The sequence below is a fragment of the Canis lupus genome, chromosome 32 (genome assembly GCF_048164855.1).
Source record: "Canis lupus baileyi chromosome 32, mCanLup2.hap1, whole genome shotgun sequence".
In the NCBI taxonomy this organism is placed as follows: domain Eukaryota; kingdom Metazoa; phylum Chordata; class Mammalia; order Carnivora; family Canidae; genus Canis; species Canis lupus.
Genome location: NC_132869.1, coordinates 3,744,060 through 3,888,238, shown reverse-complemented (window position 1 = coordinate 3,888,238; position 144,179 = coordinate 3,744,060). Strand labels below are relative to the sequence as shown.

General features: G+C 37.0%; 6 protein-coding genes, 2 long non-coding RNA genes and 2 pseudogenes across 9 annotated transcripts; 7 read left to right on the top strand and 3 right to left on the bottom strand.

Annotated features, from left to right (window-relative positions):
* The first annotated feature begins 11,616 nt into the window (after positions 1-11,616).
* LOC140622578 (olfactory receptor 4F15-like) lies at positions 11,617-14,048 on the top strand (annotated as a pseudogene).
* A 15,195-nt stretch (positions 14,049-29,243) lies between these two features.
* Positions 29,244-30,179, top strand: LOC140622577 (olfactory receptor 4F21-like). Its single transcript, XM_072808224.1, has one exon. The coding sequence runs from the start codon at positions 29,244-29,246 to the stop codon at positions 30,177-30,179; it is 936 nt and encodes a 311-aa protein (XP_072664325.1).
* A 22,318-nt stretch (positions 30,180-52,497) lies between these two features.
* On the bottom strand, positions 52,498-53,494 carry LOC140622678 (olfactory receptor 4K1). The gene has a single exon (XM_072808336.1). The coding sequence runs from the start codon at positions 53,492-53,494 to the stop codon at positions 52,559-52,561; it is 936 nt and encodes a 311-aa protein (XP_072664437.1). The 3' UTR covers positions 52,498-52,558.
* Positions 53,495-55,871: 2,377 nt separating this feature from the next.
* LOC140622813 (uncharacterized) lies at positions 55,872-58,521 on the bottom strand. Of its 2 annotated transcripts, none has more exons than XR_012022476.1 (3): positions 58,208-58,521; positions 56,992-57,151; positions 55,872-56,280 (listed from the first exon to the last, which is right to left on the bottom strand). It is a non-coding gene; the product is annotated as an uncharacterized lncRNA (long non-coding RNA). The 2 variants fall into 2 exon arrangements; XR_012022477.1 differs by having other exon boundaries at positions 58,292-58,521.
* Positions 58,522-68,465: 9,944 nt separating this feature from the next.
* LOC140622632 (olfactory receptor 4K5) lies at positions 68,466-69,592 on the bottom strand. The gene has a single exon (XM_072808277.1). It carries the CDS (start codon positions 69,590-69,592, stop codon positions 68,621-68,623), a length of 972 nt encoding a protein of 323 aa, XP_072664378.1. The 3' UTR covers positions 68,466-68,620.
* Positions 69,593-76,859: 7,267 nt separating this feature from the next.
* LOC140622898 (uncharacterized) lies at positions 76,860-109,909 on the top strand. Its single transcript, XR_012022568.1, has 6 exons — positions 76,860-76,971; positions 77,153-77,283; positions 83,198-83,267; positions 84,668-84,775; positions 109,064-109,090; positions 109,568-109,909. It is a non-coding gene; the product is annotated as an uncharacterized lncRNA (long non-coding RNA).
* Positions 102,978-103,916, top strand: LOC140622662 (olfactory receptor 4F6-like). Its single transcript, XM_072808297.1, has one exon. It carries the CDS (start codon positions 102,978-102,980, stop codon positions 103,914-103,916), a length of 939 nt encoding a protein of 312 aa, XP_072664398.1.
* A 3,360-nt stretch (positions 109,910-113,269) lies between the features above and the next one.
* Positions 113,270-115,204, top strand: LOC140622640 (olfactory receptor 4F6-like). The gene has a single exon (XM_072808278.1). It carries the CDS (start codon positions 114,121-114,123, stop codon positions 115,057-115,059), a length of 939 nt encoding a protein of 312 aa, XP_072664379.1. The 5' UTR covers positions 113,270-114,120; the 3' UTR covers positions 115,060-115,204.
* A 5,308-nt stretch (positions 115,205-120,512) lies between these two features.
* LOC140622571 (olfactory receptor 4F4-like) lies at positions 120,513-121,434 on the top strand. The gene is given in 3 exon segments (XM_072808215.1): positions 120,513-120,912; positions 120,915-121,115; positions 121,118-121,434. Coding segments are annotated over 3 exon segments (915 nt in total). The 5' UTR covers positions 120,513-120,515.
* An 18,527-nt stretch (positions 121,435-139,961) lies between these two features.
* On the top strand, positions 139,962-141,416 carry LOC140622570 (headcase protein homolog pseudogene; annotated as a pseudogene).
* Positions 141,417-144,179: the final 2,763 nt, after the last annotated feature.

Genomic DNA, 144,179 nt, shown 5'->3' with positions numbered 1-144,179 from the left:
TTCTTCATTTGCAGAGGGTTCATGAACTCCTAGGCATGCCCCACATTTCCCACAACAAATATTATGCATCATGTCAAGAGGCCAGAGACAAGCAATGAGACAGACTCTTTGGTGCTGACAGGAAAGGACCATCTCGAATAAAAGTCATCTTCAAAGCAGCCTCCAAATATTGCTCTGTAACTTAAGGGTTAATGAAACATTTTCCTCCAATGGACACCAACTGGTAATCACCCATTTTACTCCAAATACCCAAACTGGTACTTGAGCACAGACAATTCTGTGATATAAACTATTTCTCTGCTTTTCACAAGTCTCAGAAAACCAAACTAGCAGGTCACAGTAGGCCATTCAGCCATGAGCATACTTCTGCAAGTCATGACCAGTCTATGCGATCACATCCCACAACTGGCGATCACGGGCTACCCACAAAACCTCCTCAGTTCCTCAAAAACAGGAAAGGAAATCTTGGTTCCAATATAAAAACTGTGGACGTAGGGCAGCCCTGGTGGCTTAGTGGTTTAGCGCCACCTTCAGCCCAGGACGTGATCCTGGAGACCCGGGATTGAGTCCCATGTCAGGCTCCCTGCATGGAGCCTGCTTCTCCCTCTGCCTGTGTCTCTGCCTCTCTCTCCTTCTGTATCTCTCATGAATAAATAAATAATTTTTTTAAACTGTAGACATAGATCAAAATAGAGTTAGATTTTTTTCTGCCTACAAAACATTCAAATGAACTGAAGGATATTTTATATCCAACTCTAGAATTGTTATAAATAAATTCACTTTGAACTTTTGATTCTGAATTTCTGAAAAGGCACACTAACAGATGATGCTCTCAATTTAGTGGCACTTACTGAGAGATCCCAATAGACCCATCACAGATACTCTGTCTATAAGCCTTTCTCTATTCCATGACACAGAACTCTAGTGTTTCCCACTCAAGGAGTCACTTTACACAATAAATACATCCACTTCTGAGGATAACACTATCTGACAAAACTTGCCCAAACAAAATGAATTCCTGTTTTATCACGTTCTGACTGTATTTAGACCCTGAAAAATTTTGGACTCAGCTTTATATCTGTGAAGAGAAATTTGATGTTTCCAAACATAAAACATCTTATACTCTATAATAAACTCTCAACTTCTCTCTTAATTCTCTTCCTTTCTAGCATTTAAACAAACTTTCACAGTATTTCAAAACCAACTTTCTATGTATACCAACCAACTTGGATTTTTCTGGAACTTTTACAAAGTTTCATTTCTGGAACTTTGTAAAAGTTCCAGAAATATCAAGAGTTTCTTCTCAGGTAATTCATGTGATGTCTGGACTTTAAAGCAAAGACTTTCCTGGACCAGAAGAGATGCCTTCTCTACAGTCTTAGGACTCCCTGGATATTGACAATCTGGAAGGACTGTTCTCATTTCCTGATTCACAACTCTGCTATATGAAGAGATGGCCAAGGACAGAGATTCACAATCTCAGTTACCAGAAATTTCCAAACAAAATATTGGCTTCTAACAGTATTGTTTGCAAACAGTTTATGTCAGAAAGAATTTGAATGAATCATGGAGGGAAGTGTTTAAGAATGCTATGAGAACCAGTTATTTTCTATGGAAACATATTAAGCTTTTAGAACATAACAGAATAAGAAAGGCACCTTAGAAGCAAGGGTCAGAGGTCCTAATATGTGCACCGAGGCATGCTTCTTCCCAATTATGTGACTTATTGCAAGATATGCCAAGATACATTTCAACATAACATCCATAATTTCATAGATTCTTTACAAATTAGGTATTATGATGAGAACAGAAGCTCCGCACAGGTGGAGTGTATTCAGGTTCTCTTTTGCTGACCTTTCCATTTGATCTTCACATATATTCATCCCGTCTTTTTTCCTTTTACCAGTTTTTTTGTATATTTTTAATTGGAGTTAGATTTGCAAACATATAGTGTATCACCCAGTGCTCATCCTGTCCAGTGCCTTCCTCAGTGCCCGTCACCCAGTCACCCCATTCCCCCTGCCCACCTCCCCTTCCACTACCCCTTGTTCATTTCCAGAGTTGGGTGTCTCTCATGTACCGTCACCCTCTCTGATATTACCCACTCATTTTCTCTCCTTTCCCCTATAATCCCTTTCACTATTTCTTACATTCCCCGTATGAATGAAACTATATAATAATGTCCTCTGATTGACTTACTTCACTCAGCATAATACCCTCCAGTTCCATCCACATTGAAGCAAATGGTAGGTATTGGTAGCCATATGTCTAATGGCTGAGTAATATTCCATTGTATATATAGAACACATCTTCTTTATCCATTCATCTTTTGGTGTACATCAAGCCTCCTTCCACAGTTTGGCTATTGTGGACATTGCTGCTATAAACATCGGGGTGCAGGTGTCTCAGTCTTTCACTGCATCTGTATCTTTGGGGTAAATCCCCAGCAGTGCAATTGCTGGGTTGTAGGGTAGCTCTACTTTTAACTCTTTGAGGAACCACCACACGGTTCTCCAGAATGGCTGTACTAGTTCATATTCCCACCAACAGTGCAAGAGGGTTCCCTTTCTCCACATCCTCTCCAACATTTGTTGTTTCCTGTCTTGTTAATATTCACCATTCTCATTGGTGTGAGGTGGTATCTCATTGTGGTTTTGATTTGTATTTCCCTGATGACAAGTGATGTGAAGTATTTTCTCATGTGCTTGTTGGCCATGTGTATGTTTTCTTTGGTGAAATTTCTGTTCATGTCTTTTGCCCATTTCATGATTGGATTGTTTGTTTCTTTGCTGTTGAGTTTAGTAAGTTCTTTATAGATCTTGGATACTAGCCCTTTATCTGATATGTCATTTGCAAATATCTTCTTGCATTCTGTAGGTTGTTTTTTCGTTTTGTTGATTGTTTCTTTTGCTGTGCAGAAGCTTTTTAAGCTGATTAAGTCTCAATAATAATTCACTTTTGCTTTTGATTCCCTTGGCTTCATGGATGTGTCTTGCAAGAAGTTGCTGTGGCCAAGTTCAAGAAGGGTGTTGCCTGTGCTCTCCTCTAAGATTTTGATGGATTCTTGTCTCACATTTAGATCTTTCATCCATTTTGAGTTTATCTTTGTGTATGGTGCAAGAGAGTGGTCTAGTTTCATTCTTCTGCATGTGGCTGTTCAATTTTCCCACCACCATTTATTGAAGAGACTATCCTTTTTCCAGTGGATAGTCTTTCCTACTTTGTCGAATATTAGTTGACCACAGAGCATCACCATAATTCCAAAACCTGACAAAGACCCCACAAAAAAGGAGAATTATAGTCCAATATTCCTGAGGAATACAGATGCAAAAATTTTCAAGAAGATACTAGCCAATAGGATCCAACAGTACATTTTTAAAAAGATTTTATTTATTCATTCATGAGAGAGAGAGAGGCAGAGACATAGGCAGAGGGAGAAGGAGGCTCCATACAGGGAGTCCAACATGGTACTCGATCCCAGGTCTCTAGGATCACACCCTGGGCCAAAGGCAGTGATAAAATGCTGAGCCACCCAGGCTACCCCCAACAGTACATTAAGAAGATTATTCACCATGACTAAGTGGGATTTGTCCCCAAGATTCAAGGTTGGTTCAACACTGGTAAAACAATCAACGTGATAGATCACATCAACAAGAGAGAAAAAAAAGAACCATATAGTCCTCTCAATAGATGCAGAGAAAACATTTGACAAAATACAGCATCCATTCCTAATCAAACTGTTCAGAGTGTAGGGATAGAGGGAACATTCCTCAGCATCTTAAAAGCCATCTATGAAAAGCCCACAGCAAATATCATTCTCAATTGGGAAACACTGGGAGCCTTTTCCCTAAGATCAGGAATATGACAGGGATGTCCACTCTCACCACTGCTATTCAACATAGTACGAGAAGTCCTAGCTTCAGCAATGAGATGACAAAAAGAAATAAAAGGCATACATTCAAATTGGCAAAGAAGTCCAACTCTCCCTCTTCACTGATGACATGATAGAGTACATAGAAAATCCAAAAGACTGCACCCCAAATTTCTAGAACTCATATAGCAATTTGCCAATGTGGAAGGATCCAAAATCAATGCCCAGAAATCAGTGGCATTTCTATACATTCACAATGACAGTGAAGAAAGACAAATTAAGGAGTCAATCCCATTTACAATTGCACCCAAAAGCATAAGATACCTAGGAATAAACCTAGCCAAAGAGGGAAAGGATCTATAACCTAAAACTACAGAACACTTCTGAAAGAAATTGAGGAAGACACAAAGAGACAGAAAAGCATTCCATACTCATGGATTGGAAGAATTAATATTGTGAAAATGTCCATGCTACCCAGGGCAATTCACACATTTACTGCAATCACTATCAAAATACCATGGACTTCCTTCAGAGAGTTGGAACAAATCATCCTAAGATTAGTGTGGAATCAGAAAAGACCCTGAATAGGCAGGGGAATTGTGAAAAAGACAACCAGAGCCGGGGGCATCACAATGCCGGATTTCAAGTTGTACTACAAAGCTGTGATAATCAAGACAGTGTTATACTGGCACAAAAATAGATACATAGATCAATGGAATGGAATAGAGAACCCAGAAATGGGCCCCAACTCTATGGTCAACTAATATTTGACAAAGCAGGAAAGACTATCCACTGGAAAAAGGACAGTCTCACTCCCTTTTCTAGGTTGAGTTCTATCTTAAATATTTGACGGTTTGAAGAGAATCTTACCTTGAATATTTAAACTCTTGGAGCCTAAAGATTGTCTATCCAACCTTAAACATCTTGTATTTTTAAAATTTATTACTACAGTATTCTTTAGCTATTAACATAATGTTACATTATCAATACTCTGTGATTTGTAAATGAACATAAAACGGTAGTAACACCTTTCAAGGGAAGTGCTAAGGGAAGAAACCATGCATGTACTCTGGTGTCATCTGTAGCAGTTTGGTCTCTTTCACCTGAAGTGTCCAGATAGGTTATGCTCTCTGAAAATGGTCAATAAATCCTGTTGAGTTTACTAGAGAAAATCAGATCCTTCCAACTGCCATTTTGTGTGCTGACACTCATGTACACCAAAAAGTGGCTCACAGGCCTTGCTTTACCATGCACCCACAGGAAATAGCGGTGATAAAAATCAAGCCATAAATGAAAATTTGACAGTTATATCAATGAGGGCTGGTAAATTTTGCTCCAGACACTGTAGCCATACTATTAACCCAAGTTGATAAAGCATGTTAAAGACATTTTTACAGTAAAGTTAAATTTTAACTAGGCTACAAAAGTCACAACTAAAATAAAAATAAACTAAAAAAGTGTTTTAATATTCCTGACTATACAACAGCTAAGACCCAAACTGAGAATAGATACTCCATAATGCTTAGCCCAAACTCAAGTAATTATTATAAAAAAACTATTCACCAGAGTACTACCACCAACAGCCACATTTCAAAGAACTGGGGGTGCTTTGTATCTTTACAGGAGACTGTTGTATAATGGATAAGCCCCGATAACCCTTACATCTTGTTAATATGGTCTACCTACCATCACCTTCAGTAAATGGATTTACAGTAAGGACAAACATAAAAACATTAAAATGTTAGGTCAAGCCATAGCTTACAAGATAGGAAATGGGCTACATTTTCCATTCTAAAAACATCAAAATTTATATTAAAGTCATTATGAAATTAAAAACTAAAAGTGAATTTAGTAATAAATTGAGATGAGAGAACTTAAATGAATTAAGCCATGAGGCACATACACATCACCCTCCTCAATCATCAAAACCTACATATAACCTACTAATAATTATATCATTATTAACCTATATTAACCTACTAATAATTATATCCACATCCTGGAAAGTGTGTTTGGACTGATCAAACTGTACCTTAAGTAAAGCACCCAGGTTACACATAGCAGATTTCATTTAATATGAGCACTTTAACAAAGCTAGTCCAAACTTACCAAACTCAAGCTTTTTTAAAAAAGATTGATTTGAGAGACAGTGTGTGAGAGTGAGAACATGAGCATGAGAGGGGGAGGTGCAAAAGGAGAGGAAGAAGCAGACTCCCTGCTGTGCAGGGAGTCCCACAGAGGGCTAGATCCCAGGACCCCGAGATCATGACCTGAGCGGAAGGCAGACACTTAACTGAGCCTCCCCAGTGCCCTAACAAACCCAATTATTATAAATGAACTTAAAAAACATGTATGTAAAATTAAAAGTTTAAGAGATGAAAATTTTAGTTGAGGCCATAGAAAAAGTACAATAAGAGAACGATAATCAAAATACTAAAAGCACTAAATACCTGCACCCCAATGTTTCTAGCAGCAATGTCCACAATAGCCAAACTGTGGAAGGAGCCTCAGTGTCTATCGAAAGATGAATGGATAAAGAAGATGTGGTTTATGTATACAATGGAATATTACTCAATCATTAGAAATGACAAATACCCACCATTTGCTTCAACGTGGATGGAACTGGAGGGTATTATGCTGAGTGAAGTAAGTCAATCGGAAGAAGGACAAACATTATATGGTCTCATTCATTTGTGGAATATAAATAATAGTGAAAGGGAATAGAAGGGAAGGGAGAAGAAATGGGTAGGAAATATCAGAAAGGGAAACAGACCATGAGAGACTCCTAACTCTGGGAAACGAACTAGGGGTGGTGGAAAGGGAGGAGGGTAGGGGGTGGGGGTGAATGGGTGACGGGCACTGAGGGGGGCGCTTGATGAGATGAGCACTGGGTGTTATTCTGTATGTTGGCAAATTGAACACCAATAAAAAATAAATTTATTATAAAAAAATGGCAAAGCTTACCCTCTTTCATTTTTGCCTAATGATTTACCCAGAAAATTAATGAGAACTTAACTGCCCTGAAACCAGATGAGCTACCTATATACAGTTTAAAGAACAAACCCGTTTATGAAGCACAATAGCGAGGTTTATAGGTAAACATGAAAAGCCTATCAAGCCAGGTGACAGTTGTTATCCAGAACTTTACTTTTTGATTCAACTTTAAACTTACCTTAAAAAATAATAACTTCAACATAAATTTTAATACTAATATAGAAAGGTAGAGCCTTTAAATACAGGACACAACCTTCCTTGGAGAGTAATATAAACCACACCATAGCTAGCCTAAACTAGCCGCCAATTAAAATATTTAAGTTCAACAATATATTCCCCTTTATTCTAATATTAAAGACCAACTCCTACAACCACCAGCAAGGAAATTGAAGCAATCATCAAACACCTCCCAAGACACAAAAGTCCAGGGCCAGATGGCTTCCGAGGGAATTCTACCAAATATTTAAAGAAGAAATAAGACTGATTCTACTAAAGCTGTTTCAAAAGAATAGAAATGGAAAGAATACTTCCAAACTCATTCTGAGGCCAGCATTACCTTGATCCCAAACAAGACAAAGACCTCACCAAAAAGAATTACAGACCAATATCCCTGATGAACACAGATGCAAAAATTCTCAACAAGATACTAGCCAATAGGATCCAACAGTACATTAAGATTATTCACCATGATTTATCCCCGGGATGTAAAGTTCATACAACACTCATAAAACAATCAACGTGATAGATCATATCAACAAGAGAAAATACAAGAACCATATGATCCTCTGCATTTGACAAAATACAGCATCCATTCCTGATCAAAACTCTTCAGAGTGTAGGGATAAAGGGAACATTCCTCAGCATCTTAAAAGCCATCTATGAAAAGCCCACAGCGAATATCCTTCTCGATGGGGAAACACTGGGAGCCTTTCCACTAAGATCAGGAACATGATAGGATGTCCACTCTCACCACTGCTATTCAACATAGTACTAGAAGTCCTAGTCTCAGCAATCAGACAACAAAAAGAATTAAAAGGCATTCAAATTGGCAAAGAAGAAGTCAAACTCTTCCTCTTCACTGATGACATGATACTGATATATAGAAAACCCAAAAGACTCCACCCCAAGAATGCTAGAACTCCTACAGCAATTCAGCAGTGTGGAAGGATACAAAATCAATGCCCAGAAGTCAGTAGCATTTCTATCCACTAACAATGAGACTGAAGAAAGAGAAATTAAGGAGCCCATCCCATTTACAATTGCATCCCAAAACATAAGATAGCTAAGAATAAACCTAACCAAAGAGGAAAAGAATCTATACCCTAAAAACTATAGAACAATCATGAAAGAAATCAAAGAATACACAAAGAGACAGAAAAGCATTCCATACTCATGGATTGGAAGAATCAATATTGTGAAAATGTCTCTGCTACCCAGGGCAATTTAGACAAACCATGGGAGACTCCTAATTCTGGGAAACAAACAAAGGGTTGCAGAGGTGGGGGGGGTAGGTAATGGGGTGATGAGTAGTAAACAGGGCACAGGAGGAGATGAGCACTGGTTGTTATGCTTTATGTTGGCAAATTGAATTTAAATAAAATATAAAAAATTCAAACACTAAAGACAAACTCCTAACCTAATACTCAATTAATCTATCCATTAATAAATAGAGGAATTACTGTTCCTCTGGGAAACATGAATTATTTCTCCTTGCATAAGCTTGTATTAGAAGGGATAATCACTGATAGTTAACAATAAGATAAATTTAACCAAATAATTCATTACTTATTAACCTAATTGTTAACCCACACAGGTATGCATCTAAGGGAAGATTTTTAAAAGTTAAAGGAACTCCGCAAACACAAGTCTTACCTGTTTACCAAACACTTTACAAAAGGGCCTTCACACTAATAGAGGAGGTAATACTAATCCAACCGATTTATATCTCACTCTGCCCAAGAACAGGGCATGTCAGTGTGGCACAGCCTGGTAACTCCTAAAACTTAGACTTTTACTGCCAGAGGTTCAATTCCTCTTCCTACTGGCACGTTAATAATTAATCTGTCGGTGATTATACCTGTGTGACTTGCTGTAACATTCCTCACACTAATCGAGTGAAAAGTATCAGCCTTTCTGCAACTTCAGAGAAGAACACACATTGTGGGCCCCATGGTGCACTCTGATCCATCTCTGATGCTCTCGGGCTCTTCGTTAAGGAACCAATACACTGACTCACAACATCGATACCCACATTTATTGAGGCACCAACCCTAGCCCTCACTTTAGCCCTAAGAAGGTGGATTCCAACTACTCATACCATACCCATTGATTATTACAAACCTAGGAGTATTATTTATAAACTCATATCTAGCTTAGCTATTTATTCCATTTTCAGGTCAGGGTCGGGCTGACATGCACATTCAAAACTCTCACTACTGGAGCCCTGTCAGCAGTGGCACAAACAGTTTCCTACAAAGTAGTAGCAGTTATCCCACCACCAGTCCTGTTAATATGTAGATTGTTTATACTCTCAACACTAATTATTACCCAGAATATCTAGGACTAATTTTTGCACCTTGATCACGAGCTGTCATGTGACTTATCTCAACCCCAGCAGAGACCAACAGTCAAGTGGGACCAATGGAAGGACAATTGGAACTCAGTTCTAGTTTCTATACTCAATGTGCAGCAGTTCCATTAGCGCCGTTCTTCTAGGAGAAATGCTATTATAAATAATATTTTTACAACAGTTGTGCTTTTAGGAGCATTCCACAACCCCTCCATACCAGATTGTATACAATTAACTTTATTATCAAAACCCTTTTCTATCTCTTTTGCATGAGCTTGAGCATCTTACCCATGATTCCAATAGGTCAACTCATGCATCTCTCTCTTTTATTTTTTTTAGACCTTTATTTATTCATGAGAGAGACATACAGTGAGAAAAAAAAACAGAGCCGGGGGCATCACAATGCCAGATGTTAGGTTGTACCACAAAGCTGTGCTCATTAAGACGGTGTGGTACTGGCACAAAAACAGACACATAGATCAATGGAACAGAATAGAGAATCCAGAAATGGGCCCTCAACTCTATGGTCAACTATATTTGACAAAGCAGGAAAGACTATCTGCTGGAAAAAAGACAGTCTCTTCAATTAATGGTGCTGGGTAAATTGGACAGCCACATGCAGAAGAATGAAACTAGACCATTCTTTTACACCATACACTTAGATAAACTCAAAATGGATGAAAGATCTAAATGTGAGACAAGAATCCACCAAAATCCTAGAGGAGAACACAGGCAATACTCTTTTTGAACTTGGCCACAGCAACCTCTTGCAAGATACATCCATGAAGGCAAAAGAAACAAAAGCAAAACTGAATTATTGGGACTTCATCAAGATAAGAAGCTTCTGCACAGCAGAAGAAACAGTCAACAAAACTAAAAGACAACCTACAGAATGGGAGAAGATATTTGCAAATGACGTATCAGATAAAGGGCTAGTATCCAAGATCTATAAAGAACTTACTAAACTCAACAGCAAAGAAACAAACAACCCAATCATAAAATGGGCCAAAGACATGAACAGAAATCTCACAGAGGAAGACATAGACATGGCCAACAAGCACATGAGAAAATGCTCCGCATCACTTGCCATCAGGGAAATACAAATCAAAACCACAATGAGATACCACCTCACACCAGTGAGAATGGGGAAAACTAACAAGGCAGGAAATAACAAATGTTGGAGAGGATGCAGAGAAAAGGGAACCCTCTTACACTGTTGGTGGGAATGTGAAATGGTGCAGCCACTCTGGAAAACTGTGTGGGGGTTCCTCAAAGAGTTAAAAATAGACCTGCCCTACGACCCAGCAATTGCACTGCTGGGGATTTACCCCAAAGATAAAGATGCAGTGAAATGCTAGAACACCTGCACCCCGATGTTTATAGCAGCAATGTCCACAATAGCCAAGCTGTGGGAGGAGCCTCGGTGTCCATCCAAAGATGAATGGATAAAGATGTGGTTTATGTATACAATGGAATATTACTCAGCCACTAGAAACGACAAATACCCACCATTTGCTTCAACGTGGATGGAACTGGAGGGTATATTATGCTGAGTGAAATAAGTCAATCGGAGAAGGACAAACATTATATGGTCTCGTTCATTTGGGGAATATAAAAAACAGTGAAATAGAATAAGAGGGAAAGGAGAGAAAATGAGTGGGAAATATCAGTGAGGGTGACAGAACATGAGAGACACCTAACTCTAGTAAACGAACAAGGGGTAATGGAATGGAAGAAGTGCGGGGGCATGGAGTGACCGGGTGACACACACTGAGGGGGGCACTTGACAGTATGAACACTAGGTGTTGTGGTATATGTTGGCAAATTGAACTCCAGTAAATAAATAAATAAATAAATAAATAAATAAATAAATAAATAAAAATAAATAAATGCAGGAAAAATGGACCAGGAAAACCATGTGCACATGAAGATATGTCCTTTTATTTGGGGAGAAAACCCTCCACAGATGACACTGATTTACCACTCACTGAACAGTTCTGGGGCACATAACCCTTCTTACACCATTCTCTGGCCAAAAAATGTAATTATAGTAACTGATTTAGAAAAATCATATAAAACACTTTCAAGGTAGGATAGTGTGTTATACTCCCTCCTAATTTAAGCGATTTCAGCTAACTACCTAAATAAACAGAATTTCTATTAGCAAGACGTGGGAAGGGGAATGGCTTTAAAAAAGATAAGGAGCCAAAGGCAGAAAGAATTACAGAAACAAAGGAGTGATAAACAGTATCAAATCCTGCAGAGAGATCAAGGTAAGTAGTGACTGAAAAGTGATTATTACATGAGGTATCCAGAATCCAAAGCTTCTTTCTAACAAATGAGAAATCCGTGGACACCATCTTTAGCTTATGAATGAACAAAAAGTGTGGGCCAGCTTACCAATGAGGAGTTGGAGAGAGAAAACATTAGAAAATAACACAAGATACAGAGATTTGATCTTTTCAAAAGAGAGTTCTTTATACTAACAATAGGTCAAAATGCTAAAGCTATGGTAGTTACAGGTCAAGGAAAATTTAAAGAAGAAAATTAATTGATGGATCTTGGGTAAGACCTGGGATATACTTAAAAGGGCCGTCCTTAAAGACCATAGTGCCATGGTTTAGATCAGGAATTCTGGTGTCCTGCAACTGTAGATACAAATTCTGCCTCTGACAATTGATCCCTCTGGAACTCAGTTTCTCCACTAATAAAATGAATCTAATAAAACAGTTACTATCTTATGGAATTTTATAAAGTAAAAATGAGATAGTATGCTTAGTACAGTGGTTTGCATGGTGAATAAATAATTATCTTTTAATATTATCTTTGCTTGATAAACATTTTCTTAATAACAGGTATTTATTTTTTCATATCCAATATTTTATTTGATATAGAGATAAATGCATGTCTTATGACAATAATGTGTCTTGAACAATGTATTATGAATAATTTCAATATGAATATATGACATGCATGATAAATTGTACAAAAAAGAAAACAATCCACAGATGAGATGAAGCAAGGTGAAATTTATTAAACAGTTTCAGCCTGATGATCTCTATTTGACCGGTGAAATAAAATATCCAGGTAACAAGAATATGTAAGTTAGTATGAGAATATTAATGTTAGAGATTATTTGGTTGTGAGAATTAAGTGGTCGGGGAAATGCCTTGAAATCGGTAACAAGAAAAAAAATGCCTGTTAATGTAATAAGAAGGGAAATACCCCAATTAATCTCCATCTAAAGTACTCATTTTTTCTCTTTTTATATAATCACTCCCCTGATCATTATAATAATTCTATTTTCTTTATATTTTTCCAATTAAATGCTTTCTAACTCTAGAATATGAACCACAGAACAATCTAGCAACATACACAGAAAACCTGTATTTGATTTCTTGTTTTGTGGGTTTTTTAGATAGGGTTGGGGAGAGGGGCAGAGAGAGAGAGCAAGGGAGAGAATCTCAAACAAGCTCCATGCTGAGCATGAAGTCAGATGTGGGGCTTCATCTTACAACCCTGAGATCATGACCTAAGCCAAAATCGAGGGTTGGACACTTAACTGACTGAGGCACTCAAGCGCCCCAAGAAACCTATATTTGTACCACTGATTCTCACCTTTCTTCATTTTCTATCTTTAGGTGATTTGAAAATCAGCTCTTCTGCCCAAGTCAAGGGATGCATTAAATAATTCTGTGGTTTCTGAGTTTGTGTTGCTGGGACTCTCTAGTTCTTGGGAAACTAGAGCTTTTCTCATGTTGATTGATATTTTCCTTGATCTATTTAGGGATCATCCTGAAAAATCTCTTCATTTTCTTTTTGATAATCTTTGATTCTCACCTACATTCTCCTATGTACTTCCTACGGGCCAACCTGTCCCTCATTGATGTGGGACTTTCCTCTACAACAGTCCCAAAGATGATTGGGGACCTTTTAAATGAATACAAGATAATTTCCTTCCAAGGTTGCATGACACAGATATGCTTCATCCACATCATGGGAGGAGTGGAGATGGTGCTGCTCATAGCCATGGAATTTGACAGGTACACGATGATCTGTAAGCCTCTTCACTATCTGAACATCATGAACTCTAAAATATGTGTTTCATTTGTAATCACTGGCTGAGTGATTGGAGTGATCCATGCTATGTCTCAGTTTGATTTCATTATAAACTTGCCTTTTTGTGGTCCTAATGAAGTAGACAGCTTTTACTGTGACTTTCTCAGGATCATAAAGCTTGTGTGCACAGATGGAGCCAAGTTTGAGTTTATTATTGCTGCCAACAGTGGCTTCATGACTATGGGTGCCTTCTTCCTGCTAATCCTTTCCTATGTCTTCATTTTGGTCATTGTCTGGAAATGTGCTTCAGGAGATGTGTCCAAAGCGTTTGTCACACTGTCATCTCACATCTCTGTGGTGGTTCTATTTTTCACTCCATGCATGTTTCTCTATGTCTGGCCTTTCCCCATATCATCAATTGACAAATACTTGTTCATTGCTGACTTTGCTATCACCCCGGTCTTGAATCCTGCCATCTATACATTAAAAAACAAAGACATAAAGGTAGCCATAAAAAGACTGAGCAAATGGGGACATTATCTCAAATTTTGCTGACTGAATCTGGTTGTGAAACTCTACACCTATATATCCATCAGCCTATTCGATATTTTCACTTAGGTTTCTGATACTTAACACATCCAGATCTGGATATAACATCTTCCTCATTGGATAGATATCTAATACTTCTGTAGAGCATTTACTCCTTACCTTTACTACCATAGAAATTGTGAATCCACTACACTATGGGTTATTTTAGCAGACAGCATCACTATCTACTAAATAATATTTATAATTGACATTATGATCATTTTGATCATAGAAGGATATAATTACATCCTTCCTTTTCCCAGAGGTTTGCAAATGAACTGTAAACTTGCTTTGGATAATGTCAGAAATCATTATATCATATATGCAGAAATCATTATATCATATATGCATAGGACTAGTAATCTATCTAGTTGCTCAGGTTGCACTTTCTCAGAAGAAGATCCAAAGACAAAAACTGATTGTCAGTAATTTATGTGAAAGTTGATTTTTGGAAACATCATTAAGGAAATGGAAAGTGAGACATCAAGGATGCTTATGTTGACAAAGGTAACTGAGATTCAAGCCTATTATGGCCTGCTAGGGGACTCTATAAATTGTGGCTTAGAATTATCCTAATTGAAGGTAAAGAAAGCTGGAATACTTTTTCTTTATTTTCAAAGAGTGCATTAATTCCTTGACATGTCTAGGTTTTCCGACACAGAATACTGTGCTTTAAAGGAATCTGTCAGATAGACTTTTGGGTGCTGGCAATAAAGAATCAGTCATCTCTTTGTTTGGAAATAATAAATGCCAAGGTATATTCCACTTTTCAAGACAGTCTCTACTTAACATCACTTCATCTTGCTATAGATTTTTAAAGCAATAGCTAGATAAGATAATGCTGGGTTGAGAATCATTATTATAAAAGTCATTATGGATTTTCATTATAGACCTCATGTTAAGTGCTAACTTCAAGTATTTAGTCCCTACTGAGGCCTATCAACTAGCCAGAAATGTTTTTTCTTTTGTTTGTTTCTTTTCTTATTTCTTTCTGTTCTTTTTCTTCTCTTTTTCCTTCCTTCTTGTTTTCTTCTTTTTTCTTTTTGTTTTTAAATTCCTTTATTTAAGTATAATTACCATATAGTGTTATATTAGTTTCAGGTGTATTCAATATGATTCGACATCTCAATGTATTACTCAGTGTTCACCACGATAAGTGTAACTACCATCTGTCACCAAGAAATGTTATTACCATCTTATTGACTATATTCTAGATGCTGTACATTTCATCTCTGTGATTTATTTATTTTGTAACTAAGAATCTGTATTTCTTATTCCCTTTTATTTATTTCACCCATCCATCTACTCATCTGCCCTCTGGCAACCACCAGATTGTTATCTGTATTTAAGAGTCTGGTTTGGTTTTTTGTTTTGTTTTATTTTGCTTTGTTGTATCTCTCTTTTCTTTGTTCATTTGTTTTATTTTTTTAATAAAATAATTTTTTATTGGTGTTCAATTTACCAACATACAGAATAACATACAGAATAGCTCATCCCATCGAGTGTCCCCCTCAGTGCCCGTCACCCACTCACCCCCACCCCCTGCCCTCCTCCCCTTCCACCACCCCTAGTTCGTTTCCCAGACCTGCCCTACGACCCAGCAATTGCACTGTTGGGGATTTACCCCAAAGATTCAGGTCCACAATAGCCAAACTGCGGAAGGAGCCTCGGTGTCCATCGAAAGATGAATGGATAAAGAAGATGTGCTTTATGTTCATTTGTTTTAATTCCACGTATGAATGAAATCATGTTTTACTTTCTCTGTCTGACTTATTTCACTTAGCACTGTACCCTCTAGGCCCATCCATATTGTTGCAAATGGCAACATCTCATTCCTTTTTTATGGCTGAGTAATATTCTATTGTATATATATATATATATATGTATATATATATATATATATACATATATATATACCACATCTTTATCCATTCACCTATTGATGCACATGGGTTGCTTCCATATCTTGGTTATTATAACTAATGTCATTATAAACATAGTGGTGCATTTATCTTTTTAAATTAGTGTTACAGAAGTGTTTTCTTTTTATATACATTTTTTATTGAAGTTCAATTTGTCAACATATAGTATAACACCCAGTGTTCATCCTGTCAAGTGTCCTCCTCAGTGCCCATCACCCAGTCACCCCATCTGCCTTTCACTTCCCTTGTTTCCCAGAGTTAGGAATCTCTCATTGTTTGTCTCCCTCTCTAATTTTTCCCACTCAGTTCCTATCCTTTCTCCTACAATCCCTTTCACTATTTTTTATATTCCCCATATGAGTGAAACCATATAATGATTGTCCTTCTTCGACTGACTGACTTCACTCAGCATAATACCTTCCAGATCCATCCATGTCGAAACAATGGTGGATATTCATCCTTTCTAATGGCTGAGTAATGTTTTCTTATTATACAAAAGCTGCAGATGATGGAAGAACATTGTTTTAAATCATAAATATTGATGCTGAGATTCACCTATAGGAACTAACAAATTCTCCCTATGCTATCCATATGTGTCTCAGTAAATTCAAACACCACTGCATCAACTCTAGACCACTGGCCTCCTAGAAATTATCCCAAGGGGAAAAGTCCAAGAATTTGAGGGAAATATATTTCCCATTCTCTGGCATACATGTGACTTACAAAAATGTCTATACTATTTTGCTACTTTGTTCTCACCAGGTCCAACAGCATTATATCATCATGGTAATGGACCTGGATGATGTCCTACAGAATAGAAAACTGGAGAGTTGATAGAGCCCTGAGACAGAATACTGAATATATGTAGCTGCATCTGCCAGAAGATAGCAAAATGCTTCTGAAAATTTTTGCTAATAACTTCTGGGGAAGATAGTAGAGTAAGAGGACCCTAAACTCCTGAAACTAATATTATACTATATGTTAACTAACTGGAATTTAAGTAAAAATTGAAACATTAAAAAAAAAGAGAGATTGAATTAGTAATTAAAAAACTCCCAAAAAACAAAAGTGCAGGATCAGATGACTTCACGGGTGAATTCTACCAAATATTTATAGAAAAGTTAATACCTATTCTGCTAAAACTATTCCAAAAAATAGAAAAGGAAGGGAAACTCCCACATTCATTCCATGAGGCCAGCATTACGCTGATATCAAAACCAGATAAAGATATTACACACACAAAAGAGAGAACTACAGGCCAATATCTCTAATGAACATAGATGCAAAAATCCTCAACAAAATTTTAGCAAACTGAATGCAAAAATACATTACAAAAAAATCATTCACCACAATCAAGTGGGATTTATTCCCAGGATGCAAGGGTGGCTCAATATTCACAAATCAACCATGATGATATGTCACATCAATAAGAGAATAGATAAAAACCATATGATCATTTCAATAGATGCAGAGAAAGCATTTGACAAAGTACAATGTATATTCATGATAAAAATCCTCAAAAAGTCAGGATTAGAGGGAACATACCTCAACATAATAAAGACCTTAAGTGAAAAACCCACAGCTAACATCATTCTCAATAGGGAAAAACTGAGAGCTTCTTCCTAATGTCAAGAACATGACAAGGATGTCCAGGATGTCCACTCTCACCACTTTTATTCAGCATAGTACTGGAAGTTCTTGCCACAATAATCAGACAACAAAAAGAAATAAAATGCATCCAAACTGGTAAGGAAGAAGTCAAACACTCACTATTTGCAGATGACATGATACTATATAGAGAAAGCCCAGAGACTCCACTAAAAATTTCTAGTACTGATGAATTCAAAAAAGTTTCAGGATGCAAAATCAATATGCTGATATCTGTTGCAGTTCTATACACCAATAATGAAGCAACATAAAGAGAAATTAAGAAAACAATCCCATTAACAATTGCACCATAAATAATAAGACACCTAGGAATAAACCTAACAAAAAAGATGAAAGACCAAAACTCTGAAAACTGTAGAACACTGATGAAAGAAAAGATGACATAAAGAAATGGAAACACATTCCAGGCTCATATTAGAAGAATAAATATTATTTAAAATGTCTATGCTATCCAAAGCAATCTAGACATTCATTGCAATCTCTTTCAAAGTACCAACAGTATTCTCTACAGAACTAGAAAAAACAATCCCAAAATTTGTATGAAAATATAAAAGACCCCAAATAGCCAAAGCAATCTTGAAAAAGAAAAGCAAATCTGGAGGTATCACAACTCCAGTCTTCCAGCTTATTGCAAAGCTGTAGTAATCAAAATAAATGGCACTGGCACAAAAACAGATAGATCAATGGAATAGATTAGAAAACCCAGAAATAAAGCCACAACTATGTAGTCAATTAATCTTCAACAAAGCAGGAAAGGATATCCAATGAGGGGGGCACCTCAGTGGCTCAGTGATTGAGCATCTGCCTTTGGCTCAGGGTGTGATCCCGGGATCCTGCGATCGAGTCTTGCATCGGGCTCCACACAAGGAGCCTGCTTCTCCCTCTGCCTATGTCTGTGTCTCTCTCATCAATCAATAAATAAAACCTTAAAAAAACAAGACTACCTAATGGGAAAAAGACAGTCTCTTCAACAATGGTGTTGGGAAAACTGGTCAGGTATGTGCAAAAGAAAGAAAGTAGACCATCTTCTCACACCATACACAAAAATAAATTCAAAATGAGTTAAAGGCTTAAAAGTGAGACTTGAAATAATAAAATTCCTAGAGGAGAAAACAGGCAACAACTTCTTCGACATTGGCTGAAGCAACATTTTTCTAGCTATGTCTCCTGAGCAAGAGAAACAAAATCAAAAATAAATTATTGAGACTACATCAAAATAAAAATCTTCTGCACAGTGAAGGAAAAAATCAAGAAAACTGAAGCTCAAAATACTAAATAGCGGAAGACTTTTGCAAATGGCATGTCTGAGAATGGGTTAGTATCCAAAAAATATAAAGAACTTACAAAACTCAGCACCCAAAAAACAAGTAACCCAATTTAAAAATGAGCAGAAGAAATGAACAGACATTTCTCCAAAGGAAACATCCAGATGGCCAGAAGACACATGCAAAAATGCTCAACATCACTCATCATCAGGGAAATGCAAAACAAAACGAAATGAGATACCACCTCACACTTTCCGGACAACACAAGAAACAAGTTTTGATGAGTATGTGGAGAAAAAGAAATGCACTGATGGTGGGAATGCAAACTGGTGCAGCCATTATGGGCAAACAGTAGGGAGGTTCCTCAAAAAGTTTAAAATAGAACTACCCTATGAACCAGCAATCACACTACTGGGTATTTACCCCCAAAATACAAAAACACTAATTCGAAGGGATACATGCACCTCTGTGTTTATTGTAGCACTACTTACAACAGCCAGATTATGGAAGCAGTCTGAATGCCCATCAATAAATGAATGGATAAAGAAGACATGGAATATATGCAATGGAAAATATTCAGCCATAAAAAAGAGTGGAATCTTGTCATTTGCTATGACATGGATGGAGATAGAGAATATAATGCTAAGAATAATAAATCAACCAGAGAAAAACAAATACCATGATTTCACTCATGAGGAATTTAAGAAACAAAATAAATGAGCAAAGGAAAGAAAAGGAGAGATAGAGAAACAAACCAAGAAACAGACTCTTAATTATATGGAACAAACTGTTATCAGAAGTGAAGTGGTAGGGGATGTGTGAAAGAGGTGATGCGGGTTAAGGAGTGCACTTGTCACGATGAGCACTGGGTAACATATGGAATTGTTGAATCACTATATTAGATACCTGAAACTAATATAACACTGTATGTTCACCATACTGGAAAAATTTTTGCTAACAAATATAGACAGTGAAATACATTTAGTAGATCAATAACTATGTAACAGGAACCAGAAGCACAGTGATTTAATACAGCAATGAATTCATATATGCAACAACAGGTATAGCTGGAGTTACCACCTAATTACGTTTAAAATAATACATTGTGGTTTTTAAAGATACATCAAGACTTCCACACAGGTCAAATAGCCAAGTTGAAAGACGTTGTGGTAGGAATCAAAACTCTGCATCTTTGAGAGAGTGTTATCAACGAGATATGTGGAATAAGGAGTCCCCACCCTCATTTCCCCACAGAAACACTTATTTGATGATAACATACAGACCAAAATACCTTTTTGGGAGGCACAGAATTCAGCTGAAAAGTTGTAGTACCTGCATAAGCGAAACATCAAAAGTGGCTGTATTAAATTGAGAAAGAAAAAGAATTTCTCTTTATCTGTGCAAGCCCTTCCCCCAACTTAGTACATATAGCTCAGTGCCTAGAGAGATCACATCAGCCCTATACTTTTCCCATGGAGAAAGGAGAGAGTAGAATCCAAGATACCTGTGGTATCCAAGACCACCTGAGGGGCCAGTTTGTATGTTTCCTTCACAAGTGTTGATGAATCAACACAGGTTGGATGCCTGAGAGAAACTAAGAACATAGAAAAGGGGCAGGTGGCTTGCTACAGAAATACACTAAATACAGAAAAGGGAGAAACTACCTACATTTAAAGGGCTTTTAAAAAATATAAACATTTTTATCTGGACTTCATCTGGACCACCAAATGGGGCTCAAGTTAAAAAAGAAAGAAGAAAGAAGAAAGAGAGAGAGAGAGAGAGAGAGAGAGAAAGTGAGAGAGAGAGAAAATGAGAAAGTGAGAGAGAAATAAATAAATAAATAAAGATTTTTCAATGAAAAAATGAAACATGAAGACTGTTAATACAAATTTAAAAGATCATAGAAGTATTATAAACAATTACATGCCAACAAATTGAATATCCTTAAAGCAATGGATAAATTCCTAGAAATACGCAACCTACCAAAATCATATCATGACCAAACAGATATCTGAACAGACCAATAATGAGTAAGGAGATTGAGTCACTAATGAAAATGTCACAAAAAAGAAAAGCCCATAACCAGATGGCCTCACTGGTGAATTCTGCCAAACATTCAAACAGGAATTGACATTAATCTTTCTCAAACTCTCCCTAGAAATAAAATAGAAAAGAACATTTCCAAATTAATTTTATAAGGCCACTACTTATATGTAGAAGACTTTGATATAAAAAATAGACAAAGACATTTAGTTTTATTGTTTTCTTTGCTGTGTAGAAGCTCTTTATTTTGATGTTGTCTCAATAATTGATTTTTGTTTTTGTTTCCCTTGCCTCAGGACACATATCTAGAAAGAAGTTGCTCTGGCTTATGTCAAGAAAGTTACTGCCTGTGTTTTCACCTAGAGTTTTTATGGTTTCAGTTCTCACGGCTTACGTGTCCGACTTGTGAATGGATAAGGAAGATGTGGCATACATATCTTCCTTATCCATTCACAAGTCTAGAGAGTCTATATATATATGATGGAATATTACTCAGCCATCAGAAAGGATGAAATCTTGCCATTTGTAATGAACTTTATATCTGGATGGAGCTAGAGAGTACTATACTAAGCAAAATACATCAGTCAGAGAAAGGCATATACTATACTATTTCACTCACGTGAAACAAATAGGCAAAGAGGGAAAAAGAGAGAGAGGTGCAGACCTCTTGGTCTGTTTCTTAACATATTCTTAATTATAGAGAATAAACTGATGCTTACCAGAGGGGAGGTGGTTGGGAGGATGGGTTAAATGGGTGATAGAGATTAAGGAGTATATTTGTTGTGATGAGCACCGAGCATCATATGGAAGTGTTGAATCACTCTATTGTACACTGAAAACTAGTATTACACTATATATTAACTACTTGTAATTTAAACAGAAACTTAAAAAAAAATAGACAAAGACGCTACAAAAAAGAGAACTACAGACCAGTAGGAGAAAAAGGAACCCAGGTACACTGTTCATGGGAATGTAAATTGGTACAAGATTTTGGAAAACATGTAAGTCAAATTATTACAAATAGAACTGCCTTATTATCTAGCAATCTCACTTCTGAGTTTATACCTAAAGGAATCAGTAAAATTTCATTTCAGAGAGAAATCTGCACTCCTACCTTCTCTGTAGCATTAGTCACAATAGCCAAGATATAGAGATAACCTGATGTATTTCAATGGATGGAGAAAGAAAATGTTTTATATACACACAAACAGAGCCTCAAAAAAGAAGGAAATCTTGTCATGTGCAACAACATAGATAAATCTAGAGAATGTTATGCTGAATGAAATCAGCCAGTCACCAAAGGACAAATGCTACATGATTTCACTTATCTAAGGTATCTAAAATAATCAAATCATAGGGGTGCCTGGTGGCTCAGTCAAGTGTCTGACTTCAGCTGAGGGTCCTACGATCAAGCCCAGGGAGGGTTCCACACTCAATGGGGAGTCTGCTTGTTCCTCTCCCTCTCCTTCAGCTCTTGTCCCTATTCCCTCTATGCTTGCTCTCTCTCACTCAAATAAATAAATACAATCTTTTTTAAAAATTTAAAAATAAAATAATCAAATCATAAAAACAGAAAGTAGAATGATAGTTTCTATGGACTAGGGTGGAGAGGGAAATTAAGAATTGTTATGCAACAGTTATAAAGCTTTAGTTACACAAGATGAACGAGTTCTAGAGATCTACTGAACAACACTCTACCTATAGTTAACATTATATTGGACACTTAAACTTCTGTTAGGAAAGCAGATAAAGTATTCTTAGATCAAGTATCAAGCATTATTTTTTTAAATTTTATTTATAAGTAATCTCCATACACAACATGGGGTTTGAACTTACAACTGTGAGATCAAGAATTGCACACTCTACCAACAGAGTCAGACAGGTGCCCCACGTGTCAAGTATTCTTAATAAATTTGAAAAAAATCTACATTTTTAAAAAGACTTATTTGTGTTTTAGAGAGAGAAAGAGTGTAGGGTGGAGGGGAGGAGGGACAGGGAAGCTTAAGTAGACTCTACACTGAGTTTGGAGTCTGACATGGGGCACAATCCCATGACCCTAAGATTACGGCCTGAGCTAAAACTAGGAGTTTGGCACTTAACTGACTACGCCACCCAGGAATCCCAAAACTGTACATCTTTGAATTCATTGATGGTAGTACTAACCTTTACAATTCTTCTTAAAATGAAGTATTATTTGATTTATTATTTTGGTAGGTTATTTAGAACTAATTTGCTTCACTTGGCTTTTATTATCATAATAGCTTTGATTTCATGGCTTAGGTAATCAATATGGAAATCTTCCATTTGTTAGTATATCTATGCCAGTTTTTATCTCAAAGTATGGACATAACTAAAGAATGGATTTAGGAAACCTCAGAGCACACTGTGAGATGGACACAGCCAAAATTTCACTGGCCACCTGACCACCACAAACCCCTATTTCTGATTGGTCATCCACAGCCGCATTTTCTTCCTCCAGAAATTAGTGACAGTTCAAAATCAAAATCAGTGTCTAATAATCCCCCAAATTCTGATTATTATTCTTTGAAGAAGGATAGGAAAAATATAAAATAGTGCTGTGTAGAGGGTTCTTCTTCAAGAGGATACAGCCCTCCCTTCCCTCATGAAACTTTAGTTTGGTAAATTGGATTGATTCTAAAGTAAATCCCTAGATGTATTAAACAGTTACTTATCACCTGAGTCTGGGAATGGAAGCAGGGATTAACTACAAACAAATAGGCACAAGGAATATTTTGGGGTGACTGAACTACACTAAAATTGAATTATGATGATGATTATACAACTATAAACTCGAAAATTATTAAGTAGTACATTTAACTGGATAAATTTTGCAGTATACATATTAAACCCCCATAAAGTTGTTAAAATTATCAACTGAGATTTTGGCAATCTAATATTACACTACTTCTGGAACTACCCTGATCTGTTCAAATATCAATTCATTATTTCTTAAGATTCCAAGTTAGACAAACTGTTATGGGTGTAATGTGATAGTTTTTTTTTTCACTTGATAATGGTACCAAACTGATACTATCAATGGTTCATATAACTTGAAATAACATAATGAACAGCTAAAGTTATTTTGGAAAAAAATATCAGAGCACAAAATCAAAGATCATCATACTAAACTGTTCAACTTTCCTGGATCTCTTTTCTGCAAGTTGCAATAATTTACCCTTGGGAAAACCAGTGTGCACAGAAGACCTAGTTTCCATTAGAAGCAATTATGGCTTCTATCCAGTCCTACCAATTGACTCCCTTCCAAATGGTATGAACTATTTATAACTTTCTGTCTTAAGACATGGTGGCAATATCAAAGGGGTGTTAACTGTCTGTGTGTCTCAATCTCTTGAAGTTCCTGCTTAAGTGAGACCTGTACCTGAGCAGGTACAAATGAAGCCTGCTCTCTAACTCCCTAGCAACTGGATATATTTTGTTCCCAGGCTTCTTTCCTCTTTACTTCAAGGTTCCTTTGACTTATGCTCTTTATTTGAATGATTTTTACTCATATAGTTTTACAGATGATCTGGTCTCATTTTCATAATTTCAATTGTATTGTGAGGTGAATTTCTCTTCAAAGTGCCCATATCTTTATTAAATTGATATGTAAAGGAGCTTCAATTTCCCATCCCTTTTTTGTCTCTGATACCAGTTTCATGAAAATAGAACATTATATCTTGGCTATTTCATTACAAATGAGTACAATCTAGCAGAGCAAGCTATCTTATGTTCAGAAAGAATTAAATGATCAAGTCTTAAGAATCATCATAATTATTTTAAAAAATGTATTAAGTATTTATATGCCACAGGATGCTTTGCTGTTGTCCATATACCAACTCATGTAATCCTCACAAAAACACTAAAAGGGAAGTACTACTATCATCGCTATTTTCCAGATGAGCAAACTGAGGGACAGAGAAGTGAAGCAACTCATCCAAGGATACATAGCTCAAAAATCAAGGAGATGGAAATTCGAATACAGGTAGTCTGTCCCCAGAATGTTTGCTATTAATTACTACCTAATACTGCTATTTATGAAATTATTTTTATATCATTTTTCTAATTTCCTCCACTAATTTCAAATTTTCTTTAAAAATAAGTAAATCCATAAATATTACTTATAAAAATACAGAAAATAAGAGTTCATATTTAGGAAAAAATAAGATCATTCAAATTCCCAGAAACTAAAGATACTGTAGAAACTAAATATTTCTGTATATATGCTTACATTATATTTAGTATTTTAAAATATTTTTTTAACTTAACAAATTATATTTTTTTAGCCTAGTTTACCCAAAGTTCTAATTTATGTCATGTGCATCAAAAACTCTTCTGAATATAGATTCAAGTATATTCAAAGTTCTCTTCTTTCTTCATGTACCAAACAACTTTTCATTGGAGCCTTAAGCATGAAAAGTGTACTGCTCTTTTGAATTAATGATTTTTTCCAAATATACAGTGATGTTTTCAGTTTAGGAATATGTCTTATAGCTTGCTTTAATACTTCACGGTAACTTGAAGTTCCAGATATTCTGTAATGACTATATACATTTTGTGTGAGGCAAGAAGTAAAGAGGAAAGTTAGTACTTTTTCCAGTTTTACTGTATTAGATTTAGGATCTACTTGGAAATGTGGGGTTTTGAAGTCATTCTGTGAGAATGATCATGACAAGGAGGCTGCTGATTCAGATTGGTTTCCATTCTTCTTCCATCAGTGAACAGGTGCCAATGATTTCAAACCCCAAAGTCATTTGGTGAAGATTTATTCTCCACCAAATCTCCTACGGTGGCTTCTATGTCTCTGATTTTGCCTACCATATCTTCTTGAACTTTCCACTAAGAATGTTAGTGAAGACTATCGTTGGATAGTGCCCACTCTGTGCCAGAAATTGTGCTAACTACTGGGACATACAAAGTTGGTAAAATGCCTTTTTCTCAAAGAAATTGTAGTTGATAATGAAGAACTAACATGCATAAGAAATTATAATGTATTTTATTACAAAGAAGGTATAAGATATCACAGTAGGTCACAGACACTACTCTGCTTAGGGTCATCAATGAATACTTCAGAGTAGCTTGCACTTAATCACATTTTGAGGGATAAAACTGAGAAGAATTAACATTTCTGCCAGATAGTTTTACCCATATGTTCTCAAATCTTCATAACATCTGGAGATGTAAGTTGGACACCTCCCATTTTATGGACAAATAAATCCCATCAGCATAACTGGCTAGCATACCCTGGTTTATACAGCTCACAAGTGGCAGAATCAGAATGGCAACCAGATCTATCAAGCCTTTTGGGTAAATATGTTTCCACTTAGTAACGACCAGGAATAACACAGATGACAGTATATGCAAGAGCAGAGAAATGTGAAAAAATAGAGTAATATATTCAGTTTATAAAATGTCTGATGTGATATGCTACTGAATTTTAACATATCCACAATGATAGAACCATAAAATGCAATTGGAAAGTTACATGACTATATTTGATATTCAGATAGACAAATCTGAAATCAAATATGTAGAACATACTAAATGTAGGTAAGATTGGAGGAAGAGTGATCAGTCATAAGGATCTATGGGTCTTTAACTGGAAAAAATATAGAGACAAGAAATAGAACTGACAGGGGAAATGAAGAGGAAGAAAAAAACACAAATATTCAGGAAGTGTAACTTTCTGTCTGGTATATAAAGTAAGAGAGGAGAAAAGGTGCCTCAAAGACTCCCGTATTAAGCATCTGAGAGAACACTCATGATATTTCCTAAGGCATTAAAAGGAGGATCAATTCATGAGTTCAGTCTTGCATATTTTAACATTGAAATGTTTTAGGAATGTCTATTTATGGACAGTACAGTCTTAGATATATTATCCTAGAATCCAGGAATAGAACTATAGATATAGAAATCTTTTGTAAGTGAGGAGTCTTTAGAATTACATGTTTGGAATGAAAAAATATTTTAAGGCTTCTGAATCATATCAATACTCAAAGATAAGTGGAGGGCGGAATCCACGCATCAATGAAAGACACAAAAAGGAAGTTAGAAATACAGGAGAAAAATCCAGAGAGATCTGATATACAAATATTAAAAATGCATTCAGCTTCAAGTAACAATGTCTTAATTACAGTCTCCTAAAGAAAGTAAGTTTTTATTTTTCTCATATTACAAGATGTCAGAAGGCAGATCTTTGTTGACATCAAAGCTTTTATACTGGATTATTTTTCTATCTGTCCATAATATCATTGTTAACATGTGGACACCCAAAGCTTATGATTGCTGCATATTTAGGTCTCATACTAATATTAAATGCAAAGTATAAAAGCTAGAAAAAGAGCCTTCTTCACATTAATCTTTACACATTAATCTGGGAAAGAAAAACCTTCCACAGAAGGCATTGTTCTCCATCTCATCAAATCTAGGCCACATGCCTCTCTTATACCAATACATGGCCAAGTCACATGGACTATCATATACCATCCCAGGGCTAAGATAAGAATCTTTCCCAAAATTGAAAAATCTCCACCTAATATCTAACTAGATAGGTGTTCTCAGCATCATCTGGTATGGAAAAGGCTTTAGGATAGGCAACATATACAGCAATCAATGACAGAAGAAATTTCAGAAACAATGCATGATCAAGTACCAAATCTGGAGAACAAGTATGTAATATAAAGACTGAAAACTGTTTATTATATGTGACATTTTTACATGTAGACTATTGTGTGCTGAATCCCTGGTGACTTCTCTAAAAGGATTTTCTGGAATGCAAGCTAGCTTATCATGACTTGTTTAATAAATACAATGTATTAGTTAAAATAAACTTAACTGTAAATGGTTTTTAGAAACTAAAGGGAAAATAAGAAGGACACCCACCTCCCATCCTTGACAGATCTGACTTTTGAAGGAGGAGATTCTATGTGTAACAGATCAAGGGAAATAAAAAAGTTAAGATGAAGGGAAAAGGCTGATGCCTCTAGATCCTTGGGGAGGGCTAGAGTATATTTGGAAGTGCTGACCTTGAAGAGCACAGAGCACTGGTTAGAAGAATGCATTCTCAAGTCCTAAAACTCTTCATATAGTCCTAACGTTGCCACCTCATCTTTCTCAGGCAGTTTCATTTGTGAAGTGGGGATAATAAAATTGAGTCTATTTTATAGAGTCATTGAGAGGTTTGAAAGAATTAATATATTTAACACAATTGCATAAGTACACTCAAATCTGTTATCTGTGATTATTACAATTATTAGTTACAATTATATTTACTCCTCTTTACTTTCAGATATGCAATATTTTATTTTTAGCTCCTCATTAAGTAATCTGTTTACTAAAGGTGGTCTTGGACCAATGGTGATAATGATGTCATAAAAAGTATTATTAAGCCTATACACCTGAGTTCCATTTAAACTTAAAAAGTAAATAAATAAATAAATAAATAAATAAATAAATAAATAAATAAACTTTAAAAGCCCAATGTAGTGAGTGATAGGATATATTCAAGTACTTTTGTCATGGTGATCTCTATAAGCCCAAGAGAAGAAGGGAAACATTTTTAAAAATTTTTTACTTAAATTAAATTTAATTAACATATAAAGTATTATTCATTTCAGAGGTGGAATTTAGTGATTTATCTGTTGCATACATCACTGCATACCCAGTGCTCATGACTTCAAGTGCCCTCCTTAATGCCCATCACCAATTCCCCCTTAACACACAAATCCCTTCCAGCAACCCTTCTTGTTTCCTATAGTTAATAGTCTCTTATGATTTGCCTCCCTCTCTGTTTTCATCTTATTTCATTTTTTCCTTCCCTTCTTCTATGTTCATCTGTTTTGTAAAAAGGAAAATTTAAAGGGGCTATAAAAGGCTGAGGTAAGAGAATAGAGAATTACATATTTATGTGGAATGAGAATACTTAGGACAATGGTCAGGATAATGATCAAGAAACCTTTGAGAAAAAAATTTTAAAAAGATTTAAGTATAGGGTGAAAAATAAAGTAACTCCTTTTGACTCTATCTGCAAAATTTATAGTCACATATTTTCCTTCACATATCCCCTTTTATGTACTAAATTTGCTACTAAACTTATTCCCTCCAAATTCTTAATTTTTCTCTTCTCAGTCAATTATATCTAACTTAATTTGCAAGGCAAATAGGGAATCTATGTTTCTGCCAGTAATAATTTCTCTTTTTAATTTTTATCTTCAGGTCACTTGAAAATCAGCTCTCCTGTCCAGTCAATGGGTGGATTAAATGATTCTGTGGTCACAGAGATTGTGTTACTGGCCCTTTCTTGTTCTTGGGAGAAAAAGCTCTTTCTCATCTTGGTATGTTCTTTGCTCTATTTAGCAGTCATCTTGGGAAATCTTTTTATTTTGTTTTTGGTAATTTTTGATTCTCACCTACATTCTCCCATGTACTTTCTGCTGGCCAACCTGTCCCTCATTGATGTGTGTCTTTCCTCTACCACAGTTCCCAAAATAATCAAAGACCTCTTAAATGAATACAAAGTAATTTCTTTCCAAGGTTGTATGGCACAGATATGCTTCATCCACATCATAGGAGGAGTGGAGATGGTATTACTCATAGCCATGGCATTTGACAGATGTACAGCAATATGTAAACCTCTTCACTACTTGAAAATCATGAACTCTAAAATATGTATTTCATTCGTAATCACTGGATGGGTAACAGGAGTGATTCATGCTATGTCTCAGTTTTTATTTGTTATAAACTTGCCTTTTTGTGGGCCTAATAAAGTAGACAGCTTTTACTGTGACTTTCCTAAGATCATAAAACTTGCATGCACAGATGCAGTCAAGTTTGAGTTTATCGTTACTGCCAACAGTGGCTTCATGAGCATGGGCACCTTCTTCCTGCTAATCCTTTCCTACTCATTCATTTTGATTACAGTCTGGAAACGTTCTTCAGGAGAATTATCCAAGGCATTTGTTACTTTGTCAGCTCACATCACTGTGGTTTTTTTGTTTTTCACCCCATGCATGTTTCTGTACGTCTGGCCTTCTCCCCCACCTTCAATTGATAAAAATCTGTTCATTGTGGATTTTGCTATCATCCCTGCCCTGAATCCTACCATCTATACACTAAGGAACAAAGACACAAAGGTAGCTATAAAAAGACTGAGCAAAAAGATATCTTATTCCAGATTTTGTTGATCACATCTTTCTTGGAGCTCTAAAACTAACCATCCCATTACATGGTGACCCATCCCTATTTAAGTACCTCAAACTTAACATCCTGAATGAACTCATCATCTCCCATCCTAGGCCTGTTGCTACTTCACCTGTGGAGTATATGACCCTTACCAATCATGGGAATGTAAATTCATCATATGAAGAATTGATATTCTAACAGAGAATAGCATAATCTGACAAAGAACATTTTAATTTTGAACTTTCGTTTATTTTTCAAATAAAAATGTAAAAACATTGTTTCTGCAATTCATAAGGTCTAAAAATAACCTGTAAATTGATTCTGATGAATGAATGAACATCAAGAATCATCACATTAAATTGCTGTGTGTGTGTGTGTGTGTGTGTGTGTGTGTCCAATGGCTTTACTTATTATTTAAAAGAAGGCCCAGAGACAAATTGAGCAGGCAGGGAGTTTATTGGATGGGGCACTGGGAACACATTTGTTCAGAAATGGAGACAGGAGAAGGGAAAAAAGAGGATACCAACAGAGGGTATATTAAGTGGTATTTGAGGGCGGGGCAATATGGCAGAGGAGTAGGGCCCCTAAGTCACCTGTCCCCACCAACTTACCTAGTAACTTTCAAACTATCCTGAACACCTATGAATCAAAACTGAGATTTAAAAAAAGAACAGCTGGAACACTACGGAGAGAAGAGTTTGCGCCTCTAGCAAGGTAGGAAGGTGGAAAAAAATGTTTAAAGAATCAAGTGGGGGAGGGGCCCGGCGCAAGGATCCGGGCTAGGGCCGAAAGGCGAAAACCTTCTGGGACAGGAAAGCCCAGTCCCGTAGAAGCAGGAACTTTAAAAATCCGCACCAGATTCTTCCCGAACGGAAAGGCGCTCAGCAGGGAATTCGGGCAGAAGCACAGGATGGGCAGGGGAGCCTCCAGTCTCCCAGAATCACTAACAGAGGAAGTGCGCCAGGGGAGAGCGTGCCACACGCTGTGGGCCGAGCTCAGTAAAGGGCTGGAGCATGTGCCCAGCGGGACCTCTGGAGAAGCTCAGTCAGCAGCTCCGTGCAGAGGGGGCTGTACACCCCGGGAGTGCAATTCCAGTGGTGCAGGCCCCAGATCCCAGGGCAGCAGGGGACACAGCCCAGCATCCTGCGCTCCCATAGAGACAGGGAGGGTACAGGACAATGAGGACGCCCCTACCACCAGGCGCCCCCCAGCTCTACAGATCAGCACTCCCCGCCCCCAGAGCACCTAGGCCAGTGCCGCGTGGGAGACTGTGGTAGTTACTACAGGAGCTGACTCAAGAGCTGGAGTGCTGGCCTCCTCCAGTGTTATTGTTACTCATTGTGACATCCTGTGCCTGGGACGCAGCAGGGCTGCCAGGGAACAGAGGCCTCACAGGAAAAACAGCTCCCATTGAGCCTAGCACCTGGCAGAGGGTGAGGCAGCTCCCCCAGGTGCACACACCTGAGAGTCAGAAGAGCAGGACCCTCCCCCAGAAGACTAGCAGGAAGGACAGGGGAAGAGCAAGTTCTTGACCAAGCATCACTTGAAAGCTCCAGGGGAAGTCGAGGAATTTACAGTATATAGAACCAGAGTATACCCCTCCTTTTTTTCCTTCCTTTTCCCAGTACAACTCGTTTTTATATCAGACTGTAAATTTCCAATTTTTTTCTCTTTTCCCACCATAACTACAATATTTTACTACCTCTTCATTTTTAAGATTCTTCCTTTTTTAAAAAAGACTTTATTTATTTATTCATGAGAGACACAGAGAAAGACACAGGCAGAGGGAGAAGCAGGCTCCATGCAGGGAGTCCCAACTTGATCCCAGGTCCCCAGGATCACACCCTGGACTGAAGGCAGCACTAAACCACTGAGCCACACGGGCTGCCCAAGATTCTTCCCTTTTGACTTACATATTTCTACAATTACAGGTTCTAGATATATTTTCCACTTCTACATTCCCCTGAACATACTAAACTTAATTTGGGGAGATATACAAGATATGATTTTTGTTTTGTTTTGTGTTTTTTGTTTTGGCTGCCTCATTGTTCCACAATGGTGGAAGTTAATACTTCTAAACCATGACCAGCATACACCCAAAACCAAGTGGTATACCATGCTGGTTCATTCTGTGAGATTCCTCATTCCCATTCTGCCCCCCTCTTTTATCTCATTTATGTTTTGGTGGTCAATGTTGGGGCCCTCTACAAGTATTTATGGTTTATATAAATTTGGGAATAAGCATGTTCTAACATACAGAAAATATAGTCAGAACCAAGAGGATCCCCCTCTAAAACTCCTCAGGTAGACTACGTTCTTCATCTACTACAACATCTTCATCACCACCATCTCCCAGTCCCCCTCTTTTCTTTTTTCTTCTCCTTTTTTTCTTTTCTTTTTTTCTCTTCTTCTTTAGGATTCCAAGCCTTTTATTTTTTAATACTTTGTTTTAAAATTTGTTTTTCACTTTAGTGGTCATTTTGTTTTATGTCCTTCTGATACTGTTTTCAATTTCTGGTCTCTGACTTTGGCAGAATCATCTAGGGTGAAATTTACTTAGGTAGTGGTTGATATTATTGAGGCAGCCTGCTCATACAGCCACTCGGCACTGAGCAAATGACTAGAAAGAAGAACACTGGGTGGCGCAGTGGTTTGGCGCCTGCCTTTGGCCCAGGGCGCGATCCTGGAGACCCGGGATCGAATCTCACGTCGGGCTTCCGGTGCATGGAGCCTGCTTCTCCCTCTGCCTGTGTCTCTGCCTCTCTCTCTCTCTCTGACTATCATAAATAAATTAAAAAAAAATAAAATAAAAAAAGAAAAATATTAAAAAAAAAGAACACAATACAAAAGAAATAATCAGAAACAGTACTCTCTGCTACAGAGTTACAGAATTTTGATTACAATTCGATGTCAGAAAGCCAATTCAAAAGCACAATTGTAAAGCTACTGGTGGCTCTGGAAAAAAGCATAAAGGATTCAAAGACTTCATGACTGCAGAATTTAGATCTAATTAGGCTGAAATTAAAAACCAATTAAATCAGATGCAACCCAAACTGGAGGTCCTAAGGAAAAAATACACATTTTTTTTTAAAATACACATTTAATTGGGGTTCCAGAGGATGCTGAAAGGGACAGAGGACCAGAAAGGATATTTGAACAAATCATAGCTGAGAACTTCCCTAATTTGGAGAGGGCAACAGGCATTCAGATCCAGGAGAGAGAGAGTTCTCTCCCTAAAATAAATAAAAACCATTCAACACCTCAATATTTAAGAATAAAACTTGCAAATTCCAAAGATAAGGAGAAAATCCTTAAAGCAGCAAGAGACATGATATCCCTAACCTATATGGGGAAAATATTAGATTAATACCAGACCTCTCCACAGAGATGGGACAGGCCAGAAAGGACATATGCAGGGTACTAAATGAGAAGAACATGCGGTCAAGAATGCTTTATCCAATAAAAAAAATTTTTTTAAAAAAGAATACTTTATCCAGCAAGGCTCTCATTCAGAATAGAAGGAGAGATAAAAAGTTTCCAAAATAGGCAGAAACTGAAAGAATATGTGACCACCAAACCAGACCTGCAAAAAAATATTAAGGGGGACTCTGTAAAACAAAGAGGAAGCCCAAAGAAATAATCCACAAAAACAAGGACTGAATAGGTATCATGATGACACTAAATTTATCTCTTTCAACAGTGACTCTGAACATGAATGATCTTAATGATCCCATCAAAACGCGCAGGGTTTCATACTGGATAAAAAAGCAAGACCCATCTATTTCCTGTCTACAAGAGACTCATTTTAGACCTAAGGACACCTACAGCCTGAAAATGAAAGGCTGGAGAACCATTTACCATTCAAATGGTCCTCAAAAAAAGAAGGGGTAGAAACTCTCATATCAGATAAATTAAAGTTTATCTCAAAGACTGTAGTAAGAGATAAAGAGGGACGCTATATCATACTTAAAGGACCTATGCAACAAGAAGGCCTAACAAACATGAATATTTACACCCCCTAATGTGGGAGCTGTCAAGTATATCAATCAATTAATAACCGAAGTTAAGACATATTTAGATAATAATACACTTATACTGGGAGACTTCGACACAGTGCTTTCTGCAAATGACAGATCGTCTAAACACAACATCTCCAAAGGAACAAGAGCTTTAATGATACACCAGACCAGATGGATTTCACAAATATTTACAGAACTTTACATCCAAACGCAACAGAATACACATTCTTCTTAAGTGCACAAGGAACTTTCTCCAGAATAGACCATGTACTGGGTCACAAATCAGGTCTTAACTGATACCAAAATATTGATATTGTCCCCTGCATATTTTCAGACCATAATGCTATGAAACTACACTCAATCACATGAAGAAATTTGGGGTAAATTCAAACACGTGGAGGTTAAAGACCACAACCTGCTAAAAGATTCAAAGGTCAACCAGGAAATTAGAGAAGAATTAAAAAGGTTCATGGAAACTAATGAATTTAAAGATATAACCATTCAAAATCTTTAGGATACAGCAAAAGGAGTCCTGAGGGGGAAATACATACAATAACAAGCATCCCTCAAAAAACTGGAAAAAAACTCAAATACACAAATCATCAAAGAGAAAGGAGACATCACAACCAATACCAAGGAAATACAAACGAATTTAAAACATACTAGGAGCAGTTATATGCCAATAAATTAGGCAATCTAGAAGAAATGGACGCATTTCTGGAAAACCAAAAACTACCAAAACTGGAACAGGAAGAAATAGAAAACCTGAACAGGCCAATAACCAGGGAGGAAATTGAAGCAGTCATCAAACACCTCCGAAAACACAAAAGTCCAGGGCCAGATGGCTTCTCAGGGGAATTCTATCAAATGTTTAAAGAAGAAACAATACCTATGCTACTAAAGCTGTTCTGAAAGATAGAAAGAGATAAAATACTTCCAAAGTCATTCTATGAGGCCAGCATCACCTTAATTCCAAAAACAGACAAAGACCCCACCAAAAAGAGAATTATAGACCAATATCCCTGATGAACACACATGCAAAAATTCTTACCAAGATACTAGGCAATAGGATTCAACAGTACATTAAAATTATTCACCATGACCAAGAGGGACTTATCCCTGGGATGCAAGGCTGGTTAAACACTTATAAAGCAAACAACATGATAGATCATATCAACAAGAGAAAATACAAGAACCATGTGATCCTCTCAATAGAAGCAGAGAAAGCATTTGACAAAATACAGCATCCATTCCTGATCAAAACTCTTCACAGTGTAGGGATAGAGGGAACATTCCTCAGCATCTTAAAAGCCATCTACAAAAAGCCCACAGCAAATATCATTCTCAATGGGGAAACACTGGGAGCCTTTCCCCTAAGATCAGGAACACGACAGGGATGTCCACTCTCACCACTGCTATTCAACATAGTACGAGAATTCCTAGCCTCAGCAATCATACAACAAAAAGAAATCAAAAACATTCAAATTGGCAAAGAAGAATTCCAACTCTCCCTCTTTGCATATGACATAATACTGTACATAGAAAACCCAAAAGACTCCACCTCAAGATTGCTAGAACTCATACAGCAATTCGGCAGTGTGAAGGATACAAAATCAATGCCCAGAAATCAGTGGCATTTCTATACACTCACAATGACAGTGAAGAAAGAGAAATTTTTAAGGAGTCAACCCCATTTACAATTGCACCCAAAAGCGTAAGATACCTAGGAATAAACCTCACCAAATAGTTAAGGGATCTATACCCTAAAACTACAGAACACTTCTGAAAGAAATTGAGAAGACACAAAGAGATGGAAAAATATTCCATGCTCATGGATTGGAAGAATTAATATTGTGAAAATGTCAATGCTACCCAGGACAATTTACACTTTTCATGCAATCCCTATCAAAATACCGTGGACTTTCTTCAAAGAGAGAGTTGGAAGAAATCATTTTCATATTTGTGTGGAATCAGAAAAGACCCCAAATAGCCAGGGGAATATTGAAAAAGAAAACCAGACCCAGGGGCATCACAATGCTGGATTTCACGTTGTACTACAAAGCTACACTTTGCTGATCATTACAAAGTGATCAACAAGACAGTGTGGTACTGGCATAAAAGCAGACACATAGATCAATGGAACAGAATAGAAAATCCAGAAATGGGCCCTCAACTCTATGGTCAACTAATATTTGACAAAGGAGGAAAGACTATCCATTGGAAAAAGGACAATCTCTTCAATAAATGGTGCTGGGAAAATTGGACAGCCACATGCAGAAGAATGAAACTAGACCATCCTCTTATACCAGACACAAAGATAAACTCAAAATTATGAAAGATCTAAATATGAGACAAGAATCTATCAAAGTCCTAGAGGAGAACACAGGCAACACCCTTTTTGAACTTAGCCACAGAAACTTCTTGCAAGATACATCCATGAAGGCAAGGGAAACAAAAGCAAAAATGAACTATTGGGACTTCATCAAGATAAAAAGCCCCTGTACCGCAAAAGAAACAGTCAACAAAACTGAAAGACAACCTATAGAATGAGAGAAGATATTTGCAAATGACCTATCAGATAAAGGGCTAGTATCCAAGATCTTTAAAAAACTTATTAAACTCAACACCCAAGAAACAAACAATCCAATCATGAAATTGGCAAAAGACATGAACAGAAATTTCACCAAAGAAGACATACATATGGCCAACAAGCACATGAGAAAATGCTCCGCATCACTTGCCATCAGGGAAATACAAATCCAAACCACAATGAGATACCACCTCACACCAGTGAGAATGGGGAAAATTAACAAGGCAGGAAACCACAAATGTTGGAGAGGATGTGGAGGCAGGGGAACCCTCTTACACTGTTGGTGGGAATGTGAACTGGTGCAGCCACTCTGGAGAACTGTGTGGAGGTTCCTCAAAGAGTTAAAAATAGAGCTACCCTACGATCCAGCAATTGCACTACTGGGGATTTACCCCAAAGATACAGATGCAGTGAAAGACTGAGAAACCTGCACCCCAATGTTTATAGCAGCAATGTCCACAATAGCCAAACTGTGGAAGGAGCCTCCGTGTCCATCAAAAGATGAATGGATAAAGAAGATGTTGTATACATATGAAATGGAATATTACTCAGCCATTTGAAATGACAAATAGCCACCATTTGCTTCAACGTGGATCCAACTGAAGGGTATTATGCTGAGTGAAGTAAGTCAATCGGAGAAGGACAAACATTATATGGTCTCATTCATTTGGGGAATATAAAAAATAGTGAAAGGGAAAAAAAGAGAAAGGAGAGAAAATGAGAGGGAAATATCAGTGAGGGTGACGTAACATGAGAAACTCCTAACTCTGGGAAACGAACGATGCGTGGTGCAAAGGTAGGTGGGCAGGGAGATTGTGTGACTGGGTGACAGGCACTGAGGGGGGCACTTGACGGGATGAGCACTGGAACATATGCTATATGTTGGCAAATCGAACTCCAATAAAAATATAAATAAATAAGTAAATAACTAACTAACTGGTATTCTACTATGTGGACATTGGTGTGCAATTCTGCTATGGTCCTCTTGGAGAATATACACGTTCTATAATTATATTTATTTCATTTGAGGCAAGGATGCTGTGTATTTCTATGTTGGAGTAGTTCTGAGGTACAACTCCATGGCAACTTCCCCACATAGTTTTTTGGGCAGTTCTGATATCCAAAGAAAAGTCCTCATGCAGAAAATATTTGTAGCTTATGGTATAAAACAATATTAAGCACAGAGAGATATGTATGCAACATCAAAATCATCAGATATACTCCACATCTTCCCATGCTTAGAGGCATTCATGTTCCATGTAAGTTTGCTCCATCATTGTTCCTTCAAATACAAGAGTGGGTTTTTTAAAGATTTTATTTATTTATTCATGAGGGACACAGAGAGACAGAGAGAGAGGCAGAGACATAGGCAAAGGGAGAAGCTGGCTCCTTGTGGGGAGACTGATGTGAGATTCGATCTCAGAATCCTGGATCACGACCTGAGCTAAAGGCAGTTGCTCAACCACTTAGTCACCCAGGTGTCCCTAAATACAAGACTGTTAATGAAACAAGTGTTAATGGATTCTACCATCACATGTTACCAAGAAGATACTCACTATCTTCTTTCTCCATAATCTTTTCTATATTTTCCTCACATTTGTTCAGCATTTCTGCTGATCTAGATCAGTTGCACATAACCATATCTTCCTACCTCAGAAGGTTAAGTCCAGGATTACTGTCCTCTTGTCATGCTGCAATTGCTGCAACTGTCCATTTAGAATGATCACAATAATGATTGATGCAAGGGTAGCAACAATTCTACTTCTTTGTGATAATGAAATTTAATTATACCTGGCATGATAGTAACTGCTTTTTTGTCTTCTGATCTACAAACACAAGGAAACAAAAATGACTAGTCAGCTACTAAAACGTTAGCTTTATTAAAATGCTTACTCTGTCTCCAGAAGAATTCACCCCACCCCAGCAGTTGTAGGTCCAGAAAGCTCAAGTTCTCCAAGGAGGTGATGGTGAATGGCGCTACTCTTATAGCTTATAATGTCCACTGGTTCAAAGTATATGTCACATGTTAAAACACAGTGTCATCCCCAAATACACTTACTGGCACCTTTATTTGCATCTTTAAAAGGCTATTCCCATCATCTATTAGTCTCACACTTTTGTATACCATACATTGCTGTACCAGTGGAACACTTGGTTATGTGCCCACTGTTGTACTTTCTTGGCTCTAAGGTATTTCTTTGTCCTAAGCAATGCTATGAAGGACATTACACATTCTATGTGTCTTTGACTCACTTAATGTGCAAGGTACTGCTGTAAGGATAGTTAAAACCAAAACCATACATGGAAAACACCTTTCCACTATTCTTCTACCATGAAAGGGATCTAATGTAAACAACTACTAAGTTGCTACCAAGTTGCTGATTAAATGCATCAATAGATGAAACATATCAAGGGTTCAAATTCCATCTGTATTTGTGAAAGAACAAATATTAATAGTGGCTGTCAAAATAACTACCTCACTGAAAAAGACCATACTGAAAGAACCCATGGAAAGACTTCAATCTTGCCATCCTAATTCATTCATTCATGGGTCCATAGCACAAGCACTATCGTGTTTGAGCTAGGTTATCAATTCTACTACTTAACACTATTCTTGGAATACAGTAAGAACAGAAACATAAATAAGAAGTATAAGTGTTATTCTTCCCGGTGTCTCCTGGCTAAAGAAGCAATTATATTACATTTCATCATGACCTATGTGTAAGTGACCACTATCCACTATAAGTGACAATCCCGGTTAGGCAGAAATTATAAAACTGACCCATACTTGTAAAGACAAATATCATACATACACTAGAGTCATTTGATAATTCCCAGCAAAGTGCTAGGTTAATTTTTGTGTGTATGAGTTTTTTTTTTTTTTTGCTTTCCTTAAACACATAAAAAAGACAGATTAATCCATATGGTATGAAATTGAAGGAATAAATGAAGTATCGGCTCCAGAAACAAATAAGCTAGCAATTAAGAAGAAGCTGAGGTAGGAAATCTGTGCTGTTGAATGCACACTCATAAAAATAAAAGTAGAATAATTAGTAAGGCAATCCCAGATGAGATTTAATTTCTAACCTATAACAAAGGTAGATTCTCAAAACAGAGGTGAATAAATCCATATAATCATAAATAGTTAAGAATTTTAACAAACAGAGGCACCTGAGTGGCTCAGTCGGTTAAGCACCTGCCTTCAGCTCAGGTCATGACCCCCAGGGTCCTAGGTTAGAGCCCTGTGTTGGGCTCCCTTCTCAGGGAGAGTCTGTTCTCCCTCTCCCTCTGCCCCTCCCCTCCCCTGCTCATGCCCTCTCACTCTCTGTGTCAAATAAAATCTTTTTTAATAATACAAAAATAAAAGAATTTGAACAAACGAAATGTTTGGTTCTTCACGCACACAAAAATTAGATATATATCCTTCAAAATAAATTAACTGGATGAAATTATTTAAAAATTAGATCATAAAGTAACTTTCAATAATGTGAGATTTATGTAATTGTGGCATAAAATGTGCAATTTTAAACAAGGCAAAACAAGTAGAAAACATGAAAAAAGACTATATTTTACTACATTAACTTTAAATTTATCAAAAACAAATATGAAGGCTTCTCGTTTCCAGGTCTGCATGTAAGGAGCTTGGAAGTAACTATTCCATCCTAACAACAAATACAAAGTAGAAAAGACTGAAAAATCAACAACTCTTCTTGGATCCATAAGAAAAGGGAGGACACAGGGCAAACTGTTGTCTCCAAGATTAGAGACACAAACAAATCAGGTCATCATGGCTTGTTAAAACAAATACAAACAACAGAAACTGCTATGGGAATGACAGCTAGGGTAGGAAACCTAAGCCATAATTGATGAATTGCTGGTCTCAGTACAGGCAATTTTTTTTTAAATTTTTTATTGGTGTTCAATTTACTAACATACAGAATAACCCCCAGTGCCAGTCACCCATTCACTCCCACCCCCCGCCCTCCTCCCCTTCTACCACCCCTAGTTCGATTCCCAGAGTTAGCAGTCTTTACGTTCTGTCTCCCTTTCTGATATTTCCTACCCATTTCTTCTCCCTTCCCTTATATTCCCTTTCACTATTATTCATATTCCCCAAATGAATGAGAACATATAATGTTTGTCCTTCTCCGACTGACTTACTTCACTCAGCATAATACCCTCCAGTTGCATCCACGTTGAAGCAAATGGTGGGTATTTGTCATTTCTAATAGCTGAGTAATATTCCATTGTATACATAAACCACATCTTCTTTATCCATTCATCTTTCGTTGGACACCGAGGCTCCTTCCACAGTTTGGCTATCGTGGCCATTGCTGCTATAAACATCGGGGTGCAGGTGTCCCGGCGTTTCACTGCATCTGTATCTTTGGGGTAAGTCCCCAATAGTGCAATTGCTGGGTCGTAGGGCAGGTCTATTTTTAACTCTTTGAGGAACCTCCACAGAGTTTTCCAGAGTGGCTGCACCAGTTCACATTCCCACCAACAGTGGAAGAGGGTTCCCTTTTCTCCGCATCCCCTCCAATATTTGTGGTTTCCTGCCTTGTTAATTTTCCCCATTCTCACCGGTGTGAGGTGGTATCTCATTGTGGTTTTGATTTGTATTTCCCTGATGGCAAGTGATGCAGAGCATTTTCTCATATGCATGTTGGCCATGTCTATGTCTTCCTCTGTGAGATTTCTCTTCATGTGTTTTGCCCATTTCATGATTGGATTGTTTGTTTCTTTGGTGTTGAGTTTAATAAGTTCTTTATAGATCTTGGAAACTAGCCCTTTATCTGATATGTCATTTGCAAATATCTTCTCCCATTCTGTAGGTTGTCTTTGAGTTTTGTTGACTGTATCCTTTGCTGTGCAAAAGCTTCTTATCTTGATGAAGTCCCAATAGTTCATTTTTGCTTTTGTTTCTTTTGCCTTCGTGGATGTATCTTGCAAGAAGTTACTGTGGCCGAGTTCAGGCAATTTTAAGTTAAAAACTGTCCAGAGGAAACCAGCCATAGGAGGTCCCCAAAATATCGTGAGGTTTACTTCCAGCAGCTTGACCAGATTCCCTAGTAAATAACAGAGAAAAATTCCCTAAGGTTTCTGGCAGAGGAAGGGGAAAAGGCAATATTTTTAAGTACACCAGAACATTCTGTTTTCTTAAGAGGCTCTGCCCTCAACAGAAACTAGTAAACAAGAATCTAAACTACTGAGGTATTATAAGAACCCAAATGGCCTGGGGAAGGTAAATATCCAGCTCCAACCCATGCCTGCCATTCTGTTCCATGTAAGGTGGGATTAAAACAAAAAATGAAAACAAAAACAAAAAACAAACAAAAGAAAAGAAATACTTGTGAAATTGACAGTCCAGAGGCATAGGCTCATTAAAAGACTAAGACCTAATTGTGAGACTATATAATGCTTCCCTTCCATGCACACTTCACCACCACACTAATTAAGGCCTATTTATAGCAGTTCCTTTTATCCAGTACATCATGTCTACATGTCAAGATAAGGCATACTAAAAGGCAAAAACAAAACAAAACAAAACCCACAATTTGAAGAGACAGAAAAAGCTTCAAAGCTAGACATAGCAGGGATGTTGGAATAATCAGATCAGAAATTTAAAATAACTATGATAAATGTGCTAAGGGCACTAATGGGTAAACTATACAACATGCAAGAACAGATGGCCAATGTAAGCAGCGGGATGGAAATCCAAAGACAGAACAAAAAAGAAATTCTGGGGCAAAAACACTGTAAAAGACATGATAAGTGACTTTGACAGGCTCATTAGTAGATGGGACAAGGATGAGCAAAGAATCTCTGAAGTAGATGGTATATGAATAGATCTTTGACAACTAAAGAACAAAGAGAACAAGAATTTTTATTTTTATTTATTTATTTTTTAATAATAAATTTATTTTTTATTGGTGTTCAATTTGCCAACATACAGAATAACACCCAGTGCTCATCCCGTCAAGTGCCCCCGTCAGTGCCCGTCACCCATTCTTCTTTTTTTTTAAATAATAAATTTATTTTTTATTGGTGTTCAATTTACCAACATACAGAATAACACCCAGTGCTCATCCCGTCAAAGGCCCCCCTCAGTGCCCATCACCCATTCACCCCCACCGCCCGCCCTCCTCCCCTTCCACCACCCTTAGTTCATTTCCCAGAGTTAGGAGTCTTCATGTTCTGTCTCCCTTTCTGATATTTCCTACCCATTTCTTCTCCCTTCCCTTCTATTCCCTTTCACTATTATTTTTAAAATGAGAATATCTAAGGATTGTGGGATAACTAAAAAAAAAGGTGTGATATGTACATAATTGGAATGCCAGAAAGAGAGAAAAGAGGACAGAAAAAAAGTATTTCAAATGATAATGACTGAGAATTTCCTCCGAAGTGATATCAGATACCAAACCACAAGTGCAGAAAACACAGAGAATATCAATAGGATAAATGCCAAAAAAAAGTTACACAAGGCACGTCATTTTAAAATTACAGAAAATCAAAGATAACAAAAAAATTCTGATAGAAGTCACAGGAGAAAAAAACACCCTAATGTATAAAAAAGCAAACAGAAGAAACATATCCAACTTCTCCTCAGTTATCATTCAAGCCAGAAGAGAATAGAGTGAAATATTTAATGTATTAAGAGGAAAACAATACTATACACCTCAAATTATCCTTTAAAGTAAAAAGGAAATAGAGACTTTCTCAGGGAAATAAAAATTGAGAGAATTTACCAGTATATACACATATATATGATTATGTATGCTTCTGTGTAAGTGAATTGGATGACAACAAAGATACAAGGAAGACATTCAAATTATTTGTTATTACAAAGTACCTACAGTACCCACGAAGTGGTATAGTGTTATTTGAAAGTGGATTTGGAATAGTTGTAAATGTACATTGCAAACTTTTGGATAACTTAAGAAGGTAAAAAAAATTACAAATGATATACCAAGAAAGTAGAGAAAATAGAATCCTAGAAAATACTTAACTAAAATGACAAGACAGAAAAAGTGGAAAACAAATGTAAGAACTAAGAATAAGGACAAAAGTTATAAAACAGTAAGGAACATAGTAGATATTAACCCACTATTCAAATAATCACTTTAAATGTCAATAGTCTAAATGTACCAACTAAAAAAGATTGCCAGAGTGGATCAGAAAACATGATCCAACTATATGTTGTCTACATGAAACCCACTTTAAATATAAAGACATGTATAGATTAAAAACAAATGGACAAAAAAAATACACACTGATAGATACCAAAAGAAAGATTAGCTCTATTGATTTCAGACAGAGCAGACATCAAACTAAAGAAAATTACCTGGGATAAAGAAAGGCATTACTCAATGGCAAAAGGGTCAATTCTCCAAAATTTTATAATTATTAATGTGTGTACAACTAAAACAGAGCATTAAACTGCATGAGGCAAAAACTGATAGAACTGTAAAAACAAATAGATGAATCCACAATCATAGCTGGAAACTGACACCCGTCTCTGAAAAATAAGCAGATCAAGCAGGCAGAAAATCAGTAAGAACATAGTTGAACTCAACACCATCAATCAACACCATAAGCTCAAATGGAGCATTCACCAAGATACACCACATTTTGTTCCATAAAACACACCTTAGCAAATCTGAAAAAAATAAAAAGGAGCACCTTGGTGGCTCAGTCAGTTAAGCATTTACCTTCAGCTCCAGTCATGATCTCAGTCAGGGTCCTGGGATTGAGTCCTGCATCGGGCTTCCTGCTCAACTGGGAGTCTGCTCCTCCCTTTCCCTCTGCCTGTTGTGCTCCCTCCCCTCCCCTCCCTCTGTCAAGTAAATAAAATCTTTAAAAAAAGAAAAAGTAGAAATCATACAGTGACTGCTCTTGGACCATAAGGAATAACACAAGAACTCAATAACAGAAAGATAACAAGAATATCCCAAAATACATGGTATTAAAACACCCTTCTAAATAATGCACAGGTGAAAGGATAAATCTCAAGAAAAAAATATTTTTGAACAAAATGAAGATTAAAACACAATATATCAAAACTTTGTGGGGTATAATGAAAGCAGTGCTTAGAGGGAAATTTATGGCAGTGACTGAATATATTAGAAAAAAGATCTAAAATCCAAGTTTCCACCTTACTAAAATAAAAAAGGAAGAGCAAGATAAGTTTCAAGCAATCAGAAGAAAAAGAAATAATAATTATTAGAGCAAAACCCAATGAAACTAAAAAGGGAAATAAATAGAGAAAATCAATGAAATCAAGAACTTGTTCTTTAAAAAGATAGATAAAAATCAATAAACCTCTAGCAAAGCTAAGAAAAAAACAAAAAGGATACAAATTGCTAATATGAGAAATTAAAAAGAAGACATCACTAAGATCCCCTGGACATTTAAAGGGTAAAAAAGGAATACTATAAACAACTCTATGCCCACAAATTTGATAACCTAGATGAACTGATACAATTCCTTTAAAAAACACAATCTTCTGAAACTCATTGAAGAAAAAATGGACAATCTGAATAAGGATGTATCTATTAGAGAAAATGAATCAATAATTAATAACCAACCAAAACAAAAAGTTCAAGGTCATGAGTTCACCAGTGAATTCTACCAAAAATTTAAGGAAGAAATTACAGAATTCTCCACAATCTCTTTCAAAAAATAAAAGCAGAAAGAATATTTACTAACTCATTCTGTGAGGTCAGCATTACCCTGATACCAAAAACTGACAGACATTACATAAAATGGAAATTATTGACAAATGCCTCTCATGAACATAGATGCAAAATCCTCAAAAGTCTTTTATTTTATTTAAATCCAAAAGAGCATTTAAAAATTATGTGCCATGATATTTATTCTATGTATTCAAGGCTCTTTTAACATTTGAAAGTGAATTAATGCAATCCATCACATCAACAAGCTAAAGAAGGAAAAACACATGATTATATCAATAGATGCAGAGACACATTTGATAAAATCCAACACCAATTCATGGTAATAGCTCTAAATTAAATCAGAATAGAGTAAAAAAAAATTTAACATGATACAATCTATACAAAAAAATCTACAGCTAACATCATTCTTGCTGGTGAGAAACTTAAGGCTTTCCCACTAATATCATATACTGGACAAGAATATCCCCTCCTACCATTCCTTTTCAACATTGTATTGAAGGACATTGTTAATGTAATCAGGGAAAAACACGAAATGAAAGTATAGAGATTGGGAGGAAAGACATAAAACTCTTTGTTTGCAGATGATATAACAGTCTATATAAAAACTCTTAACAAAAACCTTCAAAACTAATAACCAATTATTGAAGGTTGCAAGAATGACATGGATGGAGCTAGAGGGTATAATGCTAAGCAAAATAGCCACAGAATGACAAATACCATATGATTTCACTCATATATAGAATTTAAGAAACAAAACAAATGAACAAAGAGGAAAAAACTCTTAATTATAGAGAATAAACTGATGGTTGTCAAGGGGGAGGGAAGTGGCAAGATGGGTTAAATAGGTGGTGGGGATTAAGGAGTGCACTTGTCATGATGAGCAACCGGGTGATGTAAGGAAGTGTTGAATTACTCTATTGTACACCTGAAACTAATATGACACAGTATACTGACTGGAATTAAAGTAAAAATTTTAAAGAAATAAAAGTGAGTATGGCCTAAAGATTAGGAAAAAAAATTGATGGGTTAAGACTTTTAAATCACTAACCCATCCCATGACCTTTGTAATGGACACGTGTGTGCCACTATATGATCTGTTGATCTGTCAGCAGGTTGTGTCCATCTCAGAAGAATTTGGTAAGCAATCTTCTACCCTACCAACCTGCAGGAGCAGACAAAAAGCATACTCTCCAGGTAAAGAGAATGTTGTGCTAAGAGAGGAGTCAATGTGAGAAGAGCAACCAACTTCAAAGGCAGCTCCGCAAACCCTTACAAAGCTGTTTCTCACCAGGACACTGCATTTCATGGAAAATGATATGAAGATGTTATAAAATAAAATAATAAGGCCTGAAATAATTTTATCTCTAAGATGTTTTAAGCACATAGTAACCACAAGGCAAATACCTGCAGTAGATACACAAAAGATAAAGGGTATTAAAGCATATCATTATGGTAAATCACTAAATCACAAAAAAGACAGCAAAAGAGGAAGAAAGGTACAAGGAACTACAAAATATCCAGAAAAAAATAAATAAAATAGCATTATCCTTTAGAATCCTTCCTGCCATTACTGAGTCCTAACCTATCAATAATTACTCTAAATATAAATGGGTTGAATTCTCCAAACAAGAGGCATAAGTAGCTGAATGGCTAAAAAGGCAAGACCCAGCTATATGCTGCCTATGAAGGACTACCTTCAGCTTTAAGATACAGAAAAAGGTACTCCATGCAAATGGAAACCAAAAAAGAGCAGAGGTGGCTATACTTAGACAAAGTAGACTTTAAGTAATACCCAAAACAACTCAAAGCCTATAACAGGAACAAAGAAGATGATATAATGATAAAAGAGACTATTCATCAAGAGGCTGTAATAATCATAAACATATATTACATATATACACATTATATGTAATAATCATATATATATATATATATATATATATATATATATATAGGCACTGAACACTATAGCACCTAAACATATTCAGCAAATGCTAATGAATATGAGGGGTTAAAAAGACAACACAAAATCTATAGAGGGATTCAATACCCCACTTTCTACGATGGATACATCACTCAGATAAAATCAATTTGGAAACACTGGACATGAGCCAATGTTAGATCAAATAGAGCTCAAGAGACATATACAGAACATTCATCAGAGCAACAGAACACAAATTCTCAAGTGCACATGGAACATTCTCCAGGATAGATCATATGTTAGGCCACAGAATAAGTCTAAACAAATTTTAAAAGATTGAAATCATACCAAATATCTTTTATGACAATAATAATCTGGACTAGAAATCAATTAATAGAAGGAAAACTAAGGAGATCGCAAATATGCAGAATTTACACAATATAATCCTGATGAACTAGTGGATCAAGAAACCAAAAGGAAAATCAAAAACTATTTTTAAACAAAAGACAATAGAAATGCAGCATAGAAAAGCCTGTGGGGTGCTGCAAAAGTGGTCCTAAGAAAAAATTTATAGTGATAAATGCCTTCATTAAGAAAAAAATTTATTAGTGATAGATGCCTTCATTAAGAAAAAAGAAAGATTTCAAATAAACAACTCTGCTAGAAAACTAGAAAAAGAACATGCTAAGTTCAAACTTAGCAAAAGGAGAGAAATAATAAAGATCAGAAGAGAAATAATGAATTAGAAACCAGAAAAAGAACAGAAAAGATCAACAAAAATATAGAAATCCTCTCTTAATTGCTGTTTAGCTTCCATGATTTCAGTTACTCATTGTCAACCATGATCTGGAAAGAGATGGTACTCTTCTGATGACTCATCAGAACGTTAACAGTATCCTAACACTCTGTCACAATGCCTATGTGCACCATTCACCCCACTTCATCCATCATGTAGGCATTTTATCATCTCAACATCACCAGAAGAATATGATGGGTGACCACAGTACATCACAGATAAGGGGCCTACTGTAAGAACTTTTTTCTCCACGTTTATTGAGAAATAACTGACATACATCACTGTACAGGTTTAAGTTGTACAATGATAGTTTTATTTACATATATTGTAAAATCATTACCACCATAGGTTTAGTCAATCATCCATCATCTCAAAAAGATACAAGAAAAAGAAAAAATAATTCTCCTCATGATGAGAACTCCGAAGATTTACTCTCTTCACTTCCCTATATATCATACAATAGTGTTGTTTATTACATAATGTTGTATACTACATTCCTACGACTTATTCTTCCTGTAAGTGGAAGTTTGTATCTTTTAAATAAATAAAATTTTAAAAACTTTTAAAAAGAAGTTTGTATCTTTTAATTACTTACCTCCAATTCCTTCTCTACTCTACCACCACATCTAGTAAGCACAAATCTTTTAATTTTTTTTTTATTTTTTATGTTTATTTTATTTTATTTTTTTTATTGGTGTTCAATTTACTAACGTAGAGAATAACACCCAGTGCCCGTCACCCATTCACCCCCTAAAAATCTTTTATTTTTTTCCAAGATTTGGGTGTTTTGGTTTTAGATTCCACATGTAAGTGAGATCATATGTCTTTTTCTGTCTGACTTATTTCACTTAGCATAATGCCTTCAAGATCTATCCATGTTGTCTCAAATGGTAGGATTTCATCATTTTTATGGGGAAATAATATTTCATTCATATATATCACAACTTCTTCATTCATTCATCCATCAGTGGACACCAAGTTGTTTTTAAGATTAGGTATTGAAAATAATGATACAATGAATGAGGAGGTGCAGAGATCTTTTTTGAGTTAGTTTTCATTTCCTTTGGATATGTTCACAGGAATGGAATCTCTAAATCATGTAATAGTCAAATTTTTAATTTTTAAAATTTTCTGTTTTCCATAGTGGGGTTACCAATTTGCAGTCTCACCAACAGTGCGCTAGAGTTCCCTTTTCTCCACATTCATACCACCATTTCTTACTTTTTGTTTATTGATTATGCCCATTTTAATAGGCATGAGTGATATCGCATTTCCACAATGACCGGTGATGAGCATCTTTTCATGTCTCTGTTGGCTATTCCTATTCTTCTTTGGAAAAATATCTATTTATATCCTTTGCCCATTTTTATTGAAATATTTGGCTTTTTGCCATTGAGCTGCACAAATTCTTTATAAGTTTTGGATAGTAATATCATCAGATAGATTGTTTGCAAATACTTCTTCCCATCCATAAGTTGTCTTTACACTTCGCTGATACTTTGTTTTGCTGTACAGAAGCTTTTTAGTTTGATATAGTCCCACATGTTTGTTTTTGACTCTGTTGCTTGTGCTTTACATGTGATTTCCAGAAAATCATTACCAAAATTACCTAGGAGATTTTTTCCTAAGTTTTTTTTAATAATAAATTTATTTTTTGTTGGTGTTCAATTTGCCAACGTACAGAATAACACCCAGTGCTCATCCCGTCAAGTGCTACCCTCAGTGCCCGTGACCCATTCACCCCCATCCCCTGCCCTCCTCCCCTTCCACCACCCCTAGTTCGTTTCCCAGAGTTAGGAGTCTTCATATTCTGTCTCCCTTTCTGATATTTCCTACCCATTTCTTCTCTCTTCCCTTATATTCCCTTTCACTATTATTTATATTCCCCAAGTGAATGAGAACATATAATGTTTGTCCTTCTCCGACTGACTTACTTCACTCAGCATAATACCCTCAAGTTTCATCCACGTTGAAGCAAACGGTGGGTATTTGTCATTTCTAATGGCTGAGTAATATTCCATTGTATACATAAACCACATCTTCTTTATCCATTCATCTTTCGATGGACACCGAGGCTCCATCCACAGCTTGGCTATTGTGGACATTGCTGCTACAAACATTGGGGTGCAGGTGTTCTGGTGTTTCATTGCATCTGTATCTTTGGGGTAAATCCCCAACAGTACAATTGCTGGGTCGTAGGGCAGGTCTCTTTGAGGAACCTCCACAGAGTTTTCCAGAGTGGCTACACCATTTCACATTCCCACCAACAGTGTAAGAGGGTTCCCTTTTCTCCGCATTCTCTCCAATATTTGTGGTTTCCTGCCTTGTTAATTTTCCCCATTCTCACTGGTGTGAGGTGGTATCTCATTGTGGTTTTGATTTGTATTTCCCCGATGGCAAGTGATGCAGAGCATTTTCTCATGTGCTTGTTGGCCATGTCTATGTCTTACTCTGTGATTTCTGTTCATGTCTTTTGCCCATTTCATGATTGGATTGTTTGTTTCTTTGGTGTTGAGTTTAATAAGTTCTTTATAGATCTTGGAAACTAGCCCTTCATCTGATACGTCATTTGCAAATATCTTCTCCCATTCTGTAGGTTGTCTTTTAGTTTTGTTGACTGTGTCCTTTGCTGTGAAAAAGCTTCTTATCTTGATGAAGTCCCAATAGTTCATTTTTGCTTTTGTTTATTTTGCCTTCATGGATGTATCTTGCAAGAAGTTACTGTGGCTGAGTTCAAAAAGGGTGTTGCCTGTGTTCTCCTCTAGGATTTTGATGGAATCTTGTCTCACATTTAGATCTTTCATCCATTTTGAGTTTATCTTTGTGTATGGTGAAAGAGAGTGGTCTAGTTTCATTCTTCTGCATGTGGATGTCCAATTTTCCCAGCACCATTTATTGAAGAGACTGTCTTTCTTCCAGTGGATAGTCTTTCCTCCTTTATCGCATATTAGTTGACCATAGAGTTGAGGGTCCACTTATGGGTTCTCTATTCTGTTCCATTGATCTATGTGTCTGTTTTTGTGCCAGTACCACACTGTCTTGATGACCACAGCATGATGCTAGGCACCCACAGTTCCCAGTCAGCCACATGATCAGGAGGATAAACATCCAATATGTTCACCACCATTTTGTACCCATACAGGCAGTCTGTTATTTACTTTCAGTATAGTATTCAATAAATTACGTGAGATGTGAATACTTTATTATAAAAGGCTTTGTGTTAGATGATTTTTCCCAACTGTAGGCTAATGTAAGTGTTCTAAGCACATTTAAGGTAGTTTAGACTAAGCTTTTATGTCCAGTAGCTTAGATGTACTAAATGCATTTTCACCTTATGATATTTCAACTTACAATGGAAGGAAGTAGAACCATCATACTTCAAGGAAAGTCTGCATACACTGTTGATAGCAGTAAATATGTAGAAAAAGCTTTATAATGAGTATAAGTGCATATAAAATGATCTAAAGGAAGACAAAAATGGTATATAGGGAAGATTATAAATAACCAAATACAATTGACCCTTGAACAATGCAGGTCTTAGAGACATCAACCACCACACAGTTGAAAATCCAGGTATAACTTTTGACTCCCCACAATTTAACTACTAATAGCCTACTATTGACTGGAAGCCTTACTACTAACATAACAGTCAATTAGCACATATTTTATATGTTATATATATTATGTACTGTATTCTTATAATAAAGTAAGCTCAAGATAAAGAAAATAATAAGGAAGATAAAAATAAATTTACAGTATTATACTGTATTTATATAAAAAATCCACTTAAGTGAACCCATACAGTTCAAATCCATGTTGTTCAGGCATTGACTGTATATCCAACCAAATTATAAATTACTAAAATATTCAATACAAAAAGAAAAGATAAGCTAACAAATGTACATTAATGAGGTGAAATCTATGTTGTAAGACATATTTCTTTTTACTATGTCAATATATGGGGAAATGTTATTAATAAGTTGAAGGTATCAGAAACTCAATTTGCTTATATATTTTGATTGCAAGGTATAGAAATGCCATGTGTTCACTTGAAAAGAATCACGAATTTAGGGTCATGTGTAGCATTTTATGTAGATTAGAATCTTGAAATTGTAAAATATTTAAAAGTATTATTAAATATTTTCAAGAGCATTTATACTTAGAATTATAAGCAATGACAAATGGGTTAAAATTATACCTAAATCATGACTGATTTTATACAATTCCCTTGCACTTAGGACAAAAATCCAATTCCATAACTCAATAACCCATATCACTAGCAAAAATAATTGGCTTGATGTTGTGATCCAGTAGAGACTCTTCATTCTCATTCAATATTATATTCATTCATGATGATCCCTAGTTTTTCCAGGAGTTCACATGATGGTTTCTCAGCCTTCGCATGGCTGATTTAACATCCTCATTCCTTAGAGAGTAGATGATGGGATTCAACAAGGGTGTACAGACAGTGTAGAATACAGAAAGGAACTTATCCACAGAAAGCCTGCTAAAAGGCCATATATAGAAGTAAATGCAGGGCCCAAAGAAAAGAATCACTACTGTGATGTGAGCAGTTAATGTAGAAAGTGCCTTGGATGACCCACTAGAGGACCGGTGACGAACAGTAATCAAAATTATGGTGTAGGAAATAACTAAAGCTAGAAAACAGCCCAATGATATCAGGCCACTGTTAGTTAGGGTCATAATTTCCATTTCATAAGTATCCATACAAGCCAGCTCTATCACCAGGGGAAGGTCACAAAAGAAGCTATTTACCTCATTGGGGCCACAGAATGGCAGATCCACTGTAAAAGCCAAGTGACTTATAGAATGAAGAATACCCACAGCCCAGGAAATAAACACAAAAATTATACATAGGCTCCGATTCATAATTGTGCTATAGTGTAGGGGCTTACAGATGGCTATAAATCTATCATATGCCATAGCAACAAGCAGCAGCATCTCACTCCCAACAAAACTATGAAGAAGGAATATCTGGGCCATACAGCCCTCAAAAGAGATAGTCTTGTGTTCAACAAAGAAGTCCATAAGCATCTTGGGGGTGGCAAAATTAGATTGGCAGATATCAATGAAAGAAAGGTTACCGAGCAGAAAATACATAGGAGAGTTCAAATGGGAATCAGAGGAAATTATAACAATGATCATAATGTTGCCCAGCACTGATGTCACATACACTAAAGAGAAGATGGCAAAAAAGAAAAGCTGAAGTTCCCAAGAATTAGAAAGTCCCAGAAGCACAAACTCAGACACCACTGATTCATTTGTATGAGCCATGGAGCCAGTCTCCTGTTACCTAAGTAAAAGAAAATCAGGAAAGATCACAATGGTGGTACTATATCTAGTATATATGCAAAAGAAATATGATAAGATTTCAACTAAAGGTCAATTTAATTTAATGAAATTGTATAATCAATTGACTAACATCTGGACTGCTGTGGAAAGTAGAAGTATGGGAATTGGGGGATGCTATGGATACTATCATAATTCAGTAAATAAGATACATGTATTAGAAAATAAAAAATTAAATGCAAAACAAACAAATGTAAGCGATACATTAATATTACAATATTAGTAAGATGAAAGAAATTACTTCTAAATGGTGAAGTAAGGTGTCCAAACTTAAAAGTCTGGAATTTGCCAGCCAAAACTGAAGGAAAAGCCTATTTCAAGCAAAGGGAATATCAGGAAGAAAAATACAAAGGTAAAAGTATGAAAGTCATTTTCATGATGCCATGAATTGAATAGCCTTGCTGGAGAAAGGTATGCTAAGGACCAATCAAATCAAAGATGGAAATGATAGATCAGGAGCAAAACACAGTTGCAATTAACACCTTGAAAGGATGGCTAAGTGGACTGCAGCAATATTCTTGAAATTGAAAATCATAAAGTGCTTGACAATGTTTTAAGAAGCTTAGTGGAAGCAGTTTGCCACATTATGAAAATAAGAGGCAATGTTGATACTTTGAAAGTTTCTTTAAAAATCAAGAGTGTTTTTTTCATCTATTTAACACTAGTTTATCAGAGTCCACCTTCTGTCACATAAAGATCAATTTCGAATGAACCACCAGTGTGTTTTTTTCAGTGTTTTCTGACTCTGCCTTTTGTCTCTTCCTAAACACACCTGACACACCTGGATTTATCAAAATCTGTGTCACCTTTCATAACTCATCCTTTTGGAAATAATCCATATAACTATACATGATGCCTTCTGCATGCATAATAGATTTTCAGAAGAGTAAAGTTTAGTGTTTAAATTGCCCCTTGAATTTTTTTTTTTTGTCATTGGACACCATGTGGCCACTTGATCCCAGAAGAAAATTCTATATAACATCTGGGGGTTCAGGAATCATTTTTGACTTTAGTCCTATGTACCTAACAATACACAGTAGGTATTTATTTATCATTATACTGATTCAAGTTTTGTATTCTGTGTTTGTCCATGACATATATAACTAATATAAATATTTAAAGCTTTAAAAGCAAAATTGTACAGGTAAACATAAATCAATTAAAAATATTTAAACTGTTATAAGCTTTCATTATGATTGTCGAAGCACTAAGTCTTACCCTTTCAATAATTTCCATCTTTGCATTTGAATTATGATATGTAGTTTTAAGAAGAAGGCCAAAATGTAAATGACTGAAGAATATAAACAGATCAATAAGACATGGACTGACTTCCATATGAGTTTCTCGTATAGGATTCTTATCTCTATTTGAAAGAGTTGAGCCAATGCTAGCATTTCTGATCACATATTTATAATGCAAAGGGGAGAGAAGGAGGCAAATAAACATTGAAAGGAAAAAGATTCCTATTTCTAAGATCTAAAATCCTAAAGAACCTACAGTTATTCATTTTTAAAAAGATAAGATTAAAATCTCAAATCTAAGAGGTTGACATGAGGGATTTCTTTCAGTGTTCAATTCATTGTGTAAAGGATACCAACTACTATGGTAACTTAGTAAGATGACATTAAAGAGTAAGAGGGACAAAAAGGAGGAGGAGGAAGAAGGGAAAGAGAACGCATAATGATTAAAACATGTTAGATAAAATTAATGGTACTAATAGAGTTTTTAAAGATCTTTATTTTTGGAAAAAAAGATACTCTGAAAATAAAACTTTCTACAAATTCCATCCTTCTAATACCTAATGAATGATAGTTTGTTAGTCTTCATTTTTCAAAATATATAAAACAATTAGAAAATCCTTTCCACAATGATTTCCCATGATTTCTAAATCTAAGTAGACCAGGTTCAACATTATATCTCATTTTCTTTTTATTAATTAAGATAGGTACACATTAGAAAAGATACCTAATATATGCCACTTAGTAGTTATGTGACTGACCTTAGAAAATAGAAGTAGATTATTTCTTTAAGGCTGTTCTCATCTCTAAAATTCTAAATGCAGAGGCAGTTATATTATGGAAATATCTGAAGTTTACACAAGTCACTCAACATTTCTTGGGCTATCTATGCACAGACACCCAGAAGCTTTTCCATTGATGAGACATTCATGTTTTTATCACCAGAAAATTCCAGAGATACAAATATTTTCAGATCATAAAATATACTATAAGAGAATTTCTTCATTCTAATGTAAGACCAAGTCTGATATATAGAAGTTGATGTTACATCAGTACCCATCTAAAATATCTTGATAGAACTCCAAAACCATAAACAGGCATAATTTTTCTTTTCATTATATTATCTTTTGAAGTTGATTACCTATAAGCCTAGCAGTAAAAAAACAGTCAAAGATATCCTTCTTGATTTACTTTCTGTAGCTACTCCTTCTTCATTCCAGGGAAATTCAACAAATATTTGCTAACAAATGGCTAAATATTCTCTGAATGGAAAGCACAAAAGAAGCAAAGAAGGGACAGATAATTGTTGTAGCATACTTCCCTTTGTTTATCATATGCAGAGCTACCATAAACCAGTATAGTGGAAAATGGAGAAGTGGAGAGCAAGAATTTGCCTCTTTTAGGTGGAGTTTCCAGTTTGACTGAGAGAACAGTGACCTTTCCTTTGAAATCTTCTGGTTGCTGATTTTGCATCTAGAAGACAATTTACAAATTATCTAGTCCAAACACAGTGATGAAATCATGTGTAATATTTATACTTTTAATGATTTTTCCCAGTCCTTTAGTTCTTCCTTATTTTCTCCAAATATGGTGTCCCACTGTTAGTTTCTAAGCTTCCCACCTTTGCTATGAGTCTTCATACCTAAAATATTTGTGTTATAGTCTCGACAATGCATTTTAACTTGTTCTCTGCACTAAGCTGTGCAGAAGCAAGCCCCTCAGGTTGTGCCCTGAGGTAGCGAGGCTCCTCCTCTGCTCCTGACTATACAGTAATAGTATCCTAAGGTAAGGTAATATAAAGCCTCCATCCTTATTCTAGGAAATAGAGTTCATTGGAGAAGTGAGAAATCACTCACTGGAGATCTGATGTCATTCTGCAGTGGGAGTAATTAAGTTTTGCAAAATTACCTTTCCAGGAACAGAATAGGAAAATTTTTTTTTTTGCCAACCAGTTGGCACATAGAAAAGCAAAATATTATTAGATTTTCACTGACTTCCAGTCAGCAAATACTTTTTCAACCACTGATTTCTGTTAAAATAATCAATCTTACAAACGATCACCTAGCCTCAGAGTGGTTCCTCCCATCACGTGGAACTCACTACTTCCCAAGATAGTTCCATCTATTGTTAAATTGCACAACTGGTTCTACTATTAGTAGTTCAATAGAAAAAATGTATTCTCACTTCAACATGTTGGTTTTGCAGATACTTGAAGGTGCTCTCATTTCTTTTCCGTGACAAATCTATTTCTTCTTAAACGTACGTCAACAGTCTTTCCAACTCTATTTTACATAAGTTTTGTAGCTCTTCAAAGGTGATTTAGATGGCGGTTCCAAATAGTCATCTTTACAGAAGGAAATTGAAAATAAGTTTCCATATATATATGCTTTGTGTGTGCATATATATATACTCTAATAAAGTGTTCACGTACCTAACAATGAATGAACAGTGAGTGATACTGCAGCATTGATTGAAAGAGATAATATGAGACAAATGACATATCTATGAATTTGAGAGTGTAGCATATAAATTTTTAATCTGATGGATATATTCGATGATTAAAATTATTTTTTATATTAAATTTTGCATATGAATTTACATCAGATTATAAAACATGTCAAGAGAAAGTAATTGGAAATTGATAAAATTATTACATGTACATTTTTAAAAACCAAAAAGAATCTGGACAAACTTATGAAAAACAGTTTTAAAATATACTGGTGAGTAATACAAATTCTAAACTGAAATAAAACAAAAGGAACAGGTATGTATAAAGAAATATATCAAGATATGATAAAAGGGACTTAAAGTGAATCTGTAAATATTTTTAAAAATTTAAGCTATGGCCAAATATACTTTATATATAATAGGAAGTTAAGGAAATACTTGTTTTAAAATTTTACTTTTTGTGCTTTTACATCTTCAATATTTGTCAAAAGTGTGATCTTCAAAAAAATTAGAAAAATACATTTAATGAGCAAAACTTTCTCTCTCTCTCTCTTTCTCTCTCTCTCTCTCTCTCTCTCTCTCTGTCTCCCCCTCCCTCCCTCCCCCTGGGTCCATGCCCAAAGTTGGGCTTGAACTCATGACCTCAAGATTGAGAATCACATGCTCTACTGACTGAGCCAACCAGGTGCCCCTAATGAGCAAAATTTTATAAAATTACAAACAAAATACAGTGAAGGATGGTTTCCATTCACATTACAAGCAAAAATTTAAGCTATAGCCAAATATACTGATGGAGTAGGATTTGATCCCAGTAAGGACAAATCACTGATATAATTGACTTGCCACCACTTGATGTGGTCTCACTGGGGAATGACATTATATCAGGCTATCAGGATCAGTCCCTTGTGCTAATCAAGTGTTCAGGAGCAGCAGCAGCACTTAGGAGACTAACCTTAATAAAAGGGATTCCATGGCTTTGGTCTCAGGTGGACACTGATGTGAGATACAAAAATCCACACACTTTGTGCCTACTCACCTAGAGCTATCCTCATTTTTCCAATTTTGATCTTTTAAGACCTCTACCAAACCAGCAAAACTATTTTTCACTGTCTAGGAATTCGTATTTATTCTTACTTAGGACCAATTTTCCATCCCAAATTTGATAATTGAGTGAAATATTTATGGCTTTTCCCAGTAATAGAATTTTCCTTTGCCAGTTTCCAGTAGAGTCATCTGAGTGGGCAAGAATGCAGCAGTTGTCCATTTTTCAGCTTGCATCAAGACATAGAATCAAGCCACTTCTAGAAATCCTTCTATGACACCATAAACTTAATCTGAAGTAAAGGTACTGATGCAACAGAAGGAGATAGTATAGAATTCTGGACTACTTAATCGTGCCAATTACCTGTGCTTTTTTACCTGCTTCAGTCTGGCCCTAGATTTACCAGTTGCAATACATGACAGCTTACTACTGTGACAGCTAGAAATTGTGACTTGCTATACTTGGTTTATAACAAGCGGTGTTAGTCACGTAGTTACCTGAAAACCCATGGTCTCTGTCAAAAGAAAACTCATTCTCTGATAGGGACCTGCAGCACCCTAGGATTTGCTTTTCAGCCAGTGTGTAGTTCTCTGCTGCAGGATGCAGGGTGTCTTTTCCAGGATCCTAGGAGTTAGCATCGTCATTCTTCTAAGTGACTTTGCCAAAGAATCTACACAGTGCTCTTATTTATCATCCATATCTTTATTTCATTGGTTTTCCTGGCTTATGAAGCCTGAATACCAGGGTAGCTTGCACTCAAGACTGGACTTAGTACAGAAGATTCATTGTAAGCTGGAAATCCTGTGTGAGTCAAGCTAAAATTATGCTAAAGATCTGTGAGCCTGTAAGCATTGTGTCTCTTTCTCAGTGGTAAGGATACAAAAGAAATTACATGTCTTGTATGCTATGAAGGAATTACGTATCATGCCCCAGAGTATTCAAACCTTTAAAACCTGAATGATTTGGCAGATCCCTGAAATGGTAGGGATGATCTCTTACCCTCTTTTGTGTCAATTTCTGTTCACAGGTCCAATCACTGTGTGCTTTTAACGTAGTGGACTAGTATGATGATATATAGATTCCTGGACCATTGTTTCCTAAGGACTGTATTGTGACAAAGTACAAGAACCAATATGGAAATGGGTCAACTGCAAATATTTCAGAGGGCTAGGGAGTGACTGAATTTTTTTTAATTGTGAAAACTCTAGCACAATATAGAGTTGAAGGTTTTCTTCTTTGACATTTCAGTTACTTTGGGCAATCTTCATGTATTGGGTCCCTATATAGTTTGGAATTTTAAGATACTGAAAATACAGCATGTTATATGGCAAGGATCTTCTCCAAAGGAAAGTTTTTATGATGAAATATAGTTTTTGTCAAAAAAAGTAAAAATACCTATCATGAAATATGAGATCTCAACTCTGCTGTTAGATTCTTCTTTCCCATTTTCAGTCTTCTAAAAACCATTGGGAAGTGTCTCGACATCACTTAATGTGTTTCTCCTGAAGGTTTCTGTTACTCTGCATTTTTAGAAATTATTCTGCTAATGCTTTCCTTTTACCCTGTGGCTAACTTGAAACAGATTATTTCCAGTTATTCAGACTTTAATGGAGCTAAACCTTCTTCACTTTTTATCCCAAGCTAGCATCTTGAGGTACACTTTCCTCTGGCCATATTGTCTTTTATCTTGAGTCTGTTCTATCACTTCAGCTCTCTCGGCTATGCATTACATTTCTGTACCTTGTCTAAAGTGTTACTCATCTACTTAGCTTATACACATAGCAGAAGTAATTTAAATTCTGAGCTGAGGGAGGGAACAAACAAGTCTCCCCTGGTTTTTGGTATTATATCTTCTACTTTTTAAATAGTCACATTATGAAAACACTTTGGGAATTTTATCACCTACCATAGACAAAGTCCCTGTTCTTATGAAGCTTAGTTCTGTCAGGGAGAACTATATTAATCAAATGAGGATATAGGTTAGTGTGGTATATGAGTAGAGAGCCAAGAGCCTTATTAACTGGGTTAGTGAGGACTTTTTTTTTTCCTTTTGTCTCAAGAGTAATGGATAAGAATTGAAAGATTTTAAGGAGGTGACCTGATCAAAAGCAAGTAATTTGTCCAAGATCACATAAAAATAATTTAGTCTGTACTTGGATTTGACAAGTGTTTTGACAAGCATTACCAAAGTTATTTTCAGATCTCTAAAATATACATTTCTGATTTCCCCATTTTTATGCAGTTTAATTTCTCTACCAGTTTCTCAAGTGGTATAGGAAAAGTCTACAGAAATCTGTGAAGCAGATAGAAAGAAAAGATAATTTCAAATTATCATTTTGAAATACCTGTAGAAAAAAATATACCAAATTAGATTAAGATTTTTTTAAGATTTATTTATTTATTCATGAGACACACAGACTGAGAGAGAGAGAGAGAGAGAGAGAGAGAGAGAGACAGGGACATAGGCAGAGGGAGAAGCTGGCTCCTCGCAGGAATCCCAATGCAGGACTCCATCCCAGATCTCGGTATCATGACTGGAGCCAAAAGCTGGTGACCAACCACTGAACCACCCAGGCATCCCTAAAATTAGTTTTAAACAGAATATAACATCAGCTTCTACTGCACTAAGTGTCACATCCAGCTGAAATATATTGCTAGTTACCTTGAATAGTTGATAAAAAGTAAATTAAAAATGCATTGGTTTCAGTATTATGAATGTCTTTGTTTACTTGGAACTAGAGTAATTTGAAATATTTATGAAAAAAACTTATTAAAGTCTATAACTCTTGGCTTTATAGTTTGTTTTTTATCATTGAATGTATGACACACAAATGCAGTAGCAGAGTGGTGTTGCTTCTGCCTTGGTAATGATGTTAAGGCCTACAGGGTAAAGAAAACAAGCAGATTTATCTTTTCAAATTGAAAGGACTTCAGTAAGATATTTCTATAAAAACCAGACTGATGATTACAATTTTAACACAAACCTTAAGGATTCAGTGTCATAAATACTTGAATTATCCATTTTCCCTTGTTACAGAGCACTCTACAAGGTTTCCTATCACATTAAAAAAAAGTCCATGAATGGGGAAAAACAAACAAGCAAAACAAAACGATGGGGGAAAAAGTGCTGAATCAATGGAAAGAGTCACATTGGCTTGGAGCAGAGACTGAAATTTTATTTTTGTATTATTTTTTTAAGATAGCAAATACTTAATTTGTTGTCTTACCAAGAGAAAAACATTTAAATAGCTTGCAAAATGATATAACATACTTCATAGATGCAGGATTCTGCACCTTTTGGAATATGCTGTGGATGAATTTCACGTCAGTATATAAACAGATGAAAACGCTAACATTTTTTGGTTCACCCAGCTCCTGAATTTCCTCATTATGTGTCATATTTTATGAACCACTTTTAGATGCTTCTGATTTTTCAGTATCTTCAAAATACTTAAATGTTTCTGTATCTATGAGTCCAGTCAGGAGACAGAAACCACACTGGTATTTTGAACAAGGAATATTGAATAAACACTTATTTAAATGGTAATAAGAGGTTACAAAAAAGATGAAAGAGAGCTCTAGATAATGTGCCAGGGCTGAAAGAGAGAACCCAAGCAAAGAATACACTTGGAAGGGGGTTTCAGAACTCTCTGGGAAGAGCATATGACTAGGCCCCTGGATAGCAAATTCCCTAGATTGCCTTGTGGCAAAGCTGGTCCATAGATGGAGAGGATGAGGAGCAGGAAATTAAGGCTGAGGCTGGCAACAAAACTTGCTGGAGGCTGAGTGCCACTGGGTGGGCCATTGCAGCTGCACTGTAGGAGAAAGAAATTAAGGACACTGGAAGTGGGAAGAGAAGCCTCTTTTTTCTGTAGCATTTATCAAGCATCCTATCCTGACAAAGGTAAAAGGTTTGAGTCCAGGTATGGTATCATAAAGCAGGCCAATGAAGGGTGGACGTGATGTCAAGAGACAGCAAATAGTATAAAATTAATAAATCTATAGAGCTACTTTGTCAAGAAGTACACAGAGGGAAAAATATGATTCGTTTTTATTAAATGGAATATTTCATTTTTAGCAATTTATCTGCTCTTGCTACTCTTTTGATGAGAGGAAACTCCACACGCTATTGTGACCATTGCTTTTTCTTGGCATGCATTAGCTAGAAATTCTTCTAACAGCTCTGAAATTGTGTCTAAGAAAATAGTCAATTTCATCAACATTCAAAATGTAGGACTTGGAATATCCAGCTTGTCAGGAGATTATACCAAGATTTAAGAATAAAATGTGTTTTTCTTTATCCATTCATCTTTCGATGGCTCTTTCCACAGTTTGGCTATTGTGGACATTGCTGCTATAAACATCGGGGTGCACCTGTCCTGGCTTTTCATTGCATCTGTATCTTTGGAGTAAATCCCCAACAGTGCAATTGCTGGGTCATAAGGCAGATCTATTTTTAACTCTTTGAGGAACCTCCACACAGTTTTCCGAAATGGCTGCACCAGTTCACATTCCCACCAACAGTGCAAGAGGGTTCCCTTTCTCCACATCCTCTCCAACATTTGTGGTTTCCTGCCTTGTTAATTTTCCCCATTCTCACTGGTGTGAGGTGGTATCTTTTTGTGGTTTTGATTTGCATTTCCCTGATGGTAAGTGATGTGGAAGGGGAGGTGGGCGGGAGGTGGGGGTGACTGGGTGATGGGCACTGATGGGGGCACTTGATGGGATGAGCACTGGGTGTTATTTTATATGTTGGCAAATTGAACACCAATAAAAAATAAATTTATAAAATAAAAAAATAAATAAATATAAAAATAAATAAAAGTATTTAAAGAGAAAAAAATGTGTTTTTCTCTATTACATGAAAACTTGCTGGCCTTCCAGGCATTTTTTAGAAGAACTTCACTGAAATATAAACAACATTTCATTTTATCTTGAATGAGACCTTGCAAAAGTAATTTGTTTGTAAGGAACATAAGTGGGACACCTGGGTAGTTCAGTGGTTGAGAGTCTTGCCTTTGACCCAGGTCATGATCCCTGGGTGCTAGGATCGAGTCCCGCATCAGGCTCCCTGCTTCTCCCTCTGCCTATGTCTCTGCATCTCTCTGTGTGTTTCTCATGAATAAATAAATAAAATAATTTTTTAAAAAAGGAACATAAGTGATACCTGGGAAAAAATTCAATGAATTTGGGAAAATTTGGGTTCTTTGACTCAAACATTTCCTCTTCTGTAAATATTAGTTTTGAGAGTTCAGATTCCAGTTCTTTTTAAAAATGTATTTATTAGAGAGAGCACACATGTGAATGGGGGAAGGGACAGCAGGAGAGGGAAGGAAGCAGACTCCTGGCTGAACTGGATCCCAGGACCCTGACATCATGACCTAGCCAAAATCAAGAGTGTGATGCTTAATCGAATGAGCTACCCAGAGGCCTCCTGATTCCATTTCTTAATACTTATTAAATTTCAAAGATTCCATTAAGATAAAAGTCTAATTCAGTATCATAGGGAGCATATATTTTCCCCATTAAAGAGCACTATACATTTTTTTATTGGAGTTCAATTTGCCAACATATAGCATAACACCCAGTGCTCATCCCATCAAGTGCCCCCCTCAGTGCCCGTCACGCAGTCACCCCCACCCCCCGCCCACCTCCCTTTCCACCACCCCTTGTTCATTTCCCAGAGTTAAAGGTCTCTCATGTCTGTCTCCCTTTCTGATATTTCCCACTCATTTTTTCTCCTTTCCCCTTTATTCCCTTTCACTATTTTTTATATTCCCCAAATGAATGAGACCATATAATCAGTTCTTTATAGATCTTGGACACTAGCCCTTTATCTGATAGGTCATTTGCAAATATCTTCTCCCATTCTGTAGGTTGTCTTTTAGTTTTGTTGACTGTATCTTTTGTTGTGCAAAAGCTTCTTATCTTGATGAAGTCCCCATAGTTCATTTTTGCTTTTGTTTCTCTTGCCTTCATGGATGTATCTTGCAAGAAGTTACTGTGACCGAGTTAAAAAAGGGTGTTGCCTGTGTTCTCCTCTAGGATTTTGATGGGATCTTGTCTCACATTTAGATCTTTCATCCATTTTGAGTTTATTTTTGTATATGGTGTAAGAGAATGGTCCTAGTCATCAAAAACATCCCAAGACACAGAAGTCCAGAGCCAGATGGCTTCCCAGGGGAATTCTATCAAACGTTTAAAGAAGATACCATACCTATTCTACTAAAGCTGTTTGGAAAAATAGAAAGAGATGGAATACTTCCAAACACATTCTATGAGGCCAGCATCACCATCATTCCAAAACCAGACAAAGACCCCACCAAAAAGGAGAATTATAGACCCATATCCTGATGAACATGGATGCAAAAATTCTCAACAAGATACTAGTCAATAGGATCCAACAATACATTAAGAAGATTATTCACTATGACCAAGTGGGATTTATCCCTGGGATGCAAGGCTAGTTCAACACTCGGAAAGCAATCAAAGCGATTGATCATATCAGCAAGAGAAAAAACAAGAACCATATGATCCTCTCAAGAGATGCAGAGAAAGCATTTGACAAAATATAGCATCCATTCCTGATCAAAACTCTTCAGAGTGTAGGGATAGAAGGAACATTCCTCAGCATCTTAAGAACCATCTATGAAATGCCTACAGCAAATATTCTCAATGGGGAAACACTGGGAGCCTTTCCCCTAAGTTCAGGAACACGACAGGGATGTCCACTCTCACCTCTGCTATTCAACATAGTACTAAAGGTCCTAGCCTCAGCAATTAGGCAACAAAAAGAAATAAAAGGCATTCAAATTGGCAAAGAAGAAGTAAAACTCCCCCTCTTCACATATGACATGATACTGTACATAGAAAACCAAAGACTCCACCCCCAAGATTGCTAGAACCCATACAGCAATTCAGCATACAGCAATGCGGCAGGACACAAAATCAATGCCTAGAAGTCAGTGGCATTTCTGTACACTAACAAATGAGACTGAAGAAAGAGAAATTAAGGAGTCAATCCCATTTACAATTGCACCCAAAAGCATAAGATACCTAGGAATAAACCTAACCAAAGAAGTAAAGGATCTATACTCTGAAAACTACAGAACAGTTCTGAAAGAAATTGAGGAAGACACAAAGAGATGGAAAAATGTTCCATGCTCATGGATTGGAAGAATTAATATTGTGAAAATGTCAATGCTACCTAGGGCATTTATACATTTAATGCAATCTCTATCAAAATACCATGGAATTTCTTCAGAGAGTTGGAACAAATTATTTTAAGATTTGTGTGGAATCAAAAAGACACCGAATAGCCAAGGGAATTTTAAAAAAGAAAACCATAGCTGGGGGCATCACAATTCCAGATTTCTGCTTGAACTACAAAGCTGTGGTCATCAAGACAGTGTGGTACCTGTACAGAAACAGACACATAGATCAATGGAACAGAATAGAGAATCCAGAAGTGGACTTTATGGTCAATTAATATTCGACAAAGTAGTAAAGACTATCCACTGGAAAAAAGACAGTCTCTTCAATAAATGGCGCAGGAAAATTGGACAATCTACATTTTTTAAACTGAAAACCAGCTGCCTTCTCATTAAAATGTAGAAATGAAAAAAATTAAAATTACTTAAATGAATTGTATTTATATTACCTTTAGTAAACCGTACCTATTCTACTAAAGCTGTTCAAATTGATAGAAAGAGATGAAATACTTCCAAACTCATTCTATGAGGCCAGCATCACCTTAATTCCAAAACCAGACAGAGACACTACCAAGAAGGAGAATTATAGACCCATATGCCTGATGAACATGGATACTAGACAATAGGATCCAACAATATATTAAGAAGATTATTCACCATGACCAAGTGGGATTTATCCCCAAGATGCAAGGCTGGTTCAACACTCGTAAAACAATCAGTGTGATTCATCATATCAGCAAGAGAAAAAACAAGGACCATAGGATCCTCTCAATAGATGCAGAGAAAGCATTTGACAAAATACAGCAACCATTCCTGATCAAATCCCTTCAGAGTGTAGAGATAGAGGGAACATTCCTCAGCATCTTAAAAGCCATCTACGAAAAGCTCACAGCAAATATCATTCTCAATGGGGAAACACTGGGAGCCTTTCCACTAAGATCAGGAACACGACAGGGATGTCCACTCTCACCACTGCTAGTCAACATAGTACTAGAAGTCCTAGCCTCAGCAATCAGGCAACAAATAGAAATAAAAGGCATTCAAATTGGCAAAAAAGAAGTCAAACTCTCCCTCTTCGCAGATGACATGACACTCTACTAGAAAACCCAAAAGACTCCACCCCCAAGATTGCTAGAACTCATACAGCAATGGATTCAAAATCAATGCCCAGAACTCAGTGGCATTTCTATATACTAACAATGAGACCAAAGAAAGAGGAATTAAGGAGTCAATCCTATTTACAATTGCACCCAAAAATAAAGGATATAGTTTTATAAATTATGTTTATGCTTGATTTATATGAATGAAATAGGTTTTTGAAGTAAAATAATAATGTATATTCAATCTTATGTTTAAGAGTTTATGCTGTTGTTTGGGAAGGAGATTTATGATATTTATCATATTTTCAAAAAAATCCATAGTCAAAGAATGTTATGAGTAACTGAGTAGCTATAACTGGTGCAGTTAACCAGATTACATACTTTCTGAATTTCTTAACATATTCATTTTCACTATTTATTATATTTAACATAACATTTTTATAAAATACCCAACAAGAAATTCAGTTTCATAGTAGGATAATCAAATCACCTACCATTGAAAAAGGAATGAAATTAATAAGCCTTTTAATGAATTCCACCTCCCTAATATTTTGGTACTGCCAGATGGTTAAGAGAAAATCATGCAGTGCTTAGTCTTTTATTCAAGAAGAGGAATCATAAGGCTGGACCTCATTCCTTGAATAGAATACAAGGCAGCCTGCATGGTATAGAGTCAGGAAACATCGGAAAGATCTCTTATTTGTGCCCCTGTTTTACATCTAGTCTGCGAAGTCTCCTTTCTCACTATTGATGGTATTATATCCTAAAATTAGAAAGAAGTGTGTATATATTCTTGGAAGAGGTAACTGATGTATTTAAATTTAGACATCAGTATAAATTACTGTTATGCTTTGCTTAATGGAAAGTAAACTTTGAGAGTAGAAAAGAGCAAAGAATATCAGGTCTCAGAAGAACCAGAATGCTATGGAGAGAGTAAAGATTGAGGGGTGGGAGAAGGGGAAATTCCCAAGGTTTTTTCAATATTTTACTTAATGATGCTTTATTATGTTTGGGTTCAGAAAAGGTGAGATGGAATTGGGAAGATAAGAAGGCAAACAACAAAAAGTAAATTTAGTGTTTTTATCCTTGGCATAAAGGAGAGAATAATGTTTATGTCTGTCTAATTGCCTTTTATGAATTGAGGAGTTTGGGGGGGGGAAAGACCTAAAAACTTTGATCAATATTAATAAATCCCCTAGTCATCCCTAGAAATCAGGGTAGAGCTCCAGAGGTATTTCAGTGTCCAGGTTACAGTTGAGTTGTATGTTTATCATTGATTCATTGTCACTAAGAACTCCATGTTTGGTCCCAATGCAAAGACTTGCATAGCTTCTTATAGAACGGGCTAAAGAGTCTGTGTTTTCAGAGTAAACTGATCACAGAAAGATCATTAAGTGAAAGATTTAAAATGCAAGCTCCTGATTATGTATAATTCATTTTAAAGCATTGTTAGTTATTAGGAAACAATATGGGATAGGCATAATGTTGGGGGAGGGATTTCATAATCTAAGAATCTCCACTTAGGTATACACACTTAAATCAGTGAAATGGCTATTTTCTGGGTGGGTAAATTCAGTTTCACATTCCTAAGTATTATTTATCTATCTAGATTCTTCAGGCATATAAATGAGGAAACTCATAAGACCAGGAAAAATACTTAAATTCATGCTCACCAAAGAATCAGGTACTCATTTTTTCCCTATCATATTCCTATTTACCAGCAACTAAGGCCATATTTACCTGCAACTAAGGCAGTGAAAGCATTTATACTATCCACATATCGTCATTCTACATTTTATTTCCAAAACCAGTAATCATGATACATTTTTCCGTATTTTTTTACATTTAGCTTTTGCTTAGATGATACCTGGAAAGGGCCTAGTTAATATCCATCAGATATTCTCTATTTCATCTTCTTCATCACTTCCATCATAGTTGAGATATGGCACAAGAATACATTGAAAATATTTATAGACAGAGTATTGATTTGAGGAATTTGAAGGGATTGTGTATTAATAAAGAGAACTCCTCACTGCTAGTGGAATTTCAGAAATTTTCTTGGGCCTCAGGTAATAGGTCATAATATTCCTCATGGCAGCCTTCATATCCCTGTTCCTTAGTGTATAGATAATGGGGTTTAGAATGGGAGTGAACACAGTGTAAAATATGGCAAGAAGTTTATCCACAGGGTAAGTGGTAAAGGGCCACACATAGATGAAAATGCAAGGTCCAAAGAACAAAATTACTACAGTGATATGGGCAGCCAGTGTAGAAAATGCCTTGGCCATTGCAGCGGAAGACTTAAACCAGACAGTGACAAGAATAATGATGTAAGAGCCAACTAAGAGAGAGAAAGTGCTTACGGAGAGAATACCACTATTGACTACAATGAGTATTTCAATGATGTAAGAGTCCAGGCAGGCAAGTTTGGTCACTCGAGGAAGATCACAAAAAAAGCTGTCTACTACATTAGGTCCACAAAAAGGTAGGGTCACGGTAAACGATAACTGACTTAATGTGTGCACCAAGCCCACAGCCCAGGAGACTATTACCAGGACAGTGCACGTCCTTTGACTCATGATGACTACATAGTGTAGAGGTTTGCATATGGCTACATATCTATCATAGGCCATGGAGACAAGTAGTACCATCTCTCCTCCAGTAAAAAGGTGAATGAAGAATATCTGAGCTATGCAGCCATTGAAGGAAATGGTCTTATGTTCACTCAGGAAATCTACAATCATCTTAGGGGTAGCAAAAGAAGCCTGACAGATGTCCACAAAGGAGAGATTTCCTAGGAGGAAGTACATGGGGGAGTGCAGACTGTTATCAGAAGTTACTGTGATGATTATGAGAAGGTTTCCCAACACAATGATGACATATAACACAGAGAAAAAAACAAAAAAGAAAAGCTGGAGCTCCTGAGAACTGGAGAGTCCCAGCAATACAAATTCAGACACCACTGAAGAATTGACCTTATCCATGGATCCAGGCTGTAAACAGGCTCTGCAACAATCCTAAGGGAGGAGAAATAGGAAGGGATCAGAATTCTGAACCACACAGACTTTTAATGCAAAAGATTCTAAGATCCCAGATGTAATATGCATTTGCTGAATAAAAAATTGTCAAGAGATCATGATAATATATCTGGAGAGAAGGAAGGAGCTTAGGACAATGTTTAAATAACACTGAAATTTTTTGTCTTCTCATTAGAACCCCTTGAGTTTTGGATAGTCTTAATAATCTGTCACACAATAGTAAACAGGCTTATCTATGAACTTATTCATGATCACAAGACAGGAAGAGTCACTCAAAGCCAGCTCTGTGGGCTCTGTAGATTGGCAAAAATAATTTGCATATATTGTTTTTGTGGTCATCTTCCATAATTAACTGTAGTAAATCCTTAAGTATAACATTATCTTTAACTCTTCAAGAGGTATTTGTGGCTTAGTGTTTATTGTGTGATGTAAAGTCACACTGATTGTTTGACTGTAGACCGTTTTTTTTGAGCTTTGATTCTACATGTCAAAAAAGATAGGAGGGTAAAAATGCCTACTTTATGGAAGGTTTTGAAGTTTAAAAATGGTAGTTTATGACTTTCTTGTATCAAAATAATTATAATACAATAGATGTTCTTAATATGTTAATACCCCCATAATAACAAATTTTTACCTTACTGCTATTGTAGGAATCATAAAGAATTGAGACAATTCCTACTAAGAGATACTGGTATATATTATCCAGGTCTATAGTTAAACAACTCAGTTTGTCAGTGACTCATCATGTAATTTCTTAAAATGCATATTATAACTTTACCTTAATTATCTAAAACTAATTTCTACTCAATTATTTAGAAGCAGTACCTAAATTTTCTTATGCATTTTCTTTGCAGATCAAACTTAGGCTGAGGCCAGAGAATTGTTAAGAGAATAGATCCTACAAATTCTAATTGTAAGGAGAATTTTTTCCTTTTATTTTTATTGTGTCTGTATAAGATGGTGGGTATTAACTAAATCTATTGTAATAATTATTCCAAAATATATGTAAATCAAACCATCGTGCTGTATACCTTAAACTTATACAGTGATGTGTATCAGTTATTTCTCAATAAAACTGTGAAGAAATTAGATTTAGGCCAATTTATGCTTCCTTGTTTTACTATTATCAATGGCCTTATTAATACATCTTTATAACTGATGAAAGAATAGTTATTGTAGGGGTTTTTGCATAAAGAGATAAAAAATAATTGAGTTAAAATGTCTTATACTCCTAAAAATATTTTTTGGGGGAATCAGAATAATCCTAATAATCCTAAAAAGTAATCCTGCATCTCTTTTTTTTTTTCCTATAAGGATGCAGCTCTGCTATATAAATCTAATTTCATTGAACCAGAAAAACTTTCAAGAAGCTTTCTTAGGAAACCATATTCTGACAATTAATTTGACTATAGTTTTAGTAAGGAACCTGAATGTTATGTAATCTTAGTCCCATGTAAGGACACAAATATCTTTTACTGCCTGTTTATTTCATACATGAAACCAGTCTTCTTAAGTCCCTAGGATACACCCTCAAGTCTTTTTTTTCACCAGCTTTATTGAATTATAGTTGACAAAAGTTGCATACATGTGATATTTTGACATACATATACAGTGTGTTGTGACTATGACAATCAAGCTAACATATCTATTACCTCAAATAGTTTCCTTCCTTCCTTCCTTCCTTCCTTCCTTCCTTCCTTCCTTCCTTCCTTCCTTCCTTCCTTCCTTCCTTCCTTCTTTCCTTCCTGTGAGAACACCTAAGATCCACTCATAGTAAATTTCAAGTATATAATATAGTATTAGCTGAAGTCACCATGCTGCACACTAGATCTGCAGAATTTATTCATCTTGCATATCTGAAACTTTATATCCTTTGATCACCATAGCCATTCATTTAGATGGATGTTGGAGGGAAGCAGAATATACAAGCCCAAAATATATCACTTTGGCATATTGATTATTTTGAATTAAAGTTACTTGAGAAATAGCCAGTGCAAGAACAACTTTGACCCTCCTTTGTTTCCCTGAAAGCAGGAGATAAATGTCTCATGTGAAAGGTACCTTCCCTATACTACAAGGCTAGAAGGCATCCTTATCACCAATGTAGGGAGTTTAGGGCTGAGAAGTCCATATAAACAAATATTATTACTTCTTCACTGATTTAATATCTTAAGCCCAAACCTCATTGTATTGTCAATGCTTCACAAACTTACTATTTCTTTTTTAAAAGATATAAAACCAGGGCAGCTCCAGTGGCCCAGCGGTTTAGCACCGCCTTCAGCCCTGTGGTGTGATCCTGGAGACCTGGGATTGAGTCCCATGTCAGGCTTCCCGTGTCTCTGCCTCTCTCTGTCTCTGTGTCTGTCATGAATAAATAAATAAAATATTTTTTTAAAAAAGATATAAAACCTTCCTACTATGGCCACTTATTTGAGTCTCATATTTTTTATGGGACTTCCAGGCATACGAAATTAAATTCGCTTTTCTCCTATTAATCTGTCATATGCCAATTTAATTATTAGATCAGCTAAAGAACTTAGAAGGGAAGAAGGGAAAACTAAATATTTTCCACTCCTACAATGTAATTTACATGCCATACAGGGAAGCCCTCAAGTACAGAATCATTTCCTGTACTTGCTAGAATGTTCAGAAAACTACATTTAGTCCACATACACCTTTTGCAGACTCTGGAGTCAGAGCAAAAAATTAAGGTGATTCATAAAAATTAAGTGAATTCATTAACAATAATGAATCAGTATTTATAATACCATTAAGAACAATAATTGAGAAGATTCTGAAATATACTGTAAATTATATTATTTCTTTATCTTATGTGTGATTCTTTCTGTTTTCCCCACCTCATTTTTTTTTAGATTTTATTTTTTCATGAGAGACACAGAGAGAGGCAGAGACACAGGCAGAGGGAGAAGCAGGCTCCCTGCAGGGAGCGTGATATGGGACTCTATCCTGGGACCCTGGGGTCACGCCCTGAGCTGAAGGCAGACCCTCAACCACTGAGCTACCCAGGTAGCTTTCCCCATTTCTAAAATAAAGTTGTTCTTCCTCAGATTTATGGATTTGTCATGTAAAATGAACCCTACTTAATGAAAATGTTTATTGTATAGATGTAATGTATATAAATTAACAAATGAAGTAGATTTTTTAGTGAGTGATAAATAATAACTTTAAAATCTGAAAAATAATGGAAAAGAAAGCTTGGACTTGTTGAAACCCTGCTAGGCAGCATCAATTGAATTAGATGTTTGTGTTTTTGTTATATCAAGCGATCTGTACAATAGACCTAAAGGGAAATCATTATTTTCCAGAGCTACAGAGGAGAAAACCAAGGATCAGATAAATTTAGTAATCCCCAAGCAATTTATGTAAATTAATTAAATTTTCCCATAATATTACATGGTAAACACAATCCCATTTTGCAGTAAGAAATCAGAATAACAGAGATGATAAATAACTTACCTAGAGTTTTGTACCTGGAAAGTCAATGAACTAGAAATTGAACCCAGACCTTTGACTTCAGGGCTAGCTCTCTGAGTCTACATTCTACAGGTTTATATCTGAATGATGTGAAACCCATACCATTTGTACTGTGCTGTAATTGAACAGTTCCTCAGTATATGTTCTTGGTTCTCATCTTTCTGCCAACTATGAAATACTGGTTCTTCAGGCAGCCCCGGTGGCCCAGCGGTTTGGCATTGCCTTTGGCCTGGGATGTGATCCTGGAGAACCGGGATTGAGTCCCATGTCAGACTCCCAGCATGGAGCCTGTTTCTCTCCCTCTCCCTCTGCCTGTGTCTGTGCCTCTCCCTCTCTCTCATGAATAAATAAATTAAAAAAAATACTGGTTCTTCACTTAGCCAGGTTCCTCAACCTGGGCACTACTGACATTTGTGGTTGGATAATTCTTTGGTTCTGAAGCAGTCTTGTGCACTGTAAGATGTTCAGTAGTATCCTTGGCCTTGCCCACTAGATGCCAATGGCATTTACCTCCCCGTTGTGATGATCAAGACATATCTAAGACATTGCAAAGTATCAGGGAAGGCAGGGTCACCTTGAGTGAGACTCTCTGACTTAAGCCATCTTTAGCTGGCATTTTTAGTTTCAGCCACTGTCTTTTAATCTTTGCATTTGCTGACAAAGAACTCTGACTCATCCGAGAAATAAGAAAAAAAGATTTCCTAATTCTTCTGCCTTTAGCTGCTTTTCTGACTATTGAGACCTTACCACCCTCAATTATTCCTTTTGATGCCACAATAAGGAAAACTTTTTTATTTATAAATTTATTTTTTATTGGTGTTCAATTTGCCAACCTGTAGAATAACCACCCAGTGTTCATCCCATCAAGTGCTCCCCTCAGTGCCCGTCAACCAGTCACCCCCAGCCCCCGCCCACCTCCCCTTCCACCACCCCTAGTTCGTTTCTGAGAGTTAGGAGTCTCTCGTGTTCTGTCTCCCTTTCTGATATTTCCCACTCATTTTTCTCCTTTCCCCTTTATTTCCTTTCACTATTTTTTATATTCCCCAAATGAATGAGATCATATAATGTTTATCCTTCTCCGATTCACTTGTTTCACTCAGCATAATACCCTCCAGTTCCATCCACGTTGAAGCAAATGGTGGGTATTTGTTGTTTCTAATGGCTGAGTAATATTCCATGTATACAAAGGAAAATTTTTTAAATCAAATGTTTTGAAAGACCTGGTTATGATAGCTAATTTTGTTTTAAGTGAGGCAACTCCTGGTATTCCTCTTGAAATTTTTATATTATATATTTTAATTAATACTATTAATTTATTATTTGCTTAATTTATATTATTATTCCTTCATCCATGCACTGCTCCTTATGAATAGATTTCCATTGAGGACCTAGCATAGCTTTCCAGATTTAGTCCTTCCCCTTCTGCATACGTTGTACTTGTTCCCTTTTACTTTATGTTCTTTTTATAATAGATTTTATTTATTTATTCATGAGAGACACACACAGAGAGAGAGAGAGAGAGAGAGAGGCAGAGACAAAGGCAGAGGGAGAAGCAGGCTTCATACAGGGAGCCTGGTCTCCAGGATCACGCCCTGGGCTGAAGGCGACGCTAAACCGCTGAGCCACCCGGGCTGCCCGAAACTTTATGTTCTTTTCTTTTCTTTCTTTTTTTTTTTTTTTAAAGACACATTTATTCAGCGTCATGATCAGACTATTACATTTAGCAATCAACAGCATGGGTACAAAAAAAATCTACATTAAAACCCTTTGTTGGAATGCTTTATACTTTCCACAGAACAGAAACTAAAATAACCTGTTATACAATTAGTCACAAATACAGTCCTTGAGTTTTTTGCCCATACACATGAGTATTGTCTAAAACACGTCTTCTTTGTGGCAGCTAGGCCCTGCCACCACTGTGCTTGGCTGAGTTCACAAATCTGTTGTAGCCTGTAGTTTCCCTGTCACTTCTCTGGCTCTCCTCTCCTGCTAAGCTTTGTTTCCTGGCAGTAATTAAAACCTTCTGCCACTGCTATAGCTGCTGCTGCTGCTGCTGCTGGAACCGCCATAGCCACCTTGGTTTCATGGTTTGGCAAAATCTTGGCCTCCACCACCATAGGGGCCTCCCTAGGAGCCTCTGCCTCCAAAATTTCCTCCTTTCATGGATCCAAAATTTGAGGATTGATTGTTGTAATTGCCAAAATTGTTATAGCTTCCGCCACCTCCAAAGTTGCTTCCATCATTACCAAATCCGTGATAGCCATCCCCACTGCCACCGTATCCACCACCACCTCGACTGCCACCAAAGCCACCTCGACCACTGAAGTTCCCTCCAGGACCAAAGTTGTCATTCCCACCAAAACCACCTCCACGACCACTTTATGTTCTTATTCGTCTCTTTGTTCCCTCTCTTCCTTGGCATTCTATTCACCACTGTGTGATGACCACTGATTTTGCAGTACCATTTCTCACTATACTCAGTAATCTAAACATGTTTCTGACTATTGCATAGCCGTCTCAGACCATAGCTCACAATTTCTCTCCTCAGGTCAGCTATTTCCTCTTTAAACTTTTCTTCACTATGTAACTGTCACTATTATTCTCCAGGTTGTGAAGTTTTACTTTTTCCTGGATCTCATTCTCCCACTTGTAACATCTCACCACTCCTCAAAGTAGAAAAGCTAGTAAAACTTAAAGTCCTTAGCATGACAGCCAAGCATATAATATGGTCTGGGTTTACTTATACCCCTTACTACTCTCTAGACAAAACCAGACTATTCAACATTTACTAAGGTGGGGGACAGTTTCTGTTCATTTTCTGATACCCTTCACAGATAACCTTTGAAGGTTTGAAAGCCTTCCTTGAGGCATAAGTTGAAATTTCTCTTCTTGTTAATGTCATATCACTTTGCTTATATGTAGATTATGTGCTCTCCCAAAGTAAGAGTTTTTGTATAGACATTCTTCCCCTGCCATATTCGGTGCTCCTTGTATTCTCATGCTCCTTTTGTATCTTTCACAGGATTTGGTATATAGATGTGATTGGAATATTTTTCATATATGTATTTTAGTATTAGCTGAAATATGTATCACTTTATATCTATCATTTATTTGAGCTTTCACCTTATAATCTAACGGAGACTTTCCCAGTGAATGACTGAACTCAGCAAACCGTAGGCCATGTACATAAACTTCATTTCTATATGGAACAAGAATATTTTATCTCATTAGTAATATAAGCTCATACTTAAGTCATTAAAACCAGTGCAATAATCAAGCCAACAAATGCAAAGGGGACAAAATAAACCTTTTGAATCATAGCATTAGAGAAAATTGATTATTTGTTGTATTAAAAGTAAACCACATTTTGTTTACCAACTTTTTACAAAGTGATATAAGTGAGATACATAAAAGGGAAGAAAATTTCACTCTAGTTCTATTAAGTTAGATTCTATCTGGTCTACTTCAAATGCAGAGTAAGTAAAATAAATCATTAATGAAAAGATATACAACTATACACCTATGACCTGATTTTGGTATTTAACCTCCCATGATTTTTTGGGTTAGCTTTACTGCATAGGCATATGTCCACAAAGAATTATATGGCCTTGATTTACATGTTTATTTGGTTGCTTTAGGTGATAGGTGAGACTGTCATAATGGATTTTTTTAGGTACAGACTCTGTCATAATCTCCAAAGGTAACTCCAGCTTCATACATAATTTCTCACAAATTCTTTTAATCATGCTGAGATGCACGAACATCCTCACCTTGATTCACTTCCTCTGACTTCTAATACATTTTTCTCTCATTTATAGATCTTCTCTAAGGTACAAGCTTCATAACTTAATATGTAACTGGACACAGTCTATTTCTGATGTTACCTTTTTCAGATATAGCCTACCTGATATAATGCATGTCAGAGATGTAAATTGAATTCTTCAGTTTTTCTGTTGTGGGATTAGTCTCTGTTGAGTACTGGTATTTATAGATGCCTTTTTCTTTTGTCAGATTGGAGTAGTACTATGGTTTCATCTAATTGATCAATTGAAGTTTGGAGAGCTAGTAATAGATGGCCAACTTTCATTTACCAATGGGGATTATTATTAATACCTTCAACTACATATTCCCAATGGAAAAAAGTAAGTAATATCCCACATTGTTGACAGTTACAAAAAGGATCCACAGGAGAAAAAGGCAGGGTCATTCAACCCTTGTGTAGAGTAAAATATCTTCTGTGAATTCTGTACAATTGAACCAGCTACTCTAGGGGAAATGTGTGCTAAAATACATTATTCTTGCCTCAGTGAAAAATATTTTGGCTTTAATGGAAGGACATGCTGTGTCCTTGCTACCTGAACATGTGATAGGTATGGAGAAAAGGGTAACTAATTGGAACTCAGAGGACATGGATCCTTGTTCTCAGTTCTGTCAAGAACTAAGAATAAGTTATGGGACAAACTTAACTCTCTGATTCTCAGTTTACCCTTGTATAAAATTATTTTAAATATTTCAAGTATACTGAAAATAAAGATAACTATGAATTTAATATCTTTATGTTCAACTTTGTGAAATTTTAATGTTTTACCATATTTCCATTATTTTTATTAGGAATAAAACATTGTGAAAAGTATTAGGATATACTACCCCAAAATATGCCACTTTGGCATATGAATTGTTTTGTGCTGAAGGCAACTGAGAAGAAACAGATATAAGAAAAGCTCTCTACCTTCCACCTATTTGCCTAAAAGCCGGACATAAATTTGTAAAGGCGTTCCCCTGTCCCTCTCTACCAGGAAGGCAGAAGTTAATCATCACAGACTACCCTAGATCATGTTCAGTCCAGAGAGGGCACCAAAGGAATCTGTATAACAAAACTGACTAAAAGGCTAGTAGGATTATCTTTTACTCGTTCCTCCATATATTCTCCTTTCCAAAATTTGCTGTCCTCGGAGCTCAGAGACATTTCCTTTGTCTTGTCACTTCTTTAAAATGTCTAGTTCTAACCTGAGGGTTGTTAGAGGAAGTGGATGGGGGATGGACTAAATGGGTGATGCATGTTAAGGAGGGCTCTTGTCAACCAGAAAAACTGTGGAACAAAACAACAAAATCAGGAGTTGGTTCTTTGAAAAATTAATAAGATAGGTAAATCATTAGCCAGCCTTATTAAAAAGAAGAGAGAAAAAACTCGAATTAATAAATTCATTAATGAGAAAGGAGAGATCACTACTAACACCAAGGAAATACAAACGATTTTAAAAACATATTATGACCAGGTATACACCAATAAATTAGGCAATCTAGAAGAAATGGACACATTATTGGAAAACCACAAACTACCAAAACTGGAACTGGAAGAAATAGAAAACCTGAACAGGCCAATAATCAGGGAGGAAATTGAAGCAGTCATCCAAAACCTCCCAAGACACAGAAGTCCAGGGCCAGATGGATTCCCAGGGGAATTCTATCAAACGTTTAAAGAAGAAACCATACCTATCCTACTAAAGCTGTTTGGAAAGATAGAAAGAGATGGAGTACTTCCAGATTCGTTCTATGAGGCCAGCATCACCTTCATTCCAAAACCAGACAAAGACCCCACCAAAAAGGAGAATTATAGACCAATATCCCTGATGAACATGGATGCAAAAATTCTCAACAAGACACTAGCCAATAGGATACAACAATACATTAAGATTATTCACCCTGACAAAGTAGGATTTATCCCCGGGATTCAAGCCTGGTTAAACACTTGTAAAACAATCAATGTGATTGATCACATTAACAAGAGAAAAAACAAGAACCATATGATCCTCTCATTAGAGGCAGAGAAAGCATTTGACAAAATACAGCATCCATTCCTGATCAAAACTCTTCAGAGTGTAGGGATAGAGGGAACATTCCTCAACATGTTAAAAGCCAACTACGAAAAGCCCACAGCAAATAATCATTCTCAATGGGGAAACACTGGGAGCCTTTCCCCTGAGATCAGGAACAAGACAGGGATGTCCACTCTCACCACTGCTATTCAACATAGTACTAGAAGTTCTAGCCTCAGCAATCAGACAACAAAAAGACATTAAAGGCATTCAAATTGGCAAAGAAGAAGTCAAACTCTCTCTCTTCACTGATGACATGATGCTGTACATAGAAAACTCAAAAGACTCCACCCAAGATTGCTAGAACTCATACAGCAATTTGGCAGTGCAACAGGATACAAAATCAATGCCCAGAAATCAGTGGCATTTCTATACACTAACAATAAGACTGAAGAAAGACAAATTAAGGAGTCAATCCCATTTACAATTGCACCCAAAAGCATAAGATACCTAGGAATAAACCTAAACAAAGAGGTAAAGGATCTATACCCTAAAAACTGTAGAACACTTCTGAAAGAAATTGAGAAGACACAAAGAGATGGAAAAATATTCCATGCTCATGGAGTGGAAGAATTAATATTGTGAAAATGTCAGTATTACCCAGAGCAATGTACACATTTAATGCGATTCCTATCAAAATACCATGGACTTTCTTCAGAGAGTTAGAACAAATTATTTTAAGATTCGTGTGGAATCAGAAAAGACCCCAAATAGCCAGGGGATTATTAAAAAGAAATCCATAGCTGGGTGCATCACAATGCCAGATTTCAGGTTGTACTACAAAGCTGTACTATCAAGACAGTTTGGTACTGGCACAAAAACAGATACATAGATCAATGGAACAGAATAGAGAATCCAGAAGGGGACCCTCAACTTTATGATCAACTAATATGGACAAAGCAGGAAAGACTATCCACTGGAAGAAAGACAGTCTCTTCAATAAATGGTGCTGGGAAAATTGGACATCCACATGCAGAAGAATGAAACTAGACCACTCTCTTGCACCATACACAAAGATAAATTCAAAATGGATGAAAGATCTAAATGTGAGACAAGATTCCATCAAAATCCTAGAGGAGAACACAGGCAACACCCTTTTTGAACTTGGCCACAGCAACTTCTTACAAGATACATCCATGAAGACAAGAGAAACAAAAGCAAAAATGGTCTATTGGGACTTCATCAAGATAAGAAGCTTTTGCACAGCAAAACTAAAAGACAACCTACAGAATGGGAGAAGATATTTGCAAATGACGTATCAGATAGAGGGCTAGTTTCCAAGATCTATAAATAACTTATGAAACTCAACAGCAAAGAAACAAACAATCCAATCATGAAATGAGCAAAAGACATGAACAGAATTCTCACAGAGGAAGACATAGACATGGCCAACATGCATATGAGAAAATGCTCTGCATCACTTGCTATCAGCGAAATACAAATCAAAACCACATTGAGATACCACCTCACAACAGTGAGAATGGGGAAAATTAACAAGACAGGAACCACAAATGTTGGAGGGGATGTGGAGAAAGGGGAACCCTCTTGCACTGTTGATGGGAATGTGAACTGGTGCAGCCACTCTGGAAAACTCTGTGGAGGTTCCTCAAAGAGTTAAAAATAGATCTGCCTGATGACCCAGCAATTGCAGTGCTGGGGATTTACCCCAAAGATACAGATGCAGTGAAAGGCGGGGACCCCCCCCCCCCCCCCGCCATGTTTATAGCAGCGATGTGGACAATAGCCAAACTGTGGAAGGAGCCTCGGTGTCCATCAAAGACGAATGGATAAAGAAGATGTGGTTTATGTATACAATGGAATATTACTCAGCCATTAGAAATGACAAATACCCACCATTTGCTTCGCTGTGGATGGAACCTGAGGGTATTATGCTGAGTGAAGTAAGTCAATCGGAGAAGGACAAACATTATATGGTCTCCTTAATTTGGGGAATATAAAAAATAGTGAAAGGGAATAAAGGGAAAAGGAGAAAAAATGAGTGGGAAATATCAGAAAGGGAGACAGAATACGAGAGAATCCTAACTCTCGGAAACGAACTAGGGGTGGTGGAAGTGGAGTTGGGCGGGGGGTGGGGGTGACTGGGTGATGAGCACTGAGGGGGGCACTTGATGGGATGAGCGCTGGGTGTTATGGTATATGTTGGCAAGTTGTACACCAATAAAAAATAAATTTATTTTTTAAAAAAAGGAGGGCTCTTGTGTTGAGCACTGGATGTCATACGTAGGTGATGAATCACTGAATTCTACTTCTGAAAACAATATTACACTATATGTTAACTAACTGGAATTTAAATAAACATTTGACAAAAAAATAAAATTTATAGTTCTTTTAAAATGCTATTTTAGGCCAAGTTCTAACCATCTCTTTGAGTTACTCATTTCTGAGTGCTTCCCCATGTATGTGCAATGCACATGTTAATAACCCCTGCATCTTTTTCTCTTGTTTATCTTTCTTTTGTTAGTTTAATGTACAGGGCCCTAGCTAGTAAACCTAGGATGGGTAGACAGAAAAATTATTTTTTTCCCTCTCTTACAGTTGGTACTTGGAGCATTTTATACAGCAGCACAAACCAGTTTTCCAGAGTTAACCTGAGTCTGATATTTAACATTCCCATGACTTTTTAAATAATTTTTTGTAATTTTATTCACTCTTTATAATTTTTAACTATAATATAATTTATCCACAAAGACATACGTAGTCTAGATTTGCATGTTTATTCAACTCTTTTGCAACTTGCTGTTTTCCAGTAAATAATTTGTTTGGGACAGTTATCAGTAGTCCCACATATAGTTTTAGTTCATTTTAATGCTGTAGTTATAAGATATAAAGTATACAAATCTTCAACATTATTAGATATTTCCAAATACCCTACAAAATGGTTTTACACGTTTGCACTTAGGTTTTTTTTACCTGTATATTGTTTCTCAGCTCTGAATTCACCCTTTATTATATGTTTGTGATGAACAGAATTCCTTTAAGTATTTCTCCTTCTCAGGAGAGAAGTTATTAAATAACATAGAGAGATATTAAATAATGTAATAATAAAGCTATTAACCTCTCTCAGAGGAGGGACCTAGAGGCACATTGTAAGATGAAGAGACTCTCCTACCAGTTCAGGCATGGGCTAGGGCCAGTTGTGTGTATGTGAGGACATCCAGTGGACATCCCAGACACTAACCCAAAATGCAGTCCCTCTCTGACTTTACAGACCCCATTCTGGTGATAACCTTTCCACAGCACTCTCTACACAGAAAGTAGGGCTGCCCACTCTGAAAGGTTTTTGCCCACACCAGAACCTAGAGTTCTTGCACACATACCCTACCCATTGCTGATTACCTGTTTCCCTGCCTGCACAAGGAGTGGCCTAACATAGCCCAGCAGTTCAAGACCACCTCTCATCTGACCAAACCAGTGAATTTCCTTACTAAGCTGTGAGAGAAACCACACTTTCTCCAATGAGTTTAAGCCCTTTTAAGATTGTTCTTATTTGGGCACACAAAAAAATCTATTGATTTTTACCAGTGAGGCACATGTTCACAGGTGTATTGTGATTATTGGCTTTTCCATGGTTATTAATGATTTCTAACTTGTTTCACAAATCATATTTAGTTTTCTTTTGTGAAATGCCTATTTTTTTTTATTTTTTTATTTTTTTATTTTTTTTATTTTTTATTTTTAATTTTTTATTGGTGTTCAATTTACTAACATACAGAATAACCCCCAGTGCCCGTCACCCATTCACTCCCACCCCCCGCCCTCCTCCCCTTCTGCCACCCCTAGTTCGTTTCCCAGAGTTAGCAGTCTTTACGTTCTGTCTCCCTTTCTGATATTTCCCACACATTTCTTCTCCCTTCCCTTATATTCCCTTTCACTATTATTTATATTCCCCAAATGAATGAGAACATATAATGTTTGTCCTTCTCCGACTGACTTACTTCACTCAGCATAATACCCTCCAGTTCCATCCACGTTGAAGCAAATGGTGGGTATTTGTCATTTCTAATAGCTGAGTAATATTCCATTGTATACATAAACCACATCTTCTTTATCCATTCATCTTTCGTTGGACACCGAGGCTCCTTCCACAGTTTGGCTATTGTGGAAATGCCTATTTTTAACAGTGGTAAAGAGTATCAATAGTGGTCTTTCTCTTTCACAGAACCCAGATGAACTTGGTTCAGCCAGAAGTATGCCCATCAACAGGACATGAACTAGATAACACGTCTAAGGTAGTTATGCAATGTCTTTCTCCCACATGCTCCTTAGATCTAGCTAATCGTGTTTCAGTTATCCTGTAGAATTAACAAATTTTCTTCCTTGTTATTTTTACTGAAATCTTTGATGGTGATTGTGGAATTTTCCGTTTTCCTTTGTAATTCTTCCCTTTATACATTTTCAGGCACTGTCGTTAGGTTTATACAAGTTTATGAGCATAATCTAACCCTAGAGAAATTTTTCTTTAACAATATACTTTTACCTAAATATATCCCAATAATACTTTCTACATTAAAATGCCTTTTGATTGACATTAGTGTTTTTCCGATATATATTTTTTCCCTTTTTTTTTTTCAGGTTTCTATTGCCATACAGTTTAGAGTGGATTAAAAAAAGAAAAGCCTATTTTCACAAATAAAAGCGAGTAAATTAAGACTCAACTCTCTCTCCTCTCTTACTCTCTTTGTCTCTTTCCTACTTGTACTTATTTGCATTATCATGTTTTTACTATGTTTCTTTTCTTTTTCATTCTTGCTTTCTATTAAATGGATTGAGTTTTGTCTCACTTTTGTTTCCTTTACTAGTTTGAAAAATCATATATTTTATTTTTACTTCAGTGGCTGCCCTCACAATTTCAACATACATAACAAGTTAAAATTAATATCTTTATCCCCTTCCCTTAAGGTAAGAAGAATTACTTTCTATCTCTTTAAGAGTAGAGTGATCACATTTCAGTTCACTGATTGATTCCTTTGTCTCTCCCATTCTGCTGGTGAGCTCATCCATTGACTTAGGGTTGTTGTTGTTGTTGTTTTTTCATTTACATTTGATAATCGGTAATAATCAATTATATTTGATTTATTTTTTAAATTTACATTCGGTTCTTTTTTGTATCTTCTATTTATTTGGTAAGACTTTCTATTCTGTTCTTTGCTGAGATGTCCAGTTTTTTTTTTTTTAATTTTTATTTATTTATGATAGTCACACACAGAGAGAGAGAGAGAGGCAGAGACACAGGCAGAGGGAGAAGCAGGCTCCATGTACCGGGAGCCCAACGTGGGATTCGATCCCGGGTCTCCAGGATCGCGCCCTGGGCCAAAGTCAGGCGCTAAACCGCTGCGCCACCCAGGGATCCCAGATGTCCAGTTTTTTAACATTTCTTTTAAACCGTTTCATTATTGCTCATTGAATCATTTTTAGGATAGTGTCTTTAAAATCTGGATAATTTTAACACCATATCACCTTAATGTTGGCATCAATTGATTTTCTTTTATCATTCAAGTTGAAATTTTCTACTTTGTATGATTAATGATTTTTTATTGAAATCTCAACATTATGTGTATTATATTTTAAGACTCTGAACTTCTTTTAAACTTTCTGTTTTAGTTGGCTTACTTTTACATTTTTCTGACAGGTGGAGACAGAGGAACACCACTTTATTACTGCCAGGCAGATATAGAAGTCCTGTTTCCCAACTCTGTTTCCATCAGACCCAAAGGGAGGTGCTTGTTGCTGCTGGGAGGTAAGGAGAGTTCTGGCCCCTTACTAGGCCTCCATTGATTTCCCTGGCTGGAAGGGGTAGGATTGCCTTTCCTATTGTCACTGCTAGTCACTCACACCATGGGAGGAGGTGCTGATTCCAATCTGATAAAAATGAAAGTTCAGTTTCCATACTTGGCCTTCTCTGACATCTCAGTGTGCAGGGGTGCTGGGGTAGCTTGTTACATCTTGGCTGCCAGTAGGAGCCTAGGCTACTCATTTGTCCTTTCTTGGTGTAGGTTAGATGGGACCAAAGATTCTTTTGTGGTGTTTGGCTGAAGTAGAGAAGTTGTATAAAATATTTTATCTTTCTAGGCAGCTCCTATCTGGTTGTTTGGCTAGAATGAACAGGCTGTTGTTGGGGTCTTTTTTGGTCTATTCTCACTAGTGTTCCAGTGTTATTGGCATCTTCTGTTATGTCATGTAATTTCTTGGGTCCCTAGGCAGTCTACTTTCTTCTCTCCAACTTTCAGAGGGCTATAGTGTTTGCTTTATATATAAATCAATTTAAATCGGTCAATGACTATAATTAGCAGAAAGACTATGGAAAAGTATGTCTATTTTTTTCCCAGGATAAGAAGTCACTGGCTTTTCTTTTATGATGCAACATTTTCTCCTTTTATATTTGTTTTTTATGGTTAGCATTTTGAATATATTTGCTTCATAATGTGTATCCAATAGATTTATTGCTGATTTGGGAGGAGAGTGGGAAGTTAGTCTGCTATTTGCTCTGCTGACTGCTGTTTATGGAGGGTAGGCTCCTTGTGTGTTTGTGTATTTGCCATAAACTCAATTTCAGCTGAACTTGTATCTATACTCCTTGTGGTCAGTTTTAAGGATGCAACCATTCAAAAAGGTTTTGGTCTTTGCTTTTTCAAATGACCCCCACATTTCAATGACCTATGTATGGTGTTCCAATAGCTAATGTTGATTTTTTTGTTGTTGTTAAAGCTCTTCTGACTATGCAGAGTATAAATGCACACTGCAAACTCATATGTGGACAATCCTATGATCATAATTCCCAAGAGGAATCAATTTTTCTATTCATAGGCTAGGACAGTGAGGATATTTTGGTCTTTTCTATGTTCCAATGTACCCTCTTCTGTATACTTTCACTAAGGGTCCCAGATAAAAAAAGATCCAATTCTACCTCACACTCTTGCAAGACAAAATTTCCCCATAATGGCCAAAGTACTGCCTATTATTCTCATGACTTGCAATCACTTTCCATCAATTTTCCTCTCTCAAAGCTCCCACTGTTTCAGATGCCCTGAGGTCATTTATTTATTTTAAAGAATGCATCTAGAATTCATAAGTATTTTTGTAAGAGTTTCACAATTACCTAAATTTCAATATTGTCAGTAGTAGAAGTATGATCTTATTTTTCTCATCTACAGATATTTTGTGAGATTCAAATTAGATAATATGTAAAGGTACCACTTACAGATCACACTGTAATTATTGAATATGTTTGGCTTTATCATTGTCATCATTACCATCATTTGACACAATACTATATTAGTTTTTTTTTAAATTCTGTTTCACAAAGGAATCAACAGAGCTTTCTGGAATGGTAAAGTCAGAAAGGGGAAAAGTGAGTCAAAAATTGTTTAAAAATCCTATTCCATAGTACCATTTCTTCTGCACATTTTGTTTCAAAAGCATAATTTTCCTTTGGGGTATTTTTTATTGATATTGTAGAATTTTATTGTATATAAATTACACCTCAATAAAGTTGACACAAAGTTAAAATATAAAACTCTAAAACTAGTGCAATGATTTTCACATCCCATATATTCCCCAAAGAAATCAAGTGTTCTTTCTTTAATGATCATTCTCTTTTTCAAAATATTTTATTATTTGCTTCAATAGATTATAAACTTATTTTTGGATCTACCACTGAATCCAATATTATTAGTTACATAGAATGTACTCTCCAAGTACTTGATTTGTTGATGCAATTACTTTGTGGAGAAATTCAGACTTGCGAAGCACTGTAGTATAATATTTAAAGCATTTCTTACTAGAGAAATGAGGAGTTCAAATCATTGCTTTGCAACTTGGCTGTGTGGGTTTGGGCCAATTTCTTGTTCTATGTATGCTTATGTTTTGTTCTTATGTAAAAGAGGGAAAAAACTAGTAATTTTTTCATAAGCTTATTGTAAGAATTAAAAGTGATAATGCTTGTAAATAATTGTCATAGAGAAAACAGTAAAGGCAAAAAGCACTGGACAGAATAAAATTTAACCTTTCAAGAGAGCTTATTCAGTGTCTAATTTTTGCATGTAAAGTGGACTTATTCCTCAATAAAAATATAATCACCATCCCCAAACAGGACTGCATAATTATCTAGACAATCTTTGATGCTGGAAACAATTGCTGATATACTTTCTTTCTATCATATCCTAACTTATTACCTATTTTTCTTCCTTTAATTTCTTTACTTGTTTGCACTTATCCTCTGTGATATTTATTATTACTTTTTAGATCTGGGATTTTAAGACAAGTCCTCAAGAAGCCATTTCTTTTATTTCTATTACTTTGTTTACAATTGAAGTGAATTGGTTGCTGACTTGTTTAATGGATAGACCACTTTCCAGGTGATTATTCTTTAAAAATGATAAGTAATTCATAAAAATAACTAAGTAGACCATTAAATACTGGCAAGCATTATTAATAAATTTTAGAGTGATAACAGACTAAAAAATAAATCAGAATTTTCTCACTATAAGGCATATAAGTAGTCATTCACTACAAGTCTCTCATTACTTGTTAAGGAAGCAGAGACCCAAAGGGATGGAATGACTTGCCTAAGGACATACAGAACTCCTAATTAAATCCATTTTAATCCAGTGGCTTTCTATCAAAACCAGTTGGTATCTATATAAATATGATTACTTACTTTAGGAAATCTTTACTTCTAGAAAATTTTACTGAACATAGCATTTATTTAGCCTCAGAATTAGTAGAATACACTTATCAACTCACATTGAATCTCATAAAGAGTCAGATATGATATAATTTCCCCAATAGTGCCATGATTCCTCTGCTCTCGCCTTTCTCATTGATCAATATCAAAATATTCCTGCCTCTTCTTACATCAGGCTGCTTTATTCTTCATCTGACAAGATAAATGAGAATATTTGAGTTTATATCTGATTGAAGCTCATTTCTATTATTTGACCTATCTTGAAGTCTCTTTCTAAAGCAATCTTTAGAGCTCTCAGTTCCTTTGATTGGTTTGGTTCAGTGGTCAACAAACCATGGCCTGTGGGTAAAATCCAGCTCACCACTTATTTTTGTAAATAAAGTCTCATTGAAACACAGCCATGCCTATTTATTTATGAATTGTTCATGGTTGCATTCACAACAATGGCAGAGTTGTATATTTGTGATAGAGACATAAGACTCACAAAACAAAAAATATTTACCCTCTGGTCCTTTAGAGAAAAATTTTGTAGAGTTCCCTGGTCTAGATTAGTATCAACTTTTGTTTGTTTGTTTTTTTTCTTTTTTTTTTTCCACTGAGGTTAATTTATTTTTATTTTTTATTGGAGTTCAATTTGCCAACTGATAGCATAACACCCAGTGCTCATCCCGCCAAGTGACTCCTCAGTGCCCATCACCCAGTCACCTCAACCCACTGCTCACCTTCCCTACCACTACCCCTTCTTCATTTCTCAGAGTTATGTGTTTCTCATGTTTTGTCACTCTCACTGATATTTCCACTCATTTTCTCTCCTTTCCCTTTATTCCCTTTCACTAATTTTTATATTACCCAAATGAAAGAGCCCATACAAATTTTGTCCTATTTCCGATTGACATATTACACTCAGCATTAACACTCTCCAGGTCCATCCACGTTGAAGTAAATGGTGGGTATTTGTCATTTCTAATGGCTCAGTAATATTCCACTGTAAACATAAACCACATCTTCTTTATCCATTCATCTTTCAATTCTTCCAAAGATTGGCTATTGTGGATATTGCTGCTAGAAACATCGAGGTGCAGGTGTTCCAGCATTTCACTGCATCTGAATCTTTGGGGTAAATCCCCAGCAGTGCAATTGCTGGGTCATAGGGAAGATCTATTTTTAACTCTTTGAGGAATCTCCACGCAGTTTTCCAGAGTGGCTGAATCAGTTCACGTTCCCACCAACAGTGCAACAGGGTTCCCTTTCTCCACATCCTCTCCAACATTTGTTGTTTCCTGCCTTGTTAATTTTCCACATTCTCACTGGTGTGAGGTGGTATCTCATTGTGGTTTTGATTTGTATTTCCCTGGTTGACAGTGATGTGGAGCATTTTCTCATCTGCGTGTTGGCCATGTGTATTCTTCTTTGGTCAAATTTCTGTTCATGGGATTTGCCCATTTCATGATTGGACTGTCTGTTTCTTTGCTGTTGAGTTTCATAAGTTCTTTATAGATCTTGAATACTAGCCCGTTATCTGATAGGTCATTTGCAAATATCTTCTCCCATTCTGTAGATTGTCTTTTAGTTTTATTGACTGCTTCTTTTGCTGTGAAAAAAACTTCTTATCTTGATGAAGTCCTAATAGTTCATTTTTGCTTTTGTTTCTCTTGCCCTCATGGGTGGTTCTTCCAAGAAGTTGCTGAGGCCAAGTCATAAAAGAGTGTTGCCTGTGTTTTCCTCTAAGATTTTGATGGAATCTTGTCTCACATTTAGATCTTTCATCCATTTTGATTTGATCTAAGTGTACGGTGTAAGAGAATGGTCGAATTTCATTCTTTTGTATGAGGATGTCCAATTTTCCCAGCACCATTTATTGAAGAGGCTGTCTTTCTTCCAGTGGATAGTCTTTCCTCCTTTGTCGAATATTTGTTGACCATAAAGTTGAGGGTCCACTTCTGAATTGATCTATGTGTCTGTTTTTTGCCAGTACCAAACTGTCTTGATGACCACAATTTGTAGTACAACCTGAAATCTGGCATTGTGATGCCCCCAGCTGTGGTTTTCTTTTTTATTATTCCCCTGGCTACTCAGGGTCTTTTCTGATTCCACACAAATCTTAAGATGATTTGTTCCAATTCTCTGAAAAAGTAGACGTTATTTTAATAGGAATTGCATTAAATGTGTACATTGCCCTGGGTAATATTGACATTTTCACAATATTAATTCTTCCACTCCATGAGCATGGAATATTTTTCCATCTCTTTGTGTCTTCCTCAATTTCTTTCAGAAGTGTTCTGTAGTTTTTAGGGTATAGATCCTTTACCTCTTTGTTTAGGTTTATTCCTAGGTATCTTATGCTTTTGAGTGCAATTGTAAATGGGATTGACTCTTTAATTTCTCTTTCTTCAGTCTTATTGTTACTGTATGGAAATGCCACAGATATCTGGGCATTGACATTGTATCCTTCCACACTGCCAAATTGCTGTATGAGTTCTAGCAATCTTGGGGTGGAGGCTTTTGGGTTTTCTATGTAGAGTATCATGTCATCAGCGAAGAGGGAGAGTTTGACTTCTTCTAAGCCAATTCGAATGCCTTTAATGTCTTTTGTTGTCTGATTGCTGAGGCTAGGACTTCCAGTACTATGTTGAATAGCAGTGGTGAGAGTGGACATCCCTGTCTTGTTCCTGATCTTAGGGGAAAGGCTCCCAGTGCATCCCCATTGAGAATGATATTTGCTGCGGGCTTTTCGTAGATGGCTTTTAAGATGTGGAGGAATGTTCCCTCTATCCCTACATTCTGAAGACTTTTGATCAGGAATGGATGCTGTATTTTGTCAAATGCTTTCTCTGCATCTAATGAGAGGATCCTATGGTCCTTGTTTTTTCTCTTGCTGATATGATGAATCACATTGATTGTTTTACGAGTGTTGAACCAGACTTGAGTCCCAGGAATAAATCGTACTTGGTCATGGTGAATAATTTTCTTAATGTGCTGTTGGATCCTATTGGCTAGTATCTTGTTGAGAATTTTTGCATCCATGTTCATCAGGGTTATAAGTCTGTAATTCTCCTTTTTGGTGGGGTCTTTGTCTGGTTTTGGAATTAAGGTGATGATGGCCTCATAGAACGAATCTGGAAGTACTCCATCTCTTTCTATCTTTCCAAACAGCTTTAGTAGAATAGGTATGGTTTCTTCTTTAAACGTTTGATAGAATTCCCCTGGGAAGCCATCTGACCCTGGACTTTTGTGTCTTGGGAGGTTTTGGATGACTGCTTCAATTTCCTCCCTGATTATTGGCCTGTTCAGGTTTTCTATTTCTTCCTGTTCCAGTTTTGGTAGTTTGTGGCTTTCCAGAAATGCGTCCATTTCTTCCAGATTGCCTAATTTATTGGCGTAAGGCTGTTCATAATAGGTTTTTAAAATCGTTTGTATTTCCTTGGTGTTGGTAGTGATCTCTCCTTTCTCATTCATGATTTTATTAATTTGAGTCTTCTCTCTCTTCTTTTTAATAAGGCTGGCTAATGGTTTATCTATCTTATTAATTCTGTCAAAGAACCAACTCCTGGTTCTGTTGATATCTTCCACAGTTCTTCTGGACTCGATTTCGGTGAGTTCTGCTCGAATCTTTATTAACTCTCTTCTTCTGCTGGGTGTAGGATGTATTTGCTGTTTTTTCTCTAGCTCCTTTAAGTGTAAGGTTAGCTTTTGTATTTGAGTTCTTCCCAGTTTTTGAATGGATGCTTGTATTGCGATGTATTTCCCCCTTAGGACTGCTTTTGCTGCATCCCAAAGATTTTGAATGGTTGTATCTTCATTCTCATTAGTTTCCATGAATCTTTTTAATTCTTCCTTAATTTCCTGGTTGACTCTTTCATCTTTTAGAAAGATGGTCCTTAACCTCCACGTTTTTGAAGTCCTTCCAAACTTCTTGTTGTGATTTAGTTCTAGTTTCAAGGCATTATGGTCTGAGAATATGCAGGGGATGATTGCAATCTTTTGGTATCAGTTCAGACCTGATTTGTGACCCCGTATGTGGTCTATTCTGGAGAAAGTTCTATGTGCACTTGACAAGAATGTGTATTCAGTTGAGTTTGGATGTAAAGTTCCGTAGATATCCGTGAAATCCATCTGGTCCAGTGTATCATTTAAAGCTCTCGTTTCTTTGGAGATGTTGTGTTTAGAAGACCTATCGAGTGTAGAAAGCGCTAGATTGAAGTCACCAAGTATAAGTGTATTATTATCTAAGTATGTCTTAACTTTGGTTATTAATTGATTGATATATTTGGCAGTTCCCACATTTGGGGCATATTTATTGAGGATTGTTAAGTCCTCTCGTTGGATAGATCCTTTAAGTATGATATAGTGTCCCTCTTCATCTCTCACTACAGTCTTCGGGGTAAATTTTAGTTTATCTGATATAAGGATGGCTACCCCTGCTTTCTTTTGAGGACCATTTGAATGGAAGATGGTTCTCCAACCTTTTATTTTCAGGCTTTAGGTCCTTCTGTCTAAAATGAGTCTCTTGTAGACAGCAAATAGATGGGTCCTGCTTTTTTTATCCAGTCTGACACCCTGAGCCTTTTGATGGGGTCATTAAGCCCGTTCACATTCAGAGTTACTATTGAAAGATATGAGTTTAGTGTCATCATGATATCTATTCAGTCCTTGTTTTTGTGGATTGTTGCACTGAACTTCTTCTTAAAGGGGAATTTTAAGAGTTCCCCTTAAAATTTTTTGCAGAGCTGGTTTGGAGGTCACATATTCTTTCAGTTCCTGCCTGTCTTGGAAGCTCTGTATCTCTCCTTCCATTTTGAATGAGAGCCTTGCTGGATAAAGTATTCTTGGTTGCATGTTCGTCTCATTTAGGACCCTGAATATCCTGCCAGCCCTTTCTGGCCTGCCAGGTCTCTGTGGAGAGGTCTGCTCTTACCCTAATACTCCTCCCCATAAAATGAGGGATTTCTTGTCTCTTGCTGCTTTAAGGATCTTCTCTTTATCTTTGGAATTTGCAAGCTTCACTATTAAATGTCGAGGTGTTGAACGGTTTTTATTCATTTTAAGGGGGGGGATATCTCTATTTCCTGGATCTGAATGCCTGTTTCCCTTCCCAGATTAGGAAAGATTTCAGCTATGATTTGTTCAAATACATATTCTGGCCCTCTGGCCCTTTCGGCACCCTCAAGCACCCCAATTACGTCGGTTTTTCTTCCTCAGGCTGTCATTATTTCCTTTAATCTATCTTCATGGTCTTTTGTTTGTCTCTTTTTTCCTCAGTTTCCCTCTTTGCCATCAACTTGTCTTCTATGTCACTCACCTGTTCTTCCACCTCGTTAACCCTGGTCGTTAGGACTTCTAGTTTGGATTCCATCTCATTCAGTTGATTTTTAATTTCTTCCCAATTGGATCTAAATTCTGCAGTCATGAAGTCTCTCGAGTCCTTTATGCTTTCTTCTAGAGTCACCAGTAGCTTTGTAATAGTGCTTCTGAATTGGCTTTCTGACATTGAATTGTAATCCAGATTTTGTAACTCTGTGGGAGAGTGGACTGTTTCTGATTCTTTCTTTTGAGGTGAGCTTTTCCTTCTAGTCATTTTGCTCAGTGCAGAGTGGCCAAAAACAAGTTGTATTGGGAAAAGGAGAAAAAGAGAGGAGAGAAAGAAGGAAAGAAAAGAGAAAAAGAAAAAAGAAAAAGAGAAGAAAAAGAGAAAGAAAAAGAAAGAAAGGAAAAAAAAGGATGGGGGAAGCAAACAGAAATCAAAAAGAAAAAAAAACACACGGGGGAGTATCTTCTGATTTTGTATACTTTAAGTCCCTTGACTTCCCCTGGAACTTGTCCGTCTAGCTGGTCTTCTGGGGGAGGGGCCTGTTGTGCTGATTTTCAGGTGTTAGCACTTGGGGGAGCTGCTCAATCCCCTGCCTGGTGCAGGGCTCAGTGGGGGTTTTCACCCAGTGAGGCCCCAGGAGGAACCGCAGTGGAGGGGCTATGTCTGGAGCCCTGGAGTCAGCTCCCGCAGTAACTCCGGAGCTCTCCGTCTGTAGGGCCTGGAGGCTCCAGGGCGGGTCGCTGATCTGCTCAGCTGGGGCAGGAGCGTCCTCGCTGTCCTGGGCCCTCCTGGCCTCTGCCTGTCCCGGGGGAGGCTGGATCCTGGGCTGTGTCCTGGTGCCTCGTGCTCCGGTGCCTGCGCTGTTGGATTCGCGCTCCCGCCCCGCAGCCCCCTCTGCGGAGCCGCCCCGAGCCCCCCGAGCTGCTCCCGCCCCGCAGCCCCCTCCACGGAGCCGCCCCCGACCCCCCCGAGCTGCTCCGGGTCCCGCCGTGCGCGCTGCAGCCCTTAGGGAGCTCGGCGCATCTCCCGGGGCGCAGGTGTCTGTTAGTGTCCCCGGGAGCCCGAGGGCATCCCCGCCCTCCCGGGTCCTGCTCCACCTCCCCGCGAGCCCCTTTCCCCCGGGAAGGTTGGTGCAGCTCCTGCGTCTCCGGGACGGGGCTCTCCTGTCCTGGGGACACTCGCCCCGGCCTCAGCCCGGCTCCTCGCGGGCCCCTCCCCCTTGGAGGCCTTTTGTTTCTTTATTTCTTTTTCCCCGTCTTCCTACCTTGATAGAAGCGCGAACTCTTCTCACTGTAGCGTTCCAGATGGTCTCTCTTTAAATCTCAGGCCGAATTCGTAGATTTTCAGGACGAGTTGAAGGTTATCTAGGTAATTTGGTGGAGACAGGTGATTTGGGGACCCTATTCTTCCACCTTCTTGCCCCTCCTCCTTCCTAAGTTTTCTTTTAGGAATTTAATGGTTTCAGGTAATCTATTTTAAATTAATTTCAAGAATTAATTTAAAAATATACATAAAAAGAATGTTGTAGCATAGGGGTCTAGTTTCATTCTTTTACATAAGAATACCCAATTAGCACAGCATATGTATAAGAGACTTTTTTTCATTGAATATTCTTGGTTCTTATTTCAAATAGTAGTTGAATGTATATGCTTGGCTTTCTTTCTTTTTTTTCCAAGTGCTTTTTTTTAAAATAAATTTATTTTTTATTGGTATTCAATTTGCCAACATATAGAGTAACACCCAGTGCTCATCCCATCAAGTGCCCCCCTCAGTGCCCATCACCTAGTTACCGCCACCCCCTGCCCACCTCCCTTTCCACCACCCCTAGTATACAATGGAATATTCCTCAGCCATTAGAAACGACAAATACCCACCATTTGCTTCGACATGGATGGAACTGGAGGGTATTATGCTGAGTGAAACAAGTGAATCGGGGAAGGATAAACATCATATGATCTCATTCATTTGGGGAATATAAAAAATAGTGAAAGGGAATAAAGGGGAAAGGAGAAAAATGAATGGGAAATATCAGAAAGGGAGACAGAACATGAAAGACTCCTAACTCTGTCTTTATTTCTGAGGTCTGAGTTCTGGTCCATTGTTTTATTTGTCTGTTTCTATGCCAGTACTATCCTGTTGCAATTACTATAGCTTCATAAATAGCTTGAAATCAGGAAGATTGATGCCTCCTGCTTTTCTTTCCCAAGATTTAACTATTCAGGCTCTTCAGGTTCCATATAAATCTTAGGAGTGTTTTTTCTACTCTGTAAAAAAAAATGCTATTGGAATCTTAATAGATGTTTCATCAAATTTACAGTTAGCATTCAATACTATGGAAATTTCAACAATACTAATTCTTTTAATCCATGAATACAGAATAACTTTCCATTTATTTGTCCTTTTTTCCCCAGAAATGTCTTATAGTTTCTGAAATAGTGATTTTTCACCTGTTTGGTAAAATTAATTCCCAAGCATTTTATGGTATTTTTGATGCTATTGTAGAATGGGCTTGATTTTGTTATTTCTTTTTCAGAAAATATGTTGTCAGTGTACAGAAATGATACTAAATTTTCTATATTTCATATCCTATAACTAAAATGAATTTGTTCATTAGTTATGTTTTGTTTTGGGTTTTTTTTAGGAACAGGCAGTGATGCAAACTTGGCCTATGGGTTATAATTTTTCAACTCCCTCAGCATAATACCCTCCAGTTCCATCCACGTTGAAGCAAATGGTGGGTATTTGTCATTTCTAATAGCTGAGTAACATTCCATTGTATACATAAACCACATCTTCTTTATCCATTCATCTTTCGTTGGACACCGAGGCTCCTTCCACAGTTTGGCTATCGTGGCCATTGCTGCTATAAACATCGGGGTTATTCTGTATGTTAGTAAATTGAACACCAATAAAAAATAAATTTAAAAAAATAAAAATAAATAAAAAAATAAAAAATATATAATTTTTCAACTCCCAATCTAGAATAACATTTATAAGCTTTTTTCTTTTGTTCAACAGTTCATCACGGTCCCATACCACTTTTGTCTGGTTAGAATCCAATATGATTAAAGAATAGAATAGTTTCACAAAGATATTTATTTATTCATTTGTCCATTCAATACATTTTTAGTGTTACATGATAGAGTTTGGAATAAGTAAGATATAAACCATTTTGAATGGGAAAGAATCATGAATGCTTATGAGAATACCACCCTTGCATAAAGCCTCTTGCTTGTTCTGGAAAAAAAAATTTATACATATGGCTCAACTCTCCCATTCCATAAATAAAGGCATCTGCAATAATTGTGGAAGACTTCTCACTCTTCCCAAACCAGCATATCTAAGTAGGCTCACATTTCCACATTTCCTGATTTAAATGGTACTTATTTTCTGCCCATCCACCATGTTATATTGTCTAATATACAGGAGATATTCAAACACTGATCTTTTTTTTTAAAAAAAAAAACTCTTATCACCCGGAAGTCCCCGTGGCCCAGCGGTTTGGCGCAGCCTTCCGCCGTGGTGTGATCCTGGAGACTAGGGATCCAGTCCCGTGTCGGCCTCGCTGCGTGGAACCTGCTTCTCTCCCTCTCCCTCTGTGTTTCTGCCTCTCTCTCTCTCTCTCTCTCTCTCTCATGAATAAATAAATAAAATAATAAATAAATAAAAACTCTCATCACCAAGTAACTCTTCTGATATTTTTTTCTCTTGGGAAAATTAACATGACTCACAGACCTGGTTCCCAGGAGGAATCAATAAAAGGCTAGTTATTAGAGATCTGAGAAACATCAATGGGTCACTAACACCTACTACTACTAATTAACTGTATTCTCATTGGGAAGAAACATATATTTTGTCTTGGATGTGACTATACTACAAAGCAGAAATGAAAATTTTTGAGTTTCTACAAACGCTGCACACCTTAGAACAGAACAGGTGGGTAAAAAAAAATGCTCCTAATGTTGAGCAATACCACAATAAACTCTCTCTTCTTATACTCTCATTCTACTTTCTGTTTCTTTTCCACTTGTATACTTCCCTTCTGTCACTAGTTATTCCATACTTTTTGAACACTATTCTTACTATTGTAATTGCAAAATTAAATTATTATCTAAGAAAGAGATTTCTGAAAGAATTAACAATTTTGCTGTCCCTTTGGTGGATTAATATCGCAAGGATCTTGCATCCATCACCACTCCCTTCACCATCTTATGTGATATTCCATGTTTCCTATTGTGAGGATCAAATATGTTAAATATGTCTTGCCCACCCAATTCCCACTCATGCTTCTAACAGACCACATAAATGGAAATGATTCTTTGCCCTCATCCAGGGAATGCTGGAGTGAGTCAGTTCCCTCCACTTGGCATATCTGACAAAGCTTTTGATGATGTTAGCCAATGACTGAGTCAAGAAGTAGAGGGATAATGATAAGAATGAATATGACTTAATAGAATTAATGTCCATCAGTTGTGAAAAGGACCTCTATTAGAAGCAAGTTAAGATGATTAAGAGGAGAAATTTTAAAAAATCATGAATATGATACAATGACAGGACATTGGCAAAATGAGTTTTGGACAGCTTTGCTTCCTTGTGTTTTCAGTTTTAGTTTGGTTATAAGTGATCTTGCCCCTGAAGGAGATAGAATTTTCAATCACTAAATTTGAAAGACCTAAGTTCTATCTGATTTTCTGCATTACCTACTTAAAAAGGTTCCTATGTTCTGAATGTTAAAGTCAAAATATCCAGCAAGGATAGCAACTATCTCTTTTGAGAATTTAGCTCCAAAGAATTTCTGATGCTTTAACATTTTCAAAGAACAAAAAACAACTAAAAATTTTTTAACTTATTTGAATTCACCTTCATTTCATATATACATATATTTTATTTGTGTAGCTAAAATATTTTATTTAAACTCAATTAGCCACTATGTAGTACATAATTAGTTTCAGATGATAGTTTTCAATAATTCATCAGTTGCATATAATAGCCAGTGCTCATCACACCACATGCTCTCCTTAGTGCCTATCACCCAGTTACCCCATCCCTCCACCCAGCTCCCGTTCAGCAACCCTCAGTTTGTTTCTCAGAGTTAATGAGAACTGGGTGTTATTCTGTATGTTGGCAAATTGAACACCAATAAAAAATAAATTTATTATTAAAAAAAACAATCTTTCATGATTTATCTCCCTCTCTGATTTCTTCCCACTTTTCCCTCCCTTCCCTTATGGTCCTCTGCAGTATTTCTTATATTCCACATGTGAATGAAACCATATGATATTTTTACTTTTTATTTTTATTTTTAATAAATTTATTTTTTATTGGTGTTCAATTTGTCAACATACAGAATAACACCCAGTGCTCATCCCGTCAAGTGCCCTTTCAGTCACGCCCACCCCCCCCCCCCCCCCCCCGCCCACCTCCCCTTCAACCACTCCTAGTTCGTTTCCCACAGTTAGGAGTCTTTCATGATCTGTCTCCCTTTCTGATATTTCCCACTTATTTTTTCTTCTTTCCCCTTTATTCCCTTTCACTATTATTTATATTCTCCAAATGAATGAGACCATATAATGTTTGTCCTTCTCCGATTGACTTACTTCACTCAGCATAATACCCTCCAGTTCCATCCACTTCGAAGCAAATGGTGGGTATTTGTCGTTTCTAATGGCTGAGGAATATTCCTTTGTATACATAAACCACATCTTCTTTATCCATTCATCTTTCGATGGACACCGAGGCTCCTTCCACAGTTTGGCTATTGTGGACATTGCTGCTATAAACATCGGGGTGCAGGTGTCCCGGCGTTTCATTGCATCGGAATCTTTGGGGTAAATCCTCAACAGTGCAATTCCTGGGTCGTAGGGCAGGTCTATTTTTAAGTCTTTGAGGAATCTCCACACAGTTTTCCAGAGTGGCTGCACCAGTTCACGTTCCCACCAACAGTGCAAGAGGGTTCCCTTTTCTCCACATCCTCTCCAAAATTTGTGGTTTCCTGCCTTGTTAATTTCCCCCTTCTCACTGGTGTGAGGTGGGATCTCATTGTGGTTTTGATTTGTATTTCCCTGATGGCAAGTGATGCAGAGCATTTTATCATGTGCTTGTTGGCCATGTCTATGTCTTCCTCTGTGAGATTTCTGTTCATGTCTTTTGCCCATTTCATGATTGGATTGTTTGTTTCTTTGGTGTTGAGTTTAATAAGTTCTTTATAGATCTTGGAAACTAGCCCTTTATCTGATACGTCAGTTGCAAATATCTTCTCCCATTGTGTAGGTTGTCTTTTAGTTTTGTTGACTGTATCTTTTGTTGTACAAAAGCTTCTTATCTTGATGAAGTCCCAATAGTTCATTTTTGCTTTGTTTCTTTTGCCTTCCTACATGTATCTTGCAAGAAGTTACTGTGGCCGAGTTCAAAAAGGATGTTGCCTATGTTCTCCTCTAGGATTTTGATGGAATCTTGTCTCACATTTAGATCTTTCATCCATTTTGAGTTTATCTTTGTGTATGGTGAAAGAGAGTGGTCTAGTTTCATTCTTCTGCATGTGGATGTCCAATTTTCCCAGCACCATTTATTGAAGAGACTGTCTTTCTTCCAGTGGATAGTCTTTCCTCCTTTGTCGAATATTAGTTGACCATAAAGTTCAGGGTCCACTTATGGGTTCTCTATTCTGTTCCATTGATCTTTGTGTCTGTTTTTGTGCCAGTACCACACTGTCTTGATGACCACAGCTTTGTAGTACAACCTGAAATCTGGCATTGTGATGCCCCCAGATATGGTTTTCTTTTTTAAAATTCTCCTGGCTATTTGGGGTCTTTCTGATTCCACACAAATCCTAAAATAATTTTTTCCAACTCTCTGAAGAAAGTCCATGGTATTTTGATAGGGATTGCATTAAATGTGCAAATTGCCCTGGGTAACATTGACATTTTCACAATATTAATTCTGCCAATCCATGAGCATGGAATATTTTTCCATCTCTTTGTGTCTTCCTCAATTTCTTTCAGAAGTGTTCTATAGTTTTGAGGGTATAGATCCTTTACCTCTTTGGTTAGGTTTATTCCTAGGTATCTTATGCTTTTGGGCGCAATTGTAAATGCGATTGACTCCTTAATTTCTCTTTCTTCAGTCTCATTGTTAGTGTATAGAAATGATACTGATTTCTCTGGGCATTGATTTTGTATCCTGTTGCACTGCCAAATTGCTGTATGAGTTCTAGCAATCTTGGGGTGGAGGCTTTTGGGTTTTCTACGTACAGTATCATGTCATCGGTGAAGTGGGAGAGTTTGACTTCTTCTTTGCCAATTTGAATGCCTTTAATGTCTTTTTGTTGTCTGATTGCTGAGGCTAGGACTTCTAGTACTATGTTGAACAGCAGTGGTGAGAGTGGACATCCCTGTCTTGTTCCTGACCTTAGGGGAAAGGCCCGCAGTGCTTCCCCATTGAGAATTATATTGGCTGTGGCTTTTTCGTAGATGGCTTTTAAGATGTTAAAGAATGTCCCCTCTATCCCTACACTCTGAAGAGTTTTGATCAGCAATGGATGCTGTATTTTGTCAAATGCTTTCTCTGCCTCTAATGAGAGGATCATATGGTTCTTGGTTTTTCTCTTGCTGATATGATGAATCACATTGATTGTTTTACGAGTGTTGAAGCAGCCTTGCATCCCAGGGATAAATCCCACTTGGTCATGGTGAATAATTTTCTTAATGTACTATTGTATACTATTGGCTAGTATCTTGTTGAGAATTTTTGCATCCATGTTCATCAGGGATATTGGTCTATAGTTCTCTTTTGTGGTGGGGTCTTTGTCTGGTTTTGGGATTAAGGTGATGCTGACCTCGTAGAATGAGTTTGGAAGTACTCCACCTCTTTTCTATCTTTCCAAACAGCTTTAGTAGAATAGGTATGGTTTCTTCTTTAAACGTTTGATAGAATTTCCCAGGGAAGCCATCTGGCCCTGTACTTTTGTGTCTTGGGAGATTTTTGATGACTGCTTCAATTTCCTCCCTGGTTATTGGCCTGTTCAGATTCTCTATTTCTTCTTGTTGCATTTTGGTAGTTTGTGGTTTTCCAGAAATGTGTCCATTTCTTCTAGATTGCCTGATTTTTTGGAGTGTAGCTGTTCATAGAAACCATATGATAATTGTCTTTATCGATTGACTTATTTCATCCAGCATAATACTCTCCAGTTCCAACCATGTCGATGTAAATGGTGGGTATTCATCTTTTCTGATGGCTGAGTCACATTCCATTGTCATATATATATGTGTTTTATATAATATATATATTACTATGTTCACAAGTATGACTACAATGTGTTACCATCTAACACTCTTATAATACCATCAACTATATTCTCTATGCTGTACATTCCATCCCCATGACTTATTCATTTCACAATTGGAAGCCTATACCTCCCGCTCCCTTCATTCCTCTTTGTCCAACCCTCTGCCACCCTTGTCTCTGGCAACCACCAGTTTCCTCTCTGTATTTATGATCTATTTCCACCTTTTCATAATTTTTATTACAAACACATGGCCAACTTAGAAAAATAAAAATATACATGATCAATCTTTCCAATATTAAAATTACCTCAAATGTCATTATCCAGTGATCTTGAGATGTTGATGTATATATTTACATATTTTTGTAGTGTATACTTATAAAGAGCATATCATATAATACATACTTGTAAAAAATTTTTGTTGCTTTACAATATAGTGAACATGTCAACAAATTTAAATTTGCACCATTTATAATAGCACACTCACTCAAATATTAATCTTATCAAATTCCCCTTTATGCACGTCTTCTCATATCTTCTTTTAAATGTGTTTTTAATTTTTCACTTTAGATTAAATAATGAATGAATCCCAACATGTACTTTATGCATATGTATATACATCTCCAACTTTTCTACTTATCCATAGTGATAATAGATACTCCCTTTGAAAAAATTATTATAACAATTTTACTCACCTTCAAATAGCATTTTAGCTGAACTAAACTTTAACTAAACTTTAACCTTTAACTTTAATGACTCTTTGGGATCCTGTAGTTTTTACATGCTCTTAGTGTACATTGACTAAATATTTTATCTCAGTGAAGACTCCATGATCTCTCACTTCTGTGCTTGAATTGCATTACACATTACTCATTACACATTACTCAATGAGTTCTTACTCATTACACATTAATGATTAAGAACTCATTAATCCTAGAATAGACCTCTCAAGAGTACAAAATCTCTCAATCCTACCAAAGTACTGAGAAGCCCTTTTTCTGTGTTTTCTGACACTGTCTTTGGGGTCAGGAGGGTCACTTGATTTAAAGTGTATTTCTCCAAGTGATTCATTGCAGTCACAAGTATTGTGAACTATCAGAATACTAAGCCTTTTCATTTTGTGTAAGCATTCCTCTTAGATTCAACACTCTTTCACTCATTGTCTGGTGACTATTCTATGAGTGATTAATGCCTGAGATCTCACAAGTGTAAGTAAAAGAATAATCAGAGAGTACATTCTATTAGAATATATGTATACAACTGTGATTAACTTTGAATATTGAAAGTATGGCTGACTATTCATGATACAAAAGCTATTTTCTTGAATATATATGAAAAAGACTAAATAAGCACAATGAGCATGGTAAAGAGGCTCGCTACCAGAAGGTATTTTTTTTTTGCTCTTAATTCCTCCATATTTCTAAATAATATTGTTTCCTTCTCTCTCCAGTCTAACTTTTGATTATCTCATTTCTCCTACTCATTTATCTTCCTTTCACCTGCCCTCTCTGTATGTTTTCCAATAGTACATTTTGGCATTTGCAGCATAGTTCCTACAAAAGCATTGATAGGCAAACAACATATCAATGTTCAGTTCCCATAGTTCTCAGTTCTTCCTTACTTTCTACCCTCAGAATACTTCAGCATCTTCTCTACTGATTGAGCCAATGGATGCAGCAAATGACTCTGTGGTATCTGAATTTGTATTGATTGGACTTTCAAATTCATGGGACATGCACCTTTTTCTCTTTTTATTCTTCTCTGTGTTCTATGTGGGAATTATCTTAGGAAACCTCTTCATTGTGTTCACGGTAATTATTGACTGTCATTTACACACCCCCATGTACTTCTTACTGGCCAATCTCTCCCTACTTGATCTAGGTTTATCATCTACTACAGTCCCCAAAATGATCTCTGATCTTTTCACTGACCACAACATCATTTCCTTTCCAAAATGCATGATACAGATATTTTTTATTCATGTCATGGGTGGAGTTGAGATGGTGCTGCTCATAGCCATGGCATATGACCGGTACACTGCAATCTGTAAGCCTCTCCACTACCTGACCATCATGAGCTCTAAAATGTGTGTCTCCTTTGTAGCGGCTGCCTGGATAGTGGGGATAGTTCATGCTGTATCTCAGTTTGTTTTTGTCATAAACTTGCCCTTTTGTGGCCCTAATGAAGTAGATAGTTTTTACTGTGATTTTCCTCGGGTCATGAAACTTGCTTGTGTAGACACTTATAAGCTAGAGTTTGTAATCATTGCTAACAGTGGGTTTATATCCATGGCTACCTTCTTCTCTTTAATTATATCCTATATCTTCATTTTGGTCACTGTCTGGAAACGTTCTTCAGGGGATTTATCCAAAGCATTTGTCACACTGTCAGCTCACATCACTGTAGTGATTTTGTTTTTTATGCCATGCATGTTTCTCTATGTGTGGCCTTTCCCTACAACATCACTGGATAAGTATTTATTCATTGTGGACTTCGCTATCACACCCCTCTTGAATCCTGCCATCTATACATTAAGAAACAAAGACATGAGAGTGGCCATGAGAAGACTGGCCAAAAGGATTGTGGGTCTTCATGGGATCTCATAATGAATGGAGCAGATCTACATACAACATGCTGCAGGTTCACCAGGAACACCGCAATTCACGTGACTGTCATTGTTACTATGGTAAGAACTATTATTTGGAGAAATAGTTCAACAAAGGTCCACCTGTAGAAACTGATTATTGAATCAAGGGTGATTTTATTTTGCTAACCACAGAGAATAAACTGACTTCACCTACTTCCATCATGAGGAATGATGAGAATAGAAAACTGAGCTGGTTTTTAGGAGTTAATTTAACATTCAAATACCATTTTCTGGGTGACATTTTCTGGGACCTGCTAATTGTATTTATTCTCAATTATAAATTAATACCTCAAAAATGATAAATATATCTCATAGTAAATTTAGAGATTTAATAGATAAAATGTGACTTGAGTAAATTAAAATCAATGAATTCTGTGTTGTAATTCCTATTTTAATTTTAGTTTAACTTAAAATAAGAACAAAATCAATTATGTGTTATTTATGTTAAACCCCAAACACAAACCTGACTTTGTCAGTTTAGGATGCTGTTTAGTTTTGTGTTTAGATTTGAGTGATTTTAAGAAGGGAGAGAATTTTCTTAACATTATCAATACTTTAGATAAATACAAACCAGAGCTTTTTAATAGTTTTTTCTACCTCTCTATTATCCTAAAAATGCAGTCTTTCCATATTCAATCAAATCACCTGGTTTATTTTTTAAATGCATAGAAATAATGGCTGTTCCAAAGGAGACTAATCACCCAAGATGTGTATTTAAAGGCCCTGAATTCTTTGAATATCGTTTCTTGGTCAGATAAAGCAACTCCCCAAGAGTTTATATATCCGAGTTTGATAGCTTTGGATAAATGTCAAGCCAAAAATGGTAAGGCATATTCAGTTTAACTGAGTGTTTTTACATTTGGAATAAACACCTTATTAAAATTACACATAACTTTTTCATGTATCTGTTTCTACTGCTCTCTAAATAAAATCTGCTCAATTAAGGAAACTAATGCCTATATTTTTTGTCCAGTGTTTCTCCAGGAACATCCAATAACATCCCTGTGTCCTCCACATACATTAATTATTAATACTTCGTTTAACGTTTTGGTATTCATCTGGATGGGAAGTTCTTTACTTGATCATTGTTAACCATTCCCACTTTCAAATATTTCACTGGGCTTCTGAGACACTACAGTCTCCTGTTTTTCCTCCTACTTTTTGTGAATTCCTTCCCAGTATCAGTTTGCTTGGGTTCTCTCATCCACTCTATCACCAAACTCAGTGTTCCTCAAATTGCATATTTGGCTTTTTCTCACTCCATATTCTATCCCTAGGTAGCATCCATTCCCCTGGCTTTAATTACCAACTCAGCTAGAGGCTTCAAGGAGTATTATTTCTTGCTTCAAGGGCATCTCCCACTCACCAAATCTGAACCTAAAATCATCTCATCCTCAAACTTGCTGCTTTTTCAGGTCCCTCGTCAAAATAAGTGGCACCAATATTAACTTGGTTCCTCAATGCAAAATCTAGGAGTAATACTGGACTCCTCCCTTCCCAAACCCCTACTATTCAATAAATCTGCAAATGCTAAACATCTAAACATTTCTTAAATATGTCCCCTTGTTTTCTTCCAAATGTCACCGGTCTTGTCTAAGACTTCACACATCATTTTTCAAATAGAATATTAAGTTACCTATGTGTCTTCACACTTTAAATCTTGTTTGCTTTCATTCTTATCTAAATTAAGAATGAGAGATTTTTTTGACAGAGAGAACATAGGTATGCATATGCATGTGCAGGTAGAAGGGTGGAGAGAGACAAAGAGAGAGAGAGGGAGAGAGAAAGAGAGAGAATATCAAGCAGGCTCCATGCTTAGCTCAGAGTCCATCATATGGTCTGATCTCACAACCCTGAGATCATAACATGAGCTGAAATCAAGAGTCTGACATTTAACAGAGTGAGCCCCCCAGGTGCTCCAGATTTTTTTAAAATATAAAATCTAAGCATATGATTCTTCTCCTTAAGACCCTTCACACACTTACCACTACTCTTAAAATAAAATACAAACTCTTAAGTGTTCTGTAGTTTTTAGAGTACAGATCCTTTTTCAAGATTTATCAGGCTATCTAAGACCTAGCCCCCATCCTCCTCTCCAGCCTCAGAGGACAATATGCCCTTGCTTGCAATTCCAGAGGCAGTTTGGTTTTCTTTTGCTTGCTTGAAAAATTCACTCTTTCTCATCTTGAGGCTTTGCACCAGCTGATTATTCTGTTTGAAACATTTGTCCTTTATGCTTTGCCTATTAACATCTATTCATTCTTCAAATCTCAGTTTCAACATCATTTTATGAAGAAATACTTCCAAGAACCTGGGTCCAAGAGAGCTCCTTCCATTGTATATTATAGCACTGCCTAGTACCATTTCTGTAACATTGGCCATACTCATAATTTCTTATTTGTTGTAGGTCTTCCTCATTACATTTTAAATTCCATGTGAAGAGGGGCTGTGTTGATCATGTTTACTGCTATAACATCAGTACAGCAGAATAGAAAATTTTTGATGAATTAATTATCATTAAATAAATGAATAAAACCAACAAAGAGCTTAAAAATAGCAGTGTTGAATAATATATTGATTAGTGTCTGGACTTGTTTTCTTAACTTTTATTTTATATACATATTTTTAAGATTTATTCATTTATTTTAGAATGACTGAAAGAATAAATAAGGGGGAGGGGCAGAGAAAGCAGAAGAGATTCCTCAAGCAGACTCCCTGCTGAGCATGAAGCCCAACATGGGGCTCAATCTCAGGACCTATGGGATCATGACCTGAGCCAAAATCAGAAGTCTGTCACTTTTTTTTAATAGTAAATTTATTTTTTATTGGTGTTCAATTTGCCAACATACAGAATAACAGCCAGTGCTCATTCCGTCAAGTGCCCCCCTCAGTGCCCGTCACCCATTCACCCTCACCCCCTGCCCTCTTCCCCTTCCACCACCCCTAGTTCATTTCCCCGAGTTAGGAGTCTTCCATGTTCTGTCTTCCTTTCTGATATTTCCCACCCATTTCTTCTCCCTTCCCTTCTATTCCCTTTCACTACTATTTATATTCCCCCAAATGAATGAGACCATATAATGTTTGTCCTTCTCCGATTGACTTATTTCACTCAGCATAATACCCTCCAGTTCCATCCACATTGAAGCAAATGGTGGGTATTTGTCATTTCTAATGGCTGAGGAATATTCCATTGTAGTCACTTAACTGACTGAGCCACCGAGGTAGCCCCCTTAACTTTTATTTTAGATAATCATAGATTCACATCAGGCAGTAAGAAATAACACAGGGATCCTGTGTACCCTTTACTCATCTTCCCCCATCTACCCATCTACCCAACTTTTACTGGGGAAACCATAATAGTTCAATATTACAACCAGGATATTGATGTTAATATAGTCAAAATGCAGAATATTTCTATCACCACAAGCTTCCCTCCTGCTGTCTTTTTGTACCCACACCCACTTTGTCCTGCCCCTCCCCTTCCTGATCCCTGGGAACTGCTAACCTGTTCCTCTTTTTTAGCATCTTGTCATTTCAAGAATGCTATATATATGGAATCATAGAGTAACTTTTGGAGATTGGCTTTTTTTCTCTCAGCATAATTCCCTTGGAGATTCTTTCCACCTGTTGAAGGTGGAAAGAATCTCCAAGAAACAACTAAGTTGTTTCTCAGTTTGGGCCTATCATGAAAAAAGTGGCTATAAACATTTGAGCACATGTTTTTGCATGAACATGTGTTTTCATTTCTCTGTAATAAATACCTAGGAGTAAAATTACTGGATCATATTTGCAGGTTCTGTTTTTTTAAGAAACTACCAGATTGTTTCCCAGAATGGCTGTAGCATTTTACCCTCCTACCAGCTTTATAGGACTGACCCAATTTCACTGTATTTTCACCAGCACATGGTTTTGTCATTATTTAAATAAAAAATTAGCTATTCTGATAGATGTAAAGATATCTCTGATTGTGGCTTTACTTTCCATTTCACTTATAGCTAACAATGTTGAACATCTTTTTCTGTGCTTATTTGTTATCTGTGCATCTTCAGGGAAAAAAATGTCTCCTCGTGCCTTTTGTCCAATTTCTAATTGGATTGTTTGAAATGCTGTGTTTGGGGAATTTATATATTCTGAATACTAGTCCTTTGTCAGATACCTGCTTTGTAAAACATTCTCCCTCTCTGTAATTTGTCTCTTCGTCTTCTAAACAAGGTTTTTCCTAAAGTTTTTAATTTTGATTAAGTCCAATTCCTCATCTCAGTGTTGATATCTACTATTTTTCCATTTAGTTTGAACTCTTTCCAGTTCTTACTATGACAAATGATTTGTTTTCTTGCAATTAGGATGCCTGAATATAATGTTAGGAGATTCTGAATCTTATTTAAATCTTCTGTTTTAACTGGCTTTTTAAAAATATTTTTTTTATTCATGAGAGACACACAGAGAGAGGCAGAGACACAGGCAGAGAGAGAAGCAGACTCCATGCAGGGAGCCCGAAGTGGGACTTGATTCCGGATTCTGGGATCATGCCCTGAGCCAAAGGCAGATGCTCAACCGCTGAGCCACCCAGGCACCACTTAACTGGCTTTTTGTGAGACCTCTCTAGCAGGAGAAAGAGGAGAACAGCCTACTAGTGAAGGTAGAATCCAGGGGTGCACTTGTTACAGCTAGGTAGGAGTGGGAGTTCCAGGCCCCCACTGACCCTGCCATGGGGGTGGCCTCACTACCACTGGGCAATAGTGGAAGTCTCAGTTCTCTATCAGAACATTCTCAGACACAAAACAGCAGGGAGGGGAGGAGCACCTCAATACGCTGGATAGGAATGGAAGTCCAGGCTCTCATATGGTCTCCAATAATACCATGGAGGCAGTTAGGGGCCTTCTTGCAAGTTGACAGGGATAAAAGTCCCAGCTTCCTGCCAAGCCTTCTCTGATACAAGCCTGCTTAGGGGAAGAGAGAGGCTGCCTTATTACAGCCCCTGTGAGGGCAGCAGCCTAGATGCCCACTGGGTCTTTGCTGGTGTAGGTAAAAGTGGGGCCATAGCTTGTTCTGTGCTATTTGGCTGGAGTAGAGCAGTTATTGTCTAAATCTTTCCCATCTTTCTAGGTTGCCCTTCTCCTGGACCCTGGCTTAGTGAGTACAGGCTTTTATTGGGACTTTTAAAAAACTCTGTCCAAAACATTATATGGCCTCATTCATTTGGTGAATATAAAAATTAATGAAAGGGAATAAAGGGAAAGGAGAGAGAATGAGTGAAAATATCAGTCAGGGTGACAAAACATGAAAGACACCTATCTCTGGGAAAGGAACAAGGGGTAGCAGAAATGGAGGTGGACGGGGGGTTGGGGTGACTGGGTAATGGGCACTGAGGGGGACACTTGGCAGGATGAGCACTGGGTGTTATGCTATATGTTGGCAAATTGAACTCCAATAAAATAAATAAATAAATAAATAAATAAATAAATAAATAAACTATGTCCGACAGCATTTCCTGGTTATCTCCTTCAGCAACAAGGGAGGGTGTGGTGGGGGAGGGGAGGGCTTGCCTTGGAGAGCAGAAACAGCTGCTTTCCAGCTATTCACTGTAGTCCATTGTCTCTTGTTCATTAGGCCTTTAACTGGTGGTCTACTTTTGGCACTTCCTCCTGGGAGCTGGGGGACCGTGTCTGCTCACTGTCACCATCATTCTCTGTGCCGGCAGCCCACAGCGCTTGCATCTAGTACTCCAGCACATAGCTGTCTGTGTATGAAGCACTCCAGCTGCTCCAACTCCTGGAAGGCTGGAGCTGATACTACAGAGGAATTCCTCATCCATCCAGGTTAATGACCTAGGTCAAGCTCCAGGTTCCTGTTTTAGCTGCTGGATGCCCCAGAGAGCCACTTTCTGCCCCCAAGGTCCCTCCCTGCTGTCCTGTGGGCTTCCTTTTTACAAATGATTAGTCAAAGGATTAAAGTACCTGATCTTTTCTTTGTCTTTTCTCAATTAACTTTCTAACTTCAGCCAGTTTAAATCTTGAGCCAATTTCAGGTGGGACAGTCTATAAATCAGTGGTCTCAGTCCTCTCTGATACTTCTAGGACTCATAAACTCTACATTAACAACCCCGTTCCTGTTAGTTCAGCAGCCTTCTCTGCTGCCAAGCAAACCCAGAATCCATGCCCCGGGGGATCGCTGTCCAATCACAGTGCTCTGTGCCTTGCTGGAGAACTCCCTGGGGCTTTATTTCTGCCTAGATTCTCCCTCATTCATCTTAATATGCTATTCTGCGTGGCATCCACTTGGCCACTTAGAACACACACATCAGGACAGGAGTACATTGACATGACAGGATGATTTATAGGCCTGTGGAGTGTTCACTGCATTGCAGGAGTCAGTACCACAGGGAATCAACAAGAGCATTTTCCTCTAATCTGGGAGTAGTTGTGATTCTTCTAAGCAACTGAACTGTTTTTACAAACACTCAAAATAACTCCCTATATTTTTCCTCTTTTGTGTTTGTATGTTTTCCACTGATCTCTTAAGAAATTGATCCAATAATGTACAAATTTTACTTTTAGTCAGTTAACTCAGAAAAAATAAAGTTAAAAGCACTCAAGAAGGGATGCCTGGGGTGGCTCAGTGGTTGAGCATCTGTCTTCGGCTCAGGGCATGATCCTGGAGTCCCGCACTGGGCTCCCTGCATGGAGGCTGCTTCTCCCTCTACCTCTGTCTCTGCCTCTCTCTGTGTGTCTCTCATGATTAAATAAATAAAATATTTTAAAAAGCATTCAAGAAGACTTTATCTTCAACACTCCAAAGTTTGGGACTGCAGGTAAATCTACAAAGGTAAACACTGGCTATAATTGATAACAGAAAAGTGATCCATTTATTCCCCTACTGTCAGTTGTAAGAATTATCTTTACATATCAGAGCTTTTATATCTATCTCTTCAAGTTTGGTACTACAAGTGAAGATATATCTGTCCATTTAGGTTATGTTTTCACACCCTCATCCCATCATCTCAGTACTTTCAAACAATTCATGCCAAATATCATGTAACCTATACAGGGATATTTTTACACAAACCAATATATTGCCTCAAAATCTTCCCTCTTCCTCTTGGTTTCATAACCAGGCAATTTCTCTTTCACTATTTCTCTCATGGGAAAACCAATGTGATTCAAGGATTTAGTCCCCCAAGAGGAACAAATAATGGGCTCAGTATTGGCCTTCTCTGAGACAACAGTAGGTCACTCTCCTGTGTGCCTAATTAACTTATTTTCCATTTAGAAGAATATTATATATAGCTTTGTCTTTGAAGGAAGATTATATACAGATATTAAGACTAAGCTCTCTGAACTACTATTTTTCCAAAAATGTAAATCCTGTGGCTGAACAGGCAGGTAGGAAAACTGCTTTTTAATTATAAAACTACAAGGGATGCAACCGGTCATGGTTGCATCCCTTGCTCTATCCCCCTTAACACTGCTTCAGTGTTTGCTCTTCTGTAAAATATCTGCATCAGAAATTTTCTCCTTTTGAAAATAGTTTCATCCTTTTATTCTACACCATCACTCTCTATTCTCAAATTGCAATCACTGAATTGCATTGTCTTATCAAATCGATTCCACACACACACACACACATCTTTTGATATGTTTAATTTATCTCCTTGATGTGAAAATTTTTCAAGATTCATGTGCTTCTGATTTTTGTGCTCTCCAACTCATTTTAAAATTTTCCCCCCGCTGTATAAAAAAGAGACATTTGGCCTTAATTATTTCTACCTTATTTGAGAACCAAATTTTGTTTTAAACCAGAGGGAGGAAATCTCAATCCTCAACTTCCAGGATTCTGGTGTGATTCCCTCCCCTTCAGTATTAATTTCCTCTGCATTGGAAGGAACCAGCCAATGCCTAGTCTGAGAGGCTGTGCTCAGAGTCAAAGAGCTTCTGGTCCTGTGCCAGGGGATGGTAGAGGGGAACTGGTGGTTATAAATTCTGAGATGGAAGTAAGTGTTCAAGGACTGACTAGTTTGTGTGAAGAAACAGGAAAGCGGGTTAGGAAGAGCAAGATAAATGTCTTTCAGGAAGGAAGGCCAATTTTATTTTAAATGAATAAAAACTCATGGTTGAATAGGATACTTTCAGTTAGGTTAGAGTGATCCTTTGAAATATAAATAATTCTAGCTTTTTTCATGACTCTATTAAGAAGTATAAAGAATTACTGAGGAAGACCACTGGACTAGAAGTTAGGCTGACTTCTAGTTCTGGATCTGTGAACATACTGCTGTGAACACACTGGCTAGCCATTTACCCTCATGGGGTTGGCTCTCTACACGTACAAGGAAGTAACTGAAAAAGATTCTCTCAAAGTTCTTTCCCACTTCTATACACGTCTATAATTCTGATATCCTTTTTGTTCAATATGTATCTATATTTCCTGTTTAATGATGGGTCTTCCTAGACCCTGAATAACTGAAAAAGTTTACATCTCCAAGAGGAAGGATACCAAACTGTATGGGAACTTGGCCTCTGAGAAATTCTTGAGAGCTTCACAAAGTCATCAGAGTTTTCTAAAAAGGCAGAGAAACCAAGTGCATGGTCTTTTTCTCCCAGCAAGCTCTCTCTGGTCATAAGGATTTCCTCATCAATGATACATGCTAATTCCAGACATCTGGGAGAAGGGGGGTAGAAATTTCTTCACTCAGTTAAATACTCATTTTTTAATGTATCTATAACTGGATTATACCAGTAAATGCAAGCTTGAGGAGAAGGTATTATTAAATAAATTTCTCTTTATATTTGTGAGGGATACTGTTTTGCTTCTTCTATGAATAATTTAATACCTGCTTCTGTTCCTAGGAAACACACTCATGACATATTTCCTGGGCTCTCCCTATGTGCCAGCCACTGTTTTAGGTAGGCAATACAGCCTTATACAAACCAGAAAGGATCCCTATACCATAAACTCTAATTTTACATTTATGAAAAGCTACAAATACCAGAATGAAGGTAAGAAAAATAATGCCTGGATGCTGAACAGATGCTTGTGATCAGTAACTTACTAATTTTTTTTAGAGGTGATTCACCTGTCAGTTCATCAGTTCACTAATGCATGATGTTCAACTAACCACTCTGTTCTACCAATCCCACTGCCACAGCCAATGATTCACATTTTAAAGTCTTAACTTGTCTTCAACTCATTATTTTCCCTACAGCTTTATTATTATTTTCTATCCTTCCAGTCAAAATATACCCAAAGCAGTGAATGAAAACCCAGGTAAAGTTTATACCCAGGTATTTATAATATATCAATGTGTGTTCATTTAAACCATTACAGGAAATCTAAGCAAAGATGTGCTCTTTGCCCCTAGGGAGCTTATTATTTTTTATTTTATTTTTTTATTGAAGTTTGATTTGCCAACGTATAGTATAACACCCATCAATGTATAGTGCTCATCCCATCAAGTTCTCTCCTCAGTGTCCACCAATGTCCTTTTTGATCATCATTTTATCCTCCCTATTTGACTTTTAGGAATTTATTTCTTCTTCTCACCACCCTTTTATTTTCTTACACTTCTTCCCATCTATCTTTATTCTTTCCCTTTATTTATGTGTTATTCCCTGCCTGTCCTTTATACATGCTACTAACTCTGACTGCACCACATTGAATACACTCAGTTCCACATTTTGCACTGATTGTTCATATTATAATAAAGTTCATAAATATATTATGTTATGTGCTATAAATGGAAGTTTAGAGTCTTTAAGGTAACAGGTTCATGTACTGTCGAAATTTCCTGTTTACAAAAATTATCATTCAAACTCCAAGACAAACACCATTCAGCAGTAGTAACTTAACAGAAACACAAAAACACAGACTTTTATACATCCTTTTCTAGTTTTCTAGTTTCTTAAGTTGCCTGCTTACTCCATGTACATGAACAAATAAGAGCAATTTAAAGCAATAGACTGCCTCTGAGTGCAGCTTTGGTCATACTACCAAACTCATATCCCGGGTTCCCATTAATTTGTAAATAATTTACTATCAATTAAATACAAGATCTGTCAATAGCTAGTATTAAATTATCAACATTCAAGACATTTTTTTAGTACCTTAACATTGATTCCCTTTCTCATTTCTTTCAGATCACTTCAGAGTCTTCTCTTCCTTATGATTCAATGGACCAAGTAAATGGCTCTTTGGTAACTGAATTTGTGTTACTGGGACTTGCACAATCCTTGGGAATGCAGATTTTCCTTTTTGTTTTTTTCTCTTTATTCTATGTTGGAATTATCTTAGGAAACCTCTTCATTATGTTAACAGTGATTTTTGATTCTCACTTACACTCCCCAATGTATATCCTGCTGGCCAACCTATCACTCATTGATGTGGGCCTTTCATCCACCACAGTTCCTAGAATGATCTCTGATCTTTTCAGTGGTTGTAAAATCATTTCCTTCCACAACTGCATGATACAAATGTTCTTTATTCATGTTATGGGAGGAGTTGAGATGGTGTTGCTCATAGCCATGGCATTTGACAGGTACACAGCGATCTGCAAGCCTCTCCACTATCTCACTACCATGAATACCAAAACGTGCATGCTTTTGGTAGTGGCTGCTTGGATCATTGGGGTGATTCATGCTGTATCTCAGTTTGTTTTTGTCATAAATTTACCTTTTTGTGGCCCTAATAATGTAGGGAGCTTTTATTGTGATTTTCCTAGGGTTATTAAACTTGCATGCATGGACACATACAGACTAGAATTTGTGGTCACTGCCAACAGTGGCTTCATATCTATGGGCACATTCTTTTTCTTAATTGTATCATACATCTTTATTCTGGCCACTGTTAGACAGCATTCTTCAAAAGACTTGTCCAAAGCATTTGTCACTCTGTCAGCTCACATCACTGAGTTGGTTTTGTTTTTCACTCCATGCATGTTTCTCTATGTGTGGCCTTTCCCTACCAAGTCAATGGATAAATTTTTTGCCATTGTGGATTTTGTTATCACTCCTGTATTAAATCCTGCCATCTATACTCTAAGGAACAGAGATATGAAGGTGGCAATGGGAAGGCTGAGTCGACAAGTTGTAAGTTCTAGAGACATACCATAACAGATTTTATTGGTAAGAGCACAAGATGAATGTTGTGGACCTTCAGGACCCTCGTGATCACCATGAACACTATGGATTATGTACAATTTCATTATTGCCTTTAAAAAACTGAGATATCTATGTAAAAAAAGGATATTAAATCAAAGAACTATACTTTCAAATAGGGTTGCTGTAATAATCTGTTAAGTATGAAAAATAAAGTGTCATACATTCCTACCTAACCTATAAAACTAAGTTGCAATTATCATCAATGACCACATTCAATTTTCATGTAATTGTTTTATATCTCTATATAAATATATACATGTACATATGATTGAGCTTTATCAGTATCTTCATACTGATCATAAGCATCACTGGAAATCAATTAATGTTTCTTATAGAAATTATGTGGATCCAATGGATAAAATATGAGTTTATACAAACCAGCAGCCATGAAAAATCAAGAAAGAAACAATTCTCATCCTAATTATACTTAAAGTTAGATAAATAGGAAGGCAACACCATGTTATAATTCTTAAGAATTGTTTTCAGTTTTTGGTTGTCAATATATTTTGTACAATATTACTTTAGAAAGATTCTAGCATTTTGCATTATGCAAAATTTGTCTGTGTTCTATTTTTTTCAACAGCAAATTTCTGTTGTCCTTGCAGTCTTCTTCAAAGCATTTCTTGATTCACCCTAAAGAGTATCTACAATTATAAAAGTATTTTAAGGATCTTATTACCTAAAGAAAGGTACTCAACTCAGATCTCAACTTATTTAATGTACCTGTTCTTAAGCCAGGGTGTTTAGGACAAAGAAGATGATTGACATCTTTACTTTTACTTTACTTTTCCAAATAAAACTTGGAAAGTCTGATGGGTCAAGGAGCACAATTGAGAAATCACTTGGGTATATTCCTGTGACTGATATAAGAAATGTAAATTGTAGTGACTAAACTCGGTTGTAACTGCTGCATTGTAGTTAAAGCTGTTCAATAAAATGGCAAATAATGAATGAGACTTTCTTATTATTGGTCGAGGTATTTTTCCCTATATTTTATCCAAAATTAGTCATAAGTGCTATAAGCTCTCCTCTTTTTATAATATCAAAGCATTATTATTTATTGTCTTCTTAATCCATCTGGATTTTAATTTCAGAACTTTATCTTATTGGTTTTACTATGATTCTTTTAAAGAGTCACCTTTAACAGGGGAGGGCCCCTGGGTAGCTCAGTCAATCAAGTGTCCATCTTATGCTCAGGTCATGATCCCAGGATGCTGGAATTGAGCCCCATGTCAGGCTCCCCACTCAGTGAGGAACCCGCTTCTTTCTCTGCCCTTTCCTCTGCTTGTGCTTTCTCTCTCTCTCTTCTCTCTCTCTCTCTCAAATAAATAAATAAGATTTTTTAAAGTCACCTTTAACAGAGAAAGACAAATACCATATAATTTCACTTATAGGTGGAATCTCAAACACAAAACAAATAGAAAACACATAGATTCTTAAAAAAAATGGTGGTTGCCACAAGGCAGGTGGTTGGGGGGACAAGAGGGAAAAAAAGGGGATTCAGAGGTACAAACATCCAGTAATAAAGTAAATAAGTCACAGAGATGAGACGTACAGCTAGGGAATAAAGTCAATAACATTTTAATAATGTTCTATGGTGACAGATAGTGACTACACTTAGCATGCTGAGCACTAAGTAATGTACAGAATTGTCAAATCAATGTGTCAATTATACTTCAATATAAAGAAAATCAAGGGAAAGATAAGGAAATAAAGTTTCATTTGCATAGAAAAAAAATCATCTTTAGATTCGTGAGGTAGTAGAAATACCTAAGTGAGCAAATAGCTTGAGATGACAGTCCCTAACTCAAGAAGATTTTGTGTGTATGTCCTTAAGGGAAAACCAGTGACACTATATGACTTAGTCTCAGTACTCAAACTTCAGGCTGGATATTTCCAGATCTCCTCAACTGCCTCTGGTCATTCATAAATGGCTCTTAACCAAGTGGAGGAGGATGATTCAGACAGACTTTATTCTCTTGGAAATTTTTCCTTCAAGACAAAGTGCAAAATGGAAAATCTGTACTCTTCCTTGCTCTGAAAATTGCCGTAGCATCTTCCAGTTATGAAGGAGGTAGGTGGAATAATGATCATGAACTATATTAGCAGAACTAACCAAAGTGTAGCATTTTATTGACAATGAGATGCTTCTTTTAGTAAGAACCCATCTGGCAGAATTCAATTGTATATGCATCTTTAAGAAAAATGGAAGGATCCTGTGAGGTCAGTGCAAATACTTAGAAAAGTTAGTGTGAATATTAACAAGGATTGCCCCTGTTGTGTTGTTCACCTTAGTATATGCTATGCAAGTGTTCCAAGTGTTGAGTTCTTCTGAATTTTTGAGGTTAATCTTATCTTTCCTTTCTATTTAAAGATTCTTTTTCCCCATATACTTCAGATTCAGTGTTCTTTTACCCACCTTTTCCCCCTCTTTCCTGCAATCCCAATGAAGTCTGTTTTAGGATATTTCTTTCACATAAAGGTGCAAATCATACTCCTAACATTGTGGAATTTTGTCTTTAAGAGCTTTTGATCCAAAGAGCTCAGGAAAACTAAGGCTTGGAGATTCTAAATGACATGTCAAAATCACACAGTAAATTGTACTAATATTCCCAAATCTCCTGACTTCAATCTCAGTGAAATTTATGAAGACTTTAGGCATTTTTCTTTAAAGAAGCCTAAAAGATATTTAGGACAAACATAACACCCTAAATGTTGAATTTTAAGTTTAATCTAGTGCATGGGGGAAATTTTTCTTATTCCTTTGTAACTGGATCTTCATGAATGCTCCAGCCAATGTATAAGATTCTGGAGAACTTCTTCAGTAAACTTAATATCTAACTTAGAATCAAAAGAATTCTTCTAAAACCCCTTGAACAGCTTTTGAAGAATCAGATATGAGCTTGAAAGGATTACAGCAGTGAAGGATCCCCTGTAACTGAGAATCCCCTATCATCACTCACTCCTCAGTAGCATATACTCAGGAAATGAGATGTCTTAACTAAGTGAACAAGAAATTCTTTTTGCTGAAGTACAGCATATCTGAATTCTGACTTGTTACCATGGTATAAAGTCTTTTCACTGCAAAAGAGAAACCACTGGTCAGCTATCACCCTTGGTATATTTCTTATGGAGATATGAGCATCAAATTCATCCTCAGTGAAATGAGATGGTTGTACATAAGTAAATATTGAATTTCCATTCTAAGTTGCATACTTTGATTCTTAACCATCCTAACCAATCAGTCACATCAGAAATGATCTCACAATAAGAATACCATCCTCTTTATTGTCAGTGATTACAATGATTGTATTTACTACTGTGCTAAGCAGAAGGGAACAGAGGGTTTATTTCTTGTTTTACTCTTAGACTTCTCCTTATACTTGAAAATAAAATTAGAATTGTCAAATTCTTACAGGACTTTGAAAGCAGTAATAAGGAGCATTAGGGATAGGGCTAAGGAATGGGATTTGGAATAATGAAAAGTGTAACTTCCAAGGGTGTTGCAATAACCACAATCAGGCAGTGTTGAAAAAAATAATACCACTCCTCCAAAAAATTTGGTAAGAGTAACCCACTATATTTTCACATGTCCCTAGGACCTATTGATTTCCACAATTACTCAAACCAAAATCATTCACATCATCTATTTTTTAAATCTCCCACATCCTGTTGACAAACGTCCTATTATTACTACTTAAAATGGTTATTATGTATAGACTATTCACTATATGTTAGAAAAGTATTACACAATTGCAAATAATTCTTCAATAGTTCTTTGCTTGCTTCATAATAAAACACAAATCCCTTAGCAGGCATTCCAGAATCCTTTTTCAATTTTATCTCCTATTAAACCCCATCACACTTTCTCTCACACAAAGTTTTCATTTTTCTCACTTTTCATTTCATTTCTAAATCACCTTTCTTTAATCCTATTATTTTCATGCTATTTTATTTATTTTTTCTTTTATTTTTCATCTTTATTATGGGCTAACTCTTTTTCTTCTAAGCATTTCAATATCACTAAATGATAACTACAAATTCTATTCTCTATAAGGCTCCATAACTCTTACATTCTTTTCTAAAATCTTCATTTATTTAAACTTCCCCTAAGGCTGGATCTTTTATTTTTATTTTTATTTATTTATGATAGTCACACAGAGAGAGAGAGAGAGAGGCAGAGACACAGGCAGAGGGAGAAGCAGGCTCCATGCACCGGGAGCCCAACGTGGGATTCCATCCCGGGTCTCCAGGATCACGCCCTGGGCCAAAGGCAGGCGCCAAACCGCTGCGCCAACCAGGGATCCCTAAGACTGGATCTTTGCATCTGTTTTAACTGTTATGTTTCTATCCAAGCTTTTGAGAAACTATGAAAATTATTTTAGAATTCTGTCCCTCACTCAGGCCCCATAGATTATTAGATTAATGGGGATTTTGAGAATTTTTAATCCAGAGCATTCATTCTAAATATGGGAAAACAGAAATTTTGATCCAGAGCATTCATTCTAAATATGGGAAAACAGGGAAAACAGGGAGCTTAAATTCAATCATCATGCCATAATTGTTATTTCTAGAATATAAGTAAAATTTTTAAATGAGTATTGGAGAGCTGGAGTTTCTTTATGAATCAGAGGTGATAAATATTACTACTAATAATAATCTAAATCAATTGTACACTAACTATATACAAAAACTGTGCAAAACACCATAAGAATTGAATATAATTAATATCTACATTTGTAAAAAGGTAAAAATAAGTCTTAAGAGGGTGACTCCAAGTCCATAGGCTACATTCAAAACTTATACGTTACAAATTGCCTCACATAGTAAAACTATGAATGAGGATTGCCTTTGTTTGATAGGGAGGTTTCCAACAACTGTAATATAAAATTATTGTGATGGCTATGAAACCATTAAGAATACTTTTCAGAAGTGAATGTCATAAAACACCTTTGTAAATGTAAATATCATATAACATTGCATTTATTTAAGAGCAAAAATAGTGCCTACACAATATAGACTGGGAGTTCAAGGGAAAAGAAGTTAAATGTAGGATGGTGGTATAAACTTAATCTGGCAGACAAAGTAGCATGAAAAAAGGTACTTTCATTAGGAATAAGCTTAGCATAAGTGGAAATAACTGAGCAGACTTGAGTAACTGGACTATAAAGCATAATCAAAGAACGAGTGTGATATAAAAATGGAGGGTTTAGATTGTGTACAATTTGAAAGCCTTTATGATATAAAGGCTTTTTCTGTGCTTTATAGCACTATATAATAGTCATTATATGAGTGAGCAGAATGACATAAAAGGAGACAAACTGAAATATAATAATTTTGACTTCCTTCTTACTCTATTCTCCAAGGTAACTACACCGGCTGTTTCCTGGAATGAATCAATAAGTGACATGAATTACTCCATGGTGACTGAGTTCATTTTTCTGAGACTCTCTAATTCTCAGGAATTGCAGATTTTCCCTTTTGTGTTCTTTGTTGTATTCTATGTAGGAATTGTGTGTGGAAACCTTCCTATTGTCATAACTGTGGCCTCTGACTCCTACCTTCACTCCCCCTTGTACTTCCTGCTGGCTAACCTCTCACTCATTGACCTATGTCTGTCTTCAGTCACAGCCCCCAAGATGATTGCTGACATTTTTAGTAAACACAAAGTCATTTCTTTCAAGGGCTGCCTTGCTCAGCTATTTATCCTTTACTTTTTTGGTGGGAGCAAGCTGGTGATCCTTATAGCCATGGCCTTTGACAGATATGTAACAATCTGTAAACCACCTCGCTACAATACAGTTATGTGTGTGTTGGCCTTGTGGCTGCTGCATGGGGAACTGGCTTCCTCCATTCAGTCAGCCAGCTGGCCTTTGCAGTGAACTTACCTTTCTGTGGTCCCAATGAGGTTGACAGTTTTTATTGTGACCTCCCTAGGGTTATCAAACTTCCTTGTACAGATATCTATAGGTTGGATATCATGGTCATTGCTAACACTGGTGTGCTCACTGTGTGTTCTTTATTTTCCTAATCATCTCCTATGCTATCATCCTAGTGACCATCCAGCAACACCCTTCAGACAAGTCATCCAAGGCACTGTCCACTTTGACTGCTCACGTCACAGTAGTTCTTTTGTTCTTTGGACCATGTATCTTCATTTATGCCTGGCCATTCCCCATGAAGTCATTAGATGAATTCCTTCCTGTGTTTTATTATGTGGTCACTCCTGTCTTGAACCCAATTATATATACACTGAGGAACAAGGACATGAAGACTGCACTGAAATGGCTGAGAAAATGGCATGTAAACTCTAGGGTAAAGTCTTAAATCTCTCATAATTGTAAGATAATGACATATGGTAAAGTTGGTGAATTACTTAGGAAACCTCATGAAAATCTTACTTTCTATTTCCATATCCCTTAATAATTATCTAAGAGGTTTCACATACACTGCCTCAATTTATCCTTTGACACTTTTGCATTTTATATTTTTGGATACAAAGTTGATATGTTTTTAAAATATTATTTCACTAATCCTCAGAACAGTGGCATAAATCTGTCAATATCTGTATATTCCTCTGGCTACCTACCTGAGAGGTCCTGAGTGTAACTGATGGAAACACAGAAACTAGCCTGGTTTATAATTTTTTATGTAGGTGCTTAATTCATTCATATTTATAAGCTAACTTTTAAGAGGTTTAGAAAAGAAACTCCTCACATTGTTATGGTTCATAGTTCCTCTCCAATCACTATAGCAACTTAAAATTCCATGAGTTATCAGGAATGACAAGAAGAGTGAGTCTGCCAACCCAAAAGTTGCCTTATAGACACTTGACATCCTGTTGCATACAAGAAGAGCGCATTTGTAGTAAAAAATACTTACAAACTTGGCACAAAGTACATCATTTTGGTCCATACCTGTTATTTTCCATGGTTAGCTCTTAAGAACACAGACTTTGAAGCCAAAAAGAGAAGGGTGCAACTCTACTTATGCATTATTAATCATGACTGCTCTGTGTTTCCACATGTGCAAAAGGAGGATAAAAATACCTATACATATGGTTATTATGAGGGATAATGAGACAATAGATACAAATCAGAAAAATAACACATTTTGTGGCAAATTATCAAGACACAATAAATATTAAGTATTATTATTGTTTTTATATAAAGCCTAATTGTCAACAAACTAAACATTCTCAACCTTTATTTATCCCAAAGTACTTGAGAAATAGGATACACATCAATATTAACAGATACTCATTTGAGGGCATCATAGTTATATATATATTTATTTGTAAGCATGAACTCATGTTCCCACACCCTACCATCCCAGAAAGATGTACCAAAAATTCAAGATAAAAATTCAGGAAATATACACTTTTTTGAAAGCTTGGCAAATGGGTCTGAAAAATAGCCTCCACTCTCCAAAAAGTATCACTATGTCAGGCTAAAATTGAACATTAAATATTATAAATAAACATAGAATGTAGTTTTCCAAAGTGAGGCTTGAATTAATAAATAAAAAGAAGCAGATGATAAGAGAACTAAAATTATGTTTGCCACAGGGAAAAAAGAGAATAGAAACTCCATTAGCAGGTTAAAAACACATAAGAAATTAAGTATATGATAATGGCAGTATCTCAAATCAGTGGAGAAAGGCAGAAGCTACTAACATGATGGTAGAATAACTAGATAGCAGTACAGGAAATGATACATTGGACCTATTCCTCATGCCATATGCCAGGACAATTTCTAAGTGAATTCAAGCATAAGTCTTTTGATCTTAACTATGCAAATATTAACAGAAAACATGACTTATATCCTCGTTACCCATGAATATGGTATAGAGTGATCACATTAACTATATCAAATTAATGTTTTAAATGCATGACAAAACCATGAGCAAAGTAGAAAAGATAAATGTGATATTTAGAGAAAGCTTTACAACCCACATCACAAAGAATAATGCCTGGTAAGCATAGAGAACTTCTTAAAAATAGCAGCAAACAAAATAAATGGGCAAAACATGTGAACATACAATTGATATATAAGGAGATATAAATGATGCTTAAATATGTAAAAAAGGATTCAAGTTCTCTCATATTAAGATTATATGCAGAGTAAAATGAAGCTGAAATATCAGTTTCGACCATAAGTTTCAGACATGAAACCGGTCTGACTTCAATAGTTAATACAAACTGTTGGTAAAGATATAACAAAAGGGGCACTCAAATGCATTGTTGATAAGAATATAAAATGGTATTATCTCTTCACAATATTTATAAAATTTACCATGCTTCTGGCTTCTGATCCAACAATCCTAATTCTATCCTAACAAAACCTTTGCAAAAGTACAAAATAACCAATGCACAAGTTTACTTGTGGCAGCATTGTTTTTAACAGTGAAAGATTGGAAAATACCCAAATGACAATTAGAAACAAATGCATAAATCATACATAATAGAACATTAATGTCCTATAAAAATTGCTGAGGAATATCTCCAAATAACTGCTCTGGATGCATCTACAAGGTATATGTTAAGGAAAAAGAGTAAGTTGGAGAAAAATATCTCTAGGTTATGTTAAAATGGGGATACATATATTAGGTTTGTATGTGTGTATATATATATGTATGTAATTTATAAATAAATATTTTATAAATACTTCTGAAGTATATTTTTAATGATAAACCAAAAATTAAAAATGGTTTCTAATGGAGAGAGGAGGAAACAGGGCAAGAGAGGGATACAAGCTAAATTTTTTAGAATATGTCTTATTTTATAATTTTGACATTGAAACCATGTAAATGTTTTTACATATTTAAAAATGAAATTAAATCAAAAGAAAAATCGCCTAAGTCATAAAATGAATCTCAAAAACTTTCAAGATTAGCACCTTAACAAAATCTGTTCTCTGACCACAATGCAATTAAATTAGAAAGCAACAACCATAAGATATTTAGAAAAGCCCTAGTATATTAAAATTAAACATCTTATTTGTGAACACTTTCAAGGAAGAACTTACAAGGGAAACTGAAAGTATTTTAAATTGAACTATAATAAAATTATAATATGTCAAAATTTGTTGTGCAACTAAGGTAACTTTGAAATTTATTACTTTAACGCTGATTTTTTTTAAGTTTTAGAATAAATTACATAAGTTTCTCACTTAAAATGTTAGGAAAAAACAAGTAAATTAAATACAAATAAGCAGAAGAATAGAAGTATTACACAAAAGAGAAGAAATAAATTATTGATAGAAAACAAACACAACATAGTAAATTTATGTATTAGGTTCTCCAGAAAACAGAACCATAGGTTGTGTGTGTGTGTGTGTGTGTGTGTGTGTGTGTGTGTGTTCATTTTAAAGATCTGGTTCACACAGTCGTGGAGACCTCCAAATGCAAGAACTGGCACACTGGAGACCCAGGGAAGAGTTGATGTTGCAACTTCTGTCCAAAGGCAGAAAAGCCAGCCCATATTACAGGGAGCAGTCAAATTTGCTGGAAGTCTACTGATTTCAATGTTTCTCTCATCTAAAAAGTACCTTCACAGCAACATCTAGACTAGTAGTTTGACCAAATATCTGAGTTAAAGTGCCAGTGCCAAATATCTGGGTTCAACTGCGTGTTGATGCATAAAAGCAACCATCACAATTAACTGAGCCAAAAATTGAATTCTGAGTTATAGTTAGAAAGAATATACCTAATTTTCATATCATAGACCATTAACACACACGCACATGCACACATGCGAGTACACACACACACACACACACACACACCATTCAATCATTTGTTTTGGTTGGAACTTAATTTTCCTATTTTTATATGCCTATTTTTTTCATATGAACTAAAAATTGTGAATAATGAACTGCACTGGTTCTAAGTTCCATTATCTTCCACTGAAGAGTAGTGATTCTCTTCCTAGCATGCAGTTAATGTGGCTGGACTATGTTTGAAATTCTGCTTTCCTCATATGACTAAACACTTTGATCCTATGAGCTGTGACTTTTCACTAATAATCTCAACGTCAACTCCACTTATGTGCAGTATAGGGAAGAGCCAAAAATTTGGGTGAAGTTCATGATCAAAATTTTGGACAATCATTACCAAAACCCCTCCTTTTTTCACCTCTCATCTTTTAGCCGCTCACTCCTCAAAGTCCCAAACATCATCCTCTGATTTTGTAAACTTTGAGAAAACAATTTTCTCCTTAATTTTCAGTGACTTTATGCTGCATGAATAAAGTATTTCCTCAGGTAAAAAGCTATATAAATTTTTCTTTCAAGGGATGGCTTCTACTCAATTTCTGCCTGCTTTGAGTCACTTGCCAGTGTCTTCATATAGTTGCTTTCCATATTCTGCCCAAACCTTATAGTTGATATCTATGACAATTTTCATTTAATATAAGCTAGTCTTCCAAAACTTAAGTTAAATTCCCTCCAGATATAAATTTTGAGACATACTATACTGGCTAAGTATGAATATTACCATAAATCACTTAACAAATATAAACTTTTCTTAAGATAGTTGAAGTCAGACTCTTTCCCTATATTATACACAAAAATTAATTCCCAGTGGATAATAGACATAAATATAAGAACTAACAGTATACAACACTGAGAAAAACGTAGAAATAAATCTTTATGATGTTGGATTAGGCAAGGACTTTTAGATGTGACACAGAAAGTAAAAACTGCCAAAAAATAAAATAAAACTAGACCTTCATCAAAATGAAATACTTTTTTTGCTTCAAAGGTTACCATCAAAAAAGGCATAAGACATAGAATGGAAGTAAATTAGCTAACTATCTATGATAAGGGCATTTCTTAAAAAAAAGATATGAAATTTCCAATAAATAAATTAAAAGATGTTAGATATAATTAACCACTAGAGAAATGCAAATCAAAACCCCATTAGGACATGATTTCACATATACCCTATGAAGGCTTTAATCAAAAAGACAAATTATAACAAGTGTTGAAAAGATGAGGAAAAAATGAAACCTTTATATGTAAGTGGGACTATAAAATGCATGTGATTTAGAAAAGTTTGTCAGTTTCTCAGAATGTTAAACATAGTGTTACCATAAGACCCAATAATTCCATGTTTAGGTATATGTCCAGAGAAATTAAAACATATGTTCATACAAAAACCTATAACAATAGAACTTATTATAAAGCTATGAAAGGTAAGACAGTACAATATAATAAAAAAAATGTGACCATTAAAATAGAATGGTGATCCCTGAAATGGGACTTATGCATAAATGAAACTATGACAAAGTTCCAAATGGCATTATGAGATAAAAAAATAACTATTCAATAAATAGAGATTGAAAAACAGGATTCTAAGAAAGCAGAATAGAGCTCATGTTGTCCTACACACACAAAGGCAACAACTACATCTCTTGCAACTAACTCTAAAAACAACCTGAAGACTGGATAACAACAGATCTTCCACAGTCACAGGGAGAGGACCACACTGAAAAATTTAGGCAGGAGGGCACCTGGGTGGCACAGTTGGTTAAGCATCTGACTCTTGGTTTTTGCTCAGGTCATGATTTCAGGGCCCTGGGATTGAACCCCATGTCAGGCTCCATGGTCAGCATGGAGTCTGTTTTAGATTCTCACCCTCTCTCACCCTCTCTCTCTGCCACTCCCCCCATGCTATCTCTCTCTCTTTCTCTCTCTCTCTCTCTCTCTCTCTCCCTCCCAGAAATAAATATATATTTTTTTAATGTTAGGTAGGATAGAGATAAAGCTGGGAAACAAACTCCCAAAGCAATGAAGAACAAATGGGAAGAACACCACAAACCAAAGGGAAATCAGACCTCATGTTGGGCATCCCCAAGTCTGGAGGCCTATAGTGGGAAGACAAGTACTCAGAATGTTCAGGCTTTGAATTTTAGCTGAACTTAACTCTGGGAGCTTTACATATCAATGGGGATTAACTTCAGGAGAGCTAGTGGGCTATAAAAAAATTGTGTCTTCAGCCTTAAAGAGCCAGCATGCTAAATAACTTGGCCTAAGACATAGTAAAGAAGCAGTAGCTTGAAAAGCACTTGTGGTATGTATAAAGGAAACTTTTTTATTATTTTTTTATTGGAGTTCAATTTGCCAACATATAGCATAACACCCAGTGATCATCCTGCCAAGTGCCCCTCTCAGTGCCCATCACCCAGTCACCCCAAAACCCCCACCCACTTCCCCTTCCACTACCCCTTGTTCATTTCCCAGAGTTAGGTGTCATGTTTTGTCACCCTCACTGATATTTTCACTCATTTTCACTCCTTTCCCTTTATGTATAAAGGAAACTATTGACTAAACAGAATGTATGCCAGAGGGGCAGGGATCTGAAGGAGATTTCTCTAAGAACAAAAGTGCTGGTGGGCCACATTTTTCTTGCCATCTCCCAGACTAGATAGCCAGATACTTGTGGAAGCCACGTCTGACACTCTCCACCTACCTTAATAGCACCATGTGCCCTACCCCAGTGTCTCCCTGTATATCTTCCCTAACCCACAAGCCCACCTCAAGAGGCATGCCTTCAAAATTAACTCCTGTCCCACCACACGGGCAGGCAGTCCCAGCTGGAACCAGCATCACCCTAAGGTGACTTCTACCCTGGGAAAGAAGAGAGATAACTATGCACAAAAATGTGCCTACAGTTTCTGAAGCCAAGCCTAGCCAAGCCTATATGACTACATAAGGAGAAAACCCACTCTTCAGTGTGCCTGCAACTATGGCAGAGAGACTAATTGCAGACAGCTAGGCTGAGTGCCCACCCCACATATAAGCAAACCTAAACAGTACAGCCAGGCCTCTCAACAGTGTAGGGAGCAAACCCTACTCAGTGCATCCATAGCAGGGAAATTGTGTCATTGCAACCAAGTGGACTGAAAGTCAACCCCACCCTCCATCATGCCTACAGGAAGCTCATCCACAACAGGAAGGTACATGCAGCCCCAAAAGGAACCCAACTGGAGCGCCTGGTTCTGGTGAAAAGGAGGGATTATACTATAGGATACCATAAAACCCTTTGTGTTCAAGACTACTAATTTCAAAACCAGAAGATGTAGCTGACATGTCAGCTAAGTAGAAACAAATGCAAAATGTTAAACAAAATGAGGAGACAAAGGAGCATGTACAAATGAAAGAATGAGACATAAATCACAGAAAAAGAGTAAATGAAACAGATAAGCAATATGCCTGATAAAACGTTCAAAGTAATTGCTCATAAAGCTACTTAATAACTTTTAAAATGAGCAGATGAAATCAGTGAAAACAACAAAAGATAGAAAACATAAAAAAGAATCAACCAAAGTAAAAAGTAAAGAATAAATACATGAAAAATATACTAGAAATATACTAGAAAAACATACTATAAGGAATCAACAGCAGATCAAAGGATGCAGAAGAATGGATCAGTGATCTGGAAGACAGGGCAATGGAAAGCAACCAAGATGAACAGCAAAAAGAAAAAAGAATAATAAAAACTGAGAATAGGTTAAGAGAACTCTGCAATATCATCAAGCATTATAACATTCATATTATATAGATTCCCAGAAGGAGGAGAGAGAGAGAGAAGGGGGCAGAAAACTCACTCAAAAGAAAAAAAAAGGAAAACTTCTTTATGCTGTGGCAGAAAACAGACACATAAGAACAAGAAATCCCTTAACAAGATGAACCCAAAAAGATCCACACCAAGACATATAATGATTAAAATGGCAAAAAATTAATAATAGAGAATCTTTATAGCAGCAAGAAGGGGCCCCCTAGGTGGCTCAATAGGTTAAGTATCCAACTCTTGATTTCAGCTCTGGTCATGATCTCAGGGTTGTGAGTCAGGTTCCACCTTGGGCATGGAGCCTGCTTAAGATTCTCTCTCTGCCTCTGCTCCCACTCTTAAGAAAATAATAAACAAGCAAAAATAAAGCAGCAAGAAAAGAGAAAACCAATTACATATAAGGGAAATCCCATCGGGCTAACTGCTAATTTTTCAGCAGAAACTTGGCAGGCCAGAAGGGAGTGACATTATATATTCAATGTCCTGAAAGGAAAAAACATATAATCAAGAATTCTCTACCCAATAGTTCATCATTCAGAACTGAAAGAGGATAAAGACTTTCCTCATATAAAAAAAAACAAACAAAAAACCTCAAAGAAGTTTATCACTACTATGCCAGCCTTACAAAAATAATACTAAAGAGAATTCTTTAAGTATAAAGAAAAGGTCATAGCTAGAAGTAATAAAATTATTAAAGGAAAAAATTTTGCAGGTAAAAGCAAACATAATAATTATCATTTCTAAAGCCAGTATAAAGGTTAAAATAAAAAGCAGTAAAATTAATTATATCTATAAAAATTAGTCAAAATATGCACAAAATAAAATTTGTAAAGCTTATAAATATAACATATATACATAAAACATGGAGAGCAAACAATTTAGTACTTTAGAATGTTTTCAAACTTAAGCAAATGTAAACTTAATATAGAGTGATATACACAAAGTAAATATGAACACAGTGGTAACCACAAATCAAAAATATATAATAGACACAAAAAAATAAACAGAAATAAATCCAAGCATAACAATAAAGAAAGCCATTCAATCATAAGGGAGGAGAGCAAGAGATGGAAGGAACAGAAAACTAAAACAAAACAAAACAAAACAAACCCCACAGAACTCAAAAAACAAAATAGCAATAAGTACATATCTATTGATAATTACTTTAAATGTAAATAGACTAAAGACTCCAATTAAAAGACACAGGGTGACAGAGTGGATAAAAAGAAAATAACATCCATCTATATACTGCCTACCAGAGAGTCAGACCTAAAGACACACATAGACTGAAAGTGAAGAAACAGAAGAAGATATCCCATGCACATGAAAGTTAAAAAAAAAAGCCAGGGAACCATACTTATATCAGAAAAATAGACTAAAACAACTATAGCGGAAAATACACAACACACAGAAGAAGGCATTATACAATGATACACAGATTAACAAAAGGAATATAATGATTGTAAATACCTATGCACCCAACATAGAAGCACCTAAATACTTAAAACAAATACTAAAAGACATAGGGGAAACATTGACAGTAATACAATAGTAGTAGAGGACTTTAACATCTCACTTCCATCAATGAATAGATTGTCAAGACAAAAAAATCAATAAAGAAACAAACAATTGGAGGAGGGGCAAGACGGCGGAAGAGTAGGGTCCCCAAATCACCCGTCCCCACCAAATTACCTAGATAACCTTCAAATCATCCTGAAAATCTACGAATTCGGCCTGAGATTTAAAGAGAGACCAGCTGGAATGCTACAGTGAGAAGAGTTCGCGCTTCTATCAAGGTAGGAAGACGGGGAAAAAGAGATAAAGAAACAAAGGCCTCCAAGGGGGAGGGGCCCGCGAGGAGCCGGGCTGAGGCCGGGGCGAGTGTCCCCAGGACAGGAGAGCCCCGTCCCGGAGACGCAGGAGCTGCACCAACCTTCCCGGGCGGAAAGGGGCTCGCGAGGAGGTGGAGCAGCACCCGGGAGGGCGGGGATGTCCTCGGGCTCCCGGGGACACTAACAGACACCTGCGCCCCGGGAGATGCGCCGAGCTCCCTAAAGGCTGCAGCGCGCATGGCGGGAGCCGGGGGTGGGGGTGGGGGGCTCGGGGGCGGCTCCGCGGAGGGGGCTGCGGGGCGGGAGCGCGAATCCAACAGGCAGACCGGAGCACAGGGCGTCGGGACACAGCCCAGGATCCGGCCTCCCCCGGGACAGGCAGAGGCCGGGAGGGCCCAGGACAGCGAGGACGCTCCTGCCCCAGCTGAGCAGATCAGCGGCCCCGCCCCGGAGCCTCCAGGCCCTGCAGACGGAGAGCTCCGTGGTGACTGCGGGAGCTGACTCCAGGGCTCCAGAGCTGCCGCCACACTGGGGTTGTTCCTCCCGGGGCCTCACGGGGTAAACAACCCCCACTGAGCCCTGCACCAGGCAGGGGCTGAGCAGCTCCCCCAAGTGCTAACACCTGAAAATCAGCACAACAGGCCCCTCCCCCAGAAGACCATCTAGACGGACAAGTTCCAGGGGAAGTCAAGGGACTTAAAGTACACAGAATCAGGAGATACTCCCCCGTGTTTTTTTTTTTCTTTTTGATTTCTGTTTGCTTCCCCCACCCTTTTTTTCTTTTCTTTCTTTTTCTTTCTCTTTTTCTTCTCTTTCTTCTTTATTTCTTTTTTCTTTTTCTCTTTTCTTTCCTTCTTTCTCTCCTCTATTATTCTTTTTTTCCCAATACAACTTTTTTTCTTGGCCACTCTGCAGTGAGCAAAATGACTAGAAGGAAAACCTCACCTCAAAAGAAAGAATCAGGAACAGTCCTCTCTCCCACAGAGTTACAAAATCTGGATTACAATTCAATGTCAGAAAGCCAATTCAGAAGCACTACTAGAAAGCTACTGGTGGCTCTAGAAAAAAGCATAAAGGACTCGAGAGACCTCATGACTGCAGAATTTAGATCCAATCGGGAAGAAATTAAAAATCAACTGAATGAGATGGAATCCAAACCAGAAGTCCTAACGACCAGGGTTAACGAGGTGGAAGAACAGGTGAGTGACATAGAAGACAAGTTGATGGCAAAGAGGGAAACTGAGGAAAAAAGAGACAAACAAAAGACCATGAAGATAGATTAAGGGAAATAAACGACAGCCTAAGGAAGAAAAACCGACGTAATTGGGGTGCTTGAGGGTGCCGAAAGGGCCAGAGGGCCAGAATATGTATTTGAACAAATCATAGCTGAAATCTTTCTTAATCTGGGAAGGGAAACAGGCATTCATATCCAGGAAATAGAGATATCCCCCCCCCTTAAAATCAATAAAAACCATTCAACACCTCGACATTTAATAGTTAAGCTTGCAAATTCCAAAGATAAAGAAAAGATCCTTAAAGCACCAAGAGACACAAAATCCCTGACTTTATGGGGAGGAGTATGAGGGTAAGAGCAGACCTCTCCACAGAGACCTGGCAGGCCAGAAAGGGCTGGCAGGATATATTCAGGGTCCTAAATGAGAAGAACATGCAACCAAGAATACTTTATCCAGCAAGGCTCTCATTCAGAATGGAAGGAGAGATACAGAACTTCCAAGACAGGCAGGAACTGAAAGAATATGTGACCTCCAAACCAGCTCTGCAAGAAATTTTAAGGGGGACTCTTAAAATTCCCCCCCTTTTTTTAAAAATGTTTTATTTATTTATGATAGCCAGAGAGAGAGAGAGAGAGAGAGAGGCAGAGACACAGGCAGAGGGAGAAGCAGGCTCCATGCACCGGGAGCCTGATGTGGGATTCGATCCCGGGTCTCCAGGATCGCGCCCTGGGCCAAAAGCAGGTGCCAAACCGCTGTGCCACCCAGGGATCCCTTAAAATTCCCCTTTAAGAAGAAGTCCAATGGAACAATCCCAAAAAACAAGGACTGAATAAATATCATGATGACACTAAACTCATACCTTTCAATAGTAACTCTGTACGTGAATGTGCGTCATGACCCCATCAAAAGGCACAGGGTTACAGACTGGATAAAAAAGCAGGACCCATCTATTTGCTGTCTACAAGAGACTCATTTTAGACCTAAGGACACCTACAGCCTAAAAATGAAAGGTTAGAGAACCATTTACCATTCAAATGGTCCTCAAAAGAAAGCAGGGGTAGCCATGCTTATATCAGATAAACTAAAATTTACCCCGAAGACTGTAGTGAGAGATGAAGAGGGACACTATCTCATACTTAAAGGATCTATCCAACGAGAGGACTTAACAATCCTCAATATAAATGCCCTGAATGTGGGAGCTCCCAAATATTTAAATCAATTAATAACCAAAGTGAAGAAATACTTAGATAATAATACACTTATACTTGGTGACTTCAATCTAGCTCTTTCTATACTCGATAGCTCTTCTAAGCACAACATCTCCAAAGAAACGAGAGCTTTAAATGATACACTGGACCAGATGGATTTCACAGATATCTACAGAACTTTACATCCAAACTCAACTGAATACACATTCTTCTCAAGTGGACATGGAACTTTCTCCAGAATAGACCACATACTGGGTCACAAATTGGATCTGAACCTATAGCAAAAGACTGGGATCGTCCCCTGCATATTCTCAGACCATAATGCCTTGAACTGAGAACTAAATCACAACAAGATGTTTGGAAGGACCTCAAACACGTGGAGGTTAAGGACCGTCCTGCTAAAAGATGAAAGGGTCAATCAGAAAATTAAGGAAGAATTAAAAAGATTCATGGAAACTAATGAGAATGAAGATACAACCGTTCAAAATCTTTGGAACACAGAAAAGCAGTCCTAAGGGGGAAATACATCGCAATACAAGCATCCATTCAAAAAATGGAAAGAAATCAAATACAAAAGCTAACCTTACACATAAAGGAGCTAGAGAAAAAATAGCAGATTGACCCCACGCCCAGCGGAAGAAGAGAATTAATTAAAATTCGAACAGAGCTCAACGAAATCGAGACCAGAAGAACTGTGGAACAGATCAACAGATCCAGGAGATGGTTCTTGAAAGAATTAATAAGATAGATAAACCATTAGACAACCGTATTAAATAGAAGAGAGAGGAGACTCAAATTAATAAAATCATGAATGAGAAAGGAGAGATCACTACCAACACCAAGGAAATACAAACGATTTTAAAAACATATTATGAACAGCTATACTTCAATAAATTAGGCAATCTGGAAGAAATGCACGCATTCCTGGAAAGCCAGCAACTGCCAAAACTGGAACAGGAAGAAATAGAAAACCTGAACAGGCCAATAACCAGGGAGGAAATTGAAGCAGTCATCAAAACCCTCCCAGGACACAAAAGTCCAGGGCCAGATGGCTTTCCAGGGGAATTCTATCAAACATTTAAAGAAAAACCATATCTATTCTACTAAAGCTGTGTGGAAAGAAAGAGATGGAGTATTTCCAAATTCGTTCTATGAGGCCATCATCACCTTAATTCCAAAACCAGACAAAGACCCCACCAAAAAGGAGAATTACAGACCAATATCCCTGATGAACATGGATGCAAAAATTCTCAACAAGATACTAGCCAATAGGATCCAACAGCACATTAAGAAAATTATTCACCATGACCAAGTAGGATTTATCCCCGGGACATAAGGCTGGTTCAACACTCGTAAAACAATCAATGTGATTCATTATATCAGCAAGAGAAAAACCAGGAACCATATGATCCTCTCATTAGATGCAGAGAAAGCATTTGACAAAATACAGCATCCATTCCTGATCAAAACTCTTCAGAGTGTAGGGATAGAGGGAACATTCCTCTACGAAAAGCCCACAGCAAATATAATTCTCAATGGGGAAACACTAGGAGCCTTTCCCCTAAGATCAGGAACAAGACAAGGATGTCCACTCTCACCACTGCTATTCAACATAGTACTGGAAGTCCTAGCCTCAGCAATCAGACAACAAAAAGACATTAAAGGCATTTAAATTGGCAAAGAAGAAGTCAAACTCTCCCTCTTCACCGATGACATGATACTCTACATAGAAAACCCAAAAGCCTCCACCCCAGGATTGCTAGAACTCATACAGCAATTTGGCAGCGTGGCAGGATACAAAATCAATGCCCAGAAATCAATGGCATTTCTGTACACTAACAATGAGACTGAAGAAAGAGAAATTAAGGAGTCAATCCCATTTACAATTGCACCCAAAAGCATAAGATACCTAGGAATAAACCTCACCAAAGAGGTAAAGGATCTATACCCTAAAAATTATACAATGCTTCTGAAAGGAATTGAGGAAGACACAAAGAGATGGAAAAATATTCCATGCTCATGGATTGGCAGATTATATTGTGAAAATGTCAATGTTACCTAGGGCAATTGACACGTTTAATGCAATCCCTATCAAAATACCATGGACTTTCTCCAGAGAGTTAGAACAAATTATTTTAAGATTTGTGTGAAATCAGAGAAGACCCCGAATAGCCAGGGGAATTTTACAAAAGAAAACCATATCTAGGGGCATCACAATGCCAGATTTCAGGTGTACTACAAAGCTGTGGTCATCAAGACAGTGTGGTACTGGCACAAAAACAGACACATAGATCAATGAACAGAATAGAGAACCCAGGAGTGGACCCTGAACATTATGGTCAACTAATATTCGATGAAGGAGGAAAGACTATCCACTGGAAGAAAGACAGTCTCTTCAATAAATGGTGCTGGGAAATTGGACATCCACATGCAGAAGAATGAAACTAGACCACTCTCTTGCACCATACACAAAGATAAACTCAAAATGGATGAAAGATCTAAATGTGAGACAAGATTCCATCAAAATCCTAGAGGAGAACACAGGCAACACCCTTTTTGAACTTGGGCACAGTAACTTCTTCCAAGATACATGCACGAAGGCAAAAGAAACAAAAGCAAAAATGAACTATTGGGACTTCATCAAGATAAGAAGCTTTTGCCCAGCAAAGTATACAGTCAACAAAACTAAAAGACAACCTACAGAATGGGAGAAGATATTTGCAAATGACGTATCAGATAAAGGGCTAGTTTCCAAGATCTATAAAGAACTTATTAAATCATCACCAAAGAAACAAACAATCCAATCATGAAATGGGCAAAAGATATGAAGAGAAATCTCACAGAGGAAGACATAGACATGGCCAACATGCATATGAGAAAATGCTCTGCATCACTTGCCATCAGGGAAATACAAATCAAAACCACAATGAGATACCACCTCACACCAGTGAGAATGGGGAAAATTAACAAGGCAGGAAACCACAAATTTTGGAGAGGATGCAGAGAAAAGGGAACCCTCTTACACTGTTGGTGGAATGTGAACTGGTGCAGCCACTCTGGAAAACTCTGTGGAGGTTCCTCAAAGAGTTAAAAATAGACATGCCCTATGACCCAGCATTGTACTGTTGGGGATTTACCCCAAATATACAGAGGCAGTGAAATGCCAGGACACCTGCACCCCAATGTTTATAGCAGCAATGTCCACAATAGCCAAACTGTGGAAGGAGCCTCGGTGTCCATTGAAAGATGAATGGATAAAGAAGATGTGTTTTATGTATACAATGGAATATTACTCAGCCATTAGAAACGACAAATACCCACCATTTGCTTCAAAGTGGATGGAGCTGGAGGGTATTATGCTGAGTGAAGTAAGTCAATCGGAGAAAGACAAACATTGTATGTTCTCATTCATTTGGGGAATATAAATAATAATGAAAGGGAATATAAGGGAAGGGAGGAGAAATGTGTGGGAAATATCAGAAAGGGAGCAGAACATAAAGACTCCTAACTCTGGGAAACGGACTGGGGGTGGTGGAAGGGGAGGAGAGCGGGGTGTGGGAGTGAGTGGGTGATGGCACTGAGGGGGGCCTTTGACGGGATGAGCATTGGGTGTTATTCTGTATGTTGGTAAATTGAACACCAATAAAAAATAGATTTATTTTTTAAAAAAAGAAGAAGTCAAACTCTCCCTCTTTCAATGATATGATACTGTACATAGAAAACCCAAAAGACTCCACCCCAAGATTTCTAGAATTCATACAGCAATTCAGCAGTGTGGAAGGATACAAAATCAATGCCCAGAAATCAGTGGCATTTCTATACACTAACAATGAGACTGAAGAAAGAGAAATTAAGCAGTTAATTCCATTTAAAATTGCAACCAAAAGCATAAGGTTCCCTTTCAAAATACCATGGAGTTTCTTCTGAGAGAGAGTTGGGACAAATTATCCTAAGATTTATGTGGAATCAGAAAAGACCCCAAATAGCCATGGGAATATTGAAAAAGAAAACCATATCTGGGGGCATCACAATGCCAGATTTCAGGTTGCCCTACAAAGCTGTGATCATCAAGCCAATGTGGTACTAGCACAAAAACAGACACATAGATCAATGGAACATAATAGAGAACCCAGTAACGGACCCTCAACTCTATGGTCAACTAATGTTCGACAAACCAAGAAAGACTATCCACTGGAAAAAGGACAATCTCTTCAATAAATGGTTTTGGGAAAATTGAACACCACATGCAGAAGAATGAATCTAGACTATTCTCTTACACCAGACACAAAGATAAACTCAAAATGATGAAAGATCTAAATGTGAGACAAGAATCCATCAAAATCCTAGAGCAGTACACAAGCAACACCCTTTTTGAACTTGGCCACAGCAACTTCTTGCAAGATACATCCATGAAGGCAAGGGAAACAAAAGCAAAAATGAACTACTGGGACTTAATCAAGATAAAAAGCCCCTGTACCGCAAAAGAGACAGTCAACAAAACTAAAGACAGTCTACAGAATGGGAGAAGATATTTGCAAATGACACATTCATAAAGGGCTAGTATCCAAGATCTATAAAGAACTTACTAAATCAACAGCCAAGAAACAAACAATCCAATTATGAAATGGCAAAAGACATGAACAGAAATTTCACCAAAGAAAACATAACCATGGCCAACAAGCACATGAGAAAATGCTCCACATCACTTGCCATCAGGGAAATACAAATCAAAACCACAATGAGATACCAACTCACACCAGTGAGAATGGGGAAAATTAACAAGACAGGAAACAACAAATGTTGGAGAGGATGTCATAAAGGGGAACCCTCTTGCACTGTTGGTGGGAATGTGAACTGGTACAGCCACTCTGGAAAACTGTGTGGTGGCTCCCAAAGAATTAAAAATAGAACTACCTTTCAACCCAGCAATTGCACTACTGGGGATTTACCCCAAAGATACAGATGCAGTGAAATGCCAGAACACCTGCACCCCAGTGTTTATAGCAGCAATGTCAACAATAGCCAAGCTGTGGAAGGAGCCTCGGTGTCCATCGAAAGATGAATGGATAAAAAAGATGTGGTATTTGTATACAATGGAATCTTAGTCAGCCATCAGAAACAACAAATACCCACCATTTGCTTCGAGGTGGATGGAACTGGAGGGTATTATGCTGAGTGAAATAAGTCAATCGGAGAAAGACAAACATTATATGGTTTCATTGATTTGGGGAATATAAAAGATACTGTAAGAAAATAAAGGGGAAAGGAGAGAAAATGAGTGGGAAATATCAGTGAGAGTGACAGAACATGAGAGGCACCTAACTCTGGGAAACGAACAAGGGGTAGTAGATGGGGAAGTGGGTTGGGCACTGAGGGAGGCACTTGACGAGATGAGCACTGGGTGATATGCTATATGTTGGCAAATTGAACTCTGAGAAAAAAAATCAAGAAGAAATAGAAAAGTTGAACTTACCCATTATTAGCTACAAAATTGAATCAGTAATAAAAAATACTTCCAACAAATCAAAGTCCAGGACCAGTTAAATTCTACCAAGAATTTAAAGAAGAATTGATACCTATTCTTCTCAACACTTTCAAATTAGAAACAGAAGAAAAACTTCCAAATTCATTGTTTCAGGTCAGCATTAACCTGATGCCAAAATCAGATAAAAATGCTATGAAAATAAAAGATACTACAGCACAATATCTCTGATGAACAGAGATGCAAAAATCCTCAACAAATTATCAAACCAAAATCAACAATATGTTAAAGGAGTCATTCTATATGATCAAGTGGAATTTAATATTTAATATTCATGAATCATTAATGTGATATATCACATCAGCAAAATAAAGAATAGAAACCATATGATTAGCTCAGTAGATGTATAAAGAGTATCTCAATGTAAATATAAATAGAACTCTCAACAATGTGGATTTAAAGGCAATATGTGTCAACATATTAAATGCTATATATTAAAAATCAATAGCTAACGTCATGCTTAATGGTGAAAAACTGAAAGATTTTCCCCTAAAATCAAGAATAAGACAAGGATGTCCTCTCTTACCATTTGTATTTAAATATTACTGCAATTTCTAGGTGCAGCAATCAGACAAGAAAAAGAAACCAAAGGCATCCAAATTGGTAAGGAACAAGTAAAACTATCACCTTTTGCAGATGACATACTACACAAAGAAAACCTTAAATACTCCACCAAAAAAAAACTGCTAGAATAAATGAATTCAGTAAAGCTGCAGGACACAAAATTAATATCCAGAAATCAGTAGTGCTTCTATATGTTAATAACAAAGTAGCATAAACAGAAATTAAGAAAATAATCCGATTTAAGTTGTACCAAGGAGAATAAAATCCTAGGAATAAATTGATCAAAATTATGATACATTGATGAAAAATATTGAAGATGACACAAATGGAAAGATATTCCATACCCATGGACTAGACGAATCAATATTGTTAAAATGTCCATACTACCCAAAGCAATCTACAGATTCAATGGAATCCCTAACAAAATACCACAGAACAGTACAAATAATATATAAATTTTTACCAAACCACAAAAGACCTCAAATGGCCAAAGCAATCATAAGAAAGAGCAAACTGGTGGCATCACAATCCCAGATTTCAAGATAAACCACATATCTGTAGTAATCAAAATTGTATGGTAAAGTGTCCCCAACACTGGCTGCAAGTTCCTGGAAACAATGGGAGGCCCTTTAGTCCAGAACGGCAAAGCTCTGGCCCTGGCAGGGCAGGACAGACATGGCGAAAGAGCCCTGGCTAGTACCCTCCACTCTCTCCCTCCCTGAGTGGGTTCCACGCAGACCAGGAGCCACCCTGTGGCAGGGAGCTGCCTTCAGTGACACTGGCCATCTAGATGCTCACAAGGTGCCCAACTCCCAAAACAGGATAGGTGGCCTCAAAAACAAGTACACCAACAGCCTCAGGGATAAGCAGGAAAACAGAGCCGGGACCCTGGCAATGGCCAATGAGTGGCCTGAGGTTGGCAGTGGGCTATAGAGTGGCTGTGGCAGGTACATCAGGCACTAGAGCTACAGTGGGCATCAGAGGCATGGGGACTGGCACCGCCAATCCCCCAGTTGCCAAGCAGAAGCATGAGGAAGTTACAGCTACCAGAACGACCAAGAATGAAGCCCCTTGTGCTGTACCGCTGATACAGAGCTTCACAAGGCCAGTGGACTTAGTGACAGACTACCAAAAGGTGCTGTACAATAATAAGTACTGCCCTCATAGAATCTGGATGCACCTGTGGTGTTTCTGTGAGTGAGAGAGCAGCATCCTGATCCAGTTTAACTACCCTGGCCAGACCTGCAACTGGAAGGAGAAGCAAACGTGGAAACAAAGAAGGAATACGATCTGGTCTTCTGCCTCTGCCCCTGGAGACAGGACCACTTAAAGGAGTACAAAGATTGGCACAAGATGAAACAGATGAAGGATGAAAAAAGGAAAAAGTCTGAGAAGAACACAGAAGCAAGGGAGAGGCAAAACAGTGCAGGCCACTAAACAAGCCACAGAAAGGCCTCAACCATCATCTCCCTGGCTGTACTCCATGGACCAGCAGAACTCCCAGGAGAAAACAGTGACATAGCTTACAGTTCCTCCCCCTCTGCTACTCTGGCCAGTCCTTGCCCACTGGCTCCTCCATCGTCTTATCTGCCCATGTCAGCAGCTCCAGCTCCTCAAGATACTTTGGGAGATTCTTATAGAATGCCATCCATCTGGATCCTCACAAAAAGGCCACAGCCCAAGGCTACCTGTTCCAAAACAGCCACTTTGATTACAGTTCAGCTGGGTTACCAATGCACAGGGGGGCCATTTAGATGAGCCCATGTGGTTCCTGGGGCAACTGGACCTGTCCAAGCTGCTTACTCACATCCCCAGGCATAAGTTGAACACTTGCTATGTGTAGATGGAAGATGATGCCCAAATGGGCCAGGGCGAGGACCTGTGGAAGGTCACTCTTTTGGCCCTCAGTGCTAGCCACAGAAATGTAAACTGTGCACTCCTGAGCACCTACCACTGAGCACTCCTGATGTTTGAACAGTTCCTTCTGGTGGACACAACTCTGTTCTTAAACCCCTGAAGACATATTAGATGGAATATGATGATCCATGTCATCTTCAAGGGAGACTCATGTACCTGTACACAGTGCACATGACCTTCCTGGCTGAGATTCAGGTGATTACATCTGCATCATGGCCATCACTGGGCAACATGTACACCTACACATCCTGGCTGCTTCTCCTTGCTATCAAGTGCACCTGCACTGTAAATACTGCAGTAAGCCTATCACTGACATGTGGATTAGGATGCAGTACTCCTCAGAGTGTATAAAAAAGTCCAGCAGTGTCCACACTGTAGGAACCTGGACTATTATTTCCTGAAGCCGTTTTCCTCCTTCAAAGTTCTCCAAACTGATTGATGAAAGCTTTGTTTTAGTGATAGCTATTTTATTGACATTACTTCTTTGTTACATGTCTTTTATAGGGAAGCATTCTGTGGCATTGCTTTCTTTTCTTATTTAAAGGAGAGAGACTTTGTGTATATGTGCCAATAAAATGGGGTTGGCATCTTGCCCTCCCCTGAGTGTTAGTCTGTGGTGATGCCCAGAGCCCAAAAAAGGATAATTCTGTGAATCTGAGGTAGCAGTTCACTATCACTAGGAGACTCTCATGTACCTTTTAAGGTAGTGGGGAGGATAGGTTGAATTTAGGAAAGGGATTACATGATTACAAAACCAAAAACATGGTAGGAGTCAGGAGGAAACTGTTATAAAATGTAAACTGTCCAAAGAATCAGTCTGAGATCTTCTTTGGGCCTTGGAAGAAGATGTAACATGTGAATGTAACATGTGAATTTAAGTCTGCACCTGGAAAGTTGGCAGCATATCAGTCTATCTCGGTTTAATGTTCTGCAATGTACATTGATCTGAAAATTATTTGAGGGTGGACATGAGTGCTATTTTTATCACTGTCATTATTTAGCAGGAAGTTTTACTACTGAAAGTTATATCCAAATTATGATATATGAAAATTTTAAAAAGTATTATATTGGCAGAAAAATAGACATATAGATCAATAGAACAGAATAGAAAACTCAGAAATGAGCCAACAATTATATGGCCAATTAATCTTCAACAAAAGAGGAAAGAATATCCAATAGAAAAAGATAGTTTCATCAACAAATGGTGTTGGGAAAACTGGAGAGCAACATACTGAAGAATGAAACCATTTTCTTACTATGTACATAAAAATAAATTCAAAATAGATTAAAGACCTCAAAATGAGAACTTAAATCATAAAAATCCTAGAAGAGAACACAGGCAATAACTTTTTTGACATAGGCCATAGCAACATCTTACTAGGTATGTCTCCTGATGCAAGGGAAACAGAAGCAAAAATAAACTATTGGATTACAACAAAATAAAAAGCTCTGCACAGCGAAGGCAACAATGAACAAAACCAAGAGGCAACCTAAGGAATGGGAGAAGATATAAAAGATTAGTGTTTAAAATATATAAAGAACTTCTAAAACTCAACACCCAGAAAACAATACTCCAATTTAAAAAATGGGCAGAAGACATGAACACATATTTCTTCCAGAAGGCATACAAAAGACCAACAGACACATGAAAAGATGTTTATCATCACTGCCATCATGGAAATACAAATCAAACTACAGTGAAATATCACCTCACACCCATCAAAATGGCTAAAATCAACAACACAAGAAACAAATGTCAGCAAGGATGTAAAGAAAAAGGACAAACATTATATGGTCTCATTCATTTGGGGAATATAAAAAATAGTGAAAGGGAATAAAGGGGAAAGGAGAGAAAATGAGCGAGAAATATCAGGGAGGGAGACAGAACAAGAGAGACTCCTAACTCTGGGAAACGAACAAGGGGTTGTGGAAAGGGAGGTGGGTGGAGGGTGGGGGTGACTGGGTGACGGGCACTGAGGGGGGCACTTGATGGGATGAGGACTGGATGTTATGCTATATGTTGGCAAATTGAATACCAATAAAAATTTTTTAAAAAGAAAAAGGAACACAGATGCACTCTTGGTGGGAATGCAAATTGGTGAAGCCACTCTGGAAAATGATATAGAAAAAAAAGAAGATGCAATTGTAAATGGGATTGACTCCTTAATTTCTCTTTCTTCAGTCTCATTGTTAGTGTATAGAAATGCCACTGATTTCTGGGCATTGATTTTGTATCCTGCCACACTACCAAATTGCTGTATGAGTTCTAGCAATCTTGGGGTGGAGACTTTTGGGTTTTCTATGTAGAGTACCATGTCATCGGCGAAGAGGGAGAGTTTGACTTCTTCTTTGCCAATTTGAATGCCTTTAATGTCTTTTTGTTCCCTGATTGCTGAGGCTAGAACTTCCAGTACTATGTTGAATAGCAGTGGTGAGAGTGGACATCCCTGTCTTGTTCCTGATCTTAGGAGAAAGGCTCCCAGTGCTTCCTCATTGAGAATGATATTTGCTGTGGGCTTTTCATAGATGGCTTTTAAGATGTCGAGGAATGTTCCCTCTATCCCTACACTCTGAAGAGTTTTGATCAGAAATGAATGCTGTATTTTGTCAAATGCTTTCTCTGCATCTAATGAGAGGATCCTATGGTTCTTGGTTTTTCTCTTGCTGATATGATGAATCACATTGATTGTTTTGCGGGTGTTGAACCAGCCTTGTGTCCCGGGGATAAATCCTACTTGGTCATGGTGAATAATTTTCTTAATGTATTGTTGGATCCTATTGGCCAGTATCTTGTTGAGAACTTTTGCATCCATGTTCATCGGGGATACTGGTCTCTAATTCTCCTTTTTGGTGGGGTCTTTGTCTGGTTTTGGAATTAAGGTGATGATGGCCTCATAGAACGAATTTGGAAGTACTCCATCTCTTTCTATCTTTCCAAACAGCTTTAGGAAAATAAGTATGGTTTCTTCTTTAAACGTTTGATAAAATTCCCCTGGGAAGCCATCTGGCCCTGGACTCTTGTGTCTTGGGAGGTTTTTGATGACTGCTTCAATTTCCTCCCTGGTTATTGGCCTGTTCAGGTTTTCTATTTCTTCTTGTTCCAGTTTTGGTAGTTTGTGGCTTTCCAGGAATGCGTCCATTTCTCCTAGATTGCCTAATTTATTGGCGTATAGCTGTTCATAATAGGTTTTTAAAATCGTTT

Bases quoted from the DNA above. Each gene is read 5' to 3' on its own strand.
- LOC140622577 (XM_072808224.1), top strand. From the start codon at position 29,244: ATGGGTGGATTAAATGATTCTGTGGTCACAGAGATTGTGTTACTGGCC.
- LOC140622678 (XM_072808336.1), bottom strand. From the start codon at position 53,494: ATGGCTCATACAAATGAATCAGTGGTGTCTGAGTTTGTGCTTCTGGGA.
- LOC140622632 (XM_072808277.1), bottom strand. From the start codon at position 69,592: ATGGATAAGGTCAATTCTTCAGTGGTGTCTGAATTTGTATTGCTGGGA.
- LOC140622662 (XM_072808297.1), top strand. From the start codon at position 102,978: ATGGATGCAGCAAATGACTCTGTGGTATCTGAATTTGTATTGATTGGA.
- LOC140622640 (XM_072808278.1), top strand. From the start codon at position 114,121: ATGGACCAAGTAAATGGCTCTTTGGTAACTGAATTTGTGTTACTGGGA.